This window comes from Periplaneta americana, chromosome 6 (genome assembly GCF_040183065.1).
Source record: "Periplaneta americana isolate PAMFEO1 chromosome 6, P.americana_PAMFEO1_priV1, whole genome shotgun sequence".
NCBI lineage: Eukaryota > Metazoa > Arthropoda > Insecta > Blattodea > Blattidae > Periplaneta > Periplaneta americana.
Window position 1 is genome coordinate 140,531,563 of NC_091122.1, and position 144,179 is coordinate 140,675,741.

Consider the following 144,179-nt stretch of genomic DNA (forward strand, 5'->3'; position numbering starts at 1 on the left):
TCCCTTGTGTTTATCGTTCTCCCCCCCCACATTACCTGTACTGTGTTACGTTTTCATTGTGCCTAAACGAGACGCTCTACTGTAACAATAGGAGTTTTGTCAGGATCCGTCTGTGCTTATCTATTTAGCAAATATTATTAGTTTACAATATTTGTCACATTTACTTAGTTTTTAACGTTTTCGGCTTAATTAAGCCATCTTCAGAAAATCTTATGCCTATATACATGAAAGTAGTACATGTGTGTATGATACAAATAAATAAACCAATTAAAACAAATCTCTGGAGAAGTAGGTGAACATACAATGAATTAAAACATTACTGTATTAAAAACAGGGCTATGTGAGCCATAATTATTATTATTATTATTATTATTATTATTATTATTATTATTATTATTATTATTAATAACTTTTAATAACTGTGATTATGGCTCACATAGCCCTGTTTTCAATACAGTAATGTTTTAATTCATTGTATGTTCACCTACTTCTGCAGAGATTTGTTTTAATTGGTTTATTTATTTGTATCATACACACATGTACTACTTTCATGTATATAGGCATAAAATTTTTCTGAAGATGGCTTAATTAAGCCGAAAACGTTAAAACCAAATAAATGTGACAAATACTGTAAACTAATAATATTTGTTAAATAGATAAGCAGAGACGGATCCTACAAAACTCCTATTGTTATTGCATTAGCTTATTGGCCCTCATCATGCCTTTTAAATTCGCTCTACTGTAGCTAACTGCAAGTGGAAGCGTAGTGTGTGAGGTAACCTTCCTAGTCCACTTCCATCTTCTTACGCTGAGTAGGTTTCACGAGATAACGAATGACTTATACTGTACACTGTGCAAACTGACGCTTTAGATTTAGGCCATGAAGCCACGGCGCGGGATAATTCAGTAGAACTCCATAAGCAAATAAAAATGTAGGTCAGATTTTGTTATTAAAATAAAAGTTTAATTCAAAACATGAACTCAAGCAATTACTTGTTTGTTCCTTATTCTACTGCGCCTGTAATCATAATCATTTATTGAGGAAAGCATCGGTAATAATATCCGTTTTCTATTACGGGAGTCAGGCGTGTCATCGGCTAGGTATTAATAACAGTCTGGTTTTTCTGTTGTCAGTTTGGAACATTTACCTATGTGTTTCAACTTTCGACGAGGTAAAGGTCAAACATCAATCGAAAATAAAATATAGAAACGATACTGCTATGAAAGGGATGAATGAACGTAACGGGCAACCCCGTTGATACTGTTTACAGACTGATTTAATTTATGCACTTTGAGACATGGAAAGTAAGAACAAATGTCGATTCTAATCTCATTCGGCAAACGTGAAGTGACGTCACAACATCCTCCCAACTTCTGTTTGCGCTGAGATTAAAATGAATACGCTTATGGAAAATTTCTTTCCTCGCAAAGCAGATCAGTTACTACTGTTGTGCTAATGTGTGTGCATCTGTAGTAGATTTCTATCATGGTCTCCCCGTTCAGAACAAATCCTGTAGGCGTAGGCTGCATCAGCGAGAAAGTGAGATTACTACCACCAAAACCAATACCAAAGAAGAGACGGTGGCAAGGTACATCACACCTATTAATTGCTGTGCAATTTTAATTTAAACAGGGTAATTTACTAAGCATTAGTTTTATCAGTAGATGCAGTTTTGTATGTAAAATTTATGTATAACATCGTGAAACTTATGCAAAAACGATTATGTTTCACAATTCTGCAGTGCTTGGGAAAAGTGGCACAAGTCAGTTTCCACAAACATTTTTTAATAATTTATTGACACTCTACGGAACATCTGCTCGCTTGGGAAAAGAGACGTAAGTATTTCTCCCATTGAATGGGTTATTTATGAAAGGGCCTAATCTTGAATACTAAATTGTTAGTAATTTAAGAAAAACTGCTTACAGGCCGAAATTTTGAAATTATGGCTGAAATAAAAATTGTGTCATAAATTCTACTAAGCATTAGAGTGTGAAACTTAGTACTCTTCATATCTAAATCGATGTATCTACACCCAAAGAGCAGTTATTACATTACAAGCTCATGTTCACAAAATTAGCGACTTAGGCCCTTTCATAAATAACCCATTCCATTAGAATAATTCAAACAGAAGAAAATCAAATCGACATAAACCAGTGTGAAGACAGTTTTTTCCTTCTCCTTTAAAAGTAACATTTTTGACTTGTGCCACTTTTCCCGAGCACTACAGAATTATGCCTGCCAATAGTCTTACATCATGTAAGTGTGCAATACCAAAAATGCATAGGCTATAATTTAAGACTAAAATTGTTCTAATCCAAAAAATAATGTAGACTTTTACCGATATTTCTACTTTTAAATGCTTTATTTTTTGTGATAATGGCTACTAGAATGAAAAATAATTAATCTAATCATTTTAGTATCTGATACGTAAATTTCACAATCTTAGTGCAAAGCGAGTGCAATTTACGCTATATCTTTTATGCTCTCAAAGATGTATGAGAATTCTTTAAATTGTTTTACTCACATTTAATACAACAATCAAACCCGTGCTGCTTATTATCAGACTTTACTGTGAACATTTATTTATGAAGTGTAAGCATAGATATTTTTTATATTTTAGGCTATATAAAATATGTATAACAACAATTATAACACAGTACAAAAAATGTGTTATACGCCTTTATTCAGAAATTATTATAATTCAATAAATCTATGTGTCATACAAAGAGGAAGGAATTTGTACAGATAAGACTACATTCATAACCGAGAAGAAAATACATTCCTAAATAAACTCTACAGAATTACCGCCAGCAAGCAATGTGTACTTCAAATGGGACATGTCTTAGCATTAGCCTTGAAACATCAAAACGAATTTCCCATTGTGTTACGAAAGAATGTGAGCGAAAAGCATGGCTTGATAAGTATTATCTTTTTCTTTTGTCCTGTAATTCAGTATTATCTCATGTATTTGGTATTACTTCACTATATTTTCAGTGGTGCTATCTCATTTCCGTTAGAACTAAATTTATGCAGTTGAACAACTTATGTTCTGACACCCACTTCATTTTCTATGAAACGAATACGGGGATTTCCCTTGCGAGGGCATAACGGCCGGAGCATGTCATTAACCACTCACTTGTTTGTTTTTCCTAGGTGAGAAATTAAAGGAATTCGAACCCTGCTCTGCTTTCATAAAATATAGAGCGAGCCACTCGACAGTGTGGATTAACTTTCGTGTTTGTAAATGTGAACGATGACGGATATGGACGTTTAATACACTTTTGCTCGTTTTTGCTTGCTTCCTTTCCGAGAAAAAATTGTTTTACATGAAATAATTCATAGCGTGTTTTGCGAAAGCCATTAATTTTATTCCCTATATGCTCAGTAAATTTAAGAGAGCAGTGTACTATGATAAAATGATTGAAATAATTTTAGCTTTGTCCTTTAAATATGCACAAATTTTATCCGAACAATTGTAACATTTTAAAATTATTTGCAGAACGAAAAGATACATTTGTTTGGATCAAATTTCAGCATATTTAAACAACAAAACTAAAATTCATTCAATCATTTATTATCATAACACACTGCTCTCTTAAATTGACTTTGAATATTGGGAATTAAATCAATGGCTTTCCCAAAACACGCAATGAAAATGTCATATAAAACAATTTTTATCTCGAAAAGGAAGCAAAAACGAGCAAAATTATATTAAACTTTTTTGTTTGAAAAATCTCAAAGACTAACCCCCTGAAATTAATTACATAACTTACGGTTCATACTATATACTGATACTGCCTTGTAAAAATGTGCGGGCACTGAAGCTACAATCAGGATAGAACTTCAGGGTTAGAATCCCAGACTTTCTGAAAATAAAAATAACCCTTTATCCTGTAACCGTATTGATAGGCCTATTACTTTAAGAATTAAACACACATTGTAACACTAAACGAAAAGTGAATTGCATTCGATAGTCTTAAACGGTGTTACCCAGTTTGAATGTAGGTTAAAAAACAAGCTGTCTTAATTGAAGTCTTCTGTTATTTTCCAGCTCTTGATTTCTCAAAACAAACACACACATATAATAACAGATATATTAGAATATCACCTTGTACCTACGTTACTGTGGCATACATATTCATGATTTACAGAGTAAACGGATTGAACAACATTTAATTTCATGTTTTCGTAAAGGTAACAAATTACATAACAGTAAACATATTCTCAGATCATACTCGTACTAGTGGCTTGTGCAGCAAATACTGCTGTAAACTAAGTTCGTTAGACGTTCAAATAAAATTTTTCAGATTTATTTTCAATGCAGAATACTTGTCTTTTTGATAGTTATTTGCTTCCATAATAATGAAACATACTCCCTCTGAATGGATTTTTTTAGGCCAAATACTTTTTCTTGAACCTATCCAAATTCAGTTTTCGAGTTTCAACGCGAAAACGCAAATATCAATGTCAGGACGATAGCAGTAGCTATTTCAGGTCATTGTGGATTGTAGGCAAAAGTTAAAAAAATGTCAGGTTTGCTAAACTTTCGAACAATAGCATTTTCGTATAACTGCTGTATGTAGAACTTGAAATGTAGACGGTAAAATCATTTTAGCCTACTAAGAGATCTTGCTGAAATGATCTGGAGATTACAAAAATTTCTAGGTCTCTTATTTTATCAGTAAGTAATACCTTTTCATCTTTCCTTAGGAACTGTAATTTTTGCGCTCTCTCGAGCCAATACTGAAGACAATGACACATATCAATATCTACAGTACACCGTCATTAAGTATATGAAAAAGACCCAACCCCACTGGGTTAAAAAGTATAAAAATATTTGATTTTTAATAACAATATTATTATCTTAAGTTTTGTAGTTATATATAGTAAATTATAGAAATGAAGATCTAAATTAAGATATTCTCTACATTTACTTACATAACCACAAAACGTTTCACTTTCATGTCATCAATATAGCATCAATATTATGTACAATTAATGAAAAATAGATGCATCATGATATTAACTACAATAATATTTAATTTCTAATGGTAATAATGTCATCAAACCATCTCAAGTTTCGTAGATTTGAATATCCAATACACAGCTGTACTCAGAAAATTATACACTGCAGAATCAGTTTTTAATAACAAATTGAATTGAGCTCTAAATATGTCGGCAATCCTGCAGGTCATTGCCTTCGTGTAATGACCTATTGTTTATTGTAGTGTGTGTTTTGTTCTGAAATTCAATCAAGTCGGCCGTGAATACAATTAATTAGTTCTCAAAACTGACGAAAGATGGATTTTGGAAAAAAGGAAAATGATGAAGGAAAATTGACATTTCACTGAAAACTACTACTTTTCCGAAAAACTTTGGGTTCCAAGCTTCAAAATGAGGGGTCATTTATTAAAATCCGTTCAGCCGTTTTCCCGTAATTTCCATTACCAGTTCAAATTATATAAATAGATATAATGTTACACATATTTCATTTAAGTTCTTTAATTCTGAATACAATACAAGAAGCACGCTCCCTTTCAAAGTGATTGACACATATGGTTCATAAATAAGATTAGAAATATTACATGTTGTTCTCCTTCGGTTTTGCAAGTGGGCTGCAAGGTGCATGCAGGCTTACTACATGGAATATTTTATGTGGTCTGACCGTTCAGTGAGTTTTGCGTGCTTCACATGAGAGTCACGTGTATCGGGGAAAACCCTTAAGCCTCGTTCACATATTTAAAGTAACTTGAATTCAAGTCACGTGATTTCAAGTAACCTGAATTCAAGTCGCAGTTCAGACACATTCAAGTTATTTTGTTTTCAAGTAGGATAAAATGGCGTCGGTGGAAGTTGCCCAATTAGGAATTTTTGAGTATCAGCAAGCCTCCGCCAGGGATATGATAAATAAACTGAAGAAATGGAAGACGCGTTGTTCAGTATGGGTTAGGAATTAGATCAGTAAGAGAAATACACGACCATTGACAATTACAAATAGAGTAAGTGAAACCTTCAACCAGATTTAATAATTCTTATCGCAAATGTAATAAAATATAAGCAGATCTGATTTACCATAATTGAAAATGATTATTCTGAAGCTGTTACAGTTCCCAAAAAGAAACCTATCAGCCACATTGAACTATTCCAGTTTCGGCCGATAAATGTCATCCCTTCAAGCAACACTCTTCTTAATCTCTCCTATCTTCTTCACTTCTTCTCTATCTACAGTTTAATGGTTTTACATTGTGTTTCATATTTCATCTGTGTCCACGTTAAAATCTCTGCTGTTCAATTCTTCAATGAACTCTTCCTTCCTTGGCAGCTTCCTTTGTATTTCTGTCATGATACTTTGCAGTTTCTATAAACCACAGGCCTCCGTGAGTTTTATACAACTTCAGAAACTCAAATATTTTGTCATTATTTAATTTACTATTGTTTCCTATTATTTTTACGTTTTTTACGTATGTAGAACAGAAAAACAATCAGCTGTTAATTTAACGCTCTTAAAACAGCTGTTAATTTAAGTTCCCGCGCTTTTCTCCTCGAATTCAAGTTATCAAGTGACGTTCACACTCTTCAAGTGGTTTCAAGTGTCCTTTCAAATCAAGTAGAAAGTAGAAAGAGATTCAACTTCACTTGAAACTTGAATTCAAGCCGTTACTTGACTTCAAGTCAACTTGAAACATAGTTCACACTTTTCTAGTTCGTCGAATCAAGTGACTTGAATTCATGTTACTTGAAAAGTGTGAACGAACCTTTAGTCAATCGCTGTTATCTGGCGGTGCTTTATCCTGTGTTAGCCATTTTCGATAATTTTCTTTCCATATCTGTGCACAGTTTAGTTTGGTTTCGATAGTTTTCGAGGTAATATTAATGGCAATTTTTTGTACGGAACAATGTATTTTTATTTTACGTTAGAAAAAGTCATCAATGTCACTGAAATAAAATTGAATTTTTCATTAGTACTTTGTCAAATAGAGAAGCTATTTAAAGGTATGCAAATAATCTTAAAAAAAGGGGTCAGATCAAAAAAAAAATAAATCTCAACACGTTCTTATGGGAAGCGGGAAACTGGATGACATCGCGGATAGTGTTCAAACGTTCAATAAGAAAGCCTCTTAGATATCTAGCGGAGGAATTGGTTGTTAGCAGAACATACGGTGACAAAGATATTGAAATTTAAACGGTATGAAATAATATCTATGCATTTCTTACACGTTCGTGACCCTAGTAGGCCTATGAGAATGTGCCATTGTGAGCGTCTCTCTTTTTTTTTTATTAAAAGTAGGCCTACACCGTGATGAGCTAGATACTCTGCTACTAACGTCTATTTCTACAAATGAGGTACTGTTTACATTGTATCTACTCGTATTTTACAGAAAATTGGACAGGGATCCACAGAAAATTTCCCCATTACTATTCACGAAATTCTTTGTCATAACAAAAATATTGGTGTATGTTGCTCTTTAAACGCAATTAGCGTACGGTCAGATTTTGTTAATGTTACAAATACGGCTGGCCGTTACAGTGTACAAACTATGACTCTTTCTATGCAAACGTTCAATAAAGAAGAAAGATAGTATGCAATGATTTCAACAACATTTGACGACTGCATACTCGCAAATGAAAGCAAGCAAATACCGCAAGAAGTGTTTGATGACAGATTTTTTTGTAAGGCAGTGTGACCAATAAGACAGCCTTGTAAATTTTATCTTTGAGGTACACCCAAAGAGAAAACTTACAAATCAAACTTTCACATTGTATAAAAACTTATATAAAATATTATCTGGAAAATTCAATGTAAATAACAGCAGAGGAACTTCAGAAGGTCAACAAAACATTTTCCGGTAGCGAGGCAACATTTTCAACATCGGAAGAGTTTTTGGTTTTCTATGTTAGGATTTAATATTTCTAACCTTTTGGAAATACTGTTCCATCATCAGGGCAATAACCTAAGTCCAAACAATTGGATCAGATTAGCCAGATATAACCGGTCCAAAGATTAGGCTACTCTTGAGACTTGGTCAATAGCAACGCGATGGTGAATTCGTATCAGTAAGTAGTTTCCACATGTTTGAGATATTAAATCTCATTAATGATGAAAACCCCAAAACTCTTCTTCTGAATACAAGCAAAGCGAAAGTATAGAATATCATAACATTTTCGGAATAATTTACGAAGGAAATTAAAAATTAAAATGTGATACACTGCAATATAATCATTGCTTCCATAGCATAGCATAGCATCCGTGGCGCTAAAGCCCATGAAGGGCCCAGACCGACCAGCCGGCTGCTGGTCTTGCGTCCACATGCCGAAGCAGAGGTGGACGATCATCCAACCAGAATGCAGGTATCGTGTGGTTAGCACGATGATCCCCCCAGCCGTTATAGCTGACTTTCGCAACCAGATTTCGCTACCTAGCGCAGCTCCCCAAATGCATCACGATGTTGGGTGGGCACTGGTCCCATACACTGGTCGAAATTTCATGAGAAAATTTCTTTCCCCGTGAGGACTCGAACCAGCGCGCATTTCGTAACGCTAGGTTTTTTCTCTTGTGCGGAGGAGGGACCCAAAGGCTTACACTGCAGCCTGAGGCTTAGTGTGCTTACCACTCTTATTTTTGTGAATGACTGGATAGCCGAACGGCCGCACTTTTGTACAAGTAGCCTACAGCATGCCGCACCGTGGACTTAACCCATGCTATTGTACGGATGATGAGGATATCTGAATTAATGATGGCGAAATGATTCCGCGGTCCAACGCCGAAAATTACCCAGCAATTCTGCTTCAATTAGTTGAGGGAAAACCCCGGAAAAAACCACAACCAGGCAATTTGTCCCAACCAGATTTGAACCTGGGTCCGCTCATTTCCTAGCCAGACGTGCTGACCATTATTCCACAGCGGTGGACTTCCGCTAGATTACTTGTCGAGAACTCTTGCATGGTCAGATCGCATAAAAAGATTCTGTGAGGGTCATTTCTCCCCTCTGTTCACCACTGTTACCTACTTCATAACAGGCGAAGCATAAGAGTTGTATTTCGTTGGTCGTTAAAGAAGATTTGAGGACACCGGCCAAGTTTATAACGAAGGTTATCGAAGGCAAAGGAAGTGATATTAGAATGGGATTAAAATTAAAGAGGAAGCCTTTACCAACTTCGACGTACAGGATCATTAAGGAAATCCTAAAAGTTACACCGTACAGTAGGCCTTAACCTCAATACTTTTTATTTTTAGAATTTTCCTTCCCACTCTCCTTGCAGCGTCCTTAAGTTTAACATTCTACTGTAGGTAGACATAGAAAGAATAAATAATTAACTTCTAACAATTCATTCATGTTACTGCAATGCATATCAGCTGGCTAATGTGAGCACACAGATAAGTCGGTACAGCAGTGTGTACAACGCGTTCAAGGTCGAACTAATGCCCTCGTGCCCGACACAATCGTGTAGAGAAGATAATAGATAAGAATTCGCTACGATCAGTGCGTGGTTGCCATGCGACTGAATGGAGATGTGAGCAAATGCAGTGTATTCTGATAATACTGTGGTGCATGGGTGTCCAAACGCCTATAGAACCAGGAGATATTGCACGTCAAGTATGCTCTCCTTAAAGTCAATAACTTTCCTTATAAAATAGGAAAAAGACTTTAAAGAATATGTCCTGCGGGTTGCTTATGTCACGGGTTAACTCGTACGAGTTACAATTGGACATCTATGCTGTAGGTAGAGTGTAGTGGACTCTGGAGAACTTGACCTACTTCTTTATTCAGATATGGTAAACACGCAGCTTTAAATCACTATCGATCGTCATTTTCAGTTCATTTCCATCTACACTATGGATGCTTGTCCGTTTTTGAAGCCATGTATTACCCTGTACAAAGCCACCTTGTTACAAAATATAAATAGTAAAGCGCTGGCTTACGACGCGTACGACCATAAACCCGAGTTCAAATCCCAGTGGAGATGTATCTGAAAGAGCAAAGCCAACTGTGTCATTCCACCAATGATCTCCACAATTCCCCTTTCTTTATCATCTACGCCTCGAAAAATAGGACATCACTTATAAAGGAGGCGTGTTTTTGTCCAACAGGATTCTACAACAGCACGTACAATCCACTATTTAATGGATGAACGTCATACAATGTTCGAGAATAGAATTATCAGTAAGAATATATGGTCCCTACGATCCTCCTATCTAATCCTCTGTGACTCTTACCTCTGGGAGACTTTAAAAAATAAAGTATAGAGGAAGAGGTACAAATATGGACTACATTTTGTTTTTTCTATTTGGAACCTACATGTTTTGTATAATGAACGTAAAGTATCGTCCTGTGAATGGTACACCGGACTTAGAAGTTCGTAAGATGTTATAAAACGTCTGATCAAAATTATTTCCTTAAAATCTAACATATTTCCTTCATAAAAAATGGAGGTATAAATATGGAATACTATTCACAAGTTACAAGATTAACAAAATTGCAAAGTCAAAATGGCCTCTACTAAGAAAAGCACAGAACAAGCATTCAGCATCTTCATTAGAAAGTGTTTTCTTAACCGTAATACTGAATCCAAATGAATTGTGTGTCACATCTTCCCTCAAACTTGTTTTATGGCTTCTTGCATTGCTTTTCATTGCAGTGTTTTCTAAGTTTGTTGGAATGTGAGGTTTTCCCTCCTCCTACAAGTTCCAACACTAGTAACGAAACAGAAAACAGAGTATAAAGATGGAATACTAATAATACTAGTATTTCATATTTGTGACACACTGATGGTGTAAGTCATAACTCAATATATATCACAATTTAAAAACGAAATCAATTAAACATACACTGCTACAAACACACATTAGACCTATTTCTGTTTAAGAATATGTATCACTAATATTTCTAACATTGACGAATAAAAATGCATATTCAAGAAAAAACTTATCGCCAAAATTTTCACTTCCCTCGAAAACGCAATAATGACAAATGTTTCAACAGTTCAGCTTCTAACTGTAAACTAACACATTCCCGCGAGAGTAATCAGTACGTAGTAATTTGGAAGGTTTCCTCTAGAATACAACTCTTCTCATGTATATCACATTATTTCATATTTGTAACACTTCCTCTATAAAATAATCCACATACTCTGGAAGAACTGTAAAAAGTACTGTCTCCATTTACCAAAGAGAGTTGCAGTGACTGATATGTCACATCTTACAAAGTGAGAAAAATATTTGGAACAAGAGGGCAGACAGCTTCAGGATCTCCTTTCTTAATTTAAGTGAGTATGTAATGGTTTAGTCCGGCCCCGTAGCTCTGCAGTCTAAGGCGTTATTCCTTCGACTAACGTTACGGAACAGGAGAAAAAATTATCTCATAAAGTTTAGACCAGTGTATGGAACCGGCATCGTGATGAATTTGAATGCTACAATGAGTAGCGAAATCCGGTTCCGCAAGCCAGCTACATATAAAGATTGTGAGGATCATCGTGCTAATTACACGTTACCCCGTACATATCGGATGATCGTTCATCTCTGCTGAGGCATATAGACATGAGGCCAGCTACATGGACGGATTTTTGTTCTTTTAAGTATGTTTTAACTACTTATGTTTAGTAATATTTTACATTATTAATAGTTTGTGGAATGTCGAATTACCGATATTGTGTTGCGTATCACCGATAGTATGATCTCTGCGCATTGGGAGCCTGCGAGGGACTCGACTGAGAGCCAGGTTGCTGAGATGCAGTTTCTCTACAATATATTCACCCAGTTGGTAGGCCTATATAAAACGTTAGGTTATATTAAAATGAGGTCAACCAACTATGGGAATAACTAATGTATTAGGTTGACAAATAAGTTAATAACATTTTTGTTACTGCGTTGTTAGGAGATTGTTTATCATTTGTCATTTGTTATTTGGAATGTTGTGCTTGTAAATAAGGCTTGAATTTTGCGAATTTTAAAAAAGTATGTGTTATTTCTGGACTGAAGAAGATGAAGCATCAAGTGGAAAAAAAAACTAATACTTCTGAAATATTCTTCTATTTGAGTTTAATGCAGGGCAAAGGCAGCGGAGGCGGCTCGACATAAAAAAGTTAGTGTCCATCCACAGAAGATGATGTTATGCGTCTGGTGGGATAAAGAAGGAGTTGTGCACTACGAATTGCTTCCCAGGAATGTAACCATAACTGCTGACATTTATTACCAACAACTAAGAAGCCCTGCGGCCTCAATTGAAAAAAAATGACGGCGAAGATTGCATCACGTGGTTCTGTAACACGACAATGCACGTCCCCTCTCCACTAACATGACGAAAGCCGCTATCCAGGAGCTTGGATGGGAGATGAATCCACATTCCCTCATATTCTCCCGATCTTACTACCTAAGATTTCCACATTTTCCTTTCTCTATCCAACAGTCTTCAAGGGTACTCCTTTGATAACGAAGATGCTTTAAAAACTTGGCTTGACGTCTTCTTTAACTCCAAACCAACAGATTTCTTCAGACGCGGAATAGGAAAACTATCCTAGCGTTAGCAGAGTCATAGATAATGTAAGAGAGTATCTTATGCTACTAATTAATTTCTGTCTTCTATTCATCTCAAATAAAAACGTTTGTCACAGCGAAAAAAAATGCTACGAACTTTTACATCAACCCAATATAAATATAAACTTTTCCTGTATTCGCTGTGGTTCAGTAAATACAGAGATTCATAAATATGTTAGATAATCATATTTATTTACAGCCGAAAAATAAGCATACAATACATATTTATCGTAGGAGAAAACCTGACAACGGTTTGTGTTTATTATAGCAGATGTTAAAAATGATGACATCTCTCACACAAGCACAATTCCGTACTCAGTCGAAGTGTAAGCTGCAAGATGTCAAATTCATTCATAGTGTTCTGCCCAAGGGTAGATCTTTCACTCCAAACCCCTTGCATTCTCCAGTTCTTTCTATTTCCTGCCTTTCTCTTAGTCTCCGCATATGATTCATATACCTTAAAGATGTCAAATAACGTCTGCACAGATACTTTGCACAATATGATCCCTATCTTCAACCGCGGTGGAGCTCTGAGAGTCAACCATTTCCTCGACACAGGTCCAAAGAAAAGTCCAATGGCGTTACATTAGGAGAAAGTGTGCTGGTCTTGACACAGTCGACACAGTCCTCCTCTTCCAATCCATTTGGACTTGGCTTGGCTTGGTTTTATAAGGGCTGGACCGGGACGGGTTGGCACCCTTGGGCACGTTTTTAGCCCATTATGCGCCCTGCATTTACGATGATTATCCAAGTCTGACGTCCACACCTGTGGAGTAACGGTCAGCGCGTCTGGCCGCGAAACCAGGTGGCCCGGGTTCGATTCCCGGTCGGGGCAAGTTACCTGGTTGAGGTTTTTTCCGGGGTTTTCCCTCAGCCCAATATGAGCAAATGCTGGGTAACTTTCGGTGTTGGACCCCGGACTCATTTCACCGGCATTATCACCTTCATCTCATTCAGACGCTAAATAACCTAAGATGTTGATAAAGCGTCGTAAAATAACCTACTAAAATAAAAAAAAATCCAAGTCTGACAGGTGCTCCGGATGGCATTCATGAATCCAATGCTGACAGGGGGGCCATCTTGCCTCAGCCACTGATAGAGCCAGGTCCCGCTTCGCGGACAAATAGTCTCATAAGCATCAGGAACACTGAGTCCCAGGGCCTTCCTGATCAGCCGATGCTGATCCTGCCTAAGACCCTTATAGAGCCAGGTCCGCATACTGGTAGTCTGATACGCTCCAGGACTCGGAGCCCTAAGCCCTTCTTATATCAGCATCGGAAACCCGTATCACCCCCAAGATTTCAGAGGGTGGTGGAGAGTGTTGGTGTAATGATAGATGGAAACGGGACTACCCCGAGAAAACCCTCTGCAACGTCTGCTTTGTCCACCACAAATTCCATCACAATCTGGCCGAGGATCGAACCCGAGCCGCCTGGATGGAAGGCAGCGCTCTAGCACTTGAGCCACAGATGTGGGTCATCGTGGTGGGACATGTTGGTCTAACCACTAACGAACCGGACGTATGAAATTCAATAGATTACCATTTAATTGGTATCACATTCATTGGCGCAATATTGGTGTGGTAGCCACCGAAGTAGCTCAGGTGGCAGGGCGTTTACCTGCTGATATTGTGCTGCACTTGGATGAAGTTCTATTCTTGCTTGGGGCGAGTACCTGGTTGGGTTTCTTCAAAGGTTTTCTCCAACAGTAAGGCTAATGTCAGGTAATCTATGGTGCATCCTTGTCCTGTCTCGCCAAATACCATCACGCTACCACCAATAAATTCCATCGATGCTAAATAACCTAGTAGTTAATACTTACTTACAAATGGCTTTTAGAGAACTCAGAGGTTCATTGCCGCTCTCACATAAGTCCGCCATTGGTCCCTATGCTGAGCAAGATTAATCCAGTCCCTACCATCATATTCCATCTCCCTCAAATCAATTTGAATGGTATTCTCCCATCTATGTCTCGGCACCCCCCAAAGGTCTTTTTCCCCTCAGGTCTTTCAACTAACACTCTATATGCATTTCTGGATTGATCCGTACGTGGTACAGTCCCTGTCCATCTCAAACGTCTGGATTTAATGTTCCTAATTATGTAACGTGATGAATACAATGCATGCAGTTGGAGAAGGCCAAGTGTGTTTATGTATATTCTTCAACAGAAATTTGGTATTTTTCATAATAGGCCTACAATTTTTTGATGTGGCAAAGTTGACTAACCTAACTTCATTATCATTACTAGTTACGCGAAAGCTCTCTTTTCCAATAGTCGGATTAAAATATCATCCCGTCTTACTTTAGCATTAAAATCCCCTAATAAAATTATCATGTGAAATCTAGATAATTGATCAAAAGTGTGTACTAATTCCTCATAGTTTTAGGAGGTTCCTTTATATCAGTGGTCGTCAGCACTCGCTGAAATGGATAAAGGGTAAGCGGAGCCGTCCCGTGTACTCCGTCGTGCAGCCGGAAGAGGTAGAGAGCATACTCGCTAGCAGCTACGATTACACCACAGTGCAGTGTGTTCTCCGCGGGTAAGAGACGCTAGCCCCAGGGTGCTCTGAGCTGATGACCGCTGTTTTATGTGGTCATCTTTCTCTTCTGTAGAAGCGTGAGCATTTATAACTACGATATCGCACCATCCACTCTTAAGTACTAAATACGATAACCTGTCACCGATAAATTCGACCTTTTATACTGCTGATTTTATTCTTTTATGAATAAAGAATTCTTTTCCTAATCAGTGATTATTGTTTCCTTCCCCATAGTAAAAAAAAGTAATCACTTATTGGTGATATGCCATTCCTATCTAACTGAACCTCTTGTACTTCCATAAAGTGTATTCTATATCTAGCTATTCTTTTGCTACTAATGTTACCTCTCTTGTTCTATAAATGCTCGTGACATTCCAAATACCAAATATCATAACCTTATTCCTTTGCTGTGGTCACGCCAAATAATCAGTCCCATTCCGAGGTTTATGTTGGGGTTTCGTAACAAGCTCTTCGCCCAACTCCCAAGCTGGAGGACCACCCCTTATCGACTGTCCGGGACTGCTTATTCAATATTATATTCGAAGTTACCCTCCATATCTGGAGGCCGTTTCCTCGATCATCAACCTGAGGACGGGCCATGCCGTGCTGATAGGGACCCACAAAGCATGCAGTAGTTGACACAGTGTCGTTAAATAAAAATATATTCCTGTAGTATGGGCACTGTTACATCAAAGCATGACGACAGCAAATACTGTACGGTCTGGATACGGAAGCGGTAAACACAACTGGATCACATCACACATTAAGAGTGAACTGGGTTTGTAAAAGATACCGTTCAGAAGAAAGTTCATAAACTCGACAACGTCAACGTATCCAGATAAGCTTTGTAAATATACAAGCATTTTATGCTTATCGCATTTCCTAGTAGTAAATATGATTACCTAACATATGTAAGAAGCGATTTATTTACTAAACCAATGAAAATACATAAAGCAAGTTTATAACCATTAGTTATTCAGCACAAACTCCTCTTTCACCTCCTAGTTGACTGGCCTTTCTATTTTTATACACTGTTTTAAGTCGACCATTATTGAAATGTGCATAACAGGAAAACGAGTTTCTCTTGAGGTACAATCGAATTCCATAATAAGAAGATAGAAATAATAAACAAAATGCATTTATTAGAATCGTTGGTTCAGCTGTTGCGTAGCTAACCCTGTCAAACTTACATTTCGAGGTGTCTCGATTGTGTACAGTAGGTAAATGCACCTGCAAATCCTTCCCTAAATCTTTGTCCCTTCTCAATGTACGTACAGTAGACATGAAGGCAACGCTAACACCACAGCGATTAGAGGAAACCAAATGATTAACGACTTACACTGAATGTGAACAACATCCGTTCTTTAGTTTAGGAACAATCATTGTAAACAGACACAAAACATAAGTTACTATAAACCACATTTTCCTCTATCAGGAATGCACAAAAGGTTCTTGTGTATAAAAATCTCGAAATCCTTTTTTTTTTCCGGCACTTTCCTTTATATTTCGAAAATGAGAATGGACAAGTAAACAATCGGTCACGTGAATATGTTACTTTCGCACTGTACATTCTCTCGTTCCAAGAAATTCAAACCTTTATTATGGGTATGTACAAATATTTAAAGGTGTGACTTACTTACTTACTTACAAATGGCTTTTAAGGAACCCGAAGGTTCATTGCCGCCCTCACATAAGCCCGCCATCGGTCCCTATCCTGTGCAAGATTAATCCAGTCTCTATCATCATATCCCACCTCCCTCAAATCCATTTTAATATTATCCTCCCATCTACGTCTCGACCTCCCCAAAGGTCTTTTTCCCTCCGGTCTCCCAACTAACACTCTATATGCATTTCTGGATTCGCCCATACGTGCTACATGCCCTGCCCATCTCAAACGTCTGGATTTAATGTTCCTAATTATGTCAGGTGAAGAATACAATGCGTGCAGTTCTGCGTTGTGTAACTTTCTCCATTCTCCTGTAACTTCATCCCGCTTAGCCCCAAATATTTTCCTAAGCACCTTATTCTCAAAGACCCTTAACGTATGTTCCTCTCTGAGTGAGAGTCCAAGTTTCACAACCGGTAATATAACTGTTTTATAAATTCTAACTTTCAGATTTTTTGACAGCAGACTAGATGATAAAAGCTTCTCAACCCAATAATAACACGCATTTCCCATATTTATTCTGAGTTTAAAGGTGTGACATTGTAAAAAAATAAGAATATGTTATCATTTTAGTTTAGTTACTAGGAGCAATTACAGGATATTCTAGTAAAATTTAATCTGAATAAATTCTGTATTTATTATCTTTTACATACAGTGACGCTTTGCTTGTGGACTATAGTCATAAGCATGGGTGGGCAACTCGTACTCCCAAGGCGCTAAAAACCTTGGCACAAAAAAAGCACACACCGAGGCAGCCGCTGCAGCTACAAGCAGCCAATCACTGCAGACGCAAGCGAACCAACAACCACTCGTGTTGCAAGGCCCTCGTACACTGCAGCTAGCACTGAGTTTGTTCACAGTTTGAGAGCACGAGTTGCCCACCCATGGTCATAAGGATCCCATGGAATTGGTGTCCTGGGATGATAATATAATGCTTTAATTTTCTTCGCTACTGTACCAGTTACCTCTGATTGAGATTCTGGCTGATATGTAGGCCTACATATATTATCAGCCAGTACATCTCATTTGACTATATGTGTCAGAGGAAGAACAATCTGAAGTCTGACTAGTGTAATATGTAGCTAATGGGCGATGCAGGGGAAAGGAACTGGCCACCCTACCTCATTATCTCCTGACCTAATTGCCTCATAAGTTGTGGCTTCTTGGTATCACTTGTGAGGTTCAGACCTATCTTTGGACAGTTGACTAAACAACTGTACCAGCAATGAGGGTGATTGTGAACTATGGATAAATAAGGAATTAGTCTACGATAACCAATAGGACTATTAGATAAATTATGCCACAAAGCCAAGTTTGTTCGCCAAATATTCTATTTGGACACACCAGATATGAACTCGGGGCTTCAGCCTGAAAGCCAGATTTCTAGCCATTTGACGAACAGTGCGCTGTGCCATGTTAGCACTGGCTTGACAGTTCACTCACAGATTTGTATTTATTAGAGCTGAACAACGATCGAGAAAGCAAGATTAACAGCGCCCGCAAAGGCGAAAACCCGCACGACAATATTGCCTACGTCGTTGACTGCTTGTGAATGAATCAAGATATCGAGAGTGGTAAACTCTCGAACGTCAAGCAGCCTTGAAACGTTGTTTATACCAGACTGAACTTTTATCTGTTTTGGCAACTGTTATACTATATCTATAAACAATCAAGTAGCCTATTTGAAACATCATCTCTATCTTTCAGTGTACAATAATCCATTCCTCAATCTTTATTTATGTAATTACTTTTTTTTTCGTATGTTTGAGATCAACTGCACAATCTCAAGTAGAAAAAAAATATTAACGATTTATTTAATGTTATGTTTTAGGTTTCTTAAATGCAAATTTATTTAAGAATTTTTTTTCCTATTTATATAACCATAGGTAATATCTGATCATAGAACCAGAACATTTTAATAACTATGACACTGTTTTTCTTTTTTTTTTCTTTTTGTATCAATTAAACATCTCTAATGTTATTTATTTCAATAATGTACGCTATTCAAAGTTACGAAATCTTTCCACATCGACCAAATGCTATTTCGAGAATGATGGCAAGACTCGAAGTGCACAGGAGTTACGAGACGAGACTCGAAAGGCAAGTGCAACGAACACAGCGAGCGAGAGCGGCGGTTAGTTTTATTCGTCTCTAGTATCTATATAACTTAATGATGAAGTAACACCATAAATATAACATCACACTCAAAACACGCTGCTATCATGCGCAAATTATATCGCAGGCATCAAACATTTGTCAAAGATATCTGATAAAGATCTGACCATGTAGTCGTTCTTTGTTAGACTATAACAAGTTTAAGGAAAACTTCATAAGAATATGAAATTTTATGACACATTTTAAGATAAAAGTTTCTAATTCAGTATCCAGAAACATTAATGAATATCTGGCAACTTGAGCCTACTTTTTTCATATAGACCAGACAAATTAATCCTTCTTTAGAAAGTCCGTGACTTGACTTTATGTTTAGCCTATATTTAGGTTTTTTTTTGTAAAACTGTAGTTCTTTTATCATGTTACAAATGGCATTTGTTTATTTTTTATTTCTTCAACTATCATTCAAATGACGTAGGCCTACATACATAAATGAAATCCCTTACTATAATACCAAAAGCATATCTGACTTCATTGTACAGTTTAAATAGATGCATTTAATTAATTATGCACAAATTTTCATTATGTCTAAAGCTCTTCGTAGAGCATTGTAGTAATTGCTTTTAATGTGAATTTAATATCTACGAAAACGGTAATTTAAAATATTATAATACCGAGTGGCTCTGAAGTATCTATACAATAGTCGCTTCTTTTGGGATATGGTTAAGAACAAGATTTATGAAAGAAAACCACACACAGTACGACAGTTGCGTGACTTCATTCCACATACATTTCAAGAGATTGATGGAAACCGCACATTGTGTTCAATTGTGTGTTGTAGTGACGCTGACAAGTTCCATGAGTGCATCAATGTTGAGGGAAGGAATTTCGAGCATCTGCAAGATTGAGGTGCATAAACAAGAGCTAAACATAATTGTCTGTACTTTTGTATACCTACTATCCTACATCTGTATGAAAAATACAAACGATCACATACTAATTAGCTTCTAACCGTATACCTACTTATACTACATTGGACTACCCGATATTTAGTTGTTTAAGACGATATTTTGACTATATTACTCGTCAAGCAAGCAGTTCAACAGAAAAAAAAATAATTGATGTGCAGTCACCCGCGAATACAAAATTGGCCTTAAAACTGACTGTGATAAGGAAGCAATTTTCGTACTACACAGAGCGGCCCAAAATAGAAGGCCTTCTTTGCTTGCTTTAAAATTTTTTGACGATCGGGAAAATCTTATTGTACATTTTACGACTTATGAAAACAAGTTAAACCGTTATAGAGAAATGCAATCTCATACTTATGTTTTCCCTATTACCGTAATGAGAATTGTTACGTTAGTTTCATAAAATAATTCGCATTGATGTAGTTAAGTCCTAAAAGTTTTGCTTGCTGTTGTTTTCGATTGAAGGAATAATTCAGTAGATATTAATAATTATTTATTATAGAAAAATAAAAATAAAGGATCTTCTTTAGTCCATTTTCATAACGGCTAGGATTAGGCAATTTCTATTAAATAATTCGTAAAGGTATCTTAAAGACCTAATTTGGTATACAAAAATATACGCTGTATGTGTAATCATGTGAATACTAATTAATTTATCCGAATCAACTGAGTCTGTTTTGTATTATTAAATATATTGTCTTTTAAGTAAAAAAGACTGTATTTCATGTGCATGATTCTAGGTTAAATTTACTCGTAGATAGTAACAAGGGACAAAATCCGTGCAATAGTTCATGAGCAGTCTTTATACACAGACGCACAGACGAGACTCCTTCTTAGATATGAAGGGTATTAGAAATGTGTTTTGCCGTGAAAATCGCAAAAGTAGATATTTGTAAAATTACATTACACTTCGCATAATTAGAAAATAAAATGTATTATCACGAAAATCACACTATTTCTTGATTTGACGTATTCAGTTCCTTTATCTTGTTTTTAATTGTTTATTTAACGACACTATATCAAGTACAAGGTTATTTAGCACCGATGAAATTGACAATAGCTATTTTGCAAAATAAACCGACGATTCGCCATAGATTATCTGAGATCTGATTTTAGGTCAGGAAAAACCTCATAAAAAATCAACCAGACAATGAGCCCAAGCGAAAATCGAACCCACGCCCGAACGCAGATCTGGATAATTTATCATGTTGTGTATGGTATTTTAATTTAAAGTTTGTTTTCTCAAATATATACAGGATAATAATTATTTTCTATTATTTTACTATTATATTCTAATACATGGCAATTTATTATGTTGGTTATAGGCCTATATTACTGCTATTACCGTATATTGCAAAATATTATTTATATCCCTACATATATCCCTCGTATATTAAGAAAGTCAGTATTTTCATTGGCCTTGAACATACCATACTCTTTAAGATGTTATGTTATGTTATGTTATGTTATGTTATATTATATTATATTATATTATATTATATTATATTATATTATATTATATTATATTATATTATATTATATTATATTATATTATATTATATTATATTATATTATATTAAGTGGATCGCAATTGTGTGTTTACTTCAAATAAAGATCCATCGATTTTTTCACTAACAAGTAAGAGTCGTTACAGGCCTAGTTCATGTGCATTATTTCCGAGTAAATTGAATCATTGGTACTTTCTATGAACAAAATCCGTCTAATAGTTTATGAGAAGAAATTATACATAGACAGACGAACTTCAAGATCGTAGCAGTTTTCGATATCAAAGATGTTAAAATGCGTATTTCTATAAATATCTCAAAATCGATTTTTGCAGCATAATAATTCTTTCTCTTCATAGTTCGTTTTATGAAAACGTAGAGTGAGCGTAATGAGTATCATTTCTATATTATATATGGATACTATATCGTATATAATATGTATATACTTGTATATTATGCAGTGAGCGAAAAAGGTATCTAAATTTAAAAGTTCGTATTTAATAATTTAATTTAAATTGTTCCTAGTCCTTGTAGATTGGGAATATGTCTTAATATATACTTATTCTGAATTTATTACACATGATGTTTTATTTCTTGTAAGAGCGCAAAATGAAACGTTTCGTCCAATAAATCTTTATGCTGTCACGTGAATTTGGTAGGCTTCGTAATTTTTTGTCTAATTATCCTCATGTTTTCTTTCCCATTGAGTTCTTATGTAAAAAATAATGAATCGATTTCAATCCAAGACAAGATATTATTTTAATAAGCATTTGCATGAATATGACAACTTATCAGTCTGTCAAATTGTTAAAAAGCAGGTCTACGCTCAGAGAGAACGGTTTATCTTAAGTGTGCAACGTTTGATCAGCAAGATACAGATAACCGCAACATCAGTCGTAAAGTTAGAAGTATAAGACCTAGTTCTGTTCACGTTCTATGAAAGAAACTAGAAGTGCATGAATTGCTCTGCAGCCAAGACGAAGTTTCGGCACAACCAAGTATTGGTCAAACATCGCGACATACATGTATAAAGTCACACCTCACTCTGGCATACAGTATTAGTAGATTGGATTTGGAGTTAAGATGTTTCAAGTGGAATAATGTAACTCTACTAAATGAAGCCATTAGACATAAAGACAAGTTACGGTCAGGAAACTCTTGAAAAATTTCACAGCCAGAGCAAAAAAAAACTACAAAACTACGAATATATGAGTCACAAATGTGGAAAAAAATTCACAATTTGATAGTCCTGAAACACTTGGAATGAAAGTTTATACTAAAGTGGATGCAAAAAAAAATATTCCACCTGAGAGATTATTCCGCGAAAGATCACACTATGATTCCGTGATGTTTTCCGCGGGAGTTTCAAATTAAGGAAAAGGAAATAAAGTTCAATGCACAGACATACTGTGAAAATGTCCTATATCAGATACTTCCGGAAATAGAAGATGCAATGTCAAATGATTATTTTATGAAAGAGGATACCTCAACTCATCTGGGAGAAAACACAGTGTAATACTTATACATGAACGGTGCTGATTTTATAGCACCAGATTCACGGCGATTCTGTAAACCAGTTCTTAATGCTGGGATTGTAGTGAAAGTCCTGCTTTTGGGCAGAACATTATGAATGAATAAACCTCATGGACTATTTTGTCTGGAGTCATCTGGAAAAGATAATTAACTACAAGAGAACAGTTTCTGATATTGAGCATTTAAAACGAACCTTTGTTGGATATTGGGACTACATTCCTCGAGAAATATCTGCAGCTATCACTATATAACGTTTTGGCAGCTATTGGGAAATAGAGGAGATGTCTACAAATGGCTGTTCAGACGAATTGTTGTCATATAAAATATGTTATTTTTTATTTAGAAATACACTCTTTCAGCTTTCCCAATAACGAGACTGTCTCATTGGACAAAGCATAATAAACACACAGAGTGAAAATAAAATTGAAATTAGACATGAAAGATCACAAAAGAGAAACGTAGGGAACGAACAAAAAAGGGATATTAAGAACAGGAAATGTAACAGCATATATAATAAACATAGTAAACAAACAGATTAGACGTTCAAACGTAAGTTTTGTGCATTTTAAATTAAAATTATTTAATTCTTGCATTTTTAAGCAATAAATTCTCTTAATTTCGAACATTTTGCATCATGTTATATTACAGTCTCAGAATACTGACTTATAGTGTGTGTGATATTCTGTTTAAAATGCTTAAGTTGTATAAAATATGGAGACTTTATTCTTTCGATTGATGAAAATAAACTTTAAAAACGTTAACTACTTCCAAATATACGATTCATAAAACTTCTGTCTGTCTGTCCCTCCACACACACACATTATGGGTATATGTGGCATTCAGAGCCACTTTCTGTGTAATTGAGTTTCGTGGTTACAACGCATCCTAAGGGACAACATCGATCAGTTCTAAAGCGATTGATTATTATTAACTTCAGCCACAGACCCATGTAGTGGCTCAGTAGTCAGAACATCGGCCTGTTACTCAGGTGGTCTAGGTTCGAATCTCGGATAATTCCGGAATTTTTCTTTGAAAAATCCTTAGTGACACTTGTGACGGACAAGATTGCAGTAGCGGTTTTTCTCAGGGCCCTTCCGTTTCTCCACGTTAGGCATCAACACCATTCCGTCCGATTTCAATTCCATTATCATTCCATACCATTCCTCTGGACGGGGGCGCTGGAATAGCTCGAGGGTAAGCGTAATAGATATCTACTGTCGTAGCGCTGAATAGTTGAATAGCAGTCATTTCTTCCCAAATAAAACACAATAAAAAATCTTCATCTACAGTCATTCAGATCGCAGTATATGTTATCTTTACTGATTGCTGTATCGAAACTTAAGAAGTTTTCAACTTTTGCACCTTCAGCAGCTTCTGAATGCTTTATATATCGGTTAGTAATTACTGGAGTCAGTGAGAAATTACTAGCCTTTTTAATTCCTTTCATAATCCATATATTCCTTATAAGAGTGCAGTATCTCATTTATATGGAAATGTTAAGACAATAAAATTATTACATGCTTGCTGGATTTCTCCTTTCCTTCTACAAAGACGTTCTATAACACATTTACAATGCGACTCATTATGTGTAAGTAAATTACTATTCTTAAAAATGTTCAAGTTAAGCAGTTAAAAACTCTTTCTCTCTTAATATTTTTCCACTGTACTTTACTACTTGTGATTCATTTATTAATTAATTAACTACAGGTATTTCCCAGTACTTGAACTTCAGATCTTACTCTCAACATTAATTACCAGTACGATACAATGACAATAAGCACTGCCCACATCTTTTATCAAGCCATCTTTTGATATCTACAGTATGACACCGTTACATAATGACTTTGCTTCAGTATATAGAAAAGTATTTCTAAAAATTTAATAAAACGACATATAGGATGAAAGGGAACCTATTACATTAATTCACAGAGATAATAGATCAAGCCAATGCGAACAAGTTTTGTGAAATAAATTTTTTGATACGTTCAATAGTCTTGAGAATGCGAAATGTAACTTGTTGCAAGCTGCAAAGAGTACCAGTGCTCCCTGAGGTTATTGCTTTGCGTTGGGGGTGAGTCTAACTGCAATCATCCACGCCGTAAGACTTGTGAGAGGAGAATGTAAACAAAAACGTCTCATCCGATACTTTTGGATCGAATTACTGTAGATCAAAACGTAAAGTATCCAATGAATTAATTACGCAAATTGTTTGGTTTTTAATTTTCTTTAATATGCTATAACCTCTTTAACTCTAAATTTAATACCTACCATAAAACTTATTTAACATTCACAAGTCTGTGACTTCTTTGCTTTTTACGTAACTACAAAATAGTAAAGAATAATAATAAACCGGACCAGAAGTGATGAACAATTTAGAAAAAAACACAACAAAAGATATAGTAATAGTTTTTATATATAATTTATATGTGAGAGAAATTAGAAATTGTTAAACGGATGATTCTTTAGTATATGTACTGAATCCTTTAAAATGTGCTTAAGAATTTCTCTTTATTGGTGTCTGTTCAATCCCAGATGTTGGAGTTGCTCTTTAGTTCACTTAAAAGATGTCCCACGAGCACCAAAATGTAAACTCCTTACCTCACATATATAATCAAGAGCATTATATCTTTCACTTAAGTGAAGAATACATTGGAAGATATAGGGTCCACTTTAATCATTCATTTCCTTGGCCTGCTGAAAATTACAATGTGCGACTGGTTCTGATAAAACATACAACAGGATTCCCATCCATGTAGACTAGGGGTCGTCAGCACAGAGCACGCTGGGGCTAGCCTCTCTTACCCGCGGAAAACGCTGTGCACTAGAGTGCTCTCGTAGCTGCTAGCGGGTATGCTCTCTATCTCTCCCTGTTGCACGACAGTGCACACGGGACGGCACCGCGTACCCATTGCACATTTCAGCGAGTGCTGACGACCACTGATGTAGACAATAAACTCTACTAATTATTATTACTTCACATCACCCTTTCATTGAGGTTAATAAATTTCCGCCTTACAAAATTGCTCCTAAATCAGAAATGGAATATTCACTTTCTTCCACGCAAATGTTAATCGGTTATATCTCGAGGTGTCAGCACTCTTCTCTTATATCTCTTTGTCCAAATTGCAACTAGAAAAACCACGACTTAAAGTATCTTTATTTGCTGGTCGTATTACTTTGTCTTTTGTTCCTAAGCTCCAGATAACTTAAGAAATAGGCATGTCAAATTACAACAAAACTATTACGACGCAATAAATGCTGCTCTCGAGTTACCGGTCGTTCACTATCACGTTGTTCAATGCACTCGAAGTAATAATTCTACACACGCACTCTCCGTCGGTATCCACGTGACATTAACAGACATCACGTTTTGCCATTGAAATATAAAACAAAAGATTAATAACTATATAGTAATGACATTCACGTGAGTGAATAATTGTGCAGTGCCGTGTTTACCACTACAGGTCAACCTTAAGGTACGATCACACGTCGCTACTTTTGCAGCGCTGCAGTACAAAAAAATGCGCAACTCTTGTACTGCGACGTGTGAACAACGGTGCAACCCGAAAAGTAGCGACTGCCGAACCTGCTGCCCGTTACTTTTCCATGCTGCGCGCAGCTTAAAAGTAGCGACGTGTGAACAGGGTTCTCAGGGTTGCAGCCGCAGCATTTTTGATATCGGTTTTGTTGAAACTTTTGCTGCGGTTGCAACTAGTGTTACCACCCAAATGTGCCAATGATACTTTTATCGTTTTGATATATTTTAATGTTAAATGTGATGAAAATAAGTTATTTGTACCAGTTATTAAATACACAACACAGTCTGAGCATAATTGCTGAAGATATAAATCAGTTTTTAAATTTTCCGTAGCGTAGTTCCAAACAGGAGGGTTGCCAACATTGATTACGTGAATATACTGTTGGTTATCATTTAAGTATATAGGTGTTTTTAAAAGCTTTATAGCAAAAATAATGTCAATTTCTGAATACTAGATACGACAGAAAAGCAAATAATAGATAAGGAAGCTTTCGCATGAGTTTCTTAATAATGCGAACATAACCACAAAATGTATATTGAGAAGTCAACACTGAGATGGGAACCTGCAGCATGACTGCGGCTGCAAAAGTAGCGCCTTGCGTGTGAACAGACTCGCAACCTCCAGTTGCAACTTTTGCAGCACTCGGGTTGCGCAGCACGAAAAGTAGCGTGCAGCGCGCTACTTTTGGCTTACGTGTGAACACGACACACAACTTTTGCAGCTGCAGTACAAAAGTAGCGCTGCAAAAGTAGCGACGTGTGACCGTACCTTTATACCACAGTCTAGTATATACAGTCACGAAACTTCAGTTGTTGAGGATACTAGAAACAATAGACTGTGCCGGTACTATTTCGCATTGTCTGTAATGAGACGATAGTAACGATCCTAGTGGTTAGCAACTATCTATGGATGAATATTTACTACGTATTGAGCTTCGTGACTGTATATATTAGACTGTGTTTATATTTATTTATTTATTTATGTATTTATTTATTTTTCTATAGTTTATACTTCCAGCAGGTGGCTGAGAACCCCAACTAAGATAGACTTTAAAATCAAGAGGTAGCGGTAAAGTAAATGTATAAAGTTAAATACTGAAGTATGAACGTAAATATGCAAAAACAAAAAACCTAATCTACTGTCCTTAAAATAATAGGATATGCGAAAAGCATGGATTTTATTTTCCTTTCAAAGTGTGTTCGTTTAGTGAATAACATGATATAATCTCATGAGTCCGAAAATTTAAGAAAATTTATTTTCTTGATAAAAAATTAAGCAGAAAGCGATTATTTTTTGTAAATATTACGTGACTCAAAAACTTGATTAATTTTTATAACGCCACAACATACAAGTGCGGAAAAAATACTTACAAAAACTTAGAGTAGGAAGATAGCACAAAACTAAGTACGGTACTACTGTACTTTAAGAATTGGAACAAGTGGTCTCAGACGCTTCGCTGCGGGTGTCAGATCCAAAGCCACAATTTTGTAATGTGTTTGTCGGCGGTCAAGCAAAAAGGAAAACTCACTCACATTAGAAAATAATAACATAGGTGATTAGTCAGGAAAAGAACTATATTACATTTAACAAAAAAAAAATCATTTAATACAGAATCTTAACATGTATTTGGTTGGTCCAATCATTATATTATAGTTATCTTAAATACAGCTTCCTTTATTAAATTCTGTAAGTTTAATGCACAACATGCCTGAACTAATGTTCAAAGTGAGCCCCATTAACATTTTGACAAGCAACATAACGGAGCAACAAGGATTGGCGCACTAACTGAAAGATTCCAGGGATGGTCTGGATCACTTCTGCTGCAGCTGTATTAAGGTTTGCTCATCTCCGATAGTATGCTGTAAACCTTGTCCTCATAGTACCCCGAATGAAAATATCACACGCTGTTAAGTCAGGGCAACGTGGAGGCCATACTATTGGACCACCACCTACTATCAACCTCTTGGCAAATGTTGTAGTTAGGTGATTTCTGGCTCCACGAGCAAAATATGAAAGTGTGCCGTCATGTTGAAACGAAAGGTTTTGTCTAACTGCAAGTGGCACATCGGAACAAGTAAACAATAAAACATAAACAATGTCTACTGTATTCCCACCATGCAAGTGACCAGTGACAGCTTACATCGTTCAACCTACATTTAGTTGGCTGTACAATTATAGTAACCGTTCATAAACCTACTTCTTGAAATGTCTTAACTCTTCCACGAAAACCTGTACACTGAGTGACTGTGGATTCGGGATGAGGTTGATGAGCAGCTTGCTTATGACAGAGCCTGCGCCAATGAGTTTTGTTTACATCTGACAAAAAATAAACAATTTCACAATAATTGCAGTTTAACTTCAACGTTTACACATATCAATACATGCAGCTCCATGGTGAAGCGTTTGAGACCGCTTGTTCCTATTCTTAAAATACTTAGCTTTGTACCCCCTTCCTATTCTATAATAAAATTTATTGTACGTATTTTGCTGCATGCTGTAAAATGCAATAACTGTTTACGAGTCAGAACCCGTGAATATTTCCGATGTTTTCTGTTTTCATTCTACTATTTGTTTATTCGTTATCAGCTGTAGAAATTTACTGTGACATCTGTTTTTGTTGAACATTTATAAACGAAGTAATTCTTTCTTACATATTGTAACGATGCGAAAAAAACACGCGTATGTCAGCTCTGCACAGCAACATTTTGCTCCTCACAATGCAATTTTTTACTTCGCGCCTCACTTGGACGAATCCAAAAGCAATGTTCCCGTAAGTATTTACATAAATCATATCATATCACTAACCAAATTAATATTCAGGAAGGGCACATATTAGAGCTTACCTTGTGGACTCTGCGCCTACTAATTTCAGGGAACATAAAACAAACATTCTTTTTTATGAAAGTAGTTATCATAAATGAGCCTACTATGGTAGTAGATGATTGTCTCTTCTTGAATATTCATCAACCGTCGCTTTAATTTACGAAATAATAACAGAGGAAAATTACTGTAAGCAGTCAACAATACGAGTATAATCACAAAGTGAGCTTACTCTGAATCACGACCATTATCTGTGCATTTTGAACTGGCGGCTCAAGGTCAAGCAATGGACTGCATTTGCCACGTGTGCTTACCCCAATCCTGCACCATTCTCCTCAACTAAAGTCATCTGGGATAGCCGGGATTATTGGTGCTTCAGTTCACAGTTTTCACTTCAGTGACTCGTGCGTCGTTTGTACGTTTGTACGTGACCTTGATCCGCCAGTTCGAAATGCACACATAATAGATGACTGTATCTGCACAATGTAGTGCAGACTTGTGTGTTATGATGTCGCATCCGTTTTTAGATACATCACAGAAAGAAAATACAATATTATTTTCAATCAAGATGTAATTTGATCAAACAGTCTCCGTATCTTTAAATCCTTAATAATTACCATAGGCACAGACTTTTTTTCTTGGACATTTCAACGAGTCCCGAACGGTTACCAACACCTACCACTCTTGCCTTCCGGCAGAAAACACTATCTTCCATCACTTTTCTCTACTTATCGGACAGATGGCTTGTCTGTCGCGGGAGACATGAGAAGTGCGATAATTTGGGGTTATCCCATAACCGTTACGGGACTGGGTAGGAAGTAGCCCATGGCACTTTGTAATTGGTGCTATCCCGGCATTTGCCGGAGAGACTTGGTAAACCACGATAAACCCAAGTGGATATGATCGATTACAAGGCAATGCAATATTAACCACATCACCTGGTTCGGGCACAGTCTCAATTTGAAGAATAAAATATATAGAGCACGTTTACCATTACATAATTATTACAATGGGATGTATGTATATATGTATGTATGTGTGTATGTATGTATGTATGTATGTATGTAGGCTACGTACAGTATTTATGTACAATATGTATGTATTTATGTAGGCTATGAATGTATACATGTGATAAAACGGATGAACGAATAAAATGACACATGTGGCGAGTCCATATGATAGAATTCCTAAAGTTACAAATAGGCCTACACATAAACCAAGAAAACTAAGTATGGAACGTTTCCACCTGTCCCCTAACAGATTAGGTTTAGAGAGCAGAATAGTGTCACATGAATCTGTAACAAAGCATACAATTTATAAATTAAATTATATATCATTATTTTTGAGATTATAAATATGCTTTTTTGTGTTGAATACAGAAAACCACACAGTATCTTCTTATTTCAGTGGATCGTAAATTCAGCCCCTTGGGGTAACATAACGGTAACCCAGAATCTACTTCAACATGCTTTTAAAAATGTTTTGCAACGAGATTAAACAAGCTTCATATTCAGAAATTGTGTGAACTGTTAACTAAAAGCCATGAAAACATATTATTTATTATTACTATTATTAAATACATTTATGAGTATGACAACTCGTTTATGCTGCAGACTAATTGATGGTTAGTTACCATTATCTTGCTCCACGGGGCTGAATTATTTCTATTATGTTTTTAAATTATAGTTCAAGAAAATAAACGTCAAACAGTGATACATTCGCAAAATGATAAGGGAACTAAATAGTTCTAAAAATGAGAAAGAAAATATATGTTGTTTGCATGAAACTGAGTTTGTATTTCTTGCCGTGTTTGACAAATTTTGTGCGCACCTTTAAGCAAAAAAATATTTTGATCTGCATATTTCTGTCTAATTGTTTAAGAGAAGGCCGGAAACATATAGAATATTGAAAGGGATTCATTTTGAAGTACAAGTATCAAATTCTTTCACGTGGTTTGTAATGGAAAAGTAAACTGAAATTTTTTACAATATTTCTCGCATATAAATTCTGCAGTGCCTGGGAAAAGTGACATAAGTCAGTTTCCACAAACCTTTTTTGATAATTTATTGACAACTTACGGAACATCTGCTCGCTTGGAAAAAGAGACATAAGTATTTCTCCCATTACAATAATTCATACAGAAAAAAATTAAATCGACATAAACCAGTGTAAGTTGTCAATAAACTATCAAAAAAGGTTTGTGGAAACTGACTTATGTCACTTTTCCCAGGCACTGCAGAATTGGTGTTTGTTGAAAGCTTAAATTACAGATCTAAATTAATAGGTATTGTGTGAGCATTTTCGTTCTTTCGATTTCCGTCTCTTATTTATTATTTATTATTCTTTGCTACCTAATATACATTTAAAATTTGTTTCAAGTGCATATCTTTGCCTATACATTTATCTTTACTGTTTCATATAACTTTCAAATTATTCATGTTTCATCCAAGTGTCTTACTTTGCACACTTTCTTTTGGCAGCCACGTTTAAGTGGAAGTTGAATAAGTTACTCAGAATAACATCGCGATTCTGCGCATTTATAATTTACGATCTGATATTCACATAAGATCATCGGAGATATGGAGTCACGTGAATCTCGTATCAATCAGAACACTTAAGTAAATATTCCACATGATTGTGTCCGAACTCAGACAACTAACGATAATGATACGTCAATATTGATTGATATGCGAAAACTATTCATTGGCATTTTATTTATTCTTTTTGATAGCTTTCAATTGCTGAATGAAAACTGCTTATGATGTTGAGATTTGAACAACATGGTCCAAAGTTATCACTAACACCAGGTACGAGGTCTCTGGGGTATCCCTGTCCTGTAGCATGAGATTATTATCTGTCAGTATCATAAACTGGCAAGTTCAATCTGTTTAACCTTGCATTTTATTACCTACTGTTGAAAATAATCCGGCTTTATCTTTTAAATTTAATATCATATTATGTTTATATAGACGCAAATATTTAGCGAAATACGATTTTGCCTTGCTTTCCCCTATCTACCATTAGCAGGAAAACAATGGCTTTGATTTTCATTATGAAATCTCTGGTTTATGAGGCCAACGGTAAATTTTTGTGGACAAAAATAAATATTTGGGTTGTTTTTTTTTTAAGAATCATTTATCCTTTTACTGCTTTCTTATGCGAAATATAGAAAGACAGTAACTTCTTGTGACGCTTCAAAAATATATTTAAAAATTTTCGCAGATACGTTTTTCATTAACCCTAATACCACAGTCTAGTTCACTCTAGTATATACAGTCACGAAGCTTGAGTTGTGAGAGTGAGGGAAAAACAGACTGTGCCGGTATTATTTCGCATTGTCTGTAATGAGGCGATATTAGCGATCCTAAAGGTTAGCAAGTACCTATATATGCATATTTACTACGTATTGAGCTTCGTGACTGTATATACTACACTGTGCTAATACCGAAAAGTTGCTATGGTAATACCGTCTGGTTACTTGTATGTGCACATTAAATCATTTTGAACTATTGGTGGCATTTTGTGCCTATTCAGTTTTATAAAAACATTTATCCCGAAATTATGCACTATAAATACAGAACTCTTTTCTACATTACTGGATTTTATTTTAAATAGAAAAAGTAAAATGACAATTTATTGCGGGAAAAATCGGGTGGTTTTCTTCGTGAGTTTTGCATTACAGGTACCGGTACTTAAAATAAACTGACAAATGAAATAATTAAGTTCCTATAAAAAGGGATTTTTGTAAGTGAAATTATATATATAATTATTATTACCCTTCCTTTAAATTTAAGTTTAATACTCTTTATCTCTTACGACCAGATGGCTAAACAGCTAGAGGGTCTCTCTTTCTTAAAGAATTGTCTATCATTAATTACAAGTATATAAAAAAAGCTTCCGTTTCGTAAAGGATTATCGGTCGCCAATTATAAACTCTCCGTGCTTTTAAAAACGTAACATTTCTGTTGCTCGCAGTTTCTGTTCCTAAGTTTGTTTCAGCACGAAGGAGAAAAATTATGAACAGTAAATTATCTACAGCATGATAAACAAGACTGTTAATCCGACCCAGGAGAAAGTTGTAACTTACTGTATTCAACTGGGTAATTCTTGACAGGCGCGTTCTCGTCGCGGAGGTGGGAAATAAGATATTGTGAATAAGTTCTGTCAAGTACCCAGTCTATCGGTGTATATCGAGAGCTCCTGCCCTGGGATACGGATGAAGACCTCAATGGCCGAGAGGCAAGAAGGATCAAGCACCCAGAATGGCGACTCAAACGGAAGAGGCAAGCCTGCTTGTAGAGCTAGCACACCAGCAGGGAGGTAGGTCTCGCCTTGGTTAGCAACCTTCCTAGAAGAAGGTACTCAGAAATTAAACCCGGTCCTCCAGAGTGGGGGTTTCGAGACAAGCCAACTCCCTGTCTGGGTAAAAAATTTCATGCTACGTATCTCTCTCAAATAAATGTGAATGGTAGGAAATTTAGGCAAAGAAACTGGCTACGAACACGGAATATGAATATTGGTACCTAGAATGTACAAAGCTTGACGGGTAAATTAGAGGAAGTGAAGAAAGAAATTACTGACAAAGATTTAGGAGTGAACAAAGAAACTAGAACACAGGCAGGAGTTACGCTGCTGATAAAAAACCAAATGGAAGAACTCAATAAAAAGTTGGGATGAAACTAATGCACACATAATAAAATTATTAACATTTTTGGAATGTATATGGTAATTATAGGAACTTACGCACCAACAAATGACTCAAAAATAGAAATAAAAGATGAATATTTTAAATAACTGATTTCACTTATTGATATGTCGTCGGTCCAATGCCAGAACCATGAATGTGCAAAATTTCGCATTTTCACCTAAGTACACTTTCTTAATATGTGCTGTGTGTAGATTCTTATGCCAAAGTCACATAAGTGAAAGATCATTCATTTCCGAGTTATTTACAATTCTTAAAACACTTGTATACTTAGAGATTAAGGTATGTATTAACGTTTTGGAGGAAAATCTACATTTTTAACCAACCTTTTTAAGATATTTATCAGACAACATATGAAAGTAGACTAACATAACCATATATCAGAAACTTCAATTTCACTTTCTGATTCCTTAAAAAAATAATTAATTAAAAATTATTCTATTTCTTCAAAATGCCATATATTTTCTAAAAATTACTCAATTTTGAAATTTCTTTCACTGAGTTATTGCTGTTTATGCGTACAATGCTCTGTACTAGGATTTTGCAGCTAAAATTATTACAAAGAAAATTTTAGTCAAAAAAAACGCCATACCTTAAAACGTACAATGACAAAGCAGTGAATGTGTCACATTCGTGATTTTGGCATTGGACACAATGGTAAACTAGTAAGACAGTATTAACGAATGTGCTACATTAGTGATTTTGGCACTGAGTGTTATACTAAACTAGTAAGAGACAATGCTACTTCGTGATTTTGGCACTAGTTTTATAACAATGGAGCACATTCATTCATTCATTCATTCATTCATTCATTCATTCATTCATTCATTCATTCATTCATTCATTCATTTTTACATTTTATTAATACCATAAACAATGTGAGTGGTGCTATTTTTATCTCGTAATTATGTCATGAACATTTTTGCATGTATTGTATTAAAATACAAATCGTTTTGCTAGTAAGACTCGAGATGTAGTTAAGCAGAGGTGTAAAATGTCTTTGGCACTTCGTGCTTTAACTAATAAGTACTGCTAACATTTCGACGATTCTGGAAGCTCTAACCATCCTTCAACTGACAGCTGAATAGACGACAGTGACCATGAGAATGATAGTAAGATAATGCATTATCTTGTCAAGATCAGAAAATATTGTCCTTCAATTTTGATCTACAAGCAATTTTAAACAAACCAAAGGGACAGGCACATCCAATGTCCACTACTTAAATTGGCTATTTATAATCTGACGATATTCGATTTGGGGAATCACAATGCAATTTGTTACGTCTGTCTGGGATGAGACTCAAGGTAAAAGAGGGAAATTAGAAATTTCTTCCTGTGTTAATAATTATGTGATGAATGAAAGAAATCTAAACATATTTCAGTGCTGAAGAATGGGCACAACTGATTCGTACTGCCCAAAAAAAAACCTTCAGCGTATGTTCTGAAAACAATGCTTTAAGATTATTTTGACGACTTTAAGTCATTTTTGCAAGAAACATTTTCCAAAAAAAAAAAAATCCATGGAGAAGTGTTTGTTGGTTGCAATATCGAAGAACAGACCCAAGAACAATATTTTTCAAACTTCAAATCTGATTTACATCAAGTAAATCTGAAATGACCAAGAGGCAGATGAAGTGAGGATCCATTCTCAAAAGTCTACAGTGAAGATCTGCTCACTGTTCAAGCCTAGTTGCAGGACTAAAAAAAATGTGACGCCCTTACTATACCGAAGGAGTACCATGGATTTTACAAGACAACACACTGAAATTCCTGATGCAGATGAGAACTTCAAATGCGAATAATGACTGTGTTTGTTATATTTAACAGTATTTTCAATACTATGAACAGTTTTGTTTACGCGAAGAAATTCTTCTTTAATAATAACTTTTCTTGACAAAAAAAAAAATGTTTGATCCAGTATATGTCCTAATAACCGAATTGTGTAGTAAGAATGGAGACAAACATTTCATTAAAATTCATTTTGTTTTAAAAAGTATATATGTTCCCCCATTACCTTGTAAGTACTTGAAAACAACATATGATTTCATCATTTGCTTATAAAATTTGCAAACAGAATTTAATTTATTCTTAAATCATCCTCCTTTTCCTCCTCCTGCTCACCATCATCATCATCATCATCATCATCATCATCATTATTGATATTACCGGAGCAGATGGAAACGGGACACTATTTTACTATTTATAGGGTAAATTAGGGTCCGTTGGACAGTCGGGCATGTTGGACACTTCGAACTTTAACGTGTTACCTCGCCACTTGTGGGCACCACATTCTGCTAGAAGTCAATGACGGAAGTAGCCACTAGCCACGAGTGGGGTTACTTCCGTCATTGACTTCTAGCAGAATGTGGTGCCCACAAGTGGCGAGGTAACACGTTAACGTTCAAAGTGTCCAACATGCCCGACTGTCCAACAGGCCCTAATTTACCCTATATAATTTTAATAAACAGCTATAGTTTATTAGGTACAGATATGGAATTAAAATTTGGAGCGCGTCCTGATAGGAGTTCACCTATATATAGGCAACAATTTCGCACGACTGTCCACAAGTAGCATATATACAGGACCTCTTGTTTCCTGCACATGCGCAGTGTGTTGTAAGCGAAACTTGCACAATAACAGAACTCTAAATTTTATTTCCGTATCTGTACATACCATCGCTTCAATATGTTACAAAAACATCGTAGCACTTACTACCTATATTAGAAAAGCTACTACTTCAAAATGTCGTTGTTGTTCATCACTCCTACAACGTATTTGAAAAACTGGCAGGCATAACGTACACCATACGACGTATATTTTTTAACTTGAACATGCCCCAGATAAAGCCTATGGGATGATTATATTTGTATACTCAAGCGCAGGCAATTAAGTTTTAATCTTTATGACATGTGCGGAAAGCAGTAAGAATAACATAACATTAAAATCTGCCGTAAACGCTTCAACTATCACCTGTAGTTACATTGAAAGTAAAATATTAAGCCTATTACTTAAGAGAGAACAAATAATTCAGTATTGACACATATCACAGTGCTAATCTGTAACATTTACTTCAAGCTGTGACTATGCTAAGGCATTTCATCCTACTCACATATCCAGTGGAAAACAAGATGTTAGACGTAATAGATTGCGCTATTCAATCTCCGCGTAAAGAACAACAAAGAGATCTGTGACGAAATTACATCAAGTGGCTCGGTTTGTTTTTTCGAGATCGGGACTCGGGACGGATCAATGCACTTAGCTACTCATTGATCCATCGTGCGCCATATATTGTATAAGCGATGATTGTTCAAGTCCAATGGATAGCCTGAGCAGCATTTGTGAATCTAATGTTGACGACGGGCCAACCTGCCTCAGCCCTGAAAGAGCGAGGTCCCATCCCCAGGATCTCAGAGCTTTAAGCCCAAGTCCTTAAATCCTGTAATCAGCATTAGAGATCCGTACTGCACCCAAGACTTCATCCTAGCCTATTTTTAACTATTGCAGATGATAGATGAAATAAGAAGATACCCCGAGAAAACTACAACGTATGCTTTTCCAACCACAAATTCCATCACGATCTGGCCGAGGATCGAACCTGGATGGAAGATTAGCACGCTAGCGCTAAGCACTGACGCGGCTACTACATCAAACATCAAAAACTGTATAGGCCTACGTATTTCACAGTTATATTAAGGAATCTTTTCATCCATCGGTTTCTCAACTTACAAAATGTCATTTATGGATTATGATATAACATATCTAATCGCGATATATCAAATTATTACAAGCCGATGTGAAAGAGAAACTTTTGCTGATATTTCAGGAAAAATTATACAATGGCAGACTGTTGAAATAATTTGTACAAAATAAAAAATGAAGTAAATGTGTTAAAAGAAATGACTTTTCAACCCATACACTATATCCATCTAATCCATTTCACAAGAGATGATTTAAGAGATGTATGTAAATTATAGAGAATACCAAGAATGAAGCTATTTTTCAACGAAATAATTTCCAGAACGCACCCTTTTCGGCGTTTCGCTCCTCCCATTCATGAACCTGTCTCAAGAGTAGAATGGGGTGGGAACAGCAGTGGTGACTTGTCTTCCTAAATAGGCCATAAATAACATAAAAATTCCCGCTCTTCGACAGGCAGAGACCCACACTGTTCTCTCTCCTTATGTCTCAGTTTATGACTTAAGCGAGGGTGTTGTACTATTGTACTTCGTAGTATAGTAGTGAGTCTGGGCCAATGTTGTTACGTGTTTCGAGAAAATATAAACAGAAACAAATGCGAGAAATATTGATTATGTAGTTAATTCATTGTTAGAGTTTCCTTTTTCAAGAAGAAATAATATTGAAAGAAAGGAAGTTTTAAATAAAGAGATGGCGTACCGAGATACCTACGACATCGCTGACATTTTTTCTGACAGATAATTTTAAAACGCGAGTTTCTATTGCATCCTGGTATGGACAACAAAAATGGTTAAGTGGTAATATGGTGCAAAATAAACTCTTCTGTTGGCCTCGTTTGTTGCTGTCAAAGGAAAATAATAAAAGGAAAAGAAAGAAAGAAAGAAAGAAAGAAAGAAAGAAAGAAAGAAAGAAAGAAAGAAAGAAAGAAAGAAAGAAAGGAGAATTTCAGCACATGATATGGGTTGCTTCATCACACTCAAACAATCACTGAAACTCACAGCTTAACAACTTATTTGGTGAGTCAATTTGGGGAGCGGTTCAAATAGTTCGGAAAAATTAACATGTTTCTGCATTATTAGACTTAACTTAACTTATCTTAAATACACTGCACAACGCATTTTTGGAATGTAAAATGGATAGGCTATATGAGGTGAAAAAGAGAGAGAGAGAGGAATTGAGTAGAAAAAGACAGCAGTTGGCACTTTCACTCCTGCATCTATCCCTACAAGAACGTTGTAGCGACTTCACTGTATAACGGCCATATAACACTCCCTCACTCCCTCATCGTTCTCTCACAAAAACCACTTGTCAGGATGTTCAATCTTACTTTTAGCGATTCCTACTTGGCAAATAGTTGTTCATCGATATGAGCACAGCTCAACCAAATTTTGGTTTGCAGATTAACGCGAAAACATATATTCTCGGTTTCTACGAGTGAAAGATAATATTTTTAAAAAGAAAATTATAGGAGATTCAATGAACCTTTAGAAACATAGAACGAGCCGCGCCTGGTGAAATTTTAAGGAAGCCTGCCTGCCCGCTTATTAATTAATTAATTAATTAATTAATTAATTTATCTATCTATCTATCTATCTATCTATCTATCTATCTATCTATCTATCTATCTATCTATCTATCTATCTATCTATCTATCTATCTATCTATCTATCTATCTATCTATCTATCTATCTATCTACCTACCTACCTACCTACCTACCTACCTACCTACCTACCTACCTACCTACCTACCTACCTACCTACCTACCTACCTACCTACCTACCTACCTACCTACCTACCTACCTATCTATCTATCTATCTATCTATCTATCTATCTATCTATCTATCTATCTATCTATTTATTTATTTAACTGGAACACGAATATAATATGCTAGTAATGTGTTATGTTATATCCTTGAACTATTCATAAAGTTCGACTTGTAAGAATTGTTTCTCGTAAACGTTATGGACCTTTCTTCAGCCCTAGGAATCTGTTTACCTGGCGTGGTTGGCAGCATATCAGTAGTATGTAAAGAGAACAGTCACGAGGTCATTAAACGATAATAACAAACTGTCCATAACCATATATTTATAACGGCCTCAGTGGTGTATGGAAGCCATGGTCGTGATTTAGAATCCCGACTAGGACAAAGATGTTAATCCACTGTGAATGTGATGTCTTGTATCTTCTTAAATGAAGATTCGGCGCCGTTACGAGAGCCCAACATTGTCCATCTAGTGCAAGCCAAAATACGGATTTGGGATAAATCCCTCTACCGATATGAAAAAAGGTGTCGTTACGATGACACTTTCTCATACTATCACGTGTTTCCCAACCATTCAGTTCCTGTGTCATCTTGCCAAATACCGTGTGACACACAGTCACTTGCTAAATGGGGAAAACAATATTATTTTGAAATAACAAATGTAAGCATAACAAATTATTTTCTTTGAAACAAGTCTCGTTATAATCACATTATAATATGAAATACTGTAGCCTATAGCACAGCATTATAGACAAACTAATAAATTATTACATTACATTAACCTCAAGTAAACATGACTAGATTTACACGCAAAGATTACTATTCTCAGTGAAACTGCACAGTGCACTACCGCAAATGTTCAAAGTGTGTTCCGTTTACTTGAAGACAGTGTTCATTCGATCCTGATCTCTATCGCTCTTTAAATGATTGCTAGTAGACTGTATTAGATAATGTCGACGATCATTTATTATAAATTCAGCTTTATAGATGCAGGCTCTGTCAGAAAAAACATGCGGCTTCACATATCTCCATACAAAAATCTAGAGTTGTGAGGCCTGATGAACGTGGAGGCCATGACTGAGGTCCATCTTGTCTAATCCAGTGAACACCGAACATGTTTTTCAGATTCTTCATGAATTGCAACAGCATAATCTAGCTGAAACCACATTTTCATCAGTTTATTCAGTGATAAATCACATAGAAATCCCATTACATTGTCGCCAAATATGTACTGGTTCACAATTGCATGAAAAATATGGTCTCAAAATCAAATCGTCTAGCATACTACAACATACTCATTACTTTTTAATCACTAGGATCCACCACTGTAGAGTAACGGTTAGCACGTTTGACAGTGAAACGAGCAGACAAGTTATCTGATTTGAGATTTTTTCCGAGGTTTTCTCTCAACCAATCGAAGCAGAATTGCTGGGCAACTTACGGCGTTGGACTTCGGATTGATTTCACTATCATAATTACACTTTTCCCTCTTTCATTAGCATCCTCGTTTCTTTGCTGGGTTTCGGGTTGTCGGCTGCGGACTGCCGACAAAACTTGGACCCCGTTGATCTTTGGTCATTCGTTGTTGGTGGTAGCGTTATGCACTGTCAGCTCTCCACTGGACTCATGATAACTAGTGGTACCAGGGTTGAGGAATCGAGGTGAGACCTACATGGAAAGGTAAAGGGATCATGTAGGCTGTAGGACAGTTCGGACGCGGTGCGCAGGGGGATCTGTAGAGTAGAGGACATTAGGACATTCACATCATTCCATCCCTGGTAGTACAATGGGCTCACCCGAGCGGCATGCGAGGACATTCCCAATCCGTGCCCTCCCCTAAAAGGGAACTAATAGATAGATAGATCACGTATCCATCTTGAGGTTTCTTTGGATAAATATCGTACATTTGTTGAATGAACATACTCATCCAGAAAGAAATAAGAAATGGCCAATACGCAAACACCGCATGATTCAGTTTACAGTAAGCTCGCCTCTATCGTGGATCATCTTCTTACATTGTGTGTGCATGCTGCAGTTTATAGGAGTGGAAATGTGCCGATTTCAATATTCTGCGAATATTTCCTACCACTGTCTCGAGACACATAGCGTACTGACGACGATGAAACTTGTCTGCAGCTTCCCTTATTATTCTATTATAGTCGTTACAGAGCAGTACCAGCTCCACTTACTATTCAAGAATCAATTGACTCACAGTCAATATCAATTATAACTCAAAGAATACCGTTCTGATCTCTCCTTCATCTCTCAATAACTCCGAACAATTACAGAAACAAAACACAAATTAACTGTAACATTGTTGCTTTCCACGGTCTTCTTATCAATTAAATCACAAAACATAAATATAAACGAGAAATAACAATAATTTCCAAAATAACAGAAAATATGACTTTTATGTCACACCATATAAAAATGTATACGAACTACTTGTATTTCAATAGACATAACATAAATTTAATCATTTATTATGCACGAAAGTAAGTCAATAAACTTCCATTTTCTGCACACAAAATGCATTAATAATAATAATAATAATAATAATAATAATAATAATAATAATAATAATAATAATAATAATAATAATAAATTAAAACAACTTAAATTTTCTATAAAGATGTCGCAAAACACACTCAGAATTGCTTCGTTGCTACAAGTAATTTAAAAGCTAGGCAAACATGCAATCAATTTTCCTCTTGAACGGTTTGTTTTCATAATAATATTAATAGTTTGGGAAGTATGTATCATAGTTTGAATCCTATTACAAACTACGATTGTCAGAATTTCTTTCTCACCACAAACAATTTAAGATCATAATATAATACCTTTTGATATAGAATTTCGAAAATCGAAAAGAAATATTAAAAGCGATTAAAATATGCGATGAACAATACCATAAAAATCTCTTCAAAATTAATTAAACATCCACTTAAATAAGTCCGGGTTGAATCTTGGGTAGTGACGGAATTTTTCTCGCTGTCAGACTTCCAGAACAGCCCCAAAGTTCACTGAGTCTTCTGCCAAATTGACTATCGGGTCTTTCTCGGAGAGTGATACCGACCACACACCTAAATCTAGTGCCGAGGTCAAGGAAGCATGGAGCTCTACATCCATGTCTCCCAGGCGTGTTCAGATACCTTTAGCTTTATAAACAGAATAAGTCAAAGGTGTAATTCGTGCGGTAGTGCATTTGCACACTGATCCACGGTTACGTTTTGGGCAAGATTTCGAATTCCGCTTGGGTTGTGTAGATGCTTGGATTTTTCCGAGACTTTTACCAACTCTTAGGCGAAAGTGACGCAATTCCATGGCGAATTTGGGACTCCTCTCCAAATACCAACCACCTCGCTATAAAATTCTATCGACGCTAAATAACCTGGTACTTGATACAGAGTCTTTAAATGACCGATTTCAAAATAGAATAATATAGGTATTCAAATCTATTAGACATACAGAAAGATAACATTTTATGTCTTAGACAACCAGTCTCACTGTCTTCTTTTATCAACAGATCTTGCAATTATTACAAGTGTTCTGTTATCATGAATTTAGAAAAACAATGCATAGTGATTAAGTTGGAGACGATGATACTGCACTTTCCCTGCTGATCTTTATCATAAACTTGAACATTCCAACAGGAGTAGCTCCAATGTAATAAATAAAAAGAAATAATGCGCCGATTACCTGGAATAGGTGATCGATTGATAAATTAATTAATGGATTTATGAGTAAGTGAAAAGAAAATAATAATAATAATAATAATAATAATAATAATAATAATAATAACAATAATAATAATAATAATAATACATTAATGGACGGAAGGATTAATGGGTTAAAAGTTCCTTGCTATTGTGCACCTTCGGCGCTAGATCTGGATTCATTTCGCTGGCATTATCACCTTCATTTCATTCAGACGCTAAATAATCATCGCAGTTTACAGTGTGTCGTAAAATAAAATAAAAAATACAGTTAGATGGATAACTTGTATGAAACACCTGAATCCTCCAGTGGAATTATTTATTATTATTATTATTATTATTATTATTATTATTATTATTATTATTATTATTATTATTATATTAAATTCATTACTCGGGAGCAACTACACATTGGCCAAAACAAAGAAAATCATTTATAAAGCAATAGTGCAGACTAGGTATAATGCTGTCCGGAGCGGAGAGTTGGATAATAAATAGGGTACCTACAAGAAGGAAATTAAGAGCAACTGAAAAGGATTTATAGAGAAGAGCACGTAGAAAGTAAAGGAAGGAAAAGATAAAAAAAAATGCAGTAATAAGGGATATAATGAATGTAGAAAATTATGTAGTATAAATCATACATGAAAAAAATTTTACAATGGTACGGGCATGTAATGAGAATGAAAGATGTAATTATACCGAAGGAAGTGATGCGATGGGAACCAGAAGGAAGGAATAAGAAAGAAAGACCAACTGAAAAGTGGATGGAAGGAGTGAGACGGTGAAAGGATTACAAGATGCAAATGTGTTGGATAGGGAACAGTGGATGAAAAAAATTAAATGAACAATGATATTTCATGGCTTACAAGTTTGTTTGGTTGAAGAAAACTACAGCATTGTAGAAAATCTTAAAAAATATATTATTATTATTATTATTATTATTATTATTATTATTATTATTATTATTATTATTATTATTATTATTATTATTATTGAATGATTCAAACTATGAACATTTTTAATACTTATGTATTTAAACAGGATAAAGAGATTAGCCACTCAGAGACCATATATCCATTATTACGTTCAACCATGATATCATCAACGTCATGTATTTATTTAGAGATATCTATCTTTCCCCGACCTAGTACCCCGAAAAGTTTCAGTGCTGATAACGTCGGCAACAAGCGTTATGTAGATGTACGTAACGCATCCGCAACCCGCTATTCTCCCCTCCCACTTCTACATCATTTTATAGCTCGGCACTCAAAAGGCCTGTAATAAAACAGTTAAGTCATTTCGCATCTGTTGCGTTTCATGCATCAGGTAGTTTTCTCTTCTAATTATGCGAAGAATATAGAGTAAGTATAATGATGTTACAAAAAATGTATTTCGATATCTTCACGGAAATACACGTTTTCAGCATCCTTCATGCAGCAAAAGTTGTTTGGGGTACGCTGTCTGTATAGAATGATTTCTCAAAAATTGTTGCATATAGTTTGTTCACATTCAGACACTTCATCCGGAAATTATACACAAGAAATATAACTGAATCGGAACGTGCAAAAAAGTGGCATGTTACAAAAAGTAAATTTTACAAGAGACAAAAACTTTCCAATTCCTGCAAATCATGTTCTGTATACATATAAAAATTAACTTACTTGTGCCGAAATATTGTAGACTGGCATAGGTAACTTATAATTTGTATAAGCACTTCTTTTGACATTATTAACATAAAAAAAAATAAAAATTTAACTTTTTTATCTGCCCCCATCAGAATGTTTGCTTGTGAGCAAAGGTTTTAAATGGTTATTGTTTAGCTATATGGGAAAATAATTGCTGAAGTCAAAATGAGACACTCGGAAAAACATGAATATACAAATACGTGCCTGTGTCTATGTCTGTGCCTGTGCCTCTGTCTGTGTCTGTGTGTGTGTATGTGTGTGTGAAACTATAAATAATTGTAAATACTAATATCATCAACACGGAGGAGAATAAATCTGAGCAATTATGTTACAGAAAAGAGAGGTTAATATGATTTATGTGGATACATCAAGTTCCAGTACACGGTGGAATACCCAAAAGCTTAATTGTAATCACAGTCACTATGAAAGCCTAAAAACGCGTAATGATTTTTTGTAGTAACGATACTTTCTCCTTATGCTTCGCACAACGCTAGGATAAAAACGGTAAGTAGAGAAAGATAGAAATAAAAGCAATAATAAACAAACAAGAAAAAAACACGAAGCCAAGAAGAAATAAAAAAGAAATACGGAATAAAATAATAGTTAATAAGAAATACGGAGTGTAAATCTATTGTGTAGACAAACATACATAAAACAGCGCATAAATATGCAATAAATTATGCTATAGAGAATTTAAATTATTCATTATTCGCATCTATATTGCTTCACGAAAGACCAAATAGTATTCTGCTATACCAAAGTAATCTCCCACTAATCGTTGCCATTTTAATAAGACAATAATTGTAACCTATACTGCCTGACAATTGAAATAGAAGTAATTTCCTAAAGGTCGTCGTAATAATAATAACAGTAAACTGCCCCCATTGAGGGTAGCCCTTACGGACTCAGTATATCCTCAAAAAAATTATTATACATATGTAAACATGGATATTAAATTTTAATGAAGGGAAACAAAGAAAAGGGCGTGAAAAATTACAAAGCAAAGGCCTTGCCTTATCAAAATGCCTTTTTTGCAATGCAGTAGCGATTACGTATCTATATAGGAACTATTCACTCACTGCAATCTATTTTAACTAAAACACCTACGAATTTTTCTTTAACTATTTAAAGATAAGATGAAATAAGAATGGTGACGATTGACGACAAGAAGTGACTCTATGGAGCTAATATCCACTGACTTGTAAACAATCGTCAACAGGATTGTTTTCCATTGAGTACTGGCTCAATGAGAAAGCCCCTTACGGACTCCTTAATAGATGCAATTACATCGTTATGAAATTCGGCTTCCATTTAAATTACAGTCACGTGTATAAAAGAAAACTTTCCATTTAAGTATTTAAATTACTACGTTCGTGTTTATCTACATGAAATTTAATGCAAATGAATGTCTGTATTATGCGTATATCTAGTAGGGCCTAACAGTTATTCGGGATAGTAGTTTCGGAAGTAATTAAAACTCACTTTAATTTCAGATAATTCAGTATAATGTTTCAATTTGAGAAAATGCAGTCAATGTAATTTAAAAAATTAAAAGTTTTTTTTTAAAAACGTCTGATGGTTTTTTTATTGAGTTATTTTACGATGCTGTATCAACATCTAGGTTATTTAGCGTCTGAATGATATGAAGGTGATAATGCCGGTGAAATGAGTCCGGGGTCCAGCACCGAAAGTTACCCAGCATTTGCTCGTATTGGGTTGAGGAAAAACCCCGGAAAAAACCTCAACCAGGTAACTTGCCCCGACCGGGATTCGAACCCGGGCCACCTGGTTTCGCAGCGAGACGCGCTGACCGTTACTCCACAGGTGTGGACCGTCTGATGGTGTACTTTTTAATTTTACTAAGTATAAAGCGATAGTGTCGTGATTTCGTAAATTGAAATGATTTGGAGAAATTAATGAAAATACGCGTTTTCAACTCCTCGAGCTAGAAAAGCTTTTTGCGTACCGGTATAGTCTTTATCAACATTTTTGTCTCTAGATTGGTGTATAGTGATTTCTTCTGAACTAATTTACGGAGTTTTGTTCATATTCAATATTTATGAGTCAATTTATTCGATATAATTTAATATAATTATTTCACTAAAAAAATTAATGGATTTTTATTTGAAAAAGTAACACAAAATAACAACTATTTTTTTAAAGCCGACTATAACGATTTTTCACGTGGAACGTTCAAGCGGGGACCTATTCGAGAAATTTTCCCGTAATGCTCTTACTTTAAATAGCCTACACCAGTGGAAACCTTAAGACGGTGAAAGAACTTTGAACTTGAATTTCACGTTCCTACGTCACAACAGAGCCTCTAATGACGTCGAAGACACGTCGTTTCCGGTTTATTAGTTTCAAATATAGAATGGAAACAAGTAGAGAAAAGAATCTGGGGCATATTTTCCAGTTATTTCTCCACTTCAGACTATAGACCCTACTATTCCATCAATGTCGAATAACGTCCACATTTTAAAAACGACATATACCCACATAAAAAGTTATTTAATGAAGAGTTGTTTGTTTACGGTTTGTATAATTTGTTTCTATGTGCCTATATTGACAACAAATCAAATCAATTGATTTATTGGGTTGGTGCATAAGTTCATAGCGTGTTTTGTTCACATGTTGATACTCCGGTTGCTATGGGTTTATTTACCGATTGCCATTTTTATTTGAAGTTCAATTGTTATGCTTGAGTTTACATATTGAAGTTTTCATTTTTGCACGTAGTCAGTGGAGCCGTGGACGCTAGAAAATGGAGTGTCAAGTGAAGAAAGTGGAACATTTTCGACATATTCTTCTTTTTGAGTTCAAAAGAGGGCCGAAAGCAGCGGAGGCGGCCAGAAACATTTGCGCTGTGTAGGCTATGGGGACAATGCTATCGGAGAGAGCACAGCAAGAAAATGAGTTTTACTCCTGGTTGAATGTTAAAGAAGGCCGTATGGCCTTAACTCTGCCAGGTTAAATAAACCATTATTATTATTATTATTATTATTATTATTATTATTATTATTATTATTATTATTATTATTATTATTATTAGGCTATTATTATTATTTTCTCATTTTAAGGAGGGTCGTTTTTGACATTAATGACACTCCACGTTCAGGAAGATCTTCGGGGTTTAATGAAGACTGTTTAAACACATTACTCCACAATTATTCTTGTCGGTGTACCCGAGAACTGATAAATATGATGAACTGCGACCATTCCACCATCGTGCGACATTTATTGCCACCAACTGAGACGCCTTGCACACACAATTCAAGAAAAACGACCAACAAAACTGCGTGAAGTGATGCTACTCGACGATAACGCCCGTCCGCACTCTGCTAACCTGGCACAAAACACTACCCAGGAATTGCGTTGGGAAGTCATTCCGCACCCACCTTATTCACCTGGTCTTGCGCCCTCAGGTCTTCAACTTTTCCGCTCTCTATCGAACAACCTTCAAGGAACTTCCTCTCAGGATGAAAATGCGCTCCGAACATGGCTTGACGACTTCTTTAACTCAACACCACGCGATTTCTACAGGCGTGGAATCGAAAACTGCTTCAGCGTTGGCAGACTGTTGTAAATAGTGAAGGAGAATATATTGTTGATGATTAACTTCTCTTATGTGTATCTGACGTGTTTAATGAACTTATGAAAAATCGCTACGGAATTATGCACCAACCTAATATAAAAGATAGTGTATGTGAACTGTCTAGAAAGCAACAGGAAATTACTACATAATATCAAATTCTCAGGACACCGATATGGAATCCATCTAATTGGCCCCAACGCCTGAACTCAAAAATGAAACGTAAAAAATAACCTGGAAAATATGACGACATGCATTACACATTATCTTGAAATCGTGTACACATCCGACTTCTTTGTAATGAATAGATTATATCACATGTTCCGCATTATGAATGTTCATTCCTGCGTGCAGGAACATACAGGCATTCAGATAGCTTAAGCGATGAGGTCACTGTTAGAATTTAAAGAACTGATGCTATACATAACTTCGGAGTGAGAAGCAATTGATAAACGAAATACTTCCATCTCAACCTGCAAGAGTGCGTTTCACACATTATTTTTTGCCATGGATGCTAAAAATAACAAACTCAAAACATTACAAAATATCGTTAAAATAAGCATCATCGATACAAATAGAATTTAAATCTTGCTAGAGTTACAATGATATTTTCCCATTACAACAGATTTCCATCGCATGTGTTTCTTACACTACTAACAAAGTCAGGTCCATTTCATTAACAATAAATTGGACCACATTTTGCAGAAAGGAATCAACTCACATGATACCCAAACTGAGAAAAATACACTTTCAAGTTAAACGTGAGTAATAAATTCACGAATAATTGTAAATACATACTTATTTCTTTATCTAAAAGTGTATTGTAGGACATATCTTTGTTTAAAATATGCATCCTTGAAATTATTTAATTACTGAGGCATTAAAATTGTTTGTGGATTGATTCCTTTCTACAGAATGCGGTCCAATTAATATTCATAATCATATAATTATGTAAAATAAAGGCCCATAGCAAGAATTATTGTACAACGAGAATATTTACAGAAATGCTACTAGGTTGTTCTGCATTTTCCATTAATTTTTTATTTTAGTAGGTTATTTTACGACGCTTTATCAACATCTTAGGTTATTTAGCGTCTGAATATGATGAAGGTGATAATGCCGGTGAAATGAGTCCGGGGTCCAGCACAGATAGTTACCAGCATTTGCTCATATTGGGTTCAAGGAAAACCCCGGAAAAAACTCCAACCAGGTAATTTTCCCCAACCAGGAACCGAACCCGGGCCACCTGGTTTCGCGGCCAAACGCGCTACCCGTTACTCCACAGGTGTAGTCTTTGTCATTAATGGAATACAGTATTTGGATTAGTACCGTTAAACATTTGAAGTGTATTATGATATTAATGGAAAAGAACTCTACCATCACATTTAAATTATTTAATTTTAGTAGTATTTTAATAAAGCCTCTCTGTAACTCTGTGTGGATTACATTCTGCTCATTTACCATGTCATTCCAAAATATGAGATCTAATCTGTTTGGTTCTGTTATTCGTAGTTGACTTTAATTGAAATTGAAATATACTCCAGACGTCAGTCAACATAAAAATAAATAGGAACAAATGTGCATTTTTATTTATACACAAAAAATCGGCAGTAAATGCAGTAACAAATTTCGCTATTTCCATTAAAGTGGAAAGGGAAAATCATATCAAAGAATCTCATGGTAAAGCTGCAAATTTCATTATTATCATTGTCATTATTGTGAAGACACTTATTGTTTTGCAGTATTCTATTTTATATTATATAGTAGCCTACTTCTTTGAAATTAGTGTAAGACAGAATTTTGAAATTTTAACTCTCCACAAATATAAAGTGACCGCATGTTGGTTGCATACGTTAGGCCTACATGTTTGCCTTATTATACCGCTTGCTTCAAATTCTCTCGCTTGCACAATGTGACGACATGACGATGAAATATGTCTGCATGCAAATGTATGGGATTTTCTTAACCGCCATAATGAAGAAGTCCCTACTGAATATAATAATTATATCAAATTTATTGTAGATATATCTATATATATAATTTGAACTGGTAATGGAAATTACGGGAAAACGGCTGAACGGATTTTAATGGATGACCCGTCATTTTAAAGCTTGGCATCTAATGATTTTCACAAAAATAATAACTTTCAGTGAAGCGTTAGTTTTCCTACATGATTTTCCTATTTTCAAAAATCCATCTTTCGTCAGTTTTGAGGACTAATTGCATTTCAGCGCGGCCGACTTGATGCTCGCTTCGCTTCTCCTTTACATTTCAGTACAAAACAAAATACACAATACAATAAACAATAGGCTATTACACGAAGGCCATGACCTGCAGGATTGCTGACATATCTAGAGCTCAAATTCAATTGGTTTTTAATAACTAAAAATAATTTACAGGTCTGATTCTGCAGTGTGTAATTTTCTGAGTACAGCTGTGTATTGAACATTAAAATCTACAAAACTTGAGTTGGTTTGATGACATTATTACCATTAGAAATGAAATATTATTACAGATAATGCCATGATGTGACTATTTTTCATTAATTATACATATTAATGCTATATTGATGATATGAAAGTGAAACGTTTTGGGGTTATGTAAGCAGATGTAGAGAATATCTTAAATTAGATCTTCATTTCTATAATTTACTCAGTGGCGGCTATAGTACATAACTACAAAACTTACGTAAGATAATATTTTTATTAAAAATCAAATATTTTTATAGTTATTAATCAAGTGGTGTTGAGTCTTTTTCATATACTTAATGGCGGTGTGGTGTAGATATTTATATGCGTCATTCTCTTCAGTATTGGCTTGAGACAGCGCAAAAAATATAGTTCCTAAGAAAAGATCAAAAGATACTACTTACTGATAAAATAAGAGGCCTAGAAAATTTTGTAGTCTCCAGATCATTTCAGCAAGATCTCTTAGCAGGATAAAGTGATTTTACCCTCTACATTTCAAGCTCTACCTGCAGCAGCTATACCAAGATGCTATGTCTATTGTTCGAAAGCACAGCAAAACTGACATTTTTTAACTTTCACCTAGAATCCACAATGACCTGAAATAGCTATTGCTTTACTCCCACATGAAAAACCCACTCATCGTCCCGACATTGTTACTTGCGTTTTCGCGTTGACTATCAAAAACTGAAGGTTGATAGGTTCAAGAAAAAATATTTGGTATAAAGAAACCATTCAGAGGGAGTATGTTTCATCATTCCGGAAGCAAATAACTTTCAAGATGTCTAGTATTCTTCATTGAAAATAAATCTGAAGAATTTTTTTTTGAACGCCTAATGAACTTAGTTTGCAACATTTGTTGCACAAGCCACTAGTATATATTTATTATTATTATTATTATTATTATTATTATTATTATTATTATTATTATTATTATATCTTATCGTTTATGTTTGCTGATCTCTCACTAATCTTTCATGAATTTCCGAAGATAAAGAAATTCTTGTAGCTAGAATCCTAAGCGATTTCGTGAGGTAAAATAATCTCTTAGTGTGGCAAATGGTGATAATTACTGCCCCTTGCAATTACATGTACACATACTACTATATTCCTAAGATCTCTTGAAAGGAACCTGTATATTCTGAAAGTGGGATTATGCACCGCCTCATTTCTTCGCTGATATATATTTTATACATTTTTAAGAACGGTTTTAAGTTTATTTATACCTGAAAAAGTGTCATGCCTTGTTACCCTCCATGTGTGCCACTGAATCCAGGGTTCGCAGGTTCAAACCCAAGCGAGTATGTTGAATTTTTCAAGATAAAAATTCTAAATATGGCTTTCATTAAACGTAAATAGTAAATTTTGGTTTTCGCCATCATAGATTAACGACAAGTGAAAGAACGTTATCAATATTTGAGAGAGATCCAGGTTAAATTACAATCATTCTCTAGACAAGTGTTCTATCTCGTGGACACAGACCTCTACAAATAGGCCTATTGTGAGACTCAATGATATTTGATGCTCCAATCAGAAAAAAAATAAAAATGAATTCCTGGTAGGTATGTAAGCGAAATTTCTAAACTTCTTACTTACTTACTTACTTACAAATGGATTTTAAGGAACCCGAAGGTTCATTGCCGCCCTCACATAAGCCCGCCATCGGTCCCTATCCTGTGCAAGATTAATCCAGTCTCTATCATCATATCCCACCTCCCTCAAATCTATTTTAATATTATCCTCCCATCTACGTCTCGGCCTCCCTAAAGGTCTTTTTCCCTCCGGTCTCCCAACTAACACTCTATATGCATTTCTGGATTCGCCCATACGTGCTACATGCCCTGCCCATCTCAAACGTCTGGATTTAATGTTCCTAATTATGTCAGATGAAGAATACAATGTGTGCAGTTCTGCGTTGTGTAACTTTCTCCATTCTCCTGTAACTTCATCCCGCTTAGCCCCAAATATTTCTAAACTTCTACAGAAAGAAATTTGTAGGAGGGAAAGGAATTGGGTTAACAGTATCCAAACTATCGTGGGTACATGGAATCCATTGGCTCACGAGAGCTTACGTATGGCTGTGTAGCCTGTTAACAGATACGTACAATCTAACTAACAAACTCCTTGGCCCTGTAACCCATAAAGAGCTTTGGCATTTTCTCCAATTGACATTAGACATACACGTGGCGGATCTCTGCCTAAAACAACGCAGTACATCACACTGGCAACGGACAAACATCCATGGTCTAGTTGGGATTCGAATCTACGACCATGGATTCCGCGCAACGATAAAGCTGCGCGCAATCTTATTTTGTACACAGAGACCAGTAGTAGGTGTAATTTAAACAGAGATGACCAAATAGAATTCGCTGAAGCCCACTTTAAAACGCTATATGAAGTCTCAGGTCCGGGAGTATAAACAAACGAAATGGTTAATGGAAAACAGTACGAAAAATCAAATCAAATACATGCTCTTAAAATCAATGATGCCATAAAATTAATCAGTTCAACTTCAATGAAATGAATTGAACAAATCACATTTGAACAACTATTGAAAGAATACAAGCTGTGAGTTGTTATGTGTAGTCTACATTTTAGTATAGAACCGTTCATTAGCATTCCTGTTCGAAGTCGATATTGACTTGAATTATTATCGCCTTACGAGAAATCCGGTTGGGAAATAAAAACATATCGATATACAGACGACATAGTAAACGCATTGTAAACTCTAAAGAGCTTTGACATTCTTGTGTGATTATAATATCATTCAGCTTGTTTATGTAAGCTGTGAATGAACTACGAGGGAGAGTCAAAAAGTAACCTTAATAATTGTTTTATTAATTGAATATATACAATAAGACTACAAACACGTCGTCACTTTTCAACATAGTATAATAGGAGCCATTTATACCGGAACCCACACTTTCTGAAGTCGAAATTGCGATAGAAAATCTGAAAAAGTACAAGCCTCCAAGTATTGATCAAATTCCAGCAGAATTAATACAAGAGGGTGGAAGGGCATTATCTAGCGAAATTTATAAACTTATACTTGCAATTTGGGAAAAGGAAATTGTACCAGAACAATGGAAGGAGTCCATAATCGTACCTATTTTTAAGAAGGGGGACAAGACTAACTGTAGTAACTTTCGAGGAATATCACTTTTGTTGACGTCGTACAAAATTTTGTCGAATATCCTTTTGAGAAGATTAACTCCATATGTAGATGAAATTATTGGGGATTACGAGTGTGGTTTTAGACGTAATAGATCGACTATTGATCAGATTTTTTTGTATTCGACAGATATTGGAGAAAAAATGGGAGTATAAGGGTACAGTACATCAATTATTCATAGATTTAAAAAAGGCGTATGACTCGGTTAAGAGAGAAGTTTTATATAATATTCTTATTGAATTTGGTATTCCCAAGAAACTAGTTCGATTAATTAAAATGTGTCTTAGTGAAACTTACAGCAGAGTCCGTATAGGCCAGTTTCTATCTGATGCTTTTCCAATTCACTGCGGGCTAAAGCAGAGGGATGCACTATCACCTTTACTTTTTAATTTTGCTCTAGAATATGCCATTAGGAAAGTTCAGGATAGCACAGAGGGTTTGGAATTGAACGGGTTACATCAGCTTCTTGTCTATGTGGATGACGTGAATATGTTAGGAGAAAATCCACAAACGATTAGGGGAAACGCGGAAATTCTAGTAGAAGCAAGTAAAGCGATTGGGTTGGAAGTAAATCCCGAAAAGACAAAGTATATGATTATGTCTCGTGACCAGAATATTGTACGAAATGGAAATATAAAAATTGGAGATTTATCCTTCGAAGAGGTGGAAAATTAAAATATCTTGGAAAACAACAGTAACAAACATAAATGACACTCGGGAGGAAATTAAACGTAGAATAAATATGGGTAATGCCTGTTATTATTCGGTTGAGAAGCTTTTGTCATCTAGTCTTCTGTCAAAAAATCTGAAAGTTAGAATTTATAAAACAGTTATATTACCGGTTGTTCTGTATGGTTGTGAAACTTGGACTCTCACTTTGAGAGAGGAACAGAGATTAAGGTGTTTGAGAATAAGATTCTTAGGAAAATATTTGGGGCTAAGAGGGATGAAGTTACAGGAGAATGGAGAAAGTTACACAACGCAGAACTGCAGACATTGTAACTTCACCTGACATAATTAGGACCATAAAATCCAGACTTTGAGATGGGCAGGACATGTAGCACGTATGGGCGAATCCAGAAATGCATATAGAGTGTTAGTTGGGAGGCCGGAGGGCAAAAGACCTTTGGGGAGGCCGAGACGTAGACTGGATTAATGTTGCTCAAGATAGGGACCAATGGCGGGCTTATGTGAGGGCGGCAATGAACCTCCGGGTTCCTTAAAAGCCAGTAAGTAAGTATAATAGGAACACTTGCATTGAACGTAATGGGGACTATGTTGAAAAGTGGTGATGTATCTGTAGTCTTATTGTACATATTCAATAATAAAACAATTATTAAGGGTTTTTTTACTCTCCCTCCAATCTATCGAAAATAAATTTGAGAAAATATTATATCTAATGTGCATATGAGATGACCGCGTGGAAGCATCGTTGGACTGTAAGAAGCAGTTTTTCTATAAATCAGATAGTAAATGTCACCCAGAGAGATTTGAGAACTATATATCGGTTGTGATATTGAAAAGTTCCAGTAATAATATAGAAAGCCATGCTGTACTATAAAGAGCAATAACTTTACTATTTTAGTGTATTATTCTTATTAATGTTATAAAATAAAGGTTTATGAATAATTTAAAATCAACTAAAATGAAATGATGAAGTGAAAATGCCATACCAATTGTATTTAGATTGCTCTTAGAATTAAACTCAGGAGAAGACCTCTGTACCCCGCCTTTTTTCCCAAAGTCCTCGGAAAACGATATAAATTTATTTTGGGAATACTAATAAAAACTTCTGTTCAATGTTACACACATTGCAGGAATAAAACTACTAGCCACCTATCAGCGTGAGAAGAGACACTTCTTCTTAGATACAGGTTAACAATCTGATATATATATATATATATATATATATATATATATATATATATATATATATATAAATCAGCACAAGTATTTTCATTAAGCGTTCAATCACAGTCGTGAATTAAATTTCGTTTATTATTGAATTCATTTTTTTATTCAGAAGTGTATATTGAACCCAAAAATGTGCTGTATGTTTATTTAAATAGGCCTATGCATATTTAGACTGTATAATGAATGACTGGAGATACTTTTTAATGCCTCTTTCAAATCACATTTTCTTGTAGTTGAATGAACTCTAGGTGAAGTTTTTATTTATTTATTTTTTTTAATAGGTTATTTTACGACTTGTTATCAACATCTTAGGTTATTTAGCGTCTGAATGAGGTGAAAGTAATAATGCCGGTGAAATGAGTCCGGAGTCCAGCACCGAAATTTATCCAGCATTTGCTCATATTGGGTTGGGGGAAAACCTCGGAAAAAACCTCAACCAGGTAACTTGCCCCGATTGGGAATCGAACCCGGGCCACCTGGTTTCGCGGCCAGACGCGCGAACTTTTCTTGCTACTGAAAATAGCTTCTGCATCACTGCTCCATTGTCAGTTGGTAGTAGTAGTGAGTGGCTAGAGGCGGGTTAGGGACGACCCTTCAGCAAGTCGGCTCGACAGTGGTTTTTTTATTGGGTTATTTTACGACGCTGTATCAACATCTAGGTTATTTAGCGTCTGAATGATATGAAGGTGATAATGCCGGTGAAATGAGTCCGGGGTCCAGCACCGAAAGTTGCCCAGCATTTGCTCGTATTGGGTTGAGGGAAAACCCCGGAAAAAACCTCAACCAGGTAACTTGCCCCGACCGGGATTCGAACCCGGGCCACCTGGTTTCGCAGCCAGACGCGCTGACCGTTACTCCACAGGTGTGGACTCGACAGTGGTCTATTGGTCTCGAATTATGGGATGAATAAGAATGAGTTGTACCAGCCCATCAGCCCCATGAGACCCCTCACCCGCTCACCAAACGGGCCTTCTACACCCCTCATACCACCACGGTGATCAAGCAGCACAGGTTCCATTCCAATAGCCCTTCTAAGGTGTCGAAGCGCCCTCGGAAGTGCTTTTACATAATGAATTCTGGCAGAGATATTGCGAAAGGCTCAGAACCTAGAAACGGTTTCGAAGAGGATGTCCTTCCTGTAAGCGGACGAAGATATGCGTTAAGACCTGAATAGGCCTATGGAATGAGATGATGATGAAGAATGATATGAAATCTAAATTCGTTTTCTACAGGGAAGAGGAAGGGAAATGAACCGTAGTAATTAAAATTCCAACCCGACATTTGCCTAAGAGTATGTACAAGAGAAACGACCTAGCGACGCTTTGGTATTATCAAAGAATCAAGTGTTCATATGGGAGCAACGAAAACGCGGGAAGCGAACATTTTTATTTAGTAGAAGATATTCTATAGCCTACATCCACTTAATGAAAGAAGATATATAGAAAATATCAGCTGCTAGGTTCAAGGTTAATATAACTTAAATACGTACAAAATTGAACCCATTCCTCATCCCAAAGCTTATCTAGTATAAATCCATTGTGTTGTGATTGGTTCTTCTAATCCCATAACATAACACGAATAAACACATAACTGATTAATTTGTCAATATCCATGATAATTAATTTGTCGAAATAATCATAAATCGATTAATATTCGGATATATTGACAACCACCGGTCATTATACAGATTAATATGATCTTAATCAAAGATAATATGAACGATAAGAGCGAAGAAAATGGCATCTTTCTTTTTCGTCGCTTTCATCGTCTATCTTCGCCTTTATCGTTACTCCATTATGCACACCTCAATGACAATGCATGCTCTCTGATATAGCACCGCTGCTTCTTTTATCGTTTATCGTCGCTCCAACATGTACGTACCTTAAGTAACCATGGAAAATTCACAGGTTGGTCGGTCCGGGGATTTGAACCGCGGACCTCCCGAATGCGAGTCCTGTGCTGAACGCATGAGCCACCTCGCTCGGTTGTCAACTGGTACAGCTGCGGTAAAATACCATGACAAAATAGAATAGCTACGGTATTTTTCCTATTCGTATAATAAAACGCAACTTTAGATACACCAAAGTTCTACTACTTGCATATTTAACAGGCGATGTTATTTATCAATGCTATTAAAATTGACTATACGAAAAGCGGATTACAGTTTCGTGGAATGGCGGTCAGAATTCCTGACTCTGTATCATGATATCCCGGGTACGATTCTTGTTCTGAGCATGGAAATTTGTTCTTAAAGAGACTATTTAATACTTTCACTGGAAGAAGATTTTTCTGGAATACGATAGGCCTATCGCTGGAACTCAAGTTCCAGAAGTTAACTGAGTGATGTATTGACGTAGACTATATTCAGTATTTCTATATGAAAAGTGCATTTCTGTTCCTTATTAGAAATGGATTTATTTAGAACTAGCCGTATCCATGCGCTTCACTGCATTTGTTACAAACAAATGTCATTTTTTCTCAGAATAGGTCAGTAATTTATGGTACGGAAGGGATTAAGCATTTTTAATAACAACTTATAATCAACTTCCATTAGAATATAAAGTTTCAACAAATTCCCCATGTTTTAAAAAATGTTTAAGAAAACACGTTTTTGGCAAGATTACTTATTTTAATTCTCGATTAATTTATTTATTTGATGGTTTCAAACTTTTTCTTCTTTCTCCTTAAAGCCGGTCCAGATGCAACAGTTTACATGACGTTTTACTTGCACATGCAAAATGTTTCAAGTAGAAAAGAGCATGTGGACCGTAAAACTGAGAGATTTTTACAACTGAATGTCTCCAACTTAGTGTTCAGTCTGCGTTCAGTTCTAAAAATCGCTCAGTTTTACGGTCCACATGTTCCTTCTTACTTGTAACCTTTTGCATTTGCAAGTAAAACGTCAAGTAAGCTGTTGCGTTTAGACAGAGTTTAAAACTTCAGTGACACCTTACTGTTCTTATTTATTATCTTCCTTTAATTCTTTTCATGTTATATGTTTTCCACAATGTAGCTTTATTATTTCTTATATTATATGTGCAACATATTAAGAATCTGTCCTTGTGTAGCCCCTGAATATGAGTTTTACTCGTTCGGACATAGGCCTACTGAATAAATTTTCAAAAGTGTCAAATTAATATATTCCGCTTGTTGTACAAGGCCACCTTAATTAATTTAGGAATCATTTTTCATTTTATTATATCAACTTGACTGGGAGGGCACGGATATAAAGCGCATAGTTATTTTAAAACTTATATATGTTGTTAAATATCTGTCCTATAAAAAGTTTGCTTAGAATAAAACTTGTCGAAAACATTTTTAAAGTAACTTTTGTCACTTAATATTATCCTAAAAATCAATAATAAGTGAGATTTTTCTATTTATTTACTTCAGTCCCCCTTACACTCCCTCTTTTAAAGAGAGTATTTTGAATGCCACATAGCCTAAAATTTAAGTGGGACCTAACTTATTTCACATATCAGTATAAATCGGTTCAGCCATTATCACGTGAAAAGGTAACAAACATAAAGACATACAAACAAAAATTTCAAAAATGCTATTTTCGGTCTCAGGACAATCTGTCAGTATTTAAGAGAAGTAACACAAATTATTCCTATACGACTGGAACTTGTAAATAAATACTTGTTCTATATCTTACACATACGTGAAAATTATCATACACACCAATTATACAAATCTGAATAATCTAAAAAGGCATTTCTTTGATTTTTAAACGATTCTACTATCCTTAGGGGAGAGTCGGGTAGTATCGGACATTGGGTAATATCGGACAGTGCATTTTTTTCATCTACCACCATATGGTAGTACCTGAATGACATGGTTACGTTTCTCTATGCGACATTACTGAAACGTAACCATGTCAATCAGGTATTATCATCGTGTGGTAGATGAAAGAAACCCACTGTCCGATATTACCCGATGTCCGATACTACCCGACTCCCCCCTACTTTAAAAAAAATTCGATTCCTACACATGCATTCAAGTTTCTTTTTCTGACCAGTGCTATCAAATCTACGATTTTTATCGTAGAATACCCGATTTTCGTATTCTACCAAAACTATCGGGCCAGTATTATATAAAGCCGCAACTCTAGTTGGTATCAAAGAAAAACGTTTATTAAAAACCTTTAGTATATTACATTATTTCAAATCTTTAACACTCTCCTGAACTTAACTTTTAAATCAGTAGTGATCATGATGAAACGGTCGCAGTCTATTTCGTTGATTTTTATGGAATCATTTAGATGCACAAAAAGTAATATTACAGTCCATTGTCTAAGTCAAAAAAAGAAAAGTTTTTTGAAGAAAATTATGGTTTATGATATTTCAATTAAAAATTTTCCTTTTCTTGCACTTCCTTGCTCATTTCACTCGTGTTTAGGTACCTATGTTAAGAAATCGATGGCAGATATATGGGTTTTGCATTCTAGAAATTCTAAATGCACTTACAGTATACCGATGAATGATCGAAATGAGAAAAAGAGCATAAAATCTCTTAAATATATACAGCACATTTGCTTAACCAACGTACATTGTTATGCAACAACAAATCATCATTCAGAAAATTTACTTCACATTTCATCAAGCAAGGATCTGAACTTGAGATAGCTAAGTGATAATTTAGCATGAATAAAGTTAAATAGGTCTATGTTGATTAGGTACATTTTGTATCACTGTCTGAAGTTCAGAATTTAATTTTCAACACAATCATTTTGATCGATAATAAAGTGATATGTTATCGAATGAGGATTTAATTTCTTCAATCTCTGAACTAAGCATTTAGTTCAACTTACAATGACCTATGCACCATTAGTTCAATTAATAATGTGAAATGTAGTTCGAAAGTATCTAGCACTCCAATAAGAGCTTTGTATTCTGTTCTAAGGTCGAAGCAGTTTGTTAATAACTCCCCCAAAAATTATTCCTTTTTTTACATATTATTAATGGGTATCACATGATTCATCCACAGCAAGCATTATATATATATATATATATATATATATATATATATATATATATATATATGACTTCTAGAGCTTCTTTCAATTTAAGTTCATTGTGTTGAGTATTTAAGGTGTTAAGGAGGATATTTGGACCAGTGGTAAGGGAACGAAAAGGGAGAATCCGATATAATCATGAATTATAAACCTTATACAACGATATAGCTTTGTCAACTTTCATACGGATCAGGAGACTGCAATGGGCAGGACATATACTGAGGATGGAGAAGGGTAGGATACCAAGGAGAACTTTTAGAGGGGCAATATAGAGGAAAAAGCCTGTTGGAAGACCACGGAATAGATGAGAGGATATGGTTCAAGAAGATACTACCAGTTTGTTGTGATTGCGGAACTGGAAGGTGGCAACAAGGGATAGAGAAGAATGGAGAGGAAGAATTGTGGAAGCCTGGCCCGAAAACGGGCCGAAGAGCCATAGATAGATAGACAGATAGTGTTTAGTATTTCCTGTGTCTGAAGAACCTGAGACTGACACACGTTGGAAAGTTTCAATAACAACTATTTTTCCAAATGATGTTGTAACACCAAATATCACTATTTAAGTCGGTCTAGGTGACGCAGTCGATAGTGCTGGTCTTCTGTGCCCGAGGTTACGGGTTCGATCCCGCAGGTCGTTGGTATTTAAATGTGCTTAATTGTGACAGGCTCATGTCAATACATTTACTGGCATGCTAAAAACTCCTGCGGGACAAAATTCCGGCACACCGGCGACGCTGATATACCCTCGGCAGTTACGAACGTCGGTAAATAAATCATAATTAATTACTCTCTTCAATTACATCTGCGCAGGTTAAAAACTTTATATGTTTTCCGCGAATCCAAGATATGTGTAACAGTATTAATTTTGTTCTGCAGCTGAGGAATATTTGTCAAGTTTGATACCTATTCATTTTAAATTTTCTAATGCTACTACCAACAGGGTACTTTCCTGCAAACGATTTGCACTTGGTATAGTTTCATTTCAAATCTTCCCAGTTCTAAATAACTATTTCAAACAAATTTAATTTAAACAAAAAACATGTCAATTTAGATATTGAGGGGAAGTTTAAAACCAGTGTTCATTGCATTTTATTTTTCATTCCCTTGTCTCTTTTAAATTTCGAGTGGCTTCCCCATATTATGATACTTAAATTTGAAATAATATTCAATTCTTTATATAGCTCATTGATTTATTCTCACATCTTTAGTTTTCTATCATCGCCTGCCAACCTGGATTGTTGTTATTGTTGATTAGAGCTGAAGAGAACAAAACTACAAAGAATATTGTTGATTACAGGTTACTTCAAGTAGTAATACAAACTAATATTAAGGAATATTATGACTGGTATTATAAACCTATTTTTAGAGGACAATAAAAGCCGAAGTTTGTAGTTAAGTTATGTAGAGAAGCACCGAAATAGGCTAGGCTGTATTTTTGTCCAGCAAACAATGAACCACATTTTGATCATTTAATTTAGTAAATTTAATTAATTAAAATAAACAGTGTTTTCGTCCTACAACCAAGTGACAATAACAACAATCCAGGTTACCAGGCGACGATACAAAATAGTAGATGTGAGAACAAATGAATGAGATACGAGTATATGAACAATTGAATGCTCTTTCAAATTTAAGTAGACCTAACATAATATAGTGGTGTCATTTCAAATTTCGAAGGAAGTGAAATCTAAAATACAATTAACACTGCTTTTAAACTTCTTCCTTAATATCTAAATTGACGTGTATTTTTGTTTAAATTAAATTGACTGGAAAGTTTTGAAATGAAAGCCCGGTATAACTCTTGATTAATGCAACAGTTTCTTCACAAATCAAATATAATGGTACAGATCAGTTAACTAGAAGCAATACAAATCAGTTAATTTGATAAAAACTATTTATTTTTTTTTATTTTGGCGTCTATGCTTTACATCACACTTTAATGGGCATAAATCATAAGCAAATTACTGAAAGATAAGTCCTAACAAACAACTCACAAACTGTACGTGTGCAATAACAGCTGATGATAAAGGTCACTTCATATTCGCATATGTAGTTACTATAATGTGTGCATTACTACATGACTCAGTGAACACAGATAAAATTAAATTGACGAGGAAAACTGTATTTTTAATAGAGCCGGAAGGACAGCCCTGCTATCCGGATTCGGATCGAGATCCGGCAATTGAATTAGTGATCCCTCATCTAATCTATGCAATGTAATCTAATCGCATCCCAGCCACATCGCTTTCCTATATCTTTAATGCACACATTATTTTAAATATGTTACGATGATACATATTTGTGATGTTATTACGTAGCCTATAATGTATTTCATTATGGTACTTTTTCACCGTAGAAACAACCAAAGTTTCGGAGTTATATATCAGCTTCATCATCAAAGAAAGGGGAACCCAACTGTTTGATCAATTACTAAGAGCTATTCTCCAGTTGAGGACAATAGATCCTACAAACAGGTTTTCCTTTCCATGCCTTCTCTGATGATCGGACTGATTTGTAGTTCCGAAACGTTGGGTGGTTCAGCATTTATATAATAATCCGAGACACGACAGCTCATGAAGGACCATGACCGACCAGCCGGCTGCTGGCCTCACGTCCACATGTCGAAGCAGAGGTGAACGATCATCCAACCAGAATGGAGGTATCGTATGGTTAGCACGATCCCCCCAGCCGTTATAGCTGGCTTTCGTAACCGGAATTCGCTACCTGTCGCAGCTCCCCAACTGCATCACGATGTTGGGTGAACACCGGTCCCATACATTGGTCGAAGTTTCATGAGAATATTTCTTTCTCCATGTTCAGCATTTATAATACGGTGAAAATATAAAAAAACTCACACCACATTCAACATCGGTAAACTCTCACATCATACTTAATGTATTTTACTGTTTAACAACCGATTCTTAAGTGTAGGATTCTAGAGAATTTTTTGTATCTGCACAAGCCTTTGTGAATGTTACCTTTAAAATGTTATTTCTGCAATGTTTGTTCCGGTACTTGATAAGTTACTTAATTCTGTTGGCAATACATGCATTACACTGCTTCCGGAAGTAGTCGATAATAATCAGTCAACAGCGCGATGGAATAAATTTTCTCAACATGACGTTTCTATATCTAATTCGTAGACATGTTTTCCTTGAAGAGCTTAATGAATTTATGTTTATGTTTTTCCTCGTATGACTTACAACAAAATATTTGTTGCTTTGGCTAAGTTGTTTCATTGTAAAAATTTAGCAATATAACAGTCATGGTGTAATTCTGACTTATATTGCTTTGTCTGTAAATATGAACGAAATTAGGTTTTCTGCTCGTTTTTCAAATGCTTAATATTATTAGTTTCGAGCAGTCAAAAATTCTTGACAACATTAGCGTCTCACTAGTCGATTTTGGATGTAAAAATCGAGCACCTGTAAAAATGTTGTTCTTTTTGTACGATTAATAATTACTAAAACTTTCCTTCATTTGTTATTTAAAGACTGCCGGGATTGACAAAGTGTACCAGATATTCAGGAGTATATATACATACGAATACATATATAGTTTTCTGCCAAATGACAGGTCGTTCACTGCAAGACCAGCATTCTCCAATCTTTCCTATTTCTGCCTTCCTCTTAGTCTCCGTATATGATTCATATATTATTTTAATGTCTATCACCCGGAGTATATATATACATAATTAAGAATTATATAATTGAAAAAAGGAGAGAACGAAACCTATGTTGTGAATGGGGACAGAACATCTAGAAGCTTGGAGGCCGTTACTTTTAAGCGATCCGACCACCCCCTTCTACCGCACTAGCAGGTACGGTACCATTCATCTATAAAACATTTTCTGAACGGAAGTTATTGTACTGTGAGAGCGCAGCTGGATCAGTGAAAGTAGGTGGTCAACGTTTTCAGTTTGTAGTGCAACGAACAATTCTGCTGTGTGTTGGCTCTTCTGTAGTGACGTCACTGAAGCCTCTAGTTGTTCTGTCCCCGGAAGTAAAAATACAGGAGACGAATAATATATCAATTTCAAATGTTGTTACCGTATTGATGATTTCATAAGATCCAAATGGATGCACTTAAGGCACTAATAGCTATTTTTCTCATAACAGTGTTAACTGAGACGTATTTTTTTTTACATCTTTTGGCAAAGGAGGAGGTTATGAATCCTCATGCTCCCATCATCAGACCGACAACCTCGAATTCTGAGAGGTGGTATTTTTCTTCTTAAGTGTCTGACCGGGACGATGTTGGCGATCTTGTAACTATCATATTGTGCCTAACTGTAACAATGTATGTATTCATATCTATGCATATACTTGTCTTATACAAATAAATAAGTACTAGGGTTGTTTGAATTCATATTATTATTATTATTATTATTATTATTATTATTATTATTATTATTATTATTATTATCATCATCATCATCATCACCACCACCATCACTGTTGTCATTATCATTATTATAAAAACAAAAATCGATTCTTGCATTTATTAAGAATAATTTATGAATTTTAACTCACTGTAGAAAATACACAAACAGTATCTATTATTAATATTAAAGTAAATAACTACTCATATCTTCAATGTGATACTTGGGCCTGCTTAGCTGCGCACATGTGGCTGATGAGTGGCGAAATGGTTGACAGTGCAAGCTTTATTTTTTCATCAGTGTATTTGAGTCTCTGCTTCTTTGATGTTTTAATTTCAGTTAACGTCGAGAACTCCAGTTCACGCATATATGTAGCTAAAATTGGCAATGACATATTAACTGCCATCTCGAAGTAGCTGGGTATTCACTCCTTATTGACAACCAAAATGTTTCCAAAGGCATTTCGAGAAGTTTTAATTTCAATGTTCTGTTTGCTTTTAACTCTGACAATTCATCTTGTACGAGTGTATTATTCGGAAGATGTTTTGAATCCATAATGAATGGATCACGAACCCAGTCGAAATCTTGAACACTCTCTTCAAAATAATTCTTGAATTTCTGCTGCAAGATTACTAAATGTTCTTTAATTAAGTTCATCAACACTTTATTACTATCAGCAAGGAGCCATACAGTTGGGAACATCTCAAACGACCCATTTTCAATAATCTGTATCCACAAATCCTTGAATCTTGTCCAGACTAGTCAGAATATTTTTGTTCTTACCTTACTTTTTTCTGTTCACCTCATTCAAATGTACGAAAATATCGGAAAGGTAGACCAACTTAGACACTCATTCATCATCTGTAAATCTGCGTACTCATGCCCCTCAATAGTAAAATGCAAGTTCAGACATTCGCGCAAACACTTTACCTCGTGATAAACATCGCACTTCTGTATGTAGCAGAAGTGTAGTGTGTTCTGATCCCATTTCCTGACACTGCGATTTGATGAAGTTAACGACTTTTACTACTTCGTCCATCACAATTTTCAGAGGAGATGACAAAGACTTAGCAACAGTGCTTCGCGGTGAATGGGACAATGGTCACTCCATATGCAAGGTTTTACTTCACGTACTTTAGCCACGATTCCTTTCATTCAATCTGTCGTAGTAGCGGCTCCTTCTGTACAAACACCAACGCAATCCTCCCATGTTACCTCATTATGAACCACATACAATTCATTAGTTGTATGAAATACAGAGTGTAACAAAAGTTTCTGGTACAGTGAATATTTGTTTTTTTTTTTTTTCTTCTTCAAAAATTGGATGGTAAATATCACATTTTCAGCCAAATTAGTGGGTTGGATAAAAAGTAATGGCAACAGTTCGATATTTCTGAGATGGCTTTATTCACAGGGGTACAAAATTTACGTACCTTCTATATAGTCGCCCTCCTTACTTATTACCTTTTGCCAAATGTTTGGAAGGCGTCGTACACCATCAGCGCGTCCATCTTTGTTGATGTCCCGTATTGACCGCCCTAAAGCACGGATAAGTTCATCTCTGGTATTGTACCGGGTCCCTCGCAGTGGTTCTTTCACTTTGGTGAAAAGATCGTAGTCGCATGGATCATATCGGGTGAGTACGGAGGATGTTCCAGAATCTCCCATTGCCAGCGACGCAAGAGGTCCTTGACAGCAGCAGCGGTATGACACTTTGCATTATCATGAAGAATGATGGGGTTCTGCATCCCCAAGTGTCGTCGTTTTCTCCTGAGGGCTGGACGAAGATGGTGCTGCAGGAACCTGCAGTAGTAGTCAGCGTTTACCGTCTGCCTTGGAGGTACAGCGTGGTGCAGTATTACCCCATGAATGTCATACGCCACAATGAACATCACCTTCACAGCACTTCCAACAAGGCCTTCCCGAAACGCTTTAACCCATCGTACAACTGTGCGATATGGCAACGCTGCATCGCCACATGCTTCACGCAGTCCCTGAAAACATTCTTGTGCACTACGACCTCGTGCCACTTCAATTTTGATCCAGGAACGTTGCTCTAGTTTTGTGAACATGATCTTAGGACGCTCGCACTATCCCTATGAAAGTCAACGTTCTACACACTGCAGTAGATTAACAGAGTACTGTCGCCGCTGGCTACACAAGCTCATCTAACAGACCTTGTTCATGTCCATACAGCTGACAACTCTCGAACGCACCATCGTCACGTGACAGCAGTGTTGCCATTACTTTTTATCCAACCTATGTAATAATAAAGGATTGCATCACACCACAGTCAAGTAGTACCAACTCCTACATCATAAAATTTGATCATGGTCCCTGAGAAAATGGAAATTAACAAGAGAATAATGTTAACATACTGTTACAGAAACTTTTGTTACACTCTGTATTTCTTCACTCACCAGGCAGTTCTTTGCAAACAAAGATATTACTTGCAATTACATCTCCAACAATGTAACGAATGTAGGAAAGAAGTAGTGCGTGACCACTAATATCGGTGGACACTCGATCTGAAGTGAGAACTTCTGACTGCTCTTTATTTTCCCCTTAATGTATTCGATGTCACTGTCATGTCACTAACTCGGCGGCTGATTGTGTCAGCACAGAGAGGATTTTTTTCAATTTCACTAGCAGCTTCAGATCCCTGGCTTATTTTCACCATTACTTTACAGGCAGGCATTAACAACGTTTCAGCTATTGTGTATGTTTTTTGGCCTTGACGATAATTCAACTACCTTATATCTAGCTTCTTGTACTTTTTGCGAACCACGTATCGATGTCGTCATAAGCGTCACTTGTTTTTTTTTTTATTTTGTTCCAACAACCGACAAAAATAATTCATATCTTTGCTTGACAGAAATGAATATTCTGTTAACAAATGTTGTTTCAAGTTACTGGGAACCATGGCAGCAATACTGAGTTTTCATACACACAACACACTCGGGGATTGGGAATGTTTTGTCACCACACCAAGAAAACCCGTATGATAAATAATAATAACTATATTGCCGGTCATTTGTTATCTCGTGATACAATAGTCGCACTATCACCCGCTCACACGTATGTACTGAAACTGACCATGACCAATATGTTCTGACGATTCTAAACTCTGTTAATTACTAAGTGGGAAGAGTAAACGAATTACTAAGCATTGTTGCAGTGTTCACTTTCATTCGAATTATCGCCCGGCAGAAAAATTAAACTGAGCATTGTTGCAGGTATTCACGTTTCATTGGTAAAGTCTATCTCAAAGACTTCGTTGTCAACAAGAAAATGCGTTGTAAAGAGACTTTCTGGATGGCATAATTTTTTTTCAATTGATAAATCTCGCGACACATCGGTTGGGAACCCCTGCTCTATGAACATTGTTACTCTTTGTGTTCAAGTGATTACTATACTTATCATTAAATTCGAGATTCGAGAGTTCAACGTAGGCTCGTCGCGGTATATTTTAAGAGCTATATAAATTCTTATCATGACTTTCTTCGGAAAAAATTAGAGCTGGAAGCTACAGATAGCATATTTACAGAGCATAAAAGAATCCTGTCCCTGAATGAAGAGGCTCCAGAAAAATTTATCGACCATTTATCGCCTACATCAAAGTTAAACTCTGATATAATCATTATCTTCGCCTACCATTTTATTATCTGTATTAATGATTTTCATCTTACACCTACCTCCACTTCACAAATCACTCAAACTTGCAGATTTCAAGATCATCTAATCGGCATCACGTGGAGATAAAAATATTCAATCAACCAAGACTTCTATACGTGAAAAAATAAGAATATCGTAAGAAAATAAGTACTTAGAGTGACTCAATTCTTTAAAGCCTATCGTTGAGTTTCATAGTAGAATATTCTTACAGTACACCACTCTTAACGACAAATGTCTTCAGTCTGATAATGAAGTACTGGGTGCGGAGTGCGGCGTTTTATGGTCCAGTGACTGGCAGTCACGAAAATTTTATTTCTGATGTAACAAAAGTAGAATTATTTTGTTAGACAATTGTTCTATAAAGATAAATATTATTTGTACTTTCTTGTAAAATTAATCTTATTCTCAACATAACTGGTAAATTCTGAAATAGAAAATATAATGTAAAATATAATCAATGCACTATTGATTAGCAGATACAGCGGTGTTAGTAAAATATGTACATTAAGTTTGACTTTTCTTTTCTTTCTGCAGTCATTTTTCTGTAAATAAGGGTTCTCAGCTGTGGACAGGACGAAAAATTAAAAAATTAATCTCGGGAAAATGGCACACTCACCTTTATTTAAGTTTCTCGACAATTCAGTCCCCTCATCATGTTGCGAATGACATTCTTATTTATAGTTCTTTTTTTTTTCTTGAAATGTCATTAAAGAACATAACATCATTTACTACTGTGCATCAAAATAGTAAGATATATACGGTAATTGTTTTTTGGATTACAAACAAAAGGCAGCCCTTGTAGTCTCCAAAAATGTAGAATACTTGGGTTTATTTATAAATATATGGTGTAAGTACATTATGTCGGCCGAGTAGCTCAGTTAGTAGAGCAACTGACTACGCACTGAAAGGTCGCAGATTCAATCCTGGATGGTGACGGGATCTTTCTCGTTAACAACGTTTCTAGAGCTGCTCCGGAATCCACTCAGCATCTTATCCAATTGAGTACCGTCAACGCGGGTTACTTGGACCCTTAAGGTGTTACTTGAACCCAGGAGAAAAAAATGTTAACTTACCATTGGAGTAACTTAGGTGAAAATATTTGTACAGATGAAAGTTTGCAGAGCAAAAAACCACTTACTGTTTACTTCACTGCTAGCAACAGCGGCCGTAAGTTTGTGTGACTGACGTTGGCTAGGACATTAGTGAAAGGGGTGGGAGTCAAGTACATTTAGAAACGCAGGTACAATAAAAATTGAAGTAAAAATAAAATGATGTTCCTGTTACTAGGCAGTAACGTAGGTAGTAGTGTTCAACAACGCCTATTTCAACTGTAGTGGTTATTCAGCGTCGAAATTCAACTTGAGCGAGAAAAGTACGACAAATTTTGCCGTGACTTATTCATCACTCTTTTTTCTGCCGAAAATCTACAGCTACAGCTACAGCTTTACTTAACTCCCAGAGAGAGCTAAGAAAAAGATTTTATCTCCCTCTATAATATATTGCCCTCAACCGAATTTTAACCCGCAAACCTCGAATACAACAGAAAGTGTTGTAATCACTAGACCACCGAGGACGACGAAATTAATGTAAAATGAGAAAAAATTGTATGTGACGTATAAAATGTTTCTCTTATCAGGAGGCTACTCTAGTGTCAAGTGTCATCGATAACACAAAAGTGGTAGGCTGCTCACCGGAGTAACCAGTCATGCTCAGATGGAAAAAGACAGTTTCGTTTACTATCTGAAACTCTTGAATGTGACAGCTTTCCCTGGCTGTCCGAGTGGCCAGTAGTTGTCGTATAAAGAGGCAGTTAATTGTACACAGCCCATTCGTACTCGCATTGCCAAGCAGTACACACGCCGATAGCGTCGCAACTGACGACACCGTAAAGAACTATTGGAACCATACAACGCTATTACCTTTCGGCTCAAGTGAAATAAATTCTTACTTATCTGATTTTGGACAGCAGTGTGTGTACTTTGTATTCTAAATGTGTGTCATTACATTTTTTACAAGTAGCCTATCGTGTTGAAGATTTGATCTCTTCGAACAAAAAAACATCCAACACAAAATAAAATTCGCATTATTTTTTTATATTTTACGTGTTCCATTTATATTAATTATACCTATATTTCATCATGCTTACAGGATGGAGGAAATCATTAGCAAATGGTAAGTGAATCTGATTAATTTTCCATACACAAAATGAACAAATCTAGGAATTTTATATTATCGCTTTAAGTATTAGATCAATTAATATAGCACTAATAACATATAGAATAAGAGACAAAATGAATAACAGAATAAAATAAATAATTATTTCAAAACGTGCTGTAAATTAAATTTAAAAAATATTTACTGTTTTTATACCGCCAGACTGGTAATATAATTTTGCTTTATATCAAATTTATTAACTTAGTTCAAAACAAGGCTCGAATTATTTAGTATAACATGAACAGACTTACGAAATATCGATTCACTTCATAATGCTCTTAATTAGTGCGAAATTACTGTTGTCACGCAATGTTCACTAAGTAACTAATCTTATTTCTTCAGTATTACTGGTAAGAAATCTGTAGCAATTTTGTGTAATATATTATTATTATTATTATTATTATTATTATTATTATTATTATTATTATCACCATATTTTATTGCAGACAGATACATAAAAACGACCTCACTCGAAGATCATGTCTATGTTATTAGTTCTTTAATAAAGACTGTTTCTCGATGTGGTGCTAATTTAAAATGTTAGAGTAGTGGCAAAAAAAACCGGACCGACCCTTGTAGCTGATTTCAGAGCCTTGTTCACTCCAGAGCACGATAGACTGGTAACTAAGACTTTCGTGGTTCGAATCCTGCCTGGGAGGGAAACTTTTTTTTTGTTCCTTATTCAAATTGATTCCCAATACTTTTCGATTGCAGCGATATTTTACTACTTAATTAACTTATTATTCCCAGAACATGAATTTTACCAGCAATCGAAAATTATTGGGGATAAATTTGAATAAGGAACAAAAAAAGTTTCCTTCCCAGGCAGGATTCGAACCACGAAAGTCTTAGTTACCAGTCTATCGTGCTCTGGAGTGAACAAGACTCTGAAATAAGCTACAAGGGTCGGTCCGGTTTTTTTGCCACTACTGTACATAATAGTTTTCATCCTACCAATCTACGTACAAATTGTGTGTACCGCATTAATAAAAATCAATATTGGCACATGTTGCATGCATTAGTACAGGCGATCATTGGATTTCTGTATCAGGTTACAGATAATAAATTCCGAAATTCTTTGAAACTTCCTTCCATTATACTAACTGTAAGAATGAGCATAGTCTTGAAATAGAAACAACTGGGAAAGTAAAGCGAATGTCACGAGATAATACATATTTTCTCATTACACGTTTTATACACTTCGAACTATCCAGATATTTTATGATGTTGCAAATTAAACCAGCCGTTTAGCCACTGGCGTAGCTCAGGCGTCAAGTACCTTTGTCTGTTGATTCGGAACTGCGCTCGGACATGGATTCGATTTAAACTTGGGCTGATTACCTAGCTGTTTTTTATTTCGAGATTTTTATCAACTTTCAGGAGAATGTCAGGTACCGTAATCTATGGCGAATACTCGGCCTCATCTCACCAAAATACCATTTCACAAATCCCATTGGCGTTAAGTAGCCTAGTACTTGATACAGCGTCGTTAAATAATCAACTAAAAATACTTTTTGATAGTTTATTTTCATGAACTATGAATCAAAAGACGCATTTAAATGAAATAGCTTAATATGCATCGGTACCAAACAGATGAACTCTAGTTACATGGGTCACAAACAAAAGGAAACCTCAAAACTTTGAAAGTTAAAATATTTGACTTCATTTATACATTTATAGTTTATGTAGATATAAACAATGTAATTAATTTTTTCACAGATTTACATAAAATATGTAGGCTATATTCAAATATACAGCATATGTTTTCTGGTATTCGTTATTTTGCGAAGTTTGTTTTTTAAAAGTTATATTTTCAACTTTCTTCCTTAGTACTACAGCCTAGGAGCTCACATAAAGGATAAGATGAGTCGCAAGAGCCTTTGCAAGAACGCGATACGTGATTCCTTTAATGTATACGTCTTTCTTTCTCCCTCTTTTTATTAATTCATTCCTCATAACAATGATACTCAATCATTTTGCAGCATTTGTAATCAGATATTTAACAATGCTGTATCAACTGTGAGGTTAACTAGTATCGGTGTATAGCTGATAGCGAGATGATAATTTGGTGAAATGAAACAGAGGATTCGTCGTCGATTACCTGACTATTGGTAAAACCCTCGGAAAAATTTAACTAGGTAATCAGCCAAAGCGCTATACGAACTCATATCCGAGCGCGGTCAAGGATCTGCAGACTAGTTCCTTATCCCAACGGTGACCTCACAGTATTAGAAAACGTATGCACTTAATCTTCACAACTAAGCCGCTGACTTACATACATAACTAGGCTAAGCGCTTATAAATTCATAATTATATAAAAATATAAAATTTCCATCCCTGAGCACAATCCGGATTGAGAGAGAGAAATTAAGTGCTACAAAACTGTTTTAAATAGTTACGAAACGTATGTGGCTCACAAGGTCAACTCAAGGAAAACTTATTGGGCCTACTTCTATCGACCTTTCCTGGATGATTACAAGCGTAAGTCGAGAGTATAGAAGATTATCTATCTCCATAACCTGAATTAACTCAACTGCTGTTAATCATCATGAAGTAAGAAAAACTTAATTGCATTTCAAATAAATTTATTTTTATCCATAGTTGGAGGAAAACGATTTACCTACTCAAAGAAAACATGATAAAGCGCAGACTATTCAGGTATAGTTCACAAAATCATTCAAATTCGTAAAATAATCTTTATGATTTCGTTATTTGGTCTCGTGGTAAGATTTTCCAATTGTATTTCAGTTAGGCAAATTTTCCAGTTCGTGTTTAAAAAGTTGTCTACTTTCTCGGCTCTGTGGATAGTGTATGCATTTACCATCCAAGCGGCCTATAGTTCGATTTTCGGCGTGAGTAATGGAAGAAATGTATGATTCTTCCAAGGGACTGAACGTTTATCCCTTGGCATTTGCTGTCCTGTGTTGTCTCAGCGATATCCTTCTGTCATGTTGACCACACAACCAGGAAGGTCTGAATGTGCCTGTCAAGTGTTGGTCAAAATATACGTTTATACTCTCCCCTATATCGCATTAGATTATACTGAAGTCGGTAGGTACGTGATGAAGAACGTATGAAGTTTAAATAGCCAACTGTATTATAAATATTTTGTTGTAGTCAATCACTTAACACATTTTACTGGACATTTTCTATGAGGAGATAATGACCTTTTTCATTCAAATCTCTTTTTATTCGCCAATTTACAATCATTTTATCATGTCATCAGTAGTGTGAAACTTACTTGAATTAAACACTGCATAAATCTATCGTGTAAATCTTTCGGCGTAAGGTAAAGGATCTAAAAACAAAGTTTCGTAACGTAAAAAATAATATATAATCTAAGATAAATTAAAATATATTAGAATAAGAACGCGTACCGGTATTTTTAATATTTGATAAAGACGCTGATAAAACTACAAAAATGCCACGACATAATGTATAGAAATTCTTTACGATAATCAGTTTGTTCGTTGACAAAGAATGGAAACAAGGTCAAAGATTCAAACTAACTTTACAATTACATGCTTTTTCCAAACCTGTGGTTGTTCTACGCCTGTAGCATATACTATCTCACTATTACGAGACTTTCAAATTTCGTTACCTTCTCAGTGTTAAATTTGTTGCGGAAGGCCCAAAGAATTTAATCCATTAGTTCGGCCGTAGCACTTCTTCTGAAAATGATAGTGATTTGATTTTCGAAGATTTTTTGAGATGTGTGATTCACGAAGAGATTATGTGACACCTTTTCACGAAACTTTCGTTTTCATTTATTTCTTCTCCATTCCATTATCGCCATATCATTTTACCGGCTATGTAATTTGAAACCATACATGTAGAAGTAATTACGCTCAAATACAAATTATTATATATAGCTGACAAGATACCATGTTGGCCATTAAAACCTAAATTCGTGAGCTCAAACATAGCCGAGAAAAATATATTTTAATGGCGATAAAAAATCTCTGCATGCCTTCCATCTCTTAGAAGGTAAGTACGAGTAAAGCAGTAAACCGTATTATAGTTATACGTCACACAAAAGAAACCAGTCCCTGAACGAAAGGACTGGAGATAAAGTTTATCGGATGTTCCTCTACATCAAAATTCAACTTTGCTAGAATATATTTGCCATCTGTCATACTATTCTGTAATTAATTCTTTCAAAGAAATTCCCAAACTTCAGAAACAGAAGTCAACTCTGACAAAATGTCTTGACAATTTCTGGCATAATAACAATAAATAAGAAACTTGTTTTTGTTTAGAATCATTATGTAGACTTCAAATATATATCCTTGGGATCACCAACATCATCAATCTTAAGGGTTAGATTTTGTGAGGCTTGTTTCCTCTCTCGAAGACTGCTACATCATCAATTTTTACGTTAATCATAGTGATTTATAGTCTTGTGGACAGCAACTTATATGGAATCAAGAGATTATTGAAAACGTGAATATCTATCCATCTGTCTATTCCAGTGTATAAGAGTCAGAGTCGTGCACAACCGGTTACAAAAAATAGAAATTATATATTGCTATTGAACGCCTGGCGCTGTAGTCAGTATGCAAAGCTCTTTCGTTTCGCGTAGTATCTCAGGTTCGGTTTAACGAATATTCGAGTCGTTTCTCACTCTTTGTGGGTGGACGGCAAAGACAGACCATATTGAGCCTTGCAGGAGTTCCAAGAACCCTTGCAAGGACGTGATTATCATCGTATATGCCTACTATTTAATTGATAATTCTTTTCTCTCACTACAATCAAACAATCATCGATCCATTCATCCATAAATTCATTAACCCATTGATTCATTCATCCATGGATTCAATGACTGATTCAGTGATTCACTGATTGGTTTTTCCATTCATTCTTTCGTTAGTTGATTGATTCACTAATTAATTCATTTATTAATTCATTCATTCGTTCATTCATTCAGGTATTACAGTTGGTATCGTCAAGAACAAAACATATCTTCTTAAAAATGATTTATTAATAAAATAATGCATTTGCTTAGAGAAATTAAAAGGCATTAACAACTACTGTCTTAGAGGTATGCATTTTGAGTTTAAAGTGTAAATGTTGCAATTGAATGTACATAATATGTACTTATTTTCTCTTCTGTTTAGTAAGTAATTGTAATTTATTATATTCTTGCATATCATAATCATGTTGCGTGTTGTTAAATTTTTATCGTTGTTATTAGGTTGGTGCACAAGTTCGCGTTTTTCGTTGCTATGGTAGCTGTGTTACTACAGTATTATTAAATGAATGAAAGTACAGAAAAACGCTACGAACTTATGTACCAATCCAATAATTTTAAATTATACCGAAACTTTCCATAGTACTTTAAAAGTAGGCTACTGGTTACAACCTTATGGCACTGAACAAATTTTTAACTTTACGCCACTACCTAACAATAGAGCCTCGGCTGATGACAACTCATCTCTCTCGACTTAATTCGTGAAGTTACTGTTAACTTTTAATGTTTATTCTACATATTATTTTCATTAAATTATTGTATATATTTAGTACATTTGACCTATATTCAATTCAACTACCTATTATCTGAAATGTTCTCATATACACATTGCGACCTTTCAAAATCTATTGCGCTAATCCTCAAGCCAAGCGCATTCCCAAACCCACACAGATTGACTACACTAACATACGTACCCAGGTTTCGAACAGGCAACCCCATTCGTCCCTAGGCCAACCCCCTACGTACGTCGCCAGCCGCCGTTCTTCGGGGAATGCTATGGAATGATGACGGAATGGAGAAATGTTTACGGAATTATGTAGATGCCTAATATGGAAAAAGGGAGAACCCCGAGAAAAACAACTACGACCTTGTTCGCCATGGATATTAAATGAAAAATTCCAGGCGTAATCGGGACTCGAACCCGGACCACCTGCATGACAGGTTGAAGGTTGGCCGCTCAGCCACCGCAGGGGAGCTATTAAACTTACTTTATCTGTGTTTAAAAGTGGAAAACGAATTGTTCTGTGTAAAGATAACAAAGTTATCAGCTCGACGCGGCCATTGTTACGCTTATGACGCGACGCAACTGTCATAGTGTGTGGAAGCAACAACCGTGGGTTCGAATTCTGCATTGAGCATAAATGATTGTTAGTCGTCAGTATGATTTCCTGTGTTCTTTTAGGCGGAGATCTGGAGGCATACTGACTCCACGTCATGGTAGTTTCATCCTTTTTCCAAATTTCAAATCCAGAAGCGTTGAGTCGTGGTCTAAGCCGGCCTAAGGCGTCGTACCTGGAGTCGCGTTATAAAATGCGCACTGGTTCGAAGTCTCATTAAATTTTAGGTGTGTTGGTGCGGTGACTACCCAGCAACGTGAATTTGGGGAGCTACGATAGGGAGCGAAATTCGATTTCGAAAAACAGCTATAATGATTTGGGGGGGGGGGGACTGAACACAAGTCACTCCCGTTCTGGTTGGATGATCTTTCATTCTGCTGAGGCATGTGGACGTAAACCTGGTACACGTTTGCCCTTTAAGGGCTGTCGCGCCTAGGATTATTATTATTATTATTATTATTATTATTATTATTATTATTATTATTATTATTATTATATTCAATTTACGTATATCTTTCAAATGATAGATGAATAAAATGAACTATAAACAGTACAATATTCTCTACATGATAAATAAACTGGATTGTTGCGAAACACATAAAATTTATAACCAATAAGAAAGCAGGCCTATCTATAATATAAATGACACTTCCAATATTGTCATTGTTATTATTACTGTAAATTCCTTCATGTGTCCTTTTTTGTGTTGGATTTGAAAACATCCTGCTATGAGGTTAAAATAAACCCCCTCTATTTGTATGACAGTTTTCGCAGGACTGAATTACTAAAATCATTACACTAATTTCCTTTTCTTTATTATTTTGCAAAGTTTCGAATAGCAAAACAAAATTATTTTAAAAGTATGGCGTAACCTAATATTAACCCATTCAATACGTCGAGTTTACTGTACTGATTGTCAACCATCAAATGGCTAAGGTAGTGGAACGTGCTGTAAACGAAGCATTGTACGTAATGAGGTGTTAATTATAAGTGCAAAAAATATTTACGTGTGTTATTTCAGCAACGCAGAGGTAATGAATAAGTCAAATAATACTCAATTCAAACATCTTTATGATATGTTTTCCTCCTACATTCCTACAACATGAGTGTTGTCCAGTGACGATTACATATGTTTTATTTAATATACAAAACACTACGGATAAGAAAGTTCTACCTCAGAAACTAATACATTTATCTATAATGCCATTTGCTGCATGGGACAGAGGAATTCGCTAAGTTTTTATGGTGACAACACCGTAACTCCATCCCTATTAGATCTAAATGTTTAATTGTTGTTAAGTTTTATGTTAGCGACACTGAGATTCCATTCGTTGTTGGGAACGACTCTAGAATACAGGTAAGTAGTTAAAAACCTGCCGCAACGTTGTGAGAAATCAAAGCCAATTGTACAGAGAAATTTGTAAAGTAATCATTCCAGGGAAAATACGTCCCTTTCGCTGATTTTTTTTTTTTTGTGCAAAATAAAGTCAACCTCATTGCAAGCCAAATCGGCGCAGAGGTTGGAGAGAGGTTAAGACCCCCACCTTTACGTGCCCGCCGCTTTTACCCGCAAGGAAATGTCCCTGGTGCTCATTTCTGTCAGAGGCTGAATAAACTCCAAGGCCATAGTGTGGCTCGAAAAATTAGATCAATGGGGAAAATACATGATCCCAAAGGGAATCGAACCCACGACCTTCCGGCTTGCAGTGTTACACTTTAACGCTACCGCGCGTCCCCTTTGGTACAAGAGAAAGTACAATTTTTTGGTACAGGGGAAATAAATACTTGTCTTTATTTGCTGACTAAACGCATTATTCATATTAACTCGATATTTTGTAACGTCTACTAAACTAGCCAAACTATTTGGTCCAGGGATAATTATTGGCAATACATTGCGTAGCCATCTTCACTTCTTTCTCCTTCCTTTGGTTCGAGCCTCGACATAGCACGGTCACTATTGCTTACTTCTATAGTTTAGCTCATTTCCGCATTAATACGTTCATTTGTTTAGTCAAAATGGTGCATGTAGAGATTTATTGGTCAACGTAAAAACTTAGCGAGTTCCTCTGTCTTTTCAGCAAACTGCATTTGAATAAATTTGTTGGCTGTTGAGCTATTAAAATTTATTTTCGATAATGTTCGTCCCGGACACTCTGTATTATGGTAGCATTTCTCGTAATTATTTTCCGACGGTGCATTAAATAAGCGTAATGTTATACATTATACTGTAATTCAAACTTGCAGCATATCTTCTATCCATTATTTATTTATTTATTTATTTATTTATTTTTACTTATTTTCATTATTTATTTACTTATTTCTTCATACGAGTTGAATAATTATTCGTGCACTTCCAAATCAATGTCCATTTGTGTCAGACTGGTTGATATTTCAATATATAGTCGAATAAATAACCTACCTCCTGACACAGTAGAGAAAAGCGAGCTAAACATGTGCTCTGAAGCTACATTCAAGAATGGGTTCAAATCCCACTTTGATTAATTACATGTTTCGGTTTTTATTACAACTGTAAGGCAAACATCAGATAACCCCATGGCGAATCGAACTCATCTCGTCAAATACCATCTCGTTATCATCAACTCCACCATGATAATGATCGTGGAGTTATCTGGAAGAATCGCAAACGTATCGTTTCAATCTCACGAGTCCACAGCCTTCTATGCATAACGATTTCCGCCGACTTATTTATACAAAATGCACATTTAGAGAAATTGTTTCAGTTAAGCCGGAACTAGTTGTCGAAATTAGAAATCAATTAACCAATTAAATAATAGCTATCTATCTCTTATTTTCCGACTGCTAACATCTAGCACACCCTGAATAGTTCTGCCGAAAGTTAAATGGTTTAGATTAGATAACATGCTATGTCACAATACGTGAAAAATAACCTTGACGGCATAACAAAATATTCGTGCAGCGAAGAACAGGCATACAATCAGGCTTTGAGTAGGGTCCGCCGTACGGTACAATTTCACACATCAGTGCGTAAGAAAAAGATCGTTCTATTTCATTCAAGAACATAAACATTCGTCCTCAAACGACGTTAAAGTAATGGTAAACAGGCGAGCGCAATTCACAAGTTTCATCTGAAACGTCTACAATATATCACTTAATATTCTGATGAATGCATCATGCCCTGTTCCTAAATTAGAACAGTTTTGAATAATCTCATAATTTAAATAACGCAATACAAATTTCATATTACTCCTAGTTACACACTTACACAGTAACTGTTCAGAAGTAATTTTATAGAAATTTTCGTCCAATTGATTGTATAATGATTTGGGGGAAGATAGGTTGTTCCAACACTTCTGGTCAAGTATTTTTCGATTTGTGTACAAATTATATTTTAACTTAATATTACAATGTACTAAATATTTTGAAAATATACGGTCTACCATGCAATATTTTAATCTATTTCAGAACAACAGCAATAATAATAATAATAATAATAATAATAATAATAATAATAATAAACCATTAGAGCCTGTTTCAAATGGAAATACGCTTTCTTTTCCAAGGAAAGAATGCCGCTACTTTAAAAAAAAAATAAAACTATGATATTATATGCGTATACTCCCGGATATTAAAAAAATAAATTAGTATTTTCAGATGAAGTGTTATACAACTCCGAAATATCACTTAAATAATATTTTCTCTATGCCTTTGTACAGTAAAAATTAAATAAAATTTCAGTAAAACTAAAGAGGTGCTCACATTCATGACGTCAGTAATACGCTATGTTCTCGGTTTGATACATCATTATAACTGAGCATTCTTAGCTCAGTAGGCGGAACTCTGACGTCCAATGACGCGGACCTAAGTTGAAATCCCGACAATGGAGGAGCTGTATTTCTAGTGAAAAAACCAACGTTGTCAAGGGTTTTTTCGAGGTTTTCCGTTTTCTCCTCTCATTCCACAAACACTCACAACAACCCTTTTATTATTATCATCTCCGTGTCAAAAAACAGGACATCTACTTGTGTTTGTTCGGTGTCGGATCGGCTGTACGCTGCGATGGGAGTTCGTCGTAGTTTGTTCAGAGCTTGGTAGGTGGCAGTAGTGGTGGGGTTTAGATGATGGAAAGATCTTCGGTGAGGAACCGGAGCCCTGTATCTCACTTTTGTGGAGTACTGACTCAGGAGAATCCCTGAGGTAACACAGACCTTCACCAGAGCTATAGCATGCGGACTTGTTGGCTGGAGACTAATGTGTGGTGCGACGAATGGTGAAGCTGGCTTAGCTCAGCAGCACGATCGTCACGCAATTCATTCCATCACGGATGCACAAAAAATCTATTTGAGCTGTAGTGTTTAGGGATGATCCCGCGTCTCCCGGTAGTCACCAATACCAATCATAATTACTACTATCCCTGATCACATATATATATATATATATATATATATATATATATATATATATATCAGATTGGCCATTCCCATGTAATGGCAACATAAAATGAGAACAACCACCAGAGGCCTCTACCGCCGAAAAGGTTTTCTCTGATAACGATTGCTAGATGGAATACAGTTGCTTCATACAATGACATAAGGGTGATAACATGACTTCTTTTGTAGTCGCTAGATGGCAGCATAGTGAAACTGATAAAAGTGATTGCCTTGAAAACTGATGAATCTACATAATAAATTTTAGTTCCAAACTGAAACGGGAAATAAAAATTAGTCCACATATTGAAGAAGACAGGGGAACAGTATATTTAGGAGTGGGATGTACTGATTAGAAATATGATATACTATGTTTAGAATGAGGTCAAGTAGCGGTTTTTACGAGAAAGAAAATAAGGTTTCGTTTGTCTGAAAAGCAAGAACATATCACATGATTAGCCCTACTTTAAATTACATCAGTTACTCAGTATTAATTCTTCGTTATAAATTCAAATCGTGAAGATCAGATCACTCAGCAGACGATTTCTGAACAAATCAAACAGATTCGATGCCTGATACGTCCTATGATATCTGTAAAAAAAATGGTTGTAGAGCAGGTATCTTCCTAATACTTCTGCTTTTGCTGTCTTTTTATTTCACCAATTCTCCATTTGTCTACATACAGTCATCATATAGCCTAGGCTCTGAAGTGTATCTTCATTTTAAAAGATACGTGACATAAATAAGAAATAAATTATCACTTATGGGCAAACGTCACAGCTTTACCACAAAGGATGACTATTACACAACTATTTTTCAAGCTACAAGAAGGAAGAGATAAAAATCATAACTAAGATGTTTTCATCCTACTACAAAACAATGTAAAACTGCACAAGCTTGAGCTTTAGTCACGTTTGCTGTGTAGTAACCAAAGATAAGTAGACATGACCAGACAGCAATAAACATTTCAGTTCATACATAAATTTGGTCATTCTTAAATTCTTGTGAGGTTTTCTAAAGTTATGGTTCAAATTATTATTCATAGATACAACAGAATTTTTATAAGGCAAATAAAGTAATAATTTTAAGTGTGAAAAAATAGAAATACGATTGCAGTATAAAGGTGATTATTTGAATTCCATTTTAAAACATTTATTTGTGCAACAGTTAATTCATGATGTATTGCTCAAGGAAGCAAACAATTACAATCAAGAAATTACAATTATTATTATTATTCAAATAAATAGTTCTATTCTATCTTATACACTTATCATCAAAATCAATCCATTTTCTTTAAATTGTATTAGATATATGTTACAATACTATATCGAATCGTAGATTTATATCGAATGTCTCTTACGCACTTTTACGAACTACCTATTATCCATTTCATAATTATTGTGATTTAGCATACGCAAAACAAATTTACAAATGTAAATTTCCCGAAAGTACAGTCGTAATGCCGGTATTTTCTAAGTCATTTACAAGAAAACGAACTGTCGTAAATCAAATTCCCTTGTTCATATACCGGTACTGTAAAAACTTAAATAAGAACATTTAGCATAACTCTGTAGTATATTAATTACATTATTGTCAAAACATTTTACAATATATTATGACAGAGTAAAATTATTAAAACTTGGTTAAAAAAAAAGCAAAACTTACTTCTATAGAACTTAGTTCCTAAGTAATTAATAGTACTCATTAATATCGTAAAAACAATTATTAAGTAACAAATCTTTGACAGCTAATTTAAAACTATTGGTTTCAAGATTTCTGATATGATTAGGCAATACATTGAATAATTTGATTCACATTTGCTGAAAGCTCTTTTTAGTTTAGGTATTTCTGCAAAAAACTGAGGTACAAAGTGTAATCAAAATATTTACGAACTGCACTTTTATTTATTGTACAGTTAAACATACATTCACGTGCCACTGAAGATCATTGTTTCCATGCCTTAGAGTCAATCTATCAAATGCCGTTAGATTGTCTTAAGACCTGAGCTTCCACATGCGATTTCGTGCAAACATGTCAAGAACCTGTTTTGATATTCCTGAAATCTCTCCATGATCGCCTTTTGACTAGTCTTCTTCTTTGCCTTTCAAGTGATGCATTTAGTACATATTCCAGGCGTTTCCCTTGTTCTGGATAACTTCTCGGTTTCCTATGTCCTGTGTGTTGTCTACATTTAGGATAATCTGGAAACTTATTGATTGGCTTCTGTATTTCTACAGAGTCCAATCTCGTATACCTTTTTCCAGGCACTCTGTAGTATGTATCTAGTTACATTTCAATCACACCATAAATCCGTTGCCACAACTGTTACTGTTCACCTGCTCCCTTAAGCTACGGTTTGGTTACGGCGATCATCGCCGGGCGCACATCGCCAGCGATTGTCGCCGGAGTTGCTAGCAGTTGAAATGAATGCGCACGGTTTCTTTACAGCGAAGATCGCCAGCGCAGTTCGTTGGACGCGACGCAAATCGCTGGAGGTTGATTCTGAAGCAAATTCAGGACGCACATCGCCGCATTCGTGTTCAATAATCGATATTTAGAGAAGGTCATGTTGCAATATCGAATATCTAATCTGTACGTTATGGCTGCAAAACAAATCAAGACGTTTTGTAATTTTTCGCGGTCTGAAGACGAAATTATTATTATTGGATATGTGTCTCAACATAATGCTCTTTTTGATATGAGCTTGAAAGAATATGAGGATACACAGGTGAAGGAATTTATGTGGAAAGAACTTTATATGTGTGAACTCCCGAATTAGAAGTTCGAAGGAATTGAAATACGTAAGCGAGGAGGCCAGAGAATCTGTTATCTTCTACTTCTACTTCTGATTTTAGAAGTTACAAACAATGCTGATACACCATAGAGACGAGGATATTTTCCTTATTGTCAAACTGTAGAACAAACATTTCCAGTATATTTATAAATTAGTTGCTCGTTATTGGTTTTTTGGTAAAATAAAAAAAAAACTGACCCGATGATCTTCAAGCCTGTTAATGCACAATACATAGGCTTATACTAGCGTATTTCTGGACTGCCTTATGCATGTTCTAAAAATTATTTACGGGATTCTGTGCTGCAAATAACACAGTCACATTGTACGTAGTTACCCGTCTGTAAAGATAATGTAACTCAAAACTTATGTCTTCTTTTTTATCTTTTCATACATTTTTCTTGTAAACGCATATTTTAGCTGTATAAAACAGATTCTGAACTACGTGAAACATTTCTACAGTTTTAAAAATATATTTTTTTTTCGAAATACTCTGTGGACAGTAGATTTTGAGATATGTATCAATAGTACAGTAGTAGTAGTAATAGTATTTTATTAACGACGTCTTCAACTGCAAAAGTTATCGGCCTCGAGATTCAACGTGGGCGGGAAATGGACGACAAATTTTACCTTGAGCCTTCTACCAATGACAGGGTTCTTCTATGTGCTGTAAGTGTACTACATAGGACAATCTCTCCTGAAGGAAGACATACTTAGGATTTTATCACTCATTAAAATTCATCGTCATCAGTTTCAATTCATAAATCTCGGATCCAATTTGTACCCACAATCCCACCGATAGCATTTAATTTAGCACTTGTTCGAATGACAGATTTTCTTACAAGTCGTTGAAAAGCTTCACGCAACAATTGAATGGCTTCATTTAAGTTACTCTGCCTCTATATGGAATTCCACTTCTCTACACTGTCTGTCTCATTAAGTTTCAAGTCACTTCTTGATTTACCCTAAGGAAAATAAAGCTGGAAGGTCCATGTTTTAGATTTATTGCACGTAAAATAACTCTTCCTCTTAGTGAGAAGGTTTTAGACAAAAGTTGCTCAATATTTCTCATCCATTTCAAAATTTTGGGATAGCGCGATAGTTCCATGCAAATGGCTTAAATGCACGTACATGTTTGTCCTACCTTTCGATCGATTTTTTAGTGTATTATTTTACGACGCTGTATCAACATCTCAGGTTATTTAGCGTCTGAATGGAATGAAGGTGAAATGAGTCTGGGGTCCAGCACCGATAGTTACCCACCATTTGCTCATAATGGGTTGAGGGAAAACTTCGGAAAAAACCTCAACCAGGTAACTTGCACCGATCGGGATTCGAACCCGTACCACGTGGTTTCGCGGTCAGAAGCGCTAACCGTTACTCCACAGGTGTGGACACTTTTCGATCAATAATCCATATCAATGTAAATGGGAGGAGAAATATTTACGTGAAAATGCGTCCTTGCAAGGAAATTTGGGGTTGAAAAAACAATGTGTGAGCTCCAAGGCTGTTGGTTACTTGTCTCACTCCGAAGGAACTTTAAGAATTTTGAAGACGAAAGCCGAAAATTGACGTAACCTAATTTCAACCACATGAGGGGGGAGAAGCATGACAGAACAGCAACAGGTCAGGATCGCCGAAGATGTTAAAAGTCTGCACATCGCATCGAGTGGAACTACCACAGTGCTTACGAGAAGGGATCCGAGCCCCTTGCACTGTGCGAGTGACACTCCAGTAAACTCGTCCCAAGTACCGAAGGCAATGCGCGAAATCCAAGGCTCTTATTTCGAAGGCTTTCATTAAAAAAAAAAATTCCGAGACATGTGGGGATGGAGACGTAGGTCTGTGACCCATTTCTTTCAGGGCTTATCCCGTCTTTTTGCCTTAGCGCCTTACAAAAATTACAGGCAAGATGAGAATCCATACCACATTTTGATAAAAAAAAAATACGTCTGATACTGTAATTTCACACATACACCTAAATTTGAGTTTTATTACAATAACAGATCCAAATTTTGCGTACCACAACATAGTCTGTGTTTTTCTACATGACGTATTATTATAAACAAAAACTAATGTGCAAAATATTTTTATTGACGATACAACGTAAATATAGAAAGTAACAATTAAATAGAGGAACTTAGTTTTCGTTGTTGAACAAAATGGTACGTCCTCCATCGTCATTATAAATTGTAATAGATCTTAGAATCGTGGGATCAAACTCAGCCAAAAATGTAATTATATTTACAGTAGATTGAACTGTTAGTATTTTATAATTTATTACTAATTCAATCAAATAGTTTGATGGATGATAAAAATATGTAGCATGTCTTCCTTTGGAAAGGAAGTAAACCCACGAAACAAGTGTCGATTAATGGTACATAAGACAACCCTGTCTCTGAATGAGAGGTCTTCAGGTAAAATTTACTGAATATTATATTCAGAAACTATATATGCCGGTACCTTTCTCGTTCCCTCTTTAGTAATAATTAATTTTACCTTCGAGTTTATTTTTCTTCAGAAATGGAGTTATTTACTCCTTAAAGACAACAGAAACTTCGAAGATCTTAAGCCGACTATAATATTAGAAGGTGTAGGCAAACAACAAGGTGTAGGGTTTTATCGGTCTTATATTGGCCAGGCAGTGAAGAAAATTTGATGAATCCACTATGTGAAGAACATAGCATATTCTAAAACCACCTTAAAACAAATTGCATTCTTTTTGTGCGCTCATATATTACTTATTTTTGTCACAGCAACAGTCTATATTGTGGTGCGATTTCATTAAATAAGTTCCTGGGCTCATTGCTCCAATTTTGAACGTCTACACAGTTGTACATTCTAGGAAAATTATTACCCACACAAACGAAACTCATCAACGGTAATAAACATAATTTAAAAATCTTATAAAAAGTATGTTTACCAAAAAAAAATCAAGCTAGGTACAAGACGATTTGGAAACTGAAAGAAAATGCACATCGCCAATCGAAATTAGGCCATTCAATCGAAAGCCTTATCGTACTACCGAACAACTTTTTATCCTAATCTAATTTGTAACTATATCTGTAATGCCATTTCAAGCACATTGTAAACACTGCATTCTACAAGACAATTAACCTAATGATAGCAATGACAACACAAGTCTACCATTCAAGCCATCGTGGAACATTTATCGGGATTTCCAAATGAACTGAAATCCACCCATCTTCAGAATCTAATAACTTCATAAAAACTTAATTTCAAGAGCAACTTGTAGATTACTTGCTTTTTTTTCAATCATTTATTTAACGACGCTGTATCAACTGAAGTCGAGCACAACATTTGATGAAGAAGATTAATCACAATATTCTCATTGCTTTTAAGTCTGTCGTTAATGTATGCCATAGAACTTTCAATAACTAGATGTTCAACACAATTTACTACATGCTCATGTACTTCTATTTTGCAGCATGTATACCGCAACGCTATGTGCTGGCCATTATGGGATTCCTAGCAATAGCAAATGCATATACAATGAGGATATGCTTGTCGGTCGCCATAACAGAAATGGTGGTTGCCAAAGAAAAGAATGAAACAGAAATAGATCCTGAGGCATGTGCTGCAAGCCCATCACAAGAATCCACAGTCGCAGATGTAAGTCTATTATTTTCTATATTTATAAACAGGATAATACGTTGTAAATTGTAAAAGTAATTAATATTTATGCAGTGCGTCCGTACTCAGACCTTGACATCGAGAAATATAATCCATCATTTTCACTTTCAAAAGTTTGATACATTAGTGTAATTAATCTGGCATTATCGTGGAAACAACCATAAATAGTTTAAGCTAACGTACAAATGAATGAGACGTCATTATGTTGTTCGTTGTGAAATCAAGGAAAAATTATATTTCCATCTAATCTTCCTACGTCAGCTTTCAGCCAGCCAAATACAGTTTAGTTTAACAGCCCACGATTCAGAACCTATCAGCGAAATACAACATAGAAAAAATCACAGTTACCGGTCTCTTCTTTGGAGCGAGAGGCACCATTCCGAAAGCCTTTGTAAAGTGGCGAGAAAAATACAAGCTGACAAGAGATCTTCAAGATGCCATCGTCACCACCATTATAAAATTTTCTGTAGCGATATTTCGTCAGCATCTTTAAGGCGTACATTCAATTTAAATTATACTTGGTTCTATTTTTTTTCTTATGTCTTAATCACTTTTGTCTGAAACCTGTTTATATAATTTTTCATTTTAAATTTTATTGTGAGCTATTCTGTGTCGCAGGGTAAACCCAAAAGATTGGGTCAGATCAATAAATAATAGTGGTAATTCTCCATTTTATGAAAATATACATTTTCAGAGTCTGTTCCAAAATCAATAAATGGTTTACCGTTGTATGTTGTACTGCTGATTTAATATTTACAGGTAGAAGTGATATGACTGTACAGATATTAACAGCTTATTCCTTGGAAAGAGTATTACAAAAAATTATAATACCATATTAGTCCCAAATAATTTCTCAGAAAAAATAATTTTCCGCTAAATATTAACACTGTTTTGCTCGGTAAGTATAACCCTTACCATTCTGATTCTTATTCTTATCGTTAGACAAACTGATAAGGAATGATTTATCCCTTTGCAGATTATCAATGAAATGGACAGTTTTCTTACAAATAAAACAAAAATATTAACACATATTGTTATTTCCTGCTATTTGGGAGTCTGGCAACGTCACTGCGATGACCAAGGGACGGAACTGAGATGTTCAAACCGAGTGCGTGTGTGTATTCGTACGTGAAGCTGCGCCGCGCTGTTGCCAAACTATGCAGACTTTCAGCCTAATCTTGTAATTAACCCTGACTTAATGAAAATGACATAAAACGGACGCGAAATAATGAATGTGATCAAACAGGCTTATTCAGCTTCTTATGCATCACATGAATATTTATTTGGAAGCACACGGGACAAATAATAATTAAATGTCATACGTGCACACGGATTTTCGTCTAAAGAAACACGAGTAGCCTATATTTTAAGAGTTTTTTTTTTTTTTAGAAACCTAAATGACATAACTGAATTTTAATCTGACTATATAATTACACAGCTGATAATGGTGAATGAAAAAACAAGTTGAAAAATATGTCAATAATTTATATTACCCGTTCTTAATTATCAAACGCTACAACACTAACGAGTTTACGAACAACGTAAATGCTAAAAATATTGAGTGAGCTACTGTATGTAGCCCTATAAATAATATTCAAAAACTGTAAAATTAATTAATTGGAAAATCTTTTCTTTTTCCTCTTATTCTTTCTTGTACGAAATCAAGTAGATGTACTTGCCATACGCAGAAAGAATGACGTATAATGCTGAAATGTATGAGAATATCCGCAGCTAAATATGCTGTAAAAGAAAGAATCACTAAGCACTAACTAAAGTTTTCACTTACGGTACTCAAATCGAATCTAATTTAAACTATGGAATTAGCTTCTTTGCAGTAAGATTAATGTTAATTGCATCAGTTTGCATGACGACGTATGTCAATACATTTATTTCATTCTGTAATAATAGACAGTTTGCACTGTTAGTTCTTAAAGCAGTTGGACCTCATAGAAAAAAAGAAACATAATAATCGTAGCTTTCCTGTAATGATTTTCGATCAAAAATAAAATAAAAAATTAGATAGCATTTATTAACAGTCAACATACATATTAGTTATAGTAAGCTGAAGGGACAATAGTCGTTGTGGCTTAAATGCAAAGTAACACAAAATAAATATAATATACATAATTTGTGTAATTATATTGCATGTAGCCCTATAGGCTATAACAGGCCTAATATAATACGTCTGCAAAGTCTCGATAATAGCCTATATAGCTTTGCGCCACTCAATCATCATTTGTTTGGACTGTTTACGAAATTGGGATTTTTGTCATTAATTTAGTGATCAATCGGCCATTTTGCAGCGTTATTGTCACCTCCGTGTTCGCTCGGCTCCATTAAGTGGCCCCTCATTTTGCTTGGCGTGTTTTCCTTTTTTTCCTTCCGCAGCCGAATCTTATAGGATTTTCAATATTTTCTTTGTAAATATTTCAACACTTTTAAAAGTCTATTTTTTTCACTACGTTACAGTCATCTATTCACTAGCTTTGCACTTTTATTTTGTAGCTCAGTCCGTAACGAATTCTTTGAGTGATAAAACATGCGTGTAATTCTCCAATCGTTGAGTTACGACTCCTGGAATGGCACGAAATGTGGTAACTTTTACCTCGCATTCTTCTCTTACATTACGCTCGTGACCCCGATAAGTTATCCATCACAGCACGCGTACGACCTTATCCACCGCACGATACCACTGCCGTCACCATCAGACTACACGTCGAGTTAAAAGCGTTTCAAATCTCACACATTTTCGTCACATCTGATCAACCGACACTGTGCCCCATACCGGATGCGGACGAAGGCTTTTTTTATGTCGAAGTAAAAACTTATAGAATATTCGATTAAATACATGTGTTATGTTATGTTCCATGGATTATACTGAAATGTATGTAATATCAGCCAAATAATACAGTGAATTTCAAAATGATTAGAACGAGAAAATCACGTTCCATCTGCATTACCATCAATCAGTTTACCGAAGAAAAACAACGGAACACGCTCTAAAGTTTATGAATACGTTCAGTACTTCATAATTCTACTGCCAGATGACAGGCGGAATAATTGTAAAAATGGCTGCCAGTGGTAAGGGGAAAACATTTTGCGTCTTACAATTTCATGCGCACGGGTAGGTAAGTGTTGAGTGAGCAACGTCAATTTAGTACACGATTTTATACAGAGCCATCAGCAAAGAACTCTCAGCTAACGGTAATCAACAACTTCTACGGTATCCCCCAAGGTCACCGGACATCACGCCCTGTGATTTTTTCCCTATAGATATGTGAAGAACACTATCTACAAACCACAACTCTCCCATGATGTGCGTGAATTGAAAAAGCGCATTTGCACTGCGGCGCAAACCAATGATGAAAACCTGAGCGGAGTTAGATTACCGAGCTCACATACAGTCAGCCTCATGTTATCCAATGACAAACTTAGAGAGTTCCATTACATATATGTGAAATTATATCTTGTTTTAAAAACCTATTAAATAAATATAACAATGTGAATACGTTGAAATGCTCTTACTACATACCAATAAATGATGTTATTCTATTCTCTTTCAGCATCGTGATTTTGACTGGGATGAGGAAACACAAGGATTAATTCTTAGTTCCTTTTTCTGGGGTTATATTATAACCCATATACCAGGGGGAATTCTTGCAGAAAAGTTTGGAGGAAAATATGCTCTTGGCTTAGGCATTTTAAGTACAGCAGTTTTTACATTACTTACCCCACTCGCAGCTACGGAAGGAGGTGCTGGATGGCTTATTGCAGTGCGTGTTATAGAAGGTCTTGGTGAGGTGAGTTCGACATTATTTTCGTCACACCTAAAACCATATAAGAATACGGTATTGCAGTTACTCAAATTTAACGTATACACATATAATTCTTTTGTATTTCGACTACCAAGTAGGTCATACTGTATGTAATAGGAAATTTCAGACAATTCAAATGAATTCTTATTCTTAATGTATCAAGATAATATTCAATTTTGATTAGCCATATTTAACTTATATTTCCTTTTCTTTAGACTTTCATAATTCATTTTTATAAATTATTAAAGATATCAAAGTGTGTAGCTGTAACCAAAAATGATATTCCTCTCTTGTAAATCTTGCTTTGTTATCTAAAGTTCTTTGAGAACTCATAACTGTTCATTAATGTTATGAATCCTTTCAATGTGTAAATTTAAGTACAGGCTGCACTGAAACCAGTTCTTCAAAATATTACCCGCCAAACTTAATTTTTCAGTTAATTATTATTTAATAAGTCTGTATCAACTAGCCTACTAGGTTATTTAATAATAATAATAATAATAATAATAATAACAACAATGACTTTATTTATTAATTTTTAACGTCGATGGAATTGTTAGTAAGATGGTATTTGGCGAGATGAGGCCGAAGGTACGCCACTTGATTACCTAACATTCGTCTTACATATTGTTACGATGTACCGAAGTACGTATGATATTTCCATGCAGAAATTCTGCGTCATCATATGACGAAGGATGGGTGGAACATAAGAAGTGGAACTTAAACTGAGAGGATTCAATCCGGCATCGGATTACCTTCAGAAATAATTTGTAAAGAAAGTCTATTCTTCTTGTCTTCTGCGTGAATTTCCTTGTCACTTTGTCATAGAACACGTCCGAAGTGTTTTTTTTTTAAGTAAGAATTTCTTTTTCAATTGAGAGAACACCCACATTCCTCAGACGTATTTGTCGCTGCGTTGTTCTCAAATACGTTTTAATTCTTTTCAAAGCAGAAAAGCTTCGTTCAACACTTGCCGTTGTAGAAAGAAATGTTAATATCAAGTGTCCCAGCTATAAACCTCATTAAATATTACGTGCAACTTATTTAATCTCATATATGTTGTAATCTCACCAACTGCTTTATTTTTTTTACTCTTTGGAAGAGTACACAACTTTCAGTTCATTCTCTAGACGTAATGTGTCAAAGAAGCTACCATAGGGAACTTTGAGCTCACTAAAAAGACTTCCTGGAAAATTTTGCGTAAAACTGTCACATGTTACAATCCAAAAGAGAGACAAACTTTAATATTTTTCAGTGATTCAAATCTGAGGTTCATTTGTAATAACAGAGTACTGGTATCTATTATTTCATAATAAATTCTTCTGTAATCTCCTTTATCAAGCTTCTTTCTTTTTGGACCATCTGAATGAGTAAATAAACCATGGGAAATTTTCAAGAGAAATTTTGTATCAAATTTTTCTAGAAAACGAATGAAACCAGACGCAACATTCACTTCTTCAGGAGTCCACTCCTCTGACTCATCTTCAACAGAAAGGAAAAACTCAATGAGATTTTGCCTATACTCTCTTACAGTTTTTACTAATCTGAATGAAAAATTCCATCTTGTGGGTGCAGTGTTTTTTTCCATGAAGTTTTGTAAGGGCATGTGAACGGCTTGTAGAGTGTGAAAAGAAACTAGTTAAACCAGAAAGTGATGAGAAAAATTGCCGACATTCTCGATTGTTGTTCGTGAATTGAGATAGCACTAAATTTAATATATGACTGTAACAGTGAATGAAGTATGAAGTCTGATATTTGTCCTTTACAAGTTTCTGAAGCCCTGTAACATGTCCGGCCATTACAGCTGCTCCATCAAAGGTCTGGGCAACTAACTTTTCTGCGCAATCCAGGTCTTCAATTATTTTGACGACATGAGTGAAAAGTCCCTGTGCAATACCGTCAGATGAAACATCAGAAAAAATATAGAAACTTTTCCTGGCATTTTCCCTCATTGTCAACATATCTTATAACTGTTGACAACGGACTTTTTTTTGGATATATTAATTGTCTCATCCAACATTAAACCTATAAAGGGAGCTTCCTTTATTTCTGATGTTATTGTATCTGTGACTACACTGGCTACTGATTCAATTAAATCTTTTGAATTTCAGGAGAAATGCCCTTAAACACTGTAGCAGTCTTCAAATGATTCGATATAACTGGATCATAATAAATAATCAAGAGATTCAATATAATTATATCCCTTTGTTTGTACAGAATTTTCTGATTCATTGTGCCCTCTGAATGCACATTCTTGCTTGCCCAAAACTGTAACTGTATCTATTAAGCGTTTTAAAACCTCCTGTTTTCATTAACTTTCTCATTATGTAAGGAATCTGCTATTTTCTGTTGCTCATTCAGTGCATGGCCAATCCTATCTGCTCCAAAAGTTTGTAAAGTTAAGTGGTTGACAGATTCCTGATGTCTATCGAATGCAGTGAGTAAATAATTTAAGCTGTTAAACCCATTTATTTTCCAAGGAGTAACCTCTGTGGAAAATAAACGACAAGACCAACACTAAAGTTTTTTCAACTCACCAGATTCAGTTAACCATTCATACTGGTACTGTACTTTTCATAATTTGCAGTATTGGAAGTTCTAATATAATAACGACTTTTTTCTTTATGTTCACATTTGAGTTCATTCATTAATAACTGGTTGCAGCCTTCCATTTTTTATAATTTTCAGTTTTTCTCCAAATCTAAGTCTATAAAATGATGATTTCATCAAACTACCAATAACCTCAGACATTTTTCAAGTACCACACTATTAAATACACTACGACACGGCAAACAACAGTTACGTTCGAGCCTAGGTGTTCAATTAACTAAAAATACTGTAAACTTAACGACTTTTATATAAAATATAACCATTGAAATTCACACGCGAAAATAACATTCATATGATGATATGAACAGAAATAATGATGGCCAAAATAGCGCGCGGAGTTCAGACAAAGCTTTCATTATTGCCAATAGACCTATAATTATTCATCCTGGCACGAAAATTAAAAGTTTGCTAAATATATTACCAAGAACCAAAATAAAGCCTTCGTGGATCCATTTCAATATTAATATAAACATAGTAAAAAAAACATATTTACATATACTGTAGTATAACCTAATACATATACAAAGGCTTCGATAAAATATGTGTACCGTATAAGATTGGTTGGCCATTCTGAAACTCGGAGATTGTCAACCCTTCGAACATAAAATACTTTAATGCTCGAAGTGTCAACCTGTGCTATAGGAGTCGTCATTTCTCGAACAAAGTTGTTACCGCTAGCTTTTTGAATAGCGAAGCCATAGATATGGCGAAGCAATGTAACTTGCGTGAGTGCATTGGTTCCATCTCCACCCTCCCAACCCTTCCAGAGTCCATCCATGCCACAGATCACGAATCCATGCTGTCGCTATCTCAGATCTACTGCGAAGTATATAGGCCTACTAGCTTGCGGTTATACCTATCCAATGTCAAGTGCAGCTATGGGCTTCGCAGCTAGCCTAGATAGCTCATAGAATACGCCACTTGGTACTATATACCTGCCGATCTCGGCCGGTTTTGAACCTGGGAATTTTCACGAAAACGATTATGAACATATTATATGCCTAAGTAGAGTAAGATAATTCTCTCCTTCCTCCACATCCACATATATGTACCTATACTTTTAAATATGATTGCATTTTTATTAAATCTTATTCATTAGCTTATGTTTGTATAAACAACACATTTTCAGACATTTCACACGTCTTCTTATATAGGCCTAAGCTATTTCTATAGTATGAAAATGTTACTACTACGTATTGATGACAAAGGTTTTTTTTTAGTATATATTAATTAACGTTTAAATGTTTCGTGGCTAGGGCAGATTTACATGAAACATATATGAATATAAGTCTTATCAGATAATGAGCGACTCCTAGTGATCTCTTAAGGGGATGTTCATAGTGAATTTGGTAGGATGCGCCAGCCCCTCCTAACACTTATTTGTATCTATCTAAAAATAACTTAAACCTAAGGACAACACAAACACCCAGGAACAATTTCTAACTAAGGAAAAATCTCTTTGCAGAATCGGAATCGAACTCGAAACCTGCTGGATAGGAGCCAATGTCACTAAACAGTAGACGACACAATGTAAAAGTACATTGTTCTCAGGATATTCTTAGTTAAATACCCCAACATATACAGCTTTCTTCCCTGTCATATTTGGTGCTCCATCTGTTGTGATATTTGCAAACACTGTGGTAATAAGTGTTTTCCCAGTTTAGAAGCCTTGCTGAAATTCACGAAAAATATGTCTCGAATTTACCCATCATTGCTCTTGGCAGAAGAAGGAAAATAAAGAGACGGAAACGTACTTCCTTGCATCTAAAAGTACCTAACTCTATATGAAGCAAGCATGGTCAGCTAAAAGTTATGGTTCAAAGAACTTATTTTTCACGAATTTTTGGCAGTCACACTTCACAAATTATTTTAAAATAAGCAGCTGTGTATGTGACCGACGACCATGGAAACACTTCTCATTTCGTATATTTCTTTGATAGACTACAGATACAAATAGCAGAGTGTCCTCTGCGAGTAGTTATAAATATTGCATAATAATTGTTTGATGTGCAATGGGCTAAAATTTTTACTGTAACACTTGGTTTCCATAAAAAATCAACTACCTATTTGCTGAATATAATTATGATTCCACTTGAGATTCGCAGTCCCTGAACTAGGATATTCTTACTCCTCAACAAATATTTACAATGGAGCAATTATGTTTATAGGGATCAACTTTCCCAGCAATGAACGCCCTGCTAGCTCACTGGGTTCCACCACAACAAAGAGCAGCTCTGGGATCTTTCGTATTTGCAGGTAAGTTTTATATTAATTGTTGTTCTAAGTCAATAGAGAGGTACGAAAGTAAATATACTGTATGTTTGATTTTAGATTGTGATTACTATTACTGTATCATAACTTTATAAATAAATAATATTGATGACAATACATAGTATAATTTCACTGCAGTCAAGAGTTTGAGGCTCAACAAAGCACACTCAATGACTTACATGCAGGGGCGTACGCAAGGGGAGGGGTTACAGGGTTAGAAACCCCCCCCCCCTCCCTTGAACTTAAAAAAATGACATATTTAGATTTAAATTTTTTTCCCATAATCGTTTTTCCTTCTCTAATTTTTCACTGTCAGAGTAATAAAATCTACATCGACATAAGGCAAAGTCCTCCTACTCCTCTTTCACATGTTAGTTTCATTCTTCATCCTTGGTGAGTGCCATGTTCCATTATTGTGTTTAATTAAATTTATTTCTACATAGTTGATTGTTTCTATGTATTTTCCTGATAATATATATAAATGATTATTGCGTAAGTGTAATAATGACACAAGCATTTTGTATAATACAAAATTAAACAAGTTAAAATTTGTTAAAAATCGGATGGCTGTGAAAATATTACTTTTCAAAGATTTTATAAGGATATTCATGAATATAATATTAACAAATATTTCGTAACATAATAATAATAATAATAATAATAATAATAATAATAATAATAATAATAATAATAATAATAATACCAGTACATAAAATTTAAAATACTGATAATGTAAATTGTAATCAATTTTAATAATAACCCCCCCTCCCCCACAAAATTCTGCGTACACCATGCTTACATGCATAATTATTATACAATACTGAGGCTGAATAACATCAAATATTTTATTGTTCTCTAATTTTATAGGTGCTCAAGTAGGAACAGTTGTTGGTACAGCACTGAGTGGAGTATTACTACAATACTCACCTATGGGATGGCCAAGCGTATTCTACTTATTTGGGTCGTTGGGTGTCGTTTGGTTCATTGTATGGATATTTGTTGGTTACAATGATCCACAGTCTCATCCTTTTATCTCTGATGAAGAAAAAATGTTTCTCGAAAAGACTATTGAAAGTCTGAATAGATCAGAGGTAGGTCTACTGCATAAAGGGTTTCAATTTCAATTCCAATTTCAATTCCAATTTATTACGTTCACTGAACATGTTACATTATATAGGACAAGTTGCTTATGAATTAGAATAATAATTACATAACTAAATAAATTACAATACAATTTAATTACAATGACAAACTGAATATGAATATTCACACACATACACACAGATATATGAAGGGTACACGGGAATAACGATCAAGGTCCATTTTAGAAAGTTTCGAGAAAAACAAATATTAAAGTTTAAGCACTTTATACTTTGTTATGTGTGTATTTAATAGAAATTGACGTAGTGGAATGTCAAGAATGATGATTTCTTATTACTAGCGAGACCACATGATAGTACTTTCTTTCCACTATAAGATAGCATTATTAACTCAATTTCGATTTTTGATGGACCTTGATCGTTTTTCCCGTGTACCCTTCATATAGCCTATATATATATGTTTTGGTATTTATTTTTACAGACTCCTCCAACTCCTTGGAGAGCAATCTTTACCTCAATTCCTCTTTGGGGTTTGATTTTTGCTCAAATTGGCCACGACTGGGGACTTTTTACATTGGTGACTGATCTGCCTAAATATTTCAAGAATGTAATGAAATTCAACATATTTGAAGTAAGTAAAATGACTCTCCCTTTAATTAAGTTTTAAGTGGAATAACCTGATTCTACAGATGTGAATAGTACAGACAAATAAACAGTTACTTTCAATTCTAAAGTTTATTTATTTGTATAATCTTACATTAAATAAATATAATACTTTAATATAGTAAAACCAAATATTAATGATGAAATTTCAAATTATACTTGCGGACTTTCTTCCACAAATGCTTAGACGACGAGATATTGGATGCAAACTAAAAAAATTATCTACTTATATATTTTGTTTCACAGAATGGATTCCTGACAGCTTTACCATATCTAGTAATGTGGATAAGTTCAATAATAACTGGTTGGATTTGTGATTTTCTGATCAACAAAGGATATCTATCAATCACAATCGCTCGCAAAATATTCACAACTATAGGTAAGTGACACTAAAGGAAGAAAACAGTCTAATAAACTTACGAATATTACTCATAAATTTAAAATTATAAGACCTCAACAATCACCAAAGTTTTATATTTCAGACAGTAAAAAGTCGATGTCTATATTTTCATGGAAATACATGTTATGATATCCCTGAAACATTAAGAAGATCTTAATTTTTTTTCTGTCCATTCATTCGTCATTTATTAAAAATAGCCTTTTATTCTAACTTGCCAGACTGATTTTCTTGAAAGAAGCCAAAAAGTAGGCTATGAATTTAAATTGTATTTATTAAATTATCGTAGTACACAGTGTGGGATACATATTGCATTACCCAGAGAAAAGATTAATCTACATTTACATCAGCTATTTAAGATTGTGTCAGACTATCATCATCTGACTGAAGCAAAACAAAAGGGAATCACGTACAGCAGTGGTATTCAATCTTTTTATGTTAGCATACCTCCAAAATACATTTTTTTTACCTTCGTACCCCCAAATTGGATTGCAATTATATAAGAAATAACAAGAGACTATGATTGATGTTATATGCAAAATAAATTATTATTATTATTATTATTATTATTATTATTATTATTATTATTATTATTATTATTATTATACAGTAGTAATTAATGCAATAATAATAGTAATGAATTATGTAATAGTATATTACGATACAAGGTTGGAAAATGCATTTTAGAAAATCAAGGAAAATTTGAAAAAAGGAGCAGAGCATTTGCATTGAAAATTTTGAGCAATATTATTCCAAAGCCTTCGCAAAACTATACTGTAATGGTAACTAAGTAACAATAGGTGCATTATAATAGGTCCATTTTAGTATAGTTTTAGGTTATGAAAAATGGTTACCCTAGCAACAAGTTTCCTGGTAGGAATTCTAACTTTCAAGGTCTAACAACAATAGCTGTAAATACAACAAAAAGCAGATCGTGCAAAAAAAATGTTATTGAAGCACGGAAAAAACCGGAGTTGTTATGTAAAAGGAAATAAATGTAAATTGCAATAATTGTCAACAAGTACAACAAAATAAATGTGTCAGCATTTTTTCATACGTGGGATGCGTACTACTTGAGACAATGCTGCATACATTGAATACCACTGACATAGAGAATGAACTGTCTACATACAGTAAGTTATTATAGTTTCGGTACAATTAATGGATAATTCTGAATTAGTACGCGCAAAAATGAGAGAAAGCAGCCAACCTCTCACAAATTTACAAAATAATAATAATAATAATAATAATAATAATAATAATAATAATAATAATAATAATAATAATAATAATAATAATAAATTCGATGTTTACATCACACCGTTTTTAATGAACCATTCATATTATTACAGGTAGCAAATTAATTATTGTGATCTTTTTTCACAGCCTCTGTGGGACCAGCAGTCGGCATGATTGCTGCTTCTTACGCTGGTTGTGACAGAACAGCGGTAGTCGCACTGATTACAATGGGTACAGCATTAATGGGGGCTTTTTATCCAGGAATGAAGGTTAATGCACTTGACCTAAGTCCAAATTATGCTGGAACCCTCATGGCTATTGTGAATGGAATTGGAGCAATATCTGGAATTGTTACACCTTATTTAGTTGGTGTTCTCACTCCAAATGTAAGTACCCTACATAGTACATACAGTACCTAAATAAATTATATATCCGTATTTAGGTAGTGCTACATCCATGGGCCCGAAAAAAATTCTGCACCCTTCACAAAATTACTTCTGCAAAATCTTACACATTTAGCAGTTAAACTGTAAAAAAAAAAGTGGTATGTAACAACAATTTAACATATGCTACTATCTAAAGGAAAATCTGCGAATTAGGGAAATATCGAAAATTTACTTTGTGGCCCATAGAATAAATGAATAATAGGGATAAATATAAATATATATGAAGGGGTGAGAATGAGATAGTCCAAAGCCACATTTTTTTTCCAAAAACTGTTTTTTGTAAGAGTTCATTTCTTACACATATGGGAAAGTTACTTGTAAAATATTATAAAATTTACTCAACAAATAACAGAAATACACGCTGAAGAAATTATGATACCGCACCTAATAACATTGGACTCCCAACTTTCAATATGCTTTCCTGTAAGGTTTTGTGACTTAGGACTATATCATTTTCAACCTTCAATATGTCAAATTGAGGATAAAGTTAGAATATCTACAGGACTGTACTTCAAAATTTAAGGGTATGATCTTTAGAACCCTTTTCCTTAACACATTTCTTATTTCTTATCATAGCACTTTAATTTCTTCAAAAACTTTTATGTGATTTCATTGCCCAATGTTCAGAAGATTGAAGACTTTTTTATTATTGTAATACGTTGCTTTTTCTATATACAGAGCACAATTCAAGAGTGGAGAATAGTATTCTGGGTAGTGCTAGGGGTCTTCTTTGTCACAAATGTAATCTTCATCATACTGGGATCTGGAGAACTTCAGCCGTGGAACAATCCTAACACAATGAGAGGCGGAACAGAAGAGAAGGGGCAGTCACGCACCATTACAAGCAAAGGTAAAATACAATTTATCTTAATCGATCTTCTTTTCGATTTTAGGGTTAATTATACAGTATAAAATCAAGATGAAACTCTTTGTGATGCTTTAAATTCATACAATACATACTGTACATTTAAAAGAAAATGGGACAACAAAGAAAATATGAGTGTTAGGACGAACTCATACTGGTAGATGGAGTAGGTTGTTTTACAACGCTTTATCAACATCTTAGGTTATTTAGCGTCTGAATGAGATGAAGGTGATAATGCCGGTGAAATGAATCTGGGGTCCAGCACCGATAGTTACCTAGCATTTGCTCATATTGGGTTGAGGGAAAACCCCGGAAAAATCCTCAACCAGGTAACTTGCCCCAACTGGGAATCGAACCCGGGCCACCTGGTTTCGCGGCCAGATGCTCTAGCCGTTACTCCACAGGTGTGGACTGGTAGATGGATACTGGAAAAACCAAAAAGTAGCTGACAAAAATAAATTGCCACAAGTTTGATAGGATCTGGTGTAAATGAGACATAAAGTGTACATAGAGAACAGTGGATAATGAAAGCCGAAAGACGTCATAGAACATTATAAACCAGTTTTTTAAACTTATTGAATGTTGGTTACGAATATACTAAATAATGATAAAATATAATTATAAACGGTAACTAATAATTATGGGACTCATCATCATTCAGTGTTCTGCCCAAGGGCACGTCTTTCAGTGCAAACCCAGCTTCCTCCAATCTTTCCTATGGGACTGTACTGTTAAAAACTGTAATTGAAGAGTATGATCCCAAAACGCATTCAGTCCATTTTGTGAAAAGACCGGACTAGTTTTTGTATCCACCAGTCTACGAACTGAGAGAGTTTTCAAGTGACATGCAAAATAAGACAACATTTTAGACAAGGATTGGCGTTGTTTTGGAAGAAAACATGCTTAAAATATAATGATAGAGGGTTCAAACATAATCATATAGCTATATGTATAAATGATAAAAATGGTTAAATGGACTGGAGGAGTTTTGGGATCACATCCTTCAATTTCTTTCAATTTAGTAGCTCGATGATTCGCAATACGCAATAAATTCACATGTACAAAGGTAGCTATCTCCATCCCCAATATTTTTCTGTGCCACTGAACTTTTTCGTTATATTCTCACTTTGACTGTTTATTCACTTATTAGGGTACGAAGACCCATTTGTCATTCGTTTTAATTTTGAAGGAAAAATTCGACTCTTCTATGATAAGAACTTCTTTTTACACTGACTCCAATACTTTCATACAGATGAATTATATTACAAATACCAATCGTATATACATTATACGTCCCGCGCCATGGTGTAGTGGTCTAAGGCATCATGTCTAGGACTAGCATTACGGAATGCATGCTGGTTCAAGTCCTTATGGGGAGAGAATTTTCTCATGAAATTTCGACCAGTGTATGGAACTGGTGCCTACCCAGCATCGTGATGAACCTAGGAAGCTACACTAGGTAGCGAAATCCAGTTATGAAAACCAGCTATAGTGGCTGGGGGGATCATCGTGCTAACCATAGGATACCTCCGTTCTGGTTCACCTCTGTTGAGGCATGTGGACGTGAGGTCAGTACAGCTGCTCGGCCTTGGCCCTTCATGGGCTGTCGCGCCACTGATATACATTACATTTAATCTACATATAATGAGAGTAATAATAGTGAGAACGTCACTTATGAAAGAATTTTTGGCAGACAAGATATTATATTATACAGTTTCTCTTCTATTAAAAGTAATTTTGCTCTTACTATGAAATGACTGACACGATGTGTAAAAGTAGAGTAATATCAAAGGTATGCCAGAAGGCTCTTTCGGTGGTGGGATATTGTCTTTCCCTTCACGAGACAATTGGCACTGAGTGGAAGTAGGAATGTCAGTCTTAAATGTTGGTTTCTTTTCACTCCAATTACCGGTATTCATTCCTGTTAGAGGCTAAGTGAACCTCAGAGCTACAGTACAGCTGGAAGGCTTAGATCAATGGTAACATAGGGAATCGAACCTGCGACCTTTCCAGCATGCACAACTATGCCATAACCACAACGTCATTACGCGTTCCCTGAATAATAATCTATGTCTCTATTATTTCTGTTTATTAATTTAAGTGGCAAGAGATCTAGCGGTATTAAAATATAAAATATTACTAAAATCATAATCATCATGTGATAAAAGTGTTATAAATTAGGTATCTCTAACTTAAAAAAGAACTAAGAATTGCGTTGCTCCTTTAGTACACAGAGATAATAAATACTTAGGCCTACTGTGTTATTTAATATTCCATGCTTGATTGTTGTTTTCATCAGTTACCAGTATGTTAAGTTCCAATAGAAAATTATAATTAACAATTTCCTTTGGCATACATCTATCTATGCAAAGGTTGTTATGTTACTTCATGGGAAGATATTGGTCAATCTTTCTCACTACATATGATTTTCTGCGAAATTAATTTTAGACTTTGCTATCAGGCATGTGTAAGTGATTAGATTATAGCCTAATGGGCATAGTAAGTGCAGACAACTTGCCCCAAAACTTTCAGAATTATTCTGTATTAAATAATCCTTCAACCTACTCTAAAATATTGCCTTCTATTGATTAACATTAACATAACAAGACAACTTTGCACATAATTTTCAGCTTAAAATGCATTACTGTTATGTTACTTTATTACTCTATTTTATGTCATAAAAGGAAATTGTATAAGAATTTTTATCATTTGTATGTAAACTAATTTCCTTTTATGGAAGAAAAAAGGAAAATATAATACTATATTATATTCAAAGAGCATTTTAACAAATGTTGTATAGTACTGGTATGCTTTTCCTTATTTCGTAATGATTTTCTAAATATATGCTTTCTTTTTTTTTTCAGATGAAAAAACCCATAATAATGAATGAGTGAAATACACCAGATAATTGCTATGACAACATCCGTACATCATCCTTAATTTATGATAATATTCTTGCCTTTTCAAGAAAAATTGACAATGTTTTCTTGTGAAAACAAAATAACCATGGCATTATTAATGCTCTGTAATTATTTTCATTGTATATTTTCATACAATCATTTACTTATAACTTTTTGTATGTAATGTAATATATTTCATATAGGTTTAATTTATAAAATAAGCAATTGTACAAATAAAGAAAAGTAAACACAATACAATTTGTTTTCAAGTACCGGTACCAGTAGTATTTAATGTTAGAGATGTATGGCCTATTTGACATAAGTAATTTCAACAAACTTATGTTTCTTCCTTTCTGTTGTGAACTGTGCGTTTTTTTTAAAGCGCTTCAGTAAAGTGCTTCATGCCTTTGCTGCAGCAAAATGAGGGTCGAAAAAAACGCAATTAGGTCAGCTGACTGCAAAATGGTGGACAATTAATATTGGCTTCTATTATTGCAGTACCGTAAACTGGGGTAAAGAGGATCACATGTGGTAAAGTGGATCATATGTGTATTGCTTAGATAAGTCAGCACCACATGGATCACACATGCAAAGAAAAACCTTTCTTCTATAAATGCCACTAAAAATAGTTTTCTTTGCATGTGTGATCCATGTGGCGCTGACTTATCTAACAATACACATATGATCCACTTTACCACATGTGATCCTCTTTACCCCAGTTTACGGTAATAAATTTAACCTTAAAAGAACCGAACATGTTAAATAGTTTCGACTTCCATGATAATGACATGGAATTATTATTACTAGACGATTTTAACAATAATAAACGTTGCAAAAGACCAAAACACGCATTCCGCCATGATGGATCGTGCAGCAAACTCGTAAAGCGAAGTTTTGATTTGCTGCTGCAGCGATGGTGAAGCAAATGTAATAAAAGAACAGTCTTGCTGCAGCGCTTTACGTCTTGCTTTAAAAAAAAACGCACGGATAAAGACATGATAGAGCCTATATTTGGCTCCACATCAGAATAACAAAATTGAAACCTAGCATTTTGAGGAAAAATATATAGAGACCATGGATTTTTAACAGGAAACGAGTGAAGTTCCTAGTCCATAGTAATATTAATTTTATTGTGCATACAAATACTCCAAAAATTCAGATTTATTACTGAAACATGCTTATACATGTCGTTTTTCAGACAAGAAATTTATAAAATGAGCAATAAGAAAACAAACACTGTGGATTTTTTCAACTTAAAAGCTTTTTTTAACAATAAATCACTTATGACAAAGAGAAAGTAATGGCTGGGTTCTCATATTATTACAATAAAATCAGAGACTCATTAAGATGCATTATTTGAAATAGATTATTTTTTCTCACCGATCATGTAAACATTATAAGAAAGAGGAAAGAATGATGGTCTGTCTTTACTAATTGGGATCACTGACACACTTCTAATTGATTGTCTCGACTGATGCTTAATAGGATGTCTTTTCAGATCAGGCTTTGATGCTTTTGTAAACACTTTACTCAAAAGCTCAGATGTTACTGCATGCACAGGTTTAGTCTTTGGTCGAGTGGCATAATTCGAAACAAATTCTGATTCTTTTTGTTCTATGTGGATTGATTTCTTCCTCTGCGGTTTTGTAGATGGTGCTACAGAAATATTTCTTCCCACAGATGCAAGCAAAGTACGAGATTCAATGCATTTACGTAAACTTGATAAACTTCTTTTCTGGTCGTGAAAGGAATTCTTTAGATTTTGGACTTGTGCAGATAAACGAGCTGCTTCCTCAATGCTGACCGCAAAGTCCTCCAACAGACGAGGGTGTGTCAGAAGTCCTGCCTCTCGACGTAAACGTAATGTTTCACTTCTGAGGAAATCACGGCGCTTCTTAATTTCTGTTACATACGCTCGAGTCTGAAAAGTTGAAATTAAACAGAATACTATTACAGCAACACAATTACAAGGGCCTGGAGTTACTGAAGGTAGGGAGGGAAGAAAATGCAGTAACCAATAAGAGGTGCAAAGCTTAATTGTGCCATGATAAAAGATTGGTGTTCTATTATGTGATTTATTAGTTACATATTATGTGCCTCACTGACGCACAAGGAAGGGCAACAAAAGAACAGGATAAGAGTTCAAACAGGAAGTATAGGAAGCTGTAGTCGCATATTGCGACTAGTGTTAAAATAATAAGTACCACGTCCTGCAGTGTATCGAGTGCTCAAAAACAGTGACCGAACTTAGCACCGAAGACTAACCAACAACCTATGCACACTTGTGTGCATTTCTCCTTTATATAAAGTACCCTACCACCATTAATGTTCTCGTTAATATCGTCGTCATTTTTGTCATCATGACCATCATAAAACTAATAGTCAGTCATTCACAATATCATCACATTGCCACTGCCACTGATGTTACTATTTCTAGTGTACAGTAACTAGTAATACTACAAACACAATCAACATTACACCTAATACTGCTGCTTCTTCGACCGGCATTATTACTTTCGTAACGATTATTTAAGGGTGTTGTATCAACTGAACTGTTATTTAGCATCAGTGTAATTGGTAGGAGTGAAATGATATTTGTCCAAGGATTTGCCATGGATTACTGACATTCGCTATAATCGAGAAAAACCTCAGAAAAACTGACCAAGTAGACCAGGCATTTCCAACTGCTGACTTTGTGACGTCACACGTCTCTACTTTCGAGGTCCTTGGGAGGAGAAGCATAGGTAAATTAGCAAAATATGGGGAGAGGCAATGGAAGGGATGGAGATTTTTAAATAGCAGTAGATTTAAGAACTGCTGTTCCTGATTTATTAAATTTACAGAATGGTTTTATCTTTCATATTGATTTGCTTATTTTTAAATTAGAAGTGATAGCATTGATTCCAAATTAACTTTATTTATTTAAGGCGCAAAATAAATCATGCTTATTAATGTGATAAACTTCTCTTCATACTGTACGTTACATCCATTTAACACACTGTCAATTAACAATAAAATTTTAAATTCCGCAATTGCAAATAAAAATAAAAGTCTAATTATAATAATGTCCCACTTCTTATAGTATTACAAATATAAAACTGAGACTGAGAGAAATTGACTTCAAGCAAACAAAATATTTCGTTGCTTACTCTTTCTAATAGCTTCATGTTTAAATAATAGAATAATTTAGACTAATTGTATTAAAAAACAAGGAAGACCTTATAAGCTATTTATTGTATCTCACTAGTACTTGTGCTGGTCCTTCTGTATTTTTAGTGTGTTTGGCTTTTACCAGTTTTTCTAAATTAGGAACCATTGTTTGAGCAACACTAACAAGGAGAGGACACGCTCTGTATATCACCGGATTAATCAGATTTTGTGACATGACAGTACAAGACGTACTGTTTAAAGTCATACCTGGGTGGCTAATGACCCTTCGTTTTGAAAATATTGGCTATTGTTTGTGATATTCTCCCGTTAGGTGCTCAATAGGGAAGCATTATACTGTGTAACAGCGTAGCCCATATGGATGGATGCTGAGTTGTTATCCAGGCAACCTGAGTTCGAATCTTAACTGGTACTATATTTTTTTCTTTTAAGAATGATTAATATTGTGATCACATTTATCTATTTACATACCTATATCACATTTCTCAATGTATTGAATGCCTCATCATGTTTTAAACAAATTACTAATTAATTAACATTGTACTGTAAAGGATAAACAATGAAATACTGCTCACTTAGGAAGGTAAGATGTGTCACTGGTGTCTGTTCTATTTCTGTAGCACCTATTCCATTTCATTTTGTACCCGATTCATTATGATGTCGTAAAAACACACAAACATACATATTTCCTGCACCATGCACAGCAAATGAAAGAAGGTTGTCCACAGTGACATACATTTTTGCGCACTTCTGCTGCGAAACAGACATCCTTCACATTCACAAACACTTCTCGTTCGTTTATTAATTTTGATGCATACCATGCATATTTCAACATGGCTTTGAATATAGGAACTGACAACTGAAAGTGAATTAAAATAATAATAATAATAATAATAATAATAATAATAATAATAATAATAATAATAATAATAATATCAAGCTTTAAAATATGAGAAGGCATTAGGATTCGAACTCGGGTTGCCTGGATGACAACTCAGCATCCAACCACATGAGCTACGCCATTACAATATACTTTGCATACTTCCACTCGATAATGAGTTTTGGAATAATATTCTGGGGAAATTCCACAGATAGTAACAATATATTTCTATTACAAAAAAGAGTAATTTGAACAATAGTAGGTGCCAAATCTAGGGAATCGTGTAGGACTATTTTAAAAAAACTACAAATAATGCCCATGGCTTGTCAGTATATATTTTCATTAATAGTCTTCCTCGTATGTAATCGTGAAAACTTTGTAACTAATTCAACAGTTCATAGCATAAATACAAGTCAAAAAAATGACTTTCATACTCCATCGGCAAGTCTATCGTGCTATCAAAAAGGAGTGCGTTATATGGCAGTAAAAATTTTTAATAGCCTCCCTATTGATATAAAAAATGAAACTCAAAACATAACATTATTTAGGGCCAAATTAAAGAAGTACCTAATTTCTCACGCCTTCTATTCTGTAGGTGAATTCATGACATTCAATAACACTTCATGAAATTGATACTAAAACTATGTGTTGTACTAGTAGACTATATTGTAAATCTCGTCTGTATATATTTCATCTAGACTGTGACTATAAATTAAGATTTTATAATAGTATTAAGTTTTTTGACTTGTTCCATATTCTAGCTGTAAGCATGTATGAATACCATGGAATGTTAATAAATACAATACAATACAATACAATACAATACAATACACAGTCTAATGCTTTCCTATTAGGCACCTAACGGAAGTATGTCACAAACAATAGCCAATATTTCCAAAACGAGGGGTCATTGGCCACCCATACCAGGCATGACTTTAAACAGTACGTCTTGTACTTTCATGTCACAAAATCTGATTTAATTCGGTGATATACAGAGCGTGTCCTCTCCTTTAAGTCAAAAAGCACACTATAAATTATAATCTGATAGTTAACTTCTTTGCCAGGGCTTGTTATTTTAATTTGTGATAAAAGTTGGTCGTGGAACCAAATTTATTTCAGCATCTTTGTCACAAATCTATATAAGAGAGGAAATCATTTTCTGTGAAACTCGCACAAACTAGTTTCATTTGTATATTATTCATTCTCTAATTCCCAGTCACACTGTAGATGAATAAGCTCTAATTGTAGTTCTGAAACAATGTTACCTACATCGACTGAATATGATGTTTAACAAATAGCTGTGAATCTGACTCAGAAGGTTAATTCTTAATCCTTCATTCAAATTCTAATCTAAAAATTCCTAATGTCTGCAGAAACTCTTCAATGTTTTCAGACGAAGGAGAATACTCGAGCGCCTTTGTTAACTTTCGAAAATGAGAAGTATTAATCTGCTGTCACTTGGTTTTTTAATATTTAGGTATAGCTTTTGTTTTAATGCTATAATTTTGTCATACACTTAATCCTAAAAGAATATTTCCTAGTCGTTTAAATGGCCTGTTAGATCTGTCCTATTATTAACTAGAACTAGTTAACCTGTAATGCACCACAGTCATCGCCCTCTTACAACCCCTACACACCGAATCACAATGTTCATGGTCTTAGTCGACCTTAGAGTGGTCTTATGTCATAAATTTTTGAGTTGATGCTGCCTGTTTCACAGACATAATATGATCTCTGAGATAAAACTTTACTCTCCCTGATGTGCTCCACAGCTCTACTCTGTAAGGGGAAACGCATTTCAATGTCACATGTTGTCCAGTTGGAAATGACTGAGGTAGGCTATCAGTTCAAGTGAGATTCGAACTCATGTTCGAGTATGGGTTCAGAGCACGAGCCCTGCTCGTTACCCCTAGAATACACTGGTGGCCCCAACATTATTGCCACTACTAATTAGTAGATCAATACTACTACTGCTGATGCTGATGCTACTGCTACTACTACTACTACTACTACTACTACTACTGTGCTCCAACCACGAGAAAGTCTTTGCGGAATGAAACGCAGCGGGGTAATGCTGTGATGTTGATGTCATAAGATGTCATAAGGTCACACACGTGGGTACTCGTATCTCTATTGGCTCGCTCTCACAGCACAAACAATAACATTGTTACACACATATTTATACTACCCTAGTTACAAAATTAGATCACTGTTAATCTCCTGGTCTTTTAATCCCTCCATAAGTTATAGGAAATAACATATGCAGGAGAGCGCATGGTTTTTAAACTGACATAATGATAATATTATCTATCTACTTCGCTCCAATAGATGACGCAATAGTAAGCACATTCCTTTCACGGTTGAGCTCCTGGTTGGAGAACAGTACTACTACTACCGACCACTACCAATACTCGTACTACCAGGTATTACTACAGCACTTGCTGTTTTCATCACTATCAGCACTACTGTCACAAAAACAACTTTAATACTGGTTCCATCAATAGACTGCTACTGCTACTCCTATTGCTATTTTTACCGACCTACTAATTAGTAATAATTTAATTATTATTATTATTAAATCATCATCATAATGTCATTAATTAACTTACTATTATAAATAAGATAGTGAAAATGAATAGACACATATTTCTATAAACATACATTATTCGCTTCAACTTCGTTGTATTGAAGTACTTCACATAGATCTTCCATTTTCTGATCAGTAGCATGAGCTTTCTCTCTCAGTTGAGCCATTATCTGTATTGCTGAAGTTGCTTTATTCCGCAATCTTTGTAACTCATCATCTCTCTCCTCAATTTTTTCTGAGAAATTCTGGTTTTCCATCCTCAGTTGTTCGTAGTCAATAAGATGTAAGTTTTCACCAAATGTTTCTAGGGAACGTAACTGAACCTCTTTGGCAGTTACGCAATCACGAATTTTAATAAATGCAAGACGTACTTCATTCACTTCCTTTTGTTTTCTGACTTGTCTTCTAAGAAACTGTTCTACAACCCTATCAGGTATGGGTTTACCTGTCTTAGTATTAATTAAACCAATGCCGATTTCTCTTTCTCTTGCTATGAAGGCATCGAACTCCTCTGTAAACGTCTTTATAACTTTGTTCTTTTGAGTCTTCAAATCTTCTAGTTCTTTTGTTATTTCTGCTCGTTGTTTTCTTTCAATCGTTCTAATTTCTTCAAATGCAAGCAACTGTTTGTGATATCTGACTTCTTTATCTACAGAATATAGCTCTGGAGTTTTGTATACATGTTCCATCTGAAACATAATGCATTAAAACTTAAAATAATATCAGTAGATAATATTAGACAATTGTACAGTAAAAATTATTTAACTTAAAAAATATGTAATATTGTATATTGGTACCAAAATTATTAGGCCCTACCATTAACATTATGATCAAGAGATGAAAATCCCTACAGAAAATTATATTTTCATCACAGGTTTCAAGGTTAGTTTATGAATAACAATAAGGTAGATCAGTGAGGAATAAGGTTGTCAATTAAATACCACAATTAAATTAATAATGTCTGCATAGCATAAAACAGGCAAAAGACAGAATTTTTGGACGCATGAACAACATTAGTTGGAAGAACAGATACTTCAATAAAGAAGTAAAATGCTGCAACAACAGGTCAGTACCTATTCATCAATGTATGCTGGAGAAACAAAAAATAACATTACAGAAACTGAAACAACAAAACTGAAAACTCTATGCAAAATTGGTGCGCCATATTAAACACCGTGAAGGTTTAAAATCGTATCTACCTAAAATTATTAGCATTGCAAAAGAAGATAAAATCGGAAACGAAAACATATAATGTGTGAGTATCAAATTCATCAAATAAATAAATGAGGCTTTGGATAATGAATAATACCACTTCGAAACTAGTCAGTCAGGTAATTTTCTAATGTTAACATAGTAAAGAAGAACTTATAAAGTTAATCAGTGCAAATAAATGAGTACCATACTAGAACGCAGAAGATAGTGGAACGAGCATGTATTCAATATGAAAATATATTAGAAAGACTGACTTGGGACAGTCTAGTTAGTACGGTATCTCAGAGTAAAATTAACATCAGGTAATCAGTAAAATGATGAAAACATCCCTTTAATTACTGGTAAGAAAAAAACATGAAATGCCAAATGTAAAGCAGAAGAAGAAGAAAAACGAAGTTCCTATTCTTGAAATTATGATAGGTTTTTTTGCAAACATTTTACATTCTCCAAGAATGACGATAGTTACAATTTTATTGTTATGATAGGCCTATATCTTCAGTAACTTAGCTACAGGTACTGGAATAACATCAGTTTTCTGAATAAGACATTGTGACAATCTCTTACATTAAGAAGTATACGTAATTGTCTTTCATAAGTAGGTCTAAGAACTCTGTTATTTGAATGGAAAGTAGATAGCCTGCTTCATTATCTGTTGTGAAAAATAAATATTTCGTTGGTTTATATTAATTACGTTAGAAAGTTAAAAAAATTAATGGTCATCTGATCATCATAAATATCGTACCTTGCGCTTTTTGAAATGCTCTGCCATCTTCTTCAGTAAAATTATATTTTTCTTAACAATCGGTCTTGCTTCAACTTGAAGGGCTTTGTAGGACTCAATTACTGCTTCTCTGTTAATTCCTTCTTCTTCTTCTTCTACTTCTTCTTCCTGCTCTTCCTCTTCTTTCTCTTCTTCACTTGAACTATATCCTAACTCTATTTCAGGAGCAAGAGTAATATCTTCGAAGGTAGATTCTTTTCGCATCGAAAAACCACTAGGAACTGAAAAAGATAAACAAGTACGGTAAGCAGGCACTTTTATGGTAACTATAATCTTTCATTGCCTGAATAAATACTCAGAAAAACTGTAGAGTCTGCATATTACATGCAGGCCTGTGTAGGCTATATCTTACCTTTTATTGACTTCCCTTCAACAGTTCCTTCCATAGACTTCTCCATTTCACCTTCTGACTTCTCACCTTCCGAAAGTTCTTCTGTGTCATCTTTTCCTTGGTCTTCTTTTGGTTTTTCTTCATCTCTTCCGTTTTCTCCTGCTTTTCCTTCTCCTTGAAAATCTGTAGCTTCATCCTCTTTTTCTTCTACTGGTCCATTTCCGTCTTTGTGTGTTGTACTTTTAAAGTCTCCTTCTTCTATAAAACCTGTTGCTTCTTTTGCTTCATTCTCTTCTAATTTCGTTTCTTTCTCTGAATATGAAACGTCAATTATTGATGCTTTACTTTCTGGTAAATTTTCCTCTCCTCCTGTCTCTTTGTCTTCATTTATTTTTGCATTAGATTCTATAGTGAATGTTTCTTCTTCTTTTTCAAATTCAAATTTTATATCTTCATTTTCCTCTTGCTCATCTCCTGAGAGGAGATTGTCTCCTGTTAATTTTTCAACTGTTTCTACATCTCCTTGATATATTTCTTCAGCTGATATTTTCGTTGGTATACTGTCGTCATCAGCGATATCTACATTAATGTTGTCATCGTTCTGATTTAACTCTTCTACAATTTTCAAATCATTTATATCTTCTGCCATCGTACGAAATGCTGAAATGCACAATTATCTAAGTACAATTACACTTACTGGCAAACTGTCTCAATCATCGCAAACATCTCCAACATGACACATATTTGTTTATACAGCTACCGTTGCTATGACAACGTATAGCGCTGTTGTGGTTGCGAACCAAGGCGTTGCGAACGACATCTATGTATATAGTCTACGTTATTTTAATCACCAGCATGCATCTCATGCAAGCGAAGCGAGCAGGAATAGAATCCACGTCCAACGTATTGTCAAAACACGATGATAGATTCCTATCACTGTGGTAGGAAGAGATGTTTTTTAATTGGGTTATTTTACGACGCTGTATCAACATCTAGGTTATTTAGCGTCTGAATGATATGAAGGTGATAATGCCGGTGAAATGAGTCCGGGGTCCAGCACCGAAAGTTACCCAGCAAAGAGATGTTAAAAAGAGTAACAATTAGAGAAATTTATAGAAAAAAATTAAATGCAGTTCTAATAACTAGCAATACCCAGCTAATGTGTTTATTACGATGTAATACAAGAAGTCATAGGCCGCATTCAAAGAACACACCAATGAACCAATATCATTGGGAGACGCAATGACGCATATGAAAATACAGAAGAGAATCAAATTTAACCAGATTCTGTAGAGCAATGTCATGGTTAATGCACCAATATTGCACATAACCTTTTCTAACTTCATATAATTATGCATGATAATTATTGTACTGTACCACATACCATTACTTCTAAAAACTACTTACTTACCTATTCTTGTGTAGTCCCTATCGCACTGGATTTCCTCGTAGTTTTCCTAAACAAATTATCGTGACAAGAGTCTATATTTGGAAAAGTTTCTCACTATACCGTACTATATTCTTCATCCTGTAACCGAACCACCGTAACTAAGTTCACTATAAACGATAAATCAGACTGCAATCACGACGTTTTCAAGGTTATAGTAATAACAAAAATAAAACATTTACCGAACTGTGAAAAGTACTTGCCCACAAGCAAAGTTTATACACAAAGAATTAATACTGGTATTGTACGTATTTTTTTCTGATAGTATGAGTGAGAGAAGTTGAAATGTCAAGGTACTCAGTCTACGTGGAGTAATAACTTGCACCTTCCCGACAGTAAAAATGGTTGTGCGAATTATACAACCTAACAAAGTACCATCTGTGGTACCATAAATCAACCGAAAGGGATCGCTATACTGTATGGTCACAGTCTGGTATATATAGTAGACTGTGGTATGGTCGTATTCATAGACATTCTTAGCCAGTGAGCTCTATAGAGCTTCCGGTGGATGATCAACGAACTAGCAGAAGTGTTAATATTACAATCTCTCCTATCGGAATATTAATAGGTCAAAGTTTGAACCCAGATAGAATTTATTTTCCGGGTTTGACCCTTGTAGAAATTGCTAAAAAAGATTACAGATCGTGTAAAAATAAGTCCCCTGCTCACAAACACACAGGCCACAGTGTGAACCCAGACATGGCATTATTTCATATGGACTGAGAGGACAGAGATAAGAGATAAGAGAGAGAGAGAAAGAGAGATCTGAGAGAACACAGAAAAAACCGAGAGAACATATTGGACAACGAAGACAGAGAGAGGGTGACAGAGAGTCGACTGAGAGAACAGAATGGACTGAGCTGACAGCAAGAGGACCGAACGGACAGAGAGAAGACAGAGAGTGGACTGTGAATGCACTGAGAAATCAGTGAGACCACAGAGAGTAGACAGATAATGAACTGAAATAACAGAGAGGACTGAGTGTCTGAGAGAGAATGTAGAATGGACTGAGAATACAAAGAGTGGACTGAGCAGAATGAACTGAGGAGACAGAGAGTGGACTGTGAATGCACTGAGAAATCAGTGAGACCACAGAGAGTAGACAGATAATGAACTGAAATAACAGAGAGGACTGAGTGTCTGAGAGAGAATTTAGAATGGACTGAGAATACAAAGAGTGGACTGAGCAGAATGAACTGAGGAGACAGAGAGTGGACTCAGAGTACACCTTCGAAGGAGTACACAGAGTGGATTGAAAGTACTGAGAGTGGACAGTGAGCACATAGAGTGAACACAGAGCACAGAGAGTGGTCTGAGAATACACAGAGTGGACTGAGAGGACAGAATGGACTGAGATTACAGCGAGTGGATTGAGAGTATAAAGAGTGAACTGAGAGTTTAGAGAGTGGACTGAGAATACAGAGTGGACTGAGAGTACAGAGAGTGAACTAAGAGTACACTGAGTGGACTGAGAGAACAGAGAGTGGACTGACAGGACAGAGAGTGGAGAAGAGAGTGGACTGACAGGACAGAGAGTGGACCGAGAGCACAGTGTGGACTGAGAGGACCGAAAGTAGACTGAGAGCACATAGAGTGAACTCACAGAGTACAGAGAGTGGTCTAAGAATACACAGAGTGGACTGAGATGACAGAATGGACTGAGTACAGAGAGTGGACTGAGATCACAGAGAGTGGACTGAGATCACAGAGAGTGGACTGAGAGCACAAAGTGTGGACTGAGAGCACATAGAGTGGATTGAGAGCAAACAGAGAGGACTGAGAGCGCAAAAAAATCTTTGAATTGTAATTTTTTTACAGCCATCCCATTTTTTTTTACAAACAACAAATTACATTTCGCATTGCGTCAGTTTCATTTTAATATAAGGTCGATACTAGACTGTAGTTCTCTCTATAATACCGATAGCATTGTTATAATTTGAACGCATCGCAGCACCAAGCACAGGGATTATATTGAAGGAGGCGTAGGAGGACTATGCCTTATATCGATGTAGATTTTGTTACTCCGAGAGCAAACTACTCAAACTATGGCCTGTTAATATTCACGAAATCTGCAATATTTTAAGGATTTCCTTCGTATCTGTAACAATGAGTTACAAGTTTACAAGGATCGAACTCTGGAAATAATGCCGACAGGGTTCTAGCTGTGGCCTTTTAGTAAATGGACAAGGGACATTATGTTTACAGAATTGGCATTTTTTAGCAGTTCCTTCATACTCCCACTAATAAGTTTACTAGGAACTCAGAAAAGAATGCCCTCACTGGGTTCAAACACTGACTTGTACGTTTTTCGGCAAGGAACATATTATGTCTACAAATTCTGCTAATCCTTTTTAGCCATTTCTTCTTTCCCTTACTAGTAACTTACAAGATTGCAAGGATCAAACTCAGGAAAAAATATTCTGAGTTCAAACTAGCTCAGTTCTCCCTGTCTTCTCTGCCATTTTCCTCTATGTTCTCTCAGTCCTCTCTTACTCCCACATACTCCCTGTTCTGTCTGTTCTGTCCGTCCCTTCTGCCCTCACCGACCCCTCTGACATTTTTTTTGTTCTGTTTTGGCTGTCTTCTCTGTTCTCTCAGTCCTCTTTGATCACACTGTCCTCTCAGTCCACTCTATGATTCCTCAGTCCACCCACTGTCCTCTCAATCCACTCCTATTCCTCTCAGATATCTTTTGGAGCACACAGTCTTCTTTCTGTCCTTTCAGTCCACTCTCTGCCCCCTCGGTCAACTCTATGCATTCTCAGTCGTCTTTCAGTTCACTATGTACTCCCGGACTACTCTCGTGCATTCTCAGTCCACTCTTTGTCCTCTCAGTTCATTCTATGTACTCTCAGTCCACTCTCTGTCTTCTCAGTTCAATCTGTGTACCCTCAGACCACTCTCTGTCCTCTTACTCCACTCTCGCTACTCTCAGTCCACTCTATGTGCTTTCCGTGCACTCTCTATCCACTGTCTGTACTCTAAGCTCAGTCCACTCTATAACCTCTCTGTCCACTGTGTACTCAGTCCGCTATCTGTATTATCAGTCCACTCTCAGTCATTATGTGTACGCTCAGTGCATTCTCTGAACTCTGAGTCAACTCTCAGTGCACCTTTCTATTCTCAGTACACTCTATGCGCTCTAACTCTACTCTATGTACTCTCAGTACACTCTCTGTCTTCTCAGTCCTCTCAGTACACTCTATGTACTCTCCAGTGGCGTGCATTCTGGGTAGGCTAGGTCTGCTGCGCCTACCCAGACAGACAGGAAGAAATTTATTAAATTTGTATTTAAAAGTAATACTGTTAATTTAAGAAAGTCTGCAGAGTCCTTAACTAATTTCAGCAAATTTTGGCTTGGCATCCTATTTTCATTTCCTTTTGGTTGGTACTGTACGTCGCATTTCAATTATTGTCCGCTGTGTGCTCGCTCTCGCGTCATCTTTCGTCACTGGAGAGTTGGGCAGCTCGGCTTGCTGAGCCTCCCTGGCCCTGCAGTGAGCGTAGTGTTTCCCTTCATAATCAGTACATTAGAACAGCTGGCGCATGCGCCCTGATTTACGTGTCTTGCCCATTGCCGTAGTACGTTAGGCTGGTAGGCGCTAATGAAAGCGCTTTTGGTGATGAAATTACTGTATTATAGTGTTTATTTGAACTTCTATTGGTAAAGTGAGTGTGTTATAGAGTTTATTTAAACAAAGTGAGGTAAAACTAGTGCGATATTGTTGTAATATGGCACAAGATCACTGTATAATTGAACAGATTTTTAAAAGGACTTTCGGTTGTAGATCATTGAACGAAAAAGTTGAAATTGTAACTGTGGGGGGAAGACTAGTGCCGGCGCTTCCGAACTTTAAGTTTTTACATAAAGAAAAGAGTAGAGAATATTTACGTTATTTCAATGTGAACCAATATGTGAAAACTAATTAGCTAACAGGATGCAGTCATTATTTTGCTGGTCATGCTTATTAATTTGTAACAATTTTTTAGTAGGTTATTTTACGACGCTTTATCAACAGCTTAGGTTATTTAGCGTCTGAATGAGATGAAGGTGATAATGCCGGTGAAATGAGTCCGGGGTCCAACACCGAAAGTTACCCAGCATTTGCTCATATTGGGTTGAGGGAAAACCCCGGAAAAAACCTCAACCAGGTAACTTGCCCCGACCGGGAATCGAACCCGGGCCACCTGGTTTCGCGGCTAGACGTGCTAACCGTTAATTTGTAACGAACAAAGTGTGTGGCACAAAGAGGGTTATAATAATTTAAATAATCTCAGCAATGCCATTGTCAAACATGAACGATCGCAATGTCATTTGCGTTCGGTTGTTCAGCTTTCTTGTTTTGGAAGTGTTCGTATTGACACCCAACTTGATCAACAATTGAAATCGGATGTGGCGCGTCACAATGAAATGGTGAAGAAGAACAGAGAAATAATGAAAAGCCTAATCGACACAACGTGCTTCTTAGCCATGCAAGTACTGCCGTTCAGAGGGCATGGCGAAAGTGAAGATTCACTTAACAAAGGCAACTATATAGAATGTTTACATTTGTTGAGCAGCTACGACACTACTCTTCGAGAACATGTAGAGTCGTCTACAACATTTAAGGGCACATCAACAGAATTCAAAATGACCTGATAGCTGCTATCAGTGGCGTGTTGATGGAATCTATTAAGAATGACATTTCCATGGCCCAGCATGTTGCAGTTATTTTAGATGAAACATCCGATGTAAGCAACAAATCACAACTATCCACCACTCTCAGGTATGTCCATGACCAGACAGCACAGGTTCAAAAAACGTTTATTTCCTTCGTTGATGTGAGTGCAGATAGATCCTGTAATGGTTTATTTAATCATGTAATGGACATAGTGGGATCTTATGATATTAGAGACAAATTAGTTGGTCAAACATATGATGGTGCGGCAGAGATGGCTGGAGAAATAAATGGACTTAAAACCACAGTTCAAGACATTTATCCTAGAGCTCTATTTGTTCATTGTTTCAGTCATGTCCTAAATCTAGTCTTATCTCAGTCAGCTATGAGTATTAAGGAGTGCCGGATCTTTTTTTCAGACATTGAATGGACTAAGTAGCTTCTTCTCCAAGTCTACAAAACGCGCGCATGCTCTTACTGAATATTCCAACAGAATAATTCCAAGAAATGCACCCACAAGATGAAATTTCTCATCCAGAATAGTCAATATTGTAAAGGAGAACCGTAAATTGCTGGTGGACTTTTTTAAAAATATACTCAACAACTCATCAGACTGGGAAAGTGAAACTGTTGCTCTTGCGCGTGGATATTTGTCTTTCCTTTCAGAGTTTGAGACCAAATTTCTTCTAAATGTGTTATCAAAGATCTATGCATACATTGACATTCTGTACAACATTCTTCAAACGAAGCATTTGGATATTCTGTATTGTGTAGAAAAGGTTAATGAAACAAAACGTATTGTTCTACATGAGAGATACAGATTTGATGCATTATGGAGTGATGTTTGTAATGAAGTCGAATGTGAAGAAGTGCCGCGAAAAAGAAAATGCCTGGAAAATGATGTCATAAAATACAGGAGAATATTTTTTGAAAAAATAGACAATGTGACAAACCATATTACAGATAGGTTTGGAAATCTCCTTCAGTTGGAATTTATTTCATTGCCTGATCCAAACAAATTTCAGTCTTATAAATTAAATTTTCCTAATTCCGCCCTGGATGCGCTGAATGTAAAGCACAGTGCAGTGTTTGATATAGTTCGTCTAAAAAATGAATTGACAGTCCTATATTCAATGGAAGAGTTTCGTGGAAAATACCCTCATGAACTGGTGACACATTTAAAATCAAAACAACTCCACACAGAATTTGTCGAATTGTACAAATTGACCCTACTGGTTTTGACCATACCAAGCACATCTGCATCTGCTGAGAGGACATTTTCTGCCCTTAAGCGGATTAAATCACTTCAAAGATCAACTCAAGGGCAAGAAAGATTAAGCAGTCTAGCCTTGATGTCCATTGAGAAGAAAAAGCTGAAAGAAATCTGAAAATCCCCTACATTCCACAGCGATGTCATTGAGGAGTTTTCTAAAAAGGAACGCAGAATGGAGTTCACCTTTAAGTAAATAAGGTATGATTTATTTAATTACCAATTTATTTTATCATTAGTTTCCGGAAGTTTCTGTTTTCTTACCCTCCTTCTGGCTGCTGCTCTGGTTTGATGTCAGAACTCATTAAAATTATATCAAATTATCAATATGTTCGAGATATTGTAAGTTGTATACCTATGTAGCATGCAAACATGAAGAGCCTACCCTAATGCAATAGGTTGCACACGCCACTGGTACTCTCAGTCCTCTCTTTGTGCTGTCCTGGACGATTGGCAACCCTATATCTATGTTGAATTTTCTTGCCACTTCCAGTAATTTTAGTTCTGGTTTAGGTCTAGCCACTCTTTTATTTCGATCTTTTCATCAAAAGACCTTAGAGAGAATGGTATGTTTAAAAGATTTTGCACACTTTTGTAACATCTACAATGCTACGAGCTAACAGGTAGAGAACACATCTGAAAGTGTTCATAGGCATGCTTACCGAAGTGGATAACACAAGTCCCAGGGGCTATGTCCCCAGACGTCGACATGACTCATTCAGCAGAGTAGAGTTTACTGTAGTATACGCACAGTGATGTTCTTATATAGTATAACGAAGAAATAATTTCTTTAATAGAGTTTTCTACTTTTATTAATACTGACAAAAGGTAAATATTATTTGAAGAGCTGGTGTATTCCACGTGTGCTCACTACAAGAAATCACATTATTCATTATCTTATTCTTGAATTAACGTAAATCCACAGGAGATACTGATATCTAAGCTGACAAAGTGATACAGTTTTAGCACGTTGGATTCTTGGGTGAACAGTGTGATATAAATCCACCTGCCACTAGATGTAAGGAAAGAGGAAAGAACATGGAGTTCTGCAGATCTGACATGTTATGTCACTATCAAAACATACTCGAATTCAAAAGGAAGCCATGCTATTGGTAAAAATAATAATTTGACTCTTTGACTAACCATCGTTTTTCGTTATTCCCTCGCAATTACCTTTGTGCTCTGCAATCACCTGAAAAAAATTAAATAGCTACAACTGTTAATATATTGGGCAATACCGGCATCTACTGCCAAAGTTGAATATTTTCACACAATTACCCCTACAAAATGACCAGATAGTGGCTTCCCATGTCACAGAAAGATCGAGCTTCAGATTTCAATGAATCCATGTGAATATTGTGATGGACACAAACAGTACTAGGGAAGAAGGTCTGTGCTGAGGTACATCATGTCAACATCTGAGTTGAATACACATTATGAGAGAAAAACAGAAGTTATCAAATTAAACAGTACAATTTGCATTTTACACCATTTCCCAGTCATGCAAATCACTGAGTCCAGGTTATTTCTTTTATATTAGATGACAACATTTCAGTTTACATAAACTGTGTGAATCTGCAATTCAGATTATGACTTATCATTTTGCTAATATAAGAACAAAACTGATAATGCCCATGGGAATAAATAAAGAAGAGACATAGTAATAGGGTCTACTCAAATTATTATACCTTTATTGCAGCTTAAATTACAACAATCAACTATTGCTGATCTTAACTGCAGAGGAATCTGGAATTTTTGCAATTTCTATATTCATATCACACATAAGGCAAGTGATTATAAATAATATCTTATAAGATAGAGTATGTCAAATTATATACGTGAAGCAACTGTAAATCAATCCTTTAAAGAAAACACTTTCCCCATGTTCAGAATTTTCACGCTATACAATAATTACAATTACTGCCAGGAAATTATCCTTTCATTCATTCCTAGACTTGACTTATCTGACTATTAAATTGTCAATTTCCACGGTAATCATGTTATTATAGCAGTCTGAAGTATATTTTTCTCTGACCGTTACAGAAGTCACCATAAATAGGATATGTGGTGATAGCTGTAATGAGTAGAAAATTTACAAAAGCAAAATGTTATGTCTGCCAAAAAATGGCATCTAGAAAAAGTACGCTAATAATTAGTCCAAGTATTTCAAAGCATAATATTAAGATAAAAAATAATCTTTATTTCAATGAACATGTAGATAATTGACTAGGACTTACTAAATTAATTGAAGTATCACCTTTACTTGTTTTCAGGCACTTGCTGAATCTGTTACATTTAAAGAATCTCTTCTGCGATTTAGATTTAACCATAAGGAGGTATTAAGATGCTCTACAATAATGGACGGACATTATGGCAAGGAAAGTTCCAGTGACTGTACTCATTTCTCTCGGTTAACTCGGTAATTAGGATAACTATCAAACAGAAATACACTCCTGACTATGTGATATGTTAGAATTAAGTGCCGGTAAAGCAAAAAACAAACATGCAATTTAGCTTCAATATCTAAACTCCTTTTATCATTATATTTATGTGAAATAAAACATAAATTATAAGGCATAAAATGAATCTTATTACTGAGTATGTGTATGATAGTGTAAGGTATGCTTGGTCCCATTCATCTCATGTAAGCAAGAATAAGAGTGCACTGTATTTAAAATGTTATTACTTTTTTTTTTTACTATAGAGAATGTAGAACCATGAATTCAGTTTTACTGGTACACATACATTAAATGCTAATACATGGTTAATTAAAGAGAGGCATAAGTGTGCCTTTCAACTCGGTATTTCGTAACTAAGTTTCAAAGAGAATATGGAGATACTTGCACATATTTTTTGCAAATTCATTTTCAGTCCAAGTTACAGTTCAAAAAATGTTTAAATGTGTGAAGTATAAAATGAAGTACAAAATTTGAATTAATTAATTTTAAAACTTTATATGACAAGAGTACATATCGTCAACTCTAGTAAGCCTGGCTGGCCCTAGCGGCTCTAAGGTACTATTTTTTTTAGGTTGGGCGGTGCCAGGAAACTTTTGTGATTTTCATATTATCGTCAAATTTTACATTTATAAAAGTAATATTTCATTCATATTTAAACAATTTCATAGTGAGGTCTACTGCGCAGAACTAATAACCTCTATATCTAGATTCGAACCCATGTATTTTCGTCTGACATTCCATAAGCATTCCTGCGAAAATAGTGGTGGTGGTGGTGGTGGTGGTGATAATGATGATGATGATGACGACAACTAAGACAACTACTAAAGGTATTACTGAAATATCAGCAGTAGGACACTTTTTTGTTTAGAAATACACCACTGGGGGGAGAGGGGTTTTAATGCTACATTCAACAGACGTTCCATCTTAACACCTTTAAATTTACTGTTGAATAAAGTGAAGTAATAATGCAATACACTTAGCAGATTGGGCGAACTTAAAATTACGCAAGAGAACTGAACAAGCATTGTGACAAGTCTATAAGGTAACTTCGATATTAAGGCAAGGTCTACTGGTATAATTTACTTTACACTGAAACAATATGTAATCATCACCTTTTCCTTGGTTTATTCTCTGGTGCAAAAAGAAATATGAAAAAAAAAAAAAAAAAATGTAGAGAGAGAAAAAAATGGAAAAATTTCACTTTTCACATAAGAAAAACATAATCACAATTAGGCTTTTGGGTATTCCATCATATCCTGGAACTTGGCATTTCCAACATTTCGGAACTTCATATTGGTTCCAACATAAAGGCAGATAGCTAGGACCAGAGGGGTTGCCTATTTTGTTGGGCTCGTTATGTCTGGCTACTCCAGACAACTGAGTCAGATATAACAAGCCAACACCGGTGTGGCTTAGTGAATAAAACGTCAGCACGTAGAGCTGAAAACCCAGGTTCGAGTCCTGGTGCCAGAGAGAATTTTTCTCTGTCTGTTCTATCCATCCTTCATCATATGATAACCCAGAATTCCTGCACGGAATTATCATATGTACTTCAGTACATCATAATAATATGATATGCGTAAGTAATCACTTAGTGATTCAAGACAGTGCTCATCCCGTCGGATTCCGGCCACTTAGTCACTCGTAATGTGTGCACCTCTGTACATAGTGCGTTGGACATTGTGCCACTGTCACATATTCTGTGATATAGTACATGAGGGTACGCCACCAAAGGTAAAACTGAGAGGTAGAACTTAAACTGAGGGGATTCTATCCATCATTGGAACTGAAATCCAGTGTGCTTAGTGGAAAAAGCGTCAGCACATAAAGCTGAAAACCCGGGTTCGAGTCCTGGTGTCAGAGAGAATTTTTCTCTGTTCTATCCATTCCTCATCAGAACCAAGTTAGTCTTTCGTACTCAAAATAGTGGCGAATCCTGCATTTGAGCAGCTATTTATTTCAGATGGCAGTAGCCCATAATAATAATAATAAAAATGATTAAGTACCGGTATTTGTTGAATTCAGCCCTACTAAAAGTATCTGCAATGCCTCACACAAAATGTAATGGATGAATGTTATGAACTAGTACTAGTATGTACATGATTTCCTATAAGTAAATGTAAATAACGTTAATGTTCAAATTAAAAATAGTGAGTAAGAGTGACATAGACAAAGCTAGTGGGTGTTGGTGGGCACTGAATGATTAGAAGCTGCAACAGCCAGTTCACCTAGAGTATTCTGCGTTTATGAATGTAATTGTCAGGGGAGCAACGAACTGGGTATTTGTATCATGTAAAAGAAAGTCTATTATGACATATAACTAAATAATATTTATTACAGATACATGAAAAATATGTGATGCACTTCGCACGTACTTTCTCATTATAACTTATACATTTATACAAAAACTATTAAATGATTATTTTATGGATATGTGTGAAACAAATTGTTTACCAGGTTAATTGGAGAATCTGGTGACTATTGTCAATGTAAAGTAGGTACCTGTACTACATGAACAGAAAGTAGGCTTATACATAAACATATGTAGCCTACCACGGACTTCTATAAAATTATTATAATAAGTAATACAAGGATTAGTCTTTACAATAATTTTTTAAATTTATTTTACTGTATTACAGGCCTATGAATATGTACGTGTAATCCAGTTGCAATAAAAAATGTTGATCCATATATCTACTCGTAATAACATTTCTTCAACCACTCTGGCTCTATTTTCTGCAGTAACTTTACTTTTCTGTAGAAGTCGCATACTCTCGGAAATTCCTTCCCTCAACATACAATTTAAAAGTTAGGCAGGACAACAGAACCATTCAGAGGTCTCTCTTTCTTTAAGTATTAGCTACTGCTTGTTATGAAGACACACTGTTATGTGCAGGTGTATGTCCATAATATGGCTTTACAACTTTCATTTCAATAGTCCGTTTTCACAGTCTCACTGATTACTTGAAAAGCAAGTGATATACACAGATTTATTACAAACCTTCTCTTCGACACTGAATTCTTCTTCCTCTCATCCTAATTTCTTTCATCCTCACGTAGGCTTCCTCTCATTCACATCCCCTCCAAGTACTACATATGTAAAAGAGTAATCACTACTGGTATATTTGCTGACTTGATTCTTGCCATGCAGTGCCAATAGTCTGCAGGTACTTTATTACTAATTAGTAATTCTCAAATAATTTCAATAGCAGTAACTTGTCAACGTATAACAACAATTTCACTGAAGCCCGTATTTGATTAGGAACAGCAAAAACATTTAAATGATGATGACGATAACGATGATGATGATGATGATGATGATGATGATGATGATAATAATAATAATAATAATAATAATAATAATAATAATAATAATAATAATAATTAGAAACAAACTGAAAATATTTTGAAAACATTATTGGAGAAGAACAAAATGGGTTAAGGAAAGGATAGTCTTGCATAAACGGATTCTTTACAATGAAATTATTATTATTAGAAAAACGCAAAGAATTCATTATGGCAGTGATTCCCAAACTTTTTGAAGGCACGACCCACTTTTGGACGAGACTTTCTTTTGCGACCCCCCCCCCCCCACTACTGTACCGGTACTAAACCCCATTCGAAAAATATAAATCCTTGTAAAGCCGAAAATAACGATAATTTTACTCAAAATCAGTGGATATCACCCAAAGTATAATCAAATTGAATTATGTATTGTGCAACAGTCACACGAAATATTAGGTAATCATCATTTCTTTCTAGTACTTCAAACTATTACCACCATGGCGCTGCGGTAATATCAATACAAAGTGGTAAATTCCATCAAAGAAAGGGCTCGTTACATGAAAATATTCTATATCACACAGAAGTAAGATGGCTTTCGCGGGGTAACCTGTTGAAAAGAGTTTTACAGTTAAGAACAGAACTTTAATATACCTGTACGTACAAGATGAGAAATCGGAATATACGCAAACCTATTTTCCAATTGAAGAGTGTGATCCCAAAACTCACTCAGCCCATTTGGTCATTTTTATTATTATTATTATTATTATTATTATTATTATTATTATTACTATTTTATTTATATATATATGATTTTTTTAGACTTATATCATTATATTATATTATATTATAAGCTTCTTTTCTTCCAAAACAACGCCAATCCTTGTCTAAAAGTTTGTGTTATTGTGCATATCACTTGAAAACAAGCTCAGTCCACAGACGGGTGGATAAAAAAAAAACTATTAGCCCATTCTTTTCATAAAAATAGACTGAACACGTTTTGAATAATAGTTTTCATGGCCAAGATGTTAACATTATAACACTTCTAAATGGTCAATGATAATTGAGCATAAAGTATTCGAAATTCATAATAGAGGTGGGGTGTGACAGGGTTACAGCTCCAAACTGTAACAGTTTCGGAAAAATCACTGTGGTAGATAATAGTGATTTTGTCACAGTGTGATTTTTGTGTTCGGATGATTCTTGGCAATTGTGGGGTTCAGTTTCCTTCTGTAGATTTTCGAGTCATCTACTGTAGAACTCAGTTTCACTGCCATCTATTTATCTCTGAACTAACCACAAGAAATACCAATGTTCCTCATCATGAGCCGACAGTGTTTATGTTATCGCTCTTCTACGAATTGAGTTCATATACAGGTGCCATGTTATATTAACAATAGTATTAGCACAAAATGCTCTGACCTCTGAGCTATATTGTAGCTATGTGTGGGCAAGTATATTCGCCAAAGAATGTTTATGCATGATTAAGTGAATCATTTGTGGAAGAATATAGCGAGTGCACAGCTTCGGTATCAAGAGTTGCCAACATTAACTTTTTGAACTGGACAAAGATTAATTAGATCCCAGTCATATTGTCCTTGAAGTTGATCTTCTGACTTGCACTTGTTTGGACTCTCGACCTGTCACATATTATACTACATCAGTCGCCTTCGCTGTGAGTCACATATGGGCAGAGATGACTATTTCTCGGAGCTGTGATTTTGGAATTGTAGTCACAGTCTGAACTAGTGACAAACCTATCACAGCAACAAGATCACAGTTTTTCGAATTTCACCCCACCACTAATTCAAAAGGGGAGAAAATGAGGTTGATAATAATGATGATGATGATGATAATAATAATAATAATAATAATAATACCTGTATGGGTATGAACTTCTTATGTAAATCATTATCAGAAAGACAATTTTTAAGTAAAAAATAAGTTTTATGACTTTATCTAACTCATTGTGAGAGTCAATCTTTTATAGGATAAATAATATACAAAAAAAAAAAATACAAATTAACCAAATGGCATAATGTTGATACATCTAAGGAAGCATTTCTAAACATAAGAACATGTTAATTTTCCTTTACAAAAGCATAGCTGGACTACACTGGGGAAACCAGAAGGAAAATTATGCAAATCAGTTAATACCTAGTATCACTACACAACTTAACCAATCTTTCATTTAGACATATGAGTGTTCGAGAATCTGATTCCACAAAGTACAGATTTTGTTTTTTTATATACTTATTTATAGTCGCTTTAACTCATAGATCATGTCGTGACTATCTGTAGTTTACTGTTGGGATCCAATCCAGCATTCATCTTTAACTGAAAATGAATTATATTCAGTCGAGAAAAACAACGGAAGAAACCTAGACTGGATTCAATGGCATTGGGGCTCGAAAACGAGACCTCCCGAATGTGAATCTCAAGCGATACCATCTAAGCGCTTGCTCGCTCAGTGATTTTACTATTATAGATATAGAAAAGAACTATAAAATAGTTACTATAATTTACAGCTGCTATGTCTTTATCTTTTTGTACAATAAATTCCTTTAATTCTCTTTCATAAAAATATTACTACTCGTAATATTTATTATAAGTTCTTCAGTAAACTGTTTGTTTTATATCTATATTAAGTTTAAATTCAGTTTTATTAATTTATGTATCTTCAAATCATTAGTTACTACGATTAAGTATAGATTTTATAATAAATTACATTATTTCTCCTAACATTATTAAAAGGTAAGCATAATTCATTCGAAATCATTCATGCTCATATTTACTGTAATTGAATTCACTGAAATGTTATATGGTTAATACAATAGAGGGTAATTTGCCAAGTGCGGAGAAATACGAAAAAAAAATTCTTACTATCCTCTGTTCAAATATAAACATGAGTAATAAAATATTAATTTGCAGTTGTACTACAAAAGATGGCGATACTGTTATTGTTATTGTTATTATTATTATTATTATTATTATTATTATTTACAGACACTGGAACTACTGTAGCCACAGCAGCATAATACACCTCCTTGGTAGTTAAAATCCAAACACTATAAATGCAAACACGCAAATAAAATAAATTCTGTTGTCACACATTACCTCTGAAAAGCTTTCCGTATATCTACCTGATCCCCACTATCAACAGAAGTGTCAACTAGGGAAGTCATATGATGTTACAGTCAAGCAAATATTCTATGTAAAATACAATACTATTTAGAATACTTTCCAAAAAGTGAGAATGACGTGTCTGATTTTTCAGAAGCTTGAAAAAAAAGATTCATTACCGGTATATCATATTTAATAAACAATAACGTACCATTCACGTAATGTCTCAAAATTTAACAGAAAATGAGCGGAGAGTATAGCGCATATAACCAGTAATTATTACAGATGACTGCTTTTTCAGCAGTTAAACGATTTTCATCAATATTAATTATCAAAAGAAATGTGCAATGTAGGATTTTAACTTAACATCAATTTCGTAATGATAACTGATCTATAGTAAGTAATAATTAGGGAACGGAAACTACGAACTTCTTTATGAACATAAAAAAATATAATTTTCCATTGTGTTTTATAAAATGAATATCAAAGATTCGTTACAAAATAACAAAAACCAGCACGAGACACTACTTCTTTTATCGAAATATTTAATGACAGCATTTAATAATGATTTCTTGAAAATGAATTGCTGAAATGCTAACTAAAATAATACCAGTACTGGTATGTAATTTATTTTGTATCGCCTGTACTTCAACACATTCACTAAGCATCATATTCATGACTTTGCTTGTACATAACAGACACACTGTTTAACGTAGCAGCCCTTCCTTAGATGTCATTCTGTCTTTCAAGTGCATCCTTTGCACTGCTCTAATTATCAGTATCATCGTTTTATCTTCACTCAAGTACCTGCAAGAATACAAGACATAATTCCAACCAAAAAACAATACTTATGCTGAAAAATAATGTTTCTCTGTAGGAATTATAAATTCGTAAAATATTTAGTACTGTCTCTTAAAACGAAGTCTTAAATAAATTCTCTTTTCAGAGTACACTGTGAAAAAAATATTGTGTAAAAGTTTCAACATATCATATATACAAAATGTATATGACTTCTATAATCTGAAATAAATTTTAAATACTTGCTATGCCCATTTATAAGAAAAAATTATCAACACATTTTTGATTACTATGTCAAATAAGGATCATCATTTTATTCGTATTACACTTGAAGGATTGTGTAATTGGCAGTTACCATATAATGAGTTTTTTAATTAGTAATTAATAGGAAATAAACTGTATTACTGTATGCTTCTGAACAAATGACTTCGCCAAACTGAGACATTAGATGTATCAGAAGGGAGCTTATATTTTACTTCAACATAATGAAACGACCACGTAAATGTTGGAAGTACAAAACTTCACATCATATGACATTCCCAGCTAATGTTACATGAACATCAACAAAAACATTCATAAGACAATGTATTGGTAGTAGAGTTCACTCCACATCATGTAACAGTTTAGCATACAAGTCTCCTCTAATTTCAACAATATTCATTTCTTAAACCATAGCTCTATACTTAAAAATTACCTCACTTTCTTGTATTAACAGTTATACCAAGACAAAAATTACTTATTCAATAAGGGATAACTGACAATTTTCACTGCTTACACAAACTGTAAAGATCACATAATAGGTATTAAACATGTAAGTTTACTTTTGAAAATTCTCATTTGTTTAACATATTTTTAGACAATTTTAAAGCCCACGTATATTAGTTCCACAATTTAATGGATTATGAATCATTTTTGTACAGCGATATCTTTCTAAACCAAGTGCAAGAATAAAAATAGATATTACAATAGAATATAACAGAAAAGGAAAGTTTGTCTTAACATTTACTTAAGTTTAATGTTTAGTAAATTATATGCTCAAAGTATATTCCATATTCAGTGCACATTACCAGACGATATCATACAATCATTCCAAATATGCATAACTTAACATTTTTAAGATATATCATGTGATCAAGATCGTGATCTTTTATAGTTACAGAACTGTAAATTAGACATACAGTAGGTAAAATCTTGGGGGACAGATAAAGGCAATGCAATGTTTGATTTAATAATGATGCAATTATAGTTCAAAAATCATATTTTGTTTGCATGCATCACTTGAATTTTATGATCAGGAAACTTTCTCATATATCACATTATGCTGCTTCATAACAACTAGGTAGGCCATATGGAACTGGTCACCGTCACATCTCAGTGATATCATGTGAAAGTCGAAAATAAATAAGCTAAACAAATACGCATATATTTTAAATGTTTCAAAAAGTGTTCCTAGTTAGTGTTTGGAAGTATTACAACAAAGCATAACTTCACCTACCAATAATGTTCATGGTTTCACATTTCTTCCAATATACGCTAAATGAAAATATATTTCAAATAATCGCACTTTAGGTAGCAGTTGAATTCACATTTATCCATTATGATTAATGAACATTAAATTAAAAGTAATAACATGAAGTTGGTGGATATTGTATTCTTATTAATTGCAAATAAAATGGTTCTCTATTGATTACAGAAATTTCAACTACACCAATATCGAAACATCCCAAAATTAATCGATGCATTTTCTGAAATTGGAAAATTAACAGTGTTATTTTGTACACAAAATATTTTATTTAACATGTTCATTGTCTACTTAATAACGTGACCACCTTATTGAAGATCATACTATGATTTTGTAAATATTCTAATTTCTTATTTAAGCCTTAAGCAATGTTTAACATTGCTTCAAGCTTTTGTAGCCATCACTGATGAGTGTACCAAGTCAGTACTGATATTAGAATAGAATTTAGAGCTGACGAGCTCGAAATATTCTGCTTCCTTTGCAATACAGAACAAATACAGTATCAAAGAGATATGTGCACAACAGTTCGACTTATTCCTGTTGAAACAATGCATTTCGATTGATTACTTCCAAATACGAGTGTTTATTTATATTGTATATTTCATGGCCAACAAGAGTTGTTCATAATTATCGGTCTCCTTAATATTTATTCACACATCTCTTTACAGACTCTGGTCAGTACTGCAGGTAAAAATGACTTTATATCAAAATTGTATATGAAATAAATTCAACAATATCTTATTTTAAGGAATAAGAATTTTAGACTGTCTTGTCACTGTGATCTAATAAAATTATTTAAGTGAATACTAAATTCAAAAATATGGCAATAATAATGACAGTGGAAAGCATGTTTACCAAAGAGAATCCCTATCATGTTTGATTTAGTATTTCAATGCAGTTTTTAAGTTCTAATTTCATTACTGTTCACCCTTGATAATGTAGTCTTTACTGAAGTGATTCACAATACTCTACACAACTGTAGAGAGTATGAGAGGAAGATGAATTACCTTTGCATAAAAAGTAATATCTGTGACTCATAACCAGAATTCCAGAAGGGTGGAGTGGTGGGGTGAGGAAAGAAGAAACGTAGCATGACTTTTCATCCCAAGCAGTTCATCCAGGTTAGTTTCATTCCAGAATAAGAGCCAAAGCTCCTACCTGTTTTTGTCGCAGATGCTTTTGAATAAAAGAAAGAGATTAAGCCACTGGCATAAATCAGGCAGTAGAATGTTTGCCTGCTGATCCGGAATTGCGCTCGGGTATGGGTTTGATCCCCACTTGGGATGATTATCTGGTTGGGTTTTTCCTGATTTTTTCTCAACCAACTGTCAGGCTAATTCAGATATTGGCCTCATTTCGCTTAATATATATATATATATATATATATATATATATATATATATATATATATATATGTTACCATTAAAACCAGTTTCAACTAGTAAAAACTAGTTTTAAAAAGCACAGATAGACAGCAAGTTTCGTAAGATCTAGAATCAATGACGAGTTAGGTTTGATTTGTTTAGGTTTTTACCAAAACAAAAGCCTAAACAAACCAAACCTAACCTGTTACTATTCTAGACCTTATGAAAACTCACTTTCTATCTATCTACATTTGCTTAAACTATTTCATACTAGTTGAAACTGGTTTTGAGGGATGTCGGGTTTTAACGGTAAAAAAGAGAGAGGGGGGGGGAGAGGGAGGGAGAAGGGTGGGAGAATGTGTGAGTGTGTGTGGTACCCTTTTGAGGGGTAACTTTAGGCCACCCATTAATGACTGCATAATTAATTATTACATTACATAATATGCAGTTCAGCCTGAAGATCTTAAACTAGAAGGTTCAAGCTAAAAGTTGATGGGTAAGTTTTGTCATTAACCACAATTGTTGGTTGGTTGTTTGTAGCAAGGTAAAGTTAGAAAAGCTCATAAAGTGGCACAAAGTAACGTCATCTGATGGTACCTCTTTTTGGTTTCGGTTAAAAATAGGATCAATATTATTACTTAAATTAAATCTAGATTAGAAGTCAATAGCTATTTGGTTCTGAAAAAAATTGTTACAATTTCGCCCTTTTAAAAATATTTTTTAAATGCCCACTATCTGGAAATATGATGTGGCATGGAGTTTTGATATATACAAACAACTCAAAACTATGCTTCTTATACATATTGTGTTTAAAAAAAAATTGTTTCAAATGCATTACGAAGTTGGAGAAAATCATTTGACAGACTGATTTTCAGAGTTCTATCTCATTAGCACATTTTATTGTTTTCTCTCTGTAAAGGAATTTTTCTACACAAACATACTTAAAATCCTAATTAAAGGACGTCAACTCCTTTCCATCATATATCACAAACTGAACAAACATCCCTGTTGGAGAAACACTTAGCTGGTACTTAAAATTTGGCTAACTTGTTCAACAATTTGAGACAGAGCAAATGGTGACTATACCTCCTTGCAACCCCTTCATCCTTCGATATAAAACACCTTTCTTTTTGTAACCATGTTGTCTTTCTATAAGTCTACTGTAACTGAACTGTACAGCATGTCAATGCGGACTATAAAAGGGAGGTGGGAATAGAGAACTTACCTGGATATGCAGATACCACCTACTTCTCAAGGACAAATGTGTAGTGAAATCTTAAAATTGTTTCATTCTTGAAAAATTACATTTAAAATGAAGAATGGCAATGACGTTATATACAAGGTAGGTGTGTTTACATACAGTACATCATATTAAGCAAGGCAAACAAACACATGCCTTCTGAGGAATTAATTGGTACCATAGCATACTTGATGCTATAGACAAGTGTTGGTTAAACCAATATTGTTATAACAAATTTCCACTGTATAAAGGGAAATGAACTGTTGCTTCAAATTCTTCCAAGCAAATCAATTTTATTGGATAATTCTGCCAAACGAGCTGTTCTGACTTCAGTTCTTAATACAATATTGTGAAGTGATAGTTAGACAGTTAATCTGCAGTAGTTTAGAATAGTAGTATTCAACCGAGGGTACATGAAGACTTTTTAGGGTATAGTAAAATTTAAAGTAAGCATATAGGCCTATGTTTTATGTATGATCAAAGCTAATGATTGGATTACAAATCCGTTTTCCACCACAGCCGTCAATTCCCCTGAACTTCCCTTAAAAGAGAAAGAAAGTCTGTTAGAATTGTCCGTTGATAGTGCATTGAAAATGAAATTTGAAAACTTGTCAATTTGCAACTTTTGGTGTTATGCTCACAAAGAGTTACATCGCCATTTCACACCTTCTTCTATTTCCCTCAGCTGCTAATTTATTTGTGTGAGCAGAGTTTTACTCTATTGACATCAATCAAAACGAAACACAGAAATCGTTTGAATCCAGAATCACTTCTGATACTCGCACTCACGAAGATTCGGCCAAGAATCGAGGAGCTGACATGCAGAAAACAACAGGCATCTCATTACCAGGACAGTACTTAAGTTAATAATACTGTATAATAAGATAACTTTTCTTTTCTATGATATCTGTAACGTTGTTCCTTTAATTATTCATTTAATAGCATGATTCTTTCTCTTATAGTTTAAAACGGCGTGATTTAATAAATGATAAATTGTTGAATTTGATTAAGTTTAGATATAGCTATGTACAGTGGCGGTTACTCTATTACTCTATTAGAGCACTTGAGCACGTAAACCCCCAGTAAAAATGTAGAAAAAAAAAAAACACACGCACACAGAGGGAGGGAGGGAGAGAGGGAGACAAAGGATAAACATCCTTGTGGCAGAAAGATTGCATTTGTCGTCTGATTAGGAGCATGTGCTATGACACGTCAGTGGGAGAAAGACTAGTCTACTCTTAGAAGTGAGATGGTGGGGGTAGCTTCCCTATAAGCTATCATGTGTGCACATGCCATTCATGCACAGGCACTCTGTGACTGCGAGGATGGCTAGTAAAGTTAGCGGGTTAATCCATGCATATTATTTGCGAAAGATGGCAAATGTAGTCAGTGATTTGATGCACTTAAGTCATAAAATAAATAAACATGAAAGTGTGCAGTCACACCTTTATTCTCTCCTAGAGTTCAATATTTTAGGGAAAGTGGACATTTGCCAACAGCTTAATAGTGCTTATGGCCTGAACATAAAGAGACATAATGAACAAATCTCAGAAAATTGTTACGCACTTTCTAAAATTGTCGACTACATTAATATTTTTGGTGGTGTATTCGAACTAGCACTTTGGGGCCACAATGACATTTCAGACTTGAGTAATTCAGATGCTTTTAAGTCCTACTCAACTTCTCGGCAGAGTTAGATGCTTCTTTGAGGGACCATTTTTTTAGTTGGTTATTTAATGATACTGGATTATTTAGCGTCAATGTAATTAGTGATAGAGAAATGGTATTTGGCAAGACTGGCCGAGGATTTGCTATAGAGCTATGATGGTGCTAATGTTACGTGTGGTCAAGCAATTGTATTAAAGATAGTTATGAAAATGCTCATTTTGCATATTGTTATGTTCACTAGTTCAATTTAATTGTAGCTCAATGCACCAGTCAGACCCAACATGTTGGAGTGTTTTTTTTTTCAACCTGAGCGATGTCATTATTTTTTTTGTAACTTGCCTCAGAGAATTGCCTTACTTGATGAAATGATTGGGAAAATAATTCCACATGCTTCCGCTACAAGGTGGAACTTCAAACGTAGAACTGTTAACACGTGTTTGAGAACAGAAAACATTATTAATTGAATCCACTGAGAGAACAGAATTGAGGCCTAAACACTCTGATACAATAAAGCAGGCAACAGCAATTCAACGAATGCTGGAAGACTCCCATTTTCTCTTTTGGGTAACAGTTTTCCACAACATTATGCCACATGTAGATGTCTTATTTAATCAAGATCAGAAGAGGAATACTGATGCCCTAAAAATAACAAAAAATGTATACGCATTTCAGAAGGCAATGAAGAAAGAAAGAGAGGGAATGGAGGTAAAAGGCATGAAGTTGAAAAAGTGGAGGTGCTATCAAAGAAAAGAAGAGTTGAAAACACTTACATTAGTAGAATTATGGCAGCTAAAGAAGTCCGCGACATCATCAAAAATCAAGTGAAAAGAAAATTCTCTTTTACTGCTCACTTTTCTGCTGTGTCTCTGATGCCGAAAAATTTCAACAATACGATAAACACTTCACTTATGTACTAATTGAAGAAATAATAGGTGTTTATGAACTTCTGGCAAAGGATTGCCTTAAAATAGATATTCTATGTTAAGATCAGATTATAGGAATATGAGTGGTGCAATGTCTTTTGCAGTTACTCACAGAAAACAAGTTATAAAATACATTTTTCTCATTGTTACTGCAATAATTTGATTTTTCTCTATAGTAGGCTTCATATTTATTATTTAAATTTAGTGTCAAACCTTTTCAAAATGAGTTTCATTTCCAGTATTTTTTAAATATTCGTCTTAAATTATTGGCAATTACAGATATATAAGAAAAGGACAACATTTAAACAGTCTTCTTTTTATTTTTTATATAATTGTAAACTCCCCAATGTAATAACTCACGAGTCATCACTGGTTATGTATAATTTAAACCAACAACTTTGGGGGGTACAAACTTGAGTGACTGTAGAAGGAGCTTTAATTATAAATGATGTTTCTGGAGGAAATCTAGATAAAAAATGTTTTCCTTATTATCGAAATTTAGGATTCCAGAAAAGTGTCTTTAATTGGGGGTATGGGGAGAAAAAAAAATTGAGTACCAGTGGTTTCGAGGATATATTCAGTAGTGTATTGATTAACCATTTTAACTTCACATTTAATGTAATTCTGTATATGCACTTATGTGTTTTGACTTTTCTATACCTGCATGTGTACATGTTATTAAATTTATTAGAAAAATACTATATATAATTTTAAAAAAACATTGCTTCTTTAAATGTAATAAATATGTTAATGATACTGCTAACCAAATCCATTACAAGTGAAACAAATGATGATGATGATGATGATGATGATAATGATGATAATGATGATGATGAAGATGATAATATCAAAAGATTAAAATGATAAGAGAATTTTGAAAAATATCGAAAATTATTTTGAGGTACTTCATGGATTTTTCAACATATTTGCATCAGCATGTCTTCCCAACTTCGGTGAACTTTAAAAAATAAATATAGAAACAAATTGTCACTAGAAAGTGATTTGAGATTGTAACTTACATACTTCAATCCTGATATAGACTTACTGATTGAAAGCAAACAATACCACAGGTCACATTGACTTTCTTTCAATTATATCTTGACGACATTTTATCATGTTTTGTAGAATATTAATAATGCATCTCTCTTCAATTCTAAGCTTTATGTTTATTATTTAAATATTAATTCTTATTATTAGTGTATGTTAAGTCAATTTAAATTAAGTCAACTCTATTTTGTTTGGATAATATTACAGGATTCAATGAATCTATAACCCGGTCATTAAATGAAGCATCTCAATGGTTCCAGGGTAATGGTTTTTTGCCTCAATGCAATTAAAACACAAAATATATCATTTTCTTCACGTAAACTTGACAAAGAATGTATTGATTCTCAGGCGAAACTTTTAGGAATAATTCTGGATTACCGAGTGTGGTAGCTCAGACACTTGCATTTGGGACTTGTACTCGGGAAGTCCCAGGTTTAAACTCCAGGGCCAAACGACCTGATTGAGGTTTTTATCGTGGTTCCCTCAATCTATTATATTATATATTTCCAGTAATAAAGGCAAATGCCGGGCGGGTTGGTACCCAATTTCCATGAAAAAGCAGCCCATAACACTCCGACAATAGTATTTCAGTAATCCAGCTATCATAATAGTTTCAACATTGTACATAAGATAGCAACTGTCAAGTGAGAGTTTAAATGTCCAAACCGGAGACATGGTTTTTCAGTCGGGAATTTAACTGTCCAACTGTCGTGATAGATATTGTATTGGTGAGAGAGCACCTTGGCAGTCCAGTTGGAGTTAAGTATCCAGTCAGCACAATGGAAGTCGTGATGGTGAGAGAGCACTCCAGGTCGGGGCATCAGATAATTTTCAGGTTACAGAGAACACTGAACTTCAGACAAAATGATATCCCATCCATAGTAAAGTCGCGATATGACCATTGCAATTAAAGCGACTATAAAAAATTGATTCTAAAGTGACATGGATTCCACATTACTGATTCTGTGCATATCAGACTGTCAAGAGTTTCATATTTTTTAACATGTTTTAAAAAATCTCATACTAAAAATGTATCTGAAAAACGTGCATTTTACTCTTTTCCATAGCATATTGTCTTATAGTATTTGTAAATGGGGTAATAATAGTCTGTTTCTAAAGTTATTTTATAAAAAAAAGGCATTATTTAAAAGTGAAAAAATGTAAACTGTAACTGATCGATATGTTTATAACACCATTTTCAACATTAAAAAAGGTTAAAAGATTTCAAAACTACAACGTATATTCATAAAATAATATCCTACTAGACAAAACTGTGATTTGGTTGAACATTATGTTAGACTAATCAGTCTAAGAGCTGTCTAAATTCGATCGCCATTTTACTATTTAATAAATTGCCTCAAGAAATGCACACTTTGAATTTTAATGTGCATAATAATTTGTTGTACAATAGCTTGTTGGCAATCCTTTGTATAATATTAGGGAATATCTTGAGAGTAGTGTAAATATTCTTAATTATTCGTAATTTATTTTATTCATGTTATCATTCTTATATTTCTTAATTTAAATTATCTGTTCCTTTATTATATTATTATACACTATATTGTATTTTGACAATGTCTGTAGCATATGATCACGTTCGTGACAAGAAAGACTGACTGGCTGACTGATTAATAAGTAACTTATTAATATCGTAATCCTAATTTGTATGAGGTAAAATAATATAAAAGAATGTTACATTCTAATAATGAGTAATAGTGTAAAACTTTATGGATATAAAAACTTGAGTATAAAGTAGGTCGTAAAAAAAAGTCGAAGCTGTTGGTGGAGCCCTTCATTAAAGTGTGGAAACCACTGGCGTGAGACATAAAAAGGTTATGAGTCACTGTTATGACAATTACTTTTTGAAGTATTTCCTAAATATTACAAAATTTCATTATACATTATACCAGTTAATCAGATTTAACAGTGTGCCTCGGTACCATATATATATTCGTATGAATTTCAGGTTTTGTTTCAGATTTTCAATATAGTAAGAAGTAATTACAAGAAAAAAAACAATCATATTAAAATGAAATGTAGACTTACTATACAAGACATTAGGAATTGTTGAACATCAATTTGGAAAGCATAAAAGTTGTAAAAATATTATTTGCCATAAATTGTTAAAACTATACAAGAATCTAGAAAAGAAAAATCAAATTATGAGCCGAAATATATTTTTGAAAATGTAGTAAAATAAATGTAATGTCAAAAAAATTTCACAATATGACTACTTTTTTTTACTTTATCACGAAATTACGCAATAATTTAGCTTCAGAAAACAATTTCCATTACCTGTACCTTAACAAACTAAAAGTTTCAGTTTGAGATAAATAAAAAAAAAACCGCACACATCCCCATTCTTTTGAAGAACATCTGCTAGGGTAAGATACTTGAACGATTTTTTCTATGAGTATACTACTTCTTATCTACTTACATATTTCCATTTATGGTTGTAGATATATTTTCTTCATTTTCAAAAGAAATCCTCTTTTTATTGAAATTTGTGTTTAATTTACTCCTTCCTTAGGTACAATTAATCATCCCAAGGTACAACATATCCTTTTCATAGGTAAAACTTCCCTTCATGCCTAAGAACACTTTGTTGATATATAAAAAGAAAAGTCGGCAAATGTATTAAACAGGAAAAAGTGGTAATTCTTATAAGTTAAGCAATACACAATTAATGAGAAATTTTAAAAAGCTTCGAAGCAATAACCAAATAAAAAAAAAAGTTGGAAATCAGAATGAAAACAGTGTCCCTAGGTACACAGCCTTCTTCTACCAGTCTTATACGAGTAGTATTTTATTTACATTCGGATTTATGTATACGTAATTAATCACCTAATTTTCGCTGAAATTAGATGGATTTGAGTGCAATAATGAAAAACCAACTTGGGGTGAGAATTATCCAGGCTAATAGGCTGTGGTCTACTGGCGATGTTACGGCCAGACATTTCGTCTACAGCTGCAGTAGTGGCAAGGCACTCTAGGGTATAGTGATCTCCTCAGCGTGATAGGGACAACTGGTGCTACAACTATTTCGTGTCATCACTGAACTGTTGTGGGTTCAATACCATGATCCGCAACCAAAACATTGAAACCCCCAGCACAGACAGCACTGTCAATAGCAAGCCACACCCAGTTCCCTCTATAAATGATGACACTAGTTGCATCACCAGTTGTCCCTGGCATGCTGAGGAAATCACTATGCCTTAGAGAGCCGCAGCTGTAGACGAAATGTTGGTTGCAACATCGCTAGTAGACAAAGGATAACTCTCACACCATTGATGCCGGCTCGAAGAAATCAACTTGGATCTGTCACACTCAGTTAAGTGTAACTTCTTATAGTTTGGCACTGCACAAAAAAAGAGAGAGAGAGAGAGAGAGTCGTCAATTTCGTCAAGTGGAGTTAATCTAAATGGGGAAGAAAACAATTATGGTTTGTTCAGAAGGGGTGTAGACTGGATTTTTTCCATAGATGGTAATGAATAAAGGAATTCATGACATTTTCAAGACTGGTTATATTTTGTTACCTGTTTGCAATGACCTCAATGAGTAGATACACTTTTTGCTGCTTGTAACACCACCTCATTTTTGTTCACTTGAAGACGAAGATAGAGCAAATCTTCAAAATGTAGTGAATTTCTTTATTCATTAACAGCAATGGAGAATGTCCAACCTACACTTCTTATAAAGTACAGTTCCTTTTAGCGCATCATTTAATGGCTCTTAGACACAGTAGGTTTCAATTGGTTACTGATATGCCATGGTCACAATTGTAACTCGTTTTCCAAGCAAGTTTTATTGTTAAAGAAAAATGAAGCACACTTCTGCAATCCTTAAAATGTAAGGAGCATCATGTTCTATATTCATTATACAGTAAAACTTCATTTATACGTTTTAAGGGGTCTGAAGAAACGAACGAAGAGTGAGAAAGACATATAACTGACATGGCATTTAATAACATCTGAAATAGATTTGAAGACTGTATGGGGAAAATGACTTAATCAATTCAGTAAAATTTCATAAGAGAAATTTATAACTTAACAGTTAAGCCATCTTTGAGTCTATACATATTCAAATTTATAACACATATTCTTAAAGAATGTAAGATTATTTGTAGGAAAACTTAGTTGCTTAGAGTCAAAGCTGGCTGACATAATACATTTCAAACTCCAATCCAGAAAATTTTGTGACACTGATTTAACCTTGTTTTTCCCATGTGATTATTTTACAAAAAAGTCTACTACTTGCTCCTAAGAAATAAACCATGCACTCAAATTATAACTTTTTCATAATTTGTTCAATTACATCATGGTGTGTTACAAAATGTTTCACTGTTTCTAAAGCAGTAACAGCGTCATTCAAGGACACAAGGTTGTTGGAGTCAAGCACGGACAGCTTTGAATTTCCACGAATTTCAACATGGGCTGCATCTGAACAATAAAGACTTATTGTATTTTCGCGTTCTTACATTTTCAAGACAAACCTAATTTTGAGTAAAACTGATTTAGAATGTATGGCATTTCATATCTGGGTTAAAACACGATTGTGTAAGTGTGGTATGAATGAAAAACATATAACCGAAATAAATAAACAGTTTAGTATAGGAATTTTGCAGGACTTCAGAAAAAATTTATAATTGTGAAAAATGTCTAAGTACGAAACGTATAAAAGAAGTTTTACTGTATACAATTAACCCACTGGTTTGTGTCAGCTCATTTCATTTCTTTACAATTATAACAATATTACAACATAAAAAGAACACATTTACATTATGTAACAAATAGCATATTCTTGCATTTATCTGAGAGCAGATCACTGTTACAATCATTGTATCTCAGATCATTTACATTTTATGTAACATTTCACAAATAAAATTTGCTATCGTCATTTAATTACATGGACAGTACAAAGAAAATTGAGGAAGCGAAATTCTGTTCTATTCTTATTATGATTATTTCTTGTTTTTATATAACCTACGTAAATGCAGAGCTTTATTAAAATGACAGTATTCTTAAATAAGCAATTATACGTTCAATTATTATTTATCAGTGATGTAGATCTGTTAAAATCCTACAAAATTCGCCTCCCTTTCTTACCTAATCCTGGTTGGGATTGCTGTTAAGAAGTTGGCGTAAGTACCACCTAACCAACTAACATTAATTAATCTTGTCACTGCACTGCTGAGGCCACAGAGTGGTACGCTATGTTCGCTATAACTAGCGGTCACACTGAAAGCTATGTTTTTACGAAACTCTTCTATCGGTTGCAGCCAAGAGACAAGAAACAATATTTCCTGCTTCATTAAAACATTTCATGACATAGCTCCTATGATAGTCAGTCAATCGCGCTGTAATTTTTATGACTGATAGGTTAGTGTCTAAGGAAAGCAGATAAAAGAATTCAAGAGAAACAAAAACTAACTTCCAAGTCATCTATTCAAAATAGACATTTACATCTTCAAAAGTTGGTCAGCAGCAAAATGTTTTATTTTTCACTTTAGACGAGGGTTCAAAGTGAGTGAAATATTGAGAATAGATGGAAATTACGTTTAAAAACTGTCACAGCTCAAAATCTTTACTGGTTTCCGATTTACAACGAGTTAAACAAACAATACTCTGTATATAGAGTTACAAACTTTCATCTGTTAACAGTGGATTTTCAAGTGAAATCTTCGAGCTAATTTCAAATTTGTTTACAAAATATTTCCATCGCTGAAGATTTTTTAGTTAATCATGAGTTTCAAAATTTGATTACAATATTTATATTACATAAATAACATCCACGCTGATTGAACTCTACTATGGCTTACTTTGAAATTCAGAGGAATGAAAAGAATATATTCTTATGGTTTATTTAACGACTCTCTCAACTGCCGAGGTTATATCAGCGTCACCAGTGTGTCAGAATTTTGTCCCGCAGGAGTTCTTTTACATGTCAATAAATCTATTGACATG

At 35.0% G+C, this 144,179-nt stretch overlaps 2 protein-coding genes and 1 long non-coding RNA gene across 4 annotated transcripts; 1 reads left to right on the plus strand and 2 right to left on the minus strand.

The window, feature by feature from the left end:
* The first annotated feature begins 1,432 nt into the window (after positions 1-1,432).
* LOC138701818 (putative inorganic phosphate cotransporter) lies at positions 1,433-104,734 on the plus strand. 2 transcript variants are annotated; one of them, XM_069829096.1, is made up of 10 exons: positions 1,433-1,589; positions 87,945-88,129; positions 91,714-91,950; positions 96,744-96,831; positions 97,714-97,937; positions 98,428-98,577; positions 98,856-98,988; positions 100,393-100,631; positions 101,370-101,541; positions 104,421-104,734. In XM_069829096.1, the coding sequence occupies exons 1-10, from the start codon at positions 1,487-1,489 to the stop codon at positions 104,444-104,446; spliced, it is 1,557 nt and encodes a 518-aa protein (XP_069685197.1). In that variant the 5' UTR covers positions 1,433-1,486; the 3' UTR covers positions 104,447-104,734. The 2 variants fall into 2 exon arrangements, with proteins under 2 accessions (XP_069685197.1, XP_069685198.1); XM_069829097.1 differs by lacking the exon at positions 1,433-1,589 and adding an exon at positions 70,791-71,170.
* On the minus strand, positions 91,734-115,240 carry LOC138701819 (uncharacterized). The gene is made up of 2 exons (XR_011332696.1): positions 114,827-115,240; positions 91,734-91,977 (listed from the first exon to the last, which is right to left on the minus strand). It is a non-coding gene; the product is annotated as an uncharacterized lncRNA (long non-coding RNA).
* LOC138701817 (cilia- and flagella-associated protein 184-like) lies at positions 105,784-114,474 on the minus strand. The gene is made up of 4 exons (XM_069829095.1): positions 113,437-114,474; positions 113,046-113,305; positions 111,166-111,780; positions 105,784-106,377 (listed from the first exon to the last, which is right to left on the minus strand). Exons 1-4 carry the CDS (start codon positions 114,062-114,064, stop codon positions 105,823-105,825), a joined length of 2,058 nt encoding a protein of 685 aa, XP_069685196.1. The 5' UTR covers positions 114,065-114,474; the 3' UTR covers positions 105,784-105,822.
* Positions 115,241-144,179: the final 28,939 nt, after the last annotated feature.

Bases quoted from the DNA above. Each gene is read 5' to 3' on its own strand.
- LOC138701818 (XM_069829096.1), top strand. From the start codon at position 1,487: ATGGTCTCCCCGTTCAGAACAAATCCTGTAGGCGTAGGCTGCATCAGC. The intron at 97,938-98,427 runs GTAGGTCTACTG...TTATTTTTACAG, and splicing joins AAAGTCTGAATAGATCAGAG to ACTCCTCCAACTCCTTGGAG. The intron at 98,578-98,855 runs GTAAGTAAAATG...TTTGTTTCACAG, and splicing joins TGAAATTCAACATATTTGAA to AATGGATTCCTGACAGCTTT.
- LOC138701817 (XM_069829095.1), bottom strand. From the start codon at position 114,064: ATGGCAGAAGATATAAATGATTTGAAAATTGTAGAAGAGTTAAATCAG. The intron at 113,306-113,436 runs GTAAGATATAGC...TATCTTTTTCAG, and splicing joins TGAAGGGAAGTCAATAAAAG to TTCCTAGTGGTTTTTCGATG. The intron at 111,781-113,045 runs GTACGATATTTA...ATTATGTTTCAG, and splicing joins AGCATTTCAAAAAGCGCAAG to ATGGAACATGTATACAAAAC.